The sequence below is a fragment of the Cyprinodon tularosa genome, unplaced genomic scaffold (genome assembly GCF_016077235.1).
Source record: "Cyprinodon tularosa strain WSP-4 unplaced genomic scaffold, ASM1607723v1 ctg586, whole genome shotgun sequence".
Taxonomy (NCBI): domain Eukaryota; kingdom Metazoa; phylum Chordata; class Actinopteri; order Cyprinodontiformes; family Cyprinodontidae; genus Cyprinodon; species Cyprinodon tularosa.
Genome location: NW_024039325.1, coordinates 124,732 through 237,773, shown reverse-complemented (window position 1 = coordinate 237,773; position 113,042 = coordinate 124,732). Strand labels below are relative to the sequence as shown.

At 45.2% G+C, this 113,042-nt stretch overlaps 2 protein-coding genes across 2 annotated transcripts; both read left to right on the top strand.

Moving 5' to 3' along the window:
* The first annotated feature begins 1,200 nt into the window (after window positions 1-1,200).
* On the top strand, window positions 1,201-85,974 carry vps13c (vacuolar protein sorting 13 homolog C). Its single transcript, XM_038306581.1, has 70 exons — window positions 1,201-1,417; window positions 4,008-4,051; window positions 4,734-4,776; window positions 8,780-8,875; window positions 9,216-9,248; window positions 11,457-11,558; window positions 16,568-16,630; window positions 17,035-17,109; window positions 17,232-17,341; window positions 17,435-17,494; window positions 17,572-17,631; window positions 18,382-18,462; window positions 18,556-18,613; window positions 22,389-22,516; window positions 22,581-22,687; window positions 22,801-22,975; window positions 25,875-25,937; window positions 26,015-26,141; window positions 26,211-26,311; window positions 26,971-27,113; window positions 27,186-27,378; window positions 32,991-33,105; window positions 33,225-33,361; window positions 35,280-35,400; window positions 35,473-35,590; window positions 35,662-35,794; window positions 37,798-37,870; window positions 37,970-38,070; window positions 38,144-38,297; window positions 39,815-39,891; window positions 39,977-40,036; window positions 40,117-40,267; window positions 40,451-40,567; window positions 40,644-40,747; window positions 40,822-40,989; window positions 44,900-45,204; window positions 47,122-47,269; window positions 47,349-47,457; window positions 56,710-56,843; window positions 56,947-57,103; window positions 57,205-57,284; window positions 57,356-57,415; window positions 58,945-59,098; window positions 59,178-59,297; window positions 59,378-59,481; window positions 60,353-60,520; window positions 60,607-60,911; window positions 60,987-61,134; window positions 62,873-63,011; window positions 63,095-63,219; window positions 63,302-63,471; window positions 63,616-63,866; window positions 64,526-64,752; window positions 64,835-64,927; window positions 68,101-68,334; window positions 68,424-68,555; window positions 70,334-70,423; window positions 70,674-70,829; window positions 72,228-72,492; window positions 72,566-72,726; window positions 72,806-72,927; window positions 73,010-73,307; window positions 74,955-75,344; window positions 78,359-78,463; window positions 78,539-78,694; window positions 78,840-78,965; window positions 79,036-79,169; window positions 82,818-82,944; window positions 85,258-85,493; window positions 85,795-85,974. The coding sequence occupies exons 1-70, from the start codon at window positions 1,318-1,320 to the stop codon at window positions 85,949-85,951; spliced, it is 9,477 nt and encodes a 3,158-aa protein (XP_038162509.1). The 5' UTR covers window positions 1,201-1,317; the 3' UTR covers window positions 85,952-85,974.
* Window positions 85,975-85,995: 21 nt separating this feature from the next.
* Window positions 85,996-104,904, top strand: LOC119797496 (vacuolar protein sorting-associated protein 13C-like). The gene is made up of 17 exons (XM_038306582.1): window positions 85,996-86,152; window positions 89,035-89,116; window positions 89,706-89,775; window positions 89,848-89,959; window positions 90,034-90,147; window positions 90,223-90,353; window positions 90,431-90,512; window positions 90,583-90,696; window positions 90,778-90,853; window positions 90,933-91,096; window positions 91,165-91,210; window positions 92,009-92,132; window positions 93,203-93,317; window positions 101,486-101,577; window positions 101,651-101,774; window positions 102,234-102,311; window positions 104,385-104,904. The coding sequence occupies exons 1-17, from the start codon at window positions 86,033-86,035 to the stop codon at window positions 104,484-104,486; spliced, it is 1,746 nt and encodes a 581-aa protein (XP_038162510.1). The 5' UTR covers window positions 85,996-86,032; the 3' UTR covers window positions 104,487-104,904.
* The last annotated feature ends 8,138 nt before the right edge of the window (window positions 104,905-113,042 follow it).

Here is a 113,042-nt window from a genome sequence, read left to right as displayed (position 1 = left end):
CTTTCTTTATTCAGACCCGCTGGTTTTTAATTGGTGACTCCTGGTCTAAGGAATTGGTCCCTCATAGTTAACTTTTAGAAAAACATCACAAATCACTAATTCTCTATATTAAGACAAATGCTGATTTGTGAAACTCAATAGATTTTTGACAACCTGCCTGGTTTAAAGTCGGTCGCAACGTTTGATATTTTTTTAATGACGATTCTTAAAAAGAAATCTATCCTATATAATCATATTCAGATTTTACATGCAATAAGCAGATAGGTTTATATATCTGTAACAAACTGTTAGTTTAGGCTTAATTATCTCCAAGTATGGAGAACCAGCTCTACCATATAAAAAAAAAAATTACATAAATAAATAAATGCTCAATAAATAAACAAGCATACAATTGTCTCTCTAAGACCCCCCCCCCTCATTTGCATAAAAAGGCAGAAATGCAGAAGGAAGTGTAAAAACATCAGGCAGAAATAAATAGGGTAAAAATACAAAGAAAAATTAAAACAGATAAAAATATTATAACATGCACATAAAAAAAATAAGTAATTAATAAAGCTGAAGATTATAACTAACGATAAATAAATACAGTAATTATTAGAAAGGTGAATAAATAAAAAAAGCAAATTAAAGGAGATATATACATTAATGTCTCACTGTATAATTTAATTTCTACCTACATTCATTAATTTATTATATATTTAGGGGCAATTAATGGTATTCTTATTTATGTATTGAGCATTTATTTATTTCTGTATTTATTTTTAAACATGGTAGAGCTGGTCCTCCATATTACAGCAGAGTATTAGGGCCGGGCTAGAGATATTTTCTTCTTTTTCAAGAATAATTCTGGAAATAGACGAAAATAAAATCTCTAATCTGGCCCTAAAACTCTTTCTACCAATTTCCATTTAGTTTAACAAAAACAACAAAAAAAAGGTGTTGCCATGGCCACCAGTCTCTCCTGCTTTATAATCTCTGGTTTTAAAATCAGAGATGGAGCCAGTTTCATGTTGCCAAGCTTTATATATTAGATAATTAAATCTAAAGTTGATCTAGATTTGGCTGCTGATGGTGAACGTCTCCATCCATTGATCCATTGTCTGGATCCAACATGGCGGCCGCACAGCCTGAGGAGTCAGGTGACAGAGGAGCTCCCTCTGCTCCTCCCTCTGTCACCTGACCGCCATCTTCCTCTGTGCCGCAAACAGACACCTGCAGACAGCGCCAGTAGATCCCAGATCGAGTCGATCCGCGCAGCCGGAACTCAGGTGCAGACAGTCCGCGTCCCTCAGCGGGTCCCCCCCGGAGCTTCCAGCCATGGTGTTCGAGTCCATGGTCAGCGACCTTCTGAACAGGTTCATCGGGGACTACGTGGAGAACTTGGACAAGTCTCAGCTGAAGATCGGGATCTGGGGAGGTGAGCCGCTGTGCTAGCTGGCAGCTACCGCTGCCAAACAGGGACGTCAACCAGACTCAGTTCAGAAAATCCCGCATTTCCCCCTTTGCTGGTGGCATGCCTTCTTTATATCATATTCATAATCCATGATGGGCCTGATTGGAGGATTACAGTTTGCTCTTTAATTCGGCTCCTATTGAAACCACAAACATCCAATTAATTCAGCCTAAATTAAAACTTTTTTGCTGGTGACACTAAAGGCGGAAACGATCAGAGCAGCGCGGCTATAATTTCACTGCTTCATGGTAGATCATAGATCAGCTGACAGCTGCTGAGATGTTGGCCGAATGAAAGTGTGTTACAGGCGGAGCCCAGTGAGCCACAGAGCTGCCTGTGTTCAGCTGCAGATCCAGGCAGAGCAGAGTTCATTCGCCCCCCCTGTCATCAGAGGGAGGGCTGGCCTGGAGGATGGAGCTTCATGGGGTAAACAAGTGATCGATCACTGCCCTCACCTGCCCCCCGCTGGGATACACGGGGCTCATACACCTGCGCAGGTGGGTCTGTGGATCAGACTGATCCCAGAACAGAGAATATTCCACCGTTCAGTGCGCCAAGATAAGCAGCAGCTCTATCAGCCCAGCCATACCCCCCCCCCCCCCCCCCCCCCCCCCCCCACACACACACTCACTGTGGTTCCATCAGTTATAGACCTTATTATGGACATATTTCGTGGCAAACATTAATGTCATTGTAAAAACCAGAAAGGCCAAGTTGCCAAAATATATTAATAAAAATAACAAAGGTGCTTCTAGAAGAAATTCAGGAAAAACTCTGAGAGAAAGAAACACATCTTGTTTGGTCCAACCTTGAATTGGAGGTCCTAGGGGGGGCCACAGAGGTACTGCATGGGGGGGGGGGGTGTCACCAAAGTTTTGGTTGATTAGACTTTTTTTTATTCCCTCCTGCAATTTTTCCACTAATTGAAATGTCTTTAAATCCACATGAACATGAATCCAACAGACTGTAGTAAACAGATAAATGGAGGCAGAAGATGTCTTTCAGTCATCAATGCTCACATTCAGAGACACACATCAACCTGGGCACCGTTTCATTCACAACACCTGTCCCATCAACCAGGAATCAGGAATACTTTAATAATCCCAGGAAGGGATTACTTTAGTTACATTACTCCATCTGTAATAGAGCGACTATAGGACCAGTTAGATAGAACACTATTTCATACTATATCTATAATCAGGGGGCCCCGCTCCATCTCGCCATCAGTTCGGGGTCCTTGGCCTGGAAAACGTTGGCGACTCCTGATTTAAAGGCATTAATGCTGATTCTGGAACTCACATGTTTTAGTTTATAAACCTAAATCTAATTGTTAACTAGGCTTATTAACTTTTTACCTTTTTTTTTCTTGACTTTTTAATTTTTTTCCAACTTAATTTCCAGTAGTTAATCTATCAATCAAGGGTTCATCTAATTGGTCAAATGTCAAAATCAGATGTGCAGCCATGTAGCAGCATCTATGCTAAATGTCTAGATATAGATCTTATGCTTCTAGACCTCACTGAGGGAGGGGGGTTTCATTTGTAAGGCAAGTGATGAAAAACGGTAACTCAGCCTATAAAGAGGTAAAGACATTCACATGATAAGTGTGTAAATGAGGCGTTTGAGGTTCAACAGAAAATCCAGAATCTGATGATTTTTTTTTCTTTATTAAAATCCCCCAAAACCAAAAGCTGAGAAAAAGAGGAACTGAGTCCAGCTTCTGGTTTTGGGGTTCATCCTCCACCTCCATGACTCTCTGCTGTGTGGAGGTGTTTGTGGTTTATTGATCCCGCCTGACCTTTGACCTGCTGGTTGGGGCCTGAGGACCCTCTTTCTCTGAGCTTGGCACGAATCGGCTGGACTTCCTGCTGGGAGGATCAGCAGCTTCCTGGATGCTTCAGAGGAGCAGAGCAGGTCGCCTCTGATGGTCACTGTTTACTTCTGGACTTTAGTTTGGTCTTTGTAAAAAAATAAAACAAAGTAAAAAAAAATGGCAGCAAAAGATTCAGATCAACCGTTGAAACATTTAATGAGAATCTATCTGAATTCTGGGAGAAAGTCTCCAGGCGAACGTTTAAATGTCAGCCACATGTGGACACGTGTTGACAGAGACACGTATGATTCCCCGTCCTGGTCCTGCCGGTCCTGCAGCATTCCTCCCCCGCCTCATCACCTCTCCACCAATCAGCTCCCAGTAATGCTGTAAAGTCCCGTGGCGGCCTCCGGCAGGCGGGCAGGGCTCCTCTAATGACGCTGATAAACACTGCTCTGTTATTTGGAGGTTTCTTCCTGTTCAAAGGGAGATTTTCCTCTCCACTGTCGCTACAAGCATGCTTAGTGTGAGGGATTGCTGAAGAGTCAATGAGTCGATGCAATCAGCTGGTTTTCCTTAGATAGAAACCTTTGAATCAATCTGACTGGATGATCTGGTGAACTGGAAAGTGACCTGAGATGACATGATGTGAATTGGAGCTATAGAAATAAACTGAATAGAATAGAATTATTTGGACCGGGACCAGCTTCTGATTGCTCTCTTTATTCTGTGTTTCTGTAGGAAATGTCGTTCTGGAGAACCTGAAGGTGAAGGAAAACGCTCTGGTGAGTCCCAGACCTCCAACTGGACCCCGACCTGCTCCTGGTTCCTGCTGCTGGTTTTTAAAGCAGCTGCCTGTCCTGATGAAGACGATGATTGTTGTTCAATCAGGTCACATGACCCTCTGCTGGCTCTGAAACACTTCCTGTTTGCTGTCAGCTGTAGTTTAAAGAATCCCAGCAGAGTGGGACCTGCTGCTGCCTGCAGCTCTTAGAGCACAGCTCTGCAACCTGGAGCCATTTTGCTCCCAGTCCATCGTAATAAAATGTTGTTTAAGAGCCGCAATTAATAAAAGACCTTTGAATAAAATGAAGGTGATTAATAATCTGAAATATCTGCTGAAGGAAGTCCGTCACCTTTTTATTTTTGGAGGGGTTTTTTTACGGCACTAGTGGCTCATTTTTTGACGGGAAAGGGGAACGAGAGACACGCGTTGAAGGAGACCAGGTTGGATTGGAACCTGGGTCGGCCATACATACAAAACATGAAATATTTCATAAATAGGAAGCATTAAATAAACATATTTTCCAAAATAACATAAAAAAAATGGAGCAACAAAATTTCTGGTGATTTTAGTGACATTATATTGTGAAAATTCATAAAAACTATATTTTTTAAAGCTAAAGCGTCTAATATTTGTCATTATATTTTATATATTTGCTCTGAGCCAATTTGTTTATGTTTCAGGGAGAGTTCGATGTTCCCTTCAAAGTAAAAGCGGGACAGATCGGTAAGTCCTTCTTTTGTTTCTTTAACCCTTTAAAGCCTTAATTTATACCCAGCTATATATTTATATAATTTTTTCTGTCAGTCAGGTATAAGATTTAATAAAGTTTATTAATTTCAACATTGCAGCTATAATTGTATATTTAAGGTATGAAGCCAATTAGCGACACGACGTATCTAAGCAGCAACATTTTCAGTCTCAGTATGTTGACTGTTAAAAAAAAATAAATTACAATTTTAACAAACATGAATTTTTAACCTCTTTTCATTTTAAATTGACCAAATTTGAGGACAGTCAACTTGCTAAGAATTCCCATGAAGTTCTAGTATTTCTTTGCAAAAACAAAACAGTGTTTAAAACTGATCTACATCTTTTTTTGTTTTTTTTTTTACCAATCATTGTTTTTATTGAAAGTACTGTAAACGTCAAAGTTTCCCATGAGCCCCTCTATTGCAATAATAAATCAATGTTAGAAATGTAATCATCCCAGCCTTTAAATAAGCCACGCCCATCAGCTACCAGAACAAGCAGTACTGCAGTTCTATGTTTTGGCCACAGGTGGCAGTATCATCAGAAAACTTAAGTTATCGTTAGATTCAGTTTTAGATAACGGTAACAAACTGACGCGGATGGTGGCGCCCCGCCACAGCACGATGATAGGAGCCACACCCTCAGAATGATTTAGGGGAGGAGTTTATGTAGATTTAGAATAATGTAGCAAAATGTGTATTTATGCAATATTTCTAATCATAATCAGAGTTATAAAGGAGTTAAAGCTGTTCTGAGTGTTTATCTGGTTAATGAAAAATTAACGTCCTTAATGAACTGAAGTGGTTTTGCTCCAAAGTTCGGGTGATAGAAAATTCTTTCTGCAGCAGTGGGGGGGTGATGCTATATTGCAAGAACTGCCTGAAGCCTCAGTTTCTCCACACCTTCACACTAGGTTTCCAGACAGTTTGTGACGGCTCACCATCCAACATGCATACAGCTGAAGACGCACCTGTTTGCTCTGTGTCATTTCTTTTTTTGTTTAACTCCCATTAGACAGGCTTGGACCTGACTTTTTATTCCATATCTTAGTAGATTTTTCCATTCGGGCCGCGCAGCCGGGGCTCCGGTCTGAACCCATGAAACCTCTCTGCTCTCAGTTTTTCAGGTTCAGTGTTCCATATGATTCTCATTTTGGATAAATCAATATAATTCTCTACATCCTCGTATGTGCATTACTCTAGGTCAGAGGTCACGGATTGGCGGACCGCAGTCCGGCTCCAGATCCACCTGCTGGCTAATCCCGACCCAACCTCATTTAAAACATTTATAAATTATCCCATGTTGTCTAACTTCTCTTGCTCCTCTTCTCCTGTTAATACGGTAAAGCCCTGGGGAGCGTCCGGCTCCAGGCTGCACGTGATCCAAATGAGCCAATGAGCTGCTGTCAGTCTGGGTTGCTGCTGCTGCTACTTTTAGACACAGCAGGCAAACCTGTGGCAAGCCGGGCGATGGGAAAGAAGGAGAAGACCATGAGAAAAAGAGAGCAGAGAAAGTGTGGACTGCTGGAAGAACTGCGGTGAACTGGTGAAAGAAAAGTGAAATGGCGTGCTCAAAGATGACCCTGCACATTTAGAGGATGTTTGGCTCAACCTGCTGCTGTGAAGCAGGATTCTCCACCATGAACAGAATCAACAATAAATCTGGATCCAGGCTCAGAATGAGCTCCTTGATATGTGCTTGAGAATGGCTTAGTCTCTGGTTAAACCCAGGTTTAAAGCCTTGCAGGGCAGCCTAAAGCCCACTGCCAACATTAAGACAGAAAAAAGACAGAAAATAACAAACCATCAGTTCAAATTTAAAAATTTTCCACTCTAGATTTTAAGATTTTTTAGATTTTAAAATGGAAAAAAATCAATTTTTTTTTTTTTTATTCAATGTGATTCATGGATGCATAAAAAACTCATTTTATTTCAGTGTTAAATTCTGTTTAAAGCAACAAATTATAATTAAAATGTCTTCAGACCTTTACTGGTTGATGATTTTTTTTATTCGGACCCAAATTATTTTTAATTCTTGGCCTAAATAATTCTCACAATACTTCATCTTTATAAACAGGTGAAAACAGCCAGAGTGAAACCATTAAATTTATTAGGTTGATTATTTATTAGCTGCCAATAAATGGTTCCTTCTTTTTATTTCTACTGCTGTGATTCCTGATAGCTGAAGTACGTATGGAAACCTGAGAAGCTGCTGTTAAATGATTCTCCTGCCTTCCTGCTGCTTTTCTCATCAAACTATTGTTACTTTAGAGCGAAGTTAGAGAATAAATTCATTATCTCTTTATCTGTTTTCTTCACATTTAAAGTAGTCGGGAAATAAAAGGTTGAAATATAGGTTGAGTTAAAAAAAAAAGTAATTATTCTCTGTTTTTAATAATTTACGTTTAAAAAAGAGGATTTTTTTCTTATATTTTCTAGTTGGTTTAAACTGAAAAGAGGAATGAAAGAATGTTACAGTAAGAGATGATAGTTTGCTTTTTTATTCCTTTTTATTATTTTTTTTAGGAGTCGTTTCCCAATCTCTCTTTCTGTATAAATGACATTTCGTTTATACATCTTTCAGACTGTACTTTGATTGAGGAGCGGCTTAGCAGTGGAAAAGAACGATACAGTTCAGATAATCAAATGTAAACGGTGTGGGAGAGACATGGTGCAATAAAGCGTTGATGATGAAGCTCTGCATATGTGCAAAATGAATAAATAATTAGATATGGTGCAAAATGCTGTAAAAAAACATTAAGTTTAGTTCTATATTGAAGATTTACCATGTAGTGCAAATATGACGTCATCAGTGTGACATGATTTAGAGCGGAGGTCTTCAACAGGGGGTGTGTGACCCCTAGGGGTCCACAGAGGTACTGCATGGGGGGCAAGAAAGTTTTGGTTGATTAAACTTTTTTATATCCCCTCCTGCAGTTTTTTCCACTAATTGAAATGTCTTTAAATCCACGTTAACATGAATCCAACAGACTGCAGTAAACAGATAAATGGAGGCAGAAGATGTCTTTCAGTCATCAATGCTCACATTCAGAGACACACATCAAGCTGGGCACCGTTTCATTCACAACACCTGTCCCATCAACCAGGAAGCAGAAATACTTTAATAATCCCAGGGAGGAATTACTTTAGTTACATTACTCCATCTGTAATAGAGTGACTATAGAACCAGTTTGATAGAACACTATTTCAGTGTGATGGCGGTGGGGAAGAAGCTGCTGCAGAACCTGCTGGTCCTGCATTGAATGCTGGGAAGCCTCTTCCCAGAGGGCAGCAGGGAGAACAGTCCATGGTGGGGGGGTGAGGGGTCATTGATGATGTCACGGGTTCGGGACACGCAGCGCTGGGATGAAATGTCTTTAATGGAGGGAAGAGGAGCCCCCATGATCCTCTCTGCTGTTATTGGGAAGCAGATTTTTCCTGTTTTTATTTCTGTATCATAAGTAAAATGGTGGTCTCTGATTTACGCAGACGGCTCGTACAGCTGATGAGTCTCCCTGACTCCCTGAGTACTGACTTAAAGGCAGCTGCATCGTCCTGAAAGCCCCGCGTTCAGCAGAGAGCAGTTTTTTCATCTCTGATGCATAAACCATGCAAAGCCTCCCATGATTCTGCTCTGGATCACAAAGCAGGATAGAAATATGATTTCAATCGCGTCTCTGTGACGCTGCTACCCTGAAATAATGACCTGATTATCGTACAGTTTCAATCACTTATCCAGCGTATAAAACCTGCACCTCTGCTTAGATGTTTGCTGTCTGGATTCAAAAGTTCATACGTTATTTCATAAAGTAATGATACTAAAAAAGTTACTTTTCACATTTGAATGCAGATTTACATGACTGTTAGGCCACTGCCATTGGTCAGCATTAACAATTATTATTAAATAATTAAGTTCCATTAGAAAAATGAATGTAATGTAATTACTTTAATCAGTATAAATGTTGTTTGTGTTACAGGGAAGCTGACGCTGAAGATTCCATGGAAGAACCTCTACAACGAGGCGGTGGTGGCCACGCTGGAGGGGCTCTACCTGCTGGTGGTTCCTGGAGCCAGTAAGTCTGAGCGGTCCGGTCCGGTCCGGTCCCAGCGGTTCTGACAAACAAATATCAGCCAGAAGCGTCTGTTCAGACGGACACTGCAGCTGCAGGAAGCCTGCGTGTTCTTGTTTCCCCTGCAGCGTGGGGGCAGTGTTTTAGAAAAGGTTCTACACTGTAGGGACGTACAGGTACATACGGGGACGTTCACCTGCTCCCACGTGGTTAACTTCTCTTCTTTGGGTTGAGCTCAGGTTTAGGACTAGGGTGTGAATCCAGTTTAGGCCAGGCTTAGGTACATGATGCTAATGGTAAGGGTTAAGGTCGCCATATTTCATGGTGTGTGTGTTTGTTCCAGCTCAGGCTCAGCTGAAGTCGCCTCCGTTTAACGGTAAGCTGCATCGTTTGGAGGTGGAAGTTGATCTGTTCTGTATGCTTCAAAATAAAAGTGCGGCAGCTTTTATTTTGAAGGCTGCCATCCTGTTACTGAGGTCGGTGTTCCTGATTCCTGGTCTGTCGGTGGGTGTTTGAGGTCCGCTCCGTTTCTACAGTTTTCTGTCTAGTTTTTCTCCAGAGCCTGAAACCGTTTGGAGAGAATTTGGTTCCATTATCGCTGAAAAGGAAAATGTTTTGGAAATGGAAATTTTGGGGGGAAAAAAAGTTTTAAAGGTAACTTTATCGTATTTAAAAGTATATTATCATGTTTATTTTTATTGTATTTCATTTTTTGTCTTTTAAAGGTTTTGTGGAGGATTTTTGAGATTTTTGAAAATACTCGCCCTCTCCACAAAAAAATACACATCCATAACAGTTTACCTGACGGTCCGCCCTGACCTCTGACCCCTCCATCACTATATAGAGCGGGGACTCTATAGTGAGCTCAGTGAACTGACCGTTCAGACAGATGATCACTGCTTTTCACTCCTCTTTGGTCTCATAACTCCGCCTCCAACACGCCATGCCTTCGCCATCCATGTTATTCGTCACTGCTGTCGGGTAGGAACAGCGGGCCGCTGTGACGGCAAATCCCATAATGCTTTGCAAGGAGAGCTCCCTTCTCAGGACCGCGGTGAGAAAGGTGAGCTTCAATGACCGTCTGAAACCGTAGCTCACCACAGATATACGCCTGAAAGTTCGCAGAAAATGACAGGTAACGGGACGGCATTACGTAAACATATCACCAGAATGATTGACAGGTAGGAGGTCCAAGTAATTAGATGATCCACCCAGAAATAAAAGATCCTCCTCTATACCTTTAAGATTGCTGAAGAGTCAATGAGTCGATGCAATCAGCTGGTTTTCCTTAGATAGAAAACTTTGAATCAATCTGACTGGATGATCTGGTTGATTTGTTTCTATGAAGTGACCTGAGATGACATGATGTGAATTGGAGCTATAGAAATAAACTGAATAGAATTAATATGCGTTGCATAGATTACATTCTCTTTATTTCTGGGGGCAGGCTTTTTGTTCTGCTTTAAGGATTAAAGATTGGTAGACTTTGAACGGGTCCATATGAACGTTGGAAACAATATTTTTATTGGTCTAGATGGTGTGTTTGAGTGGAGCTCAAGAGGATGGGATTTGTTAAACACAAGTTCTAAAAGAGAAATTAGAATAACAAAAATAAAAGTATAAAATTGATGAAAAACTGTTTTTAGGTGAAAAAATTAAAATGAAGAAAGAAATAAACTGCAAAGTTAGTCTCAAAACCTTTTTTTGATTTAGAAGTTTTTTTTTCTTATATTTTCATTTACATAATCTTGTCTTTTTTTCAACAATAATGGAACAAACTTCACTCCATAAAGGTGGAAGTAGGAAGCAGACTGGGTGCCAGATGAAGACGGACCAACCTTTCTAACAGGAAGTCCCGTGTCAGAGCGGCGTTAGAATGTTGGACCCAGTTCTGCTCTCATTTCTACTGCTGGGAAGTTTAAGCTGGAAGCCTGATCTGGACTTTCTCTGCCTTGTATCTCGGTTTCCGGGTCGGTTCCGGGTTCTTTCCTAGACTTTGTTTCAGTGCTGAATTCGTCTGGATCAGAACTGCGGCTGAGAGGACGGGGAGGGGTTCGTTCCTGCTGCTTTTAGGGGAACCTGTTGAGATGAATCGGGAAGGAGCGACCTGGTCTGGAACGACCAAGCTGGCTGGTCTTCCCTCCTGAACGTCTGGTTTGCTGCAGCGTTGTGCTCAGAGCCAACGATCAGACAGAAGCTGCATTTCCATCACAAATATTAACAAAAACTTTATCGATATTTTGCTAAAAACACAATTTCATGACAATGATTCTGTTGGATTGGAACAGAATCTTTGCCCCTCTGCTAAGGTCTGGCTGTTGATCATGTGACCCATGTGATGAGAGAAGTGACCTCCCTGTTGCCCGTTTGCATTTTATCTTTCTCCTCCTGTTGGATGGAAATGCAGCGGCTGATGCTTTTATTTAGTCTCTAACTTTAAACCTGGACGCCTGTCGGTGCTGGATCTTCTTCTGGTCTTTACTAGTCGGGTTCCTTCAGATACTGCTGCAGCTGCTTCCTTACAAAAAGTGTGGACAAACGAGTTTTTAATCATGCTGTTTGTTCCCCCCCCCCCCCCCCGCAGCAATAAAGTACGATGCAACGAAAGAGGAGCGTTACCAGCAGGAGGCCAAGCAGAGGGAGCTGCAGCGCATCGAGGAGGCGCTGCAGGCCGCTGCACGCAGAGGTGAGGTCCAGCCCCAGAGCTGCTGTCTGCTCTCCTCATGTTTCCTGTTTACTTCCTTTCATTTCTACCTTTGCTGTTGCTCAATATGAAGGCTTTCTGAGATTTTCCTCTTCAGCAGTTCAGCAGTTTAAAGCTGACTGCAGTTTAAACCTCAATTTTTCTACAAACTATGAAAAGTGAGAATGAATCTCTACTTTCCTCTTTATTAGATGTTTGAAACAGCAGCAGCACTTCCTGCATCAGAGAATCTTTTCAGAGTTAGATAATCAGCTTCTAATCTCAGCTTGTTAAAGACCATTTAGCACAGAAAGAAGATTAGAGACATTAAGCTGGATCAAAAGAAAGATTCACAATTGAGTTCACAAACAGTTTAATGGTACACCTGTGGATGCGTGAGTCTGCAGGTGGATGCGTGAGTCTGCAGGTGGATGCGTGAGTCTGCAGGTGGATGCGTGAGTCTGCAGGTGGATGCGTGAGTCTGCAGGTGGATGGGTGAGTCTGCAGGTGGATGCGTGAGTCTGCAGGTGGATGCGTGAGTCTGCAGGTGGATGCGTGAGTCTGCAGGTGGATGCGTGAGTCTGCAGGTGGATGCGTGAGTCTGCAGGTGGATGCGTGATTCTGCAGGTGGATGCATGTGTCTGCAGGTGGATGCGTGAGTCTGCAGGTGGACGTTTGTGTCTGCAGGTGGATGCGTGAGTCTGCAGGTGGATGTGTGAGTCTGCAGGTGGATGCGTGAGTCCGCAGGTGGATGCGTGAGTCTGCAGGTGGACGTTTGTGTCTGCAGGTGGATGAGATTAGAGACATTAAGCTGGATCACGCAGGTGGATGCGTGTGTCTGCAGGTGGATGCGTGAGTCTGCAGGTGGATGCGTGAGTCTGCAGGTGGATGCGTGAGTCTGCAGGTGGATGCGTGAGTCTGCAGGTGGATGCGTGTGTCTGCAGGTGGATGCGTGAGTCTGCAGGTGGACGCGTGAGTCTGCAGGTGGACGCGTGAGTCTGCAGGTGGATGCGTGAGTCTGCAGGTGGATGCGTGAGTCTGCAGGTGGATGCGTGAGTCTGCAGGTGGATGCGTGATTCTGCAGGTGGATGCGTGATTCTGCAGGTGGATGCGTGTCTGCAGGTGGACGTTTGTGTCTGCAGGTGGACGTTTGTGTCTGCAGGTGGATGCGTGAGTCTGCAGGTGGATGTGTGAGTCTGCAGGTGGATGCGTGAGTCTGCAGGTGGATGCGTGTGTCTGCAGGTGGATGCGTGAGTCTGCAGGTGGACGTTTGTGTCTGCAGGTGGATGCGTGAGTCTGCAGGTGGATGCGTGAGTCTGCAGGTGGATGCGTGTGTCTGCAGGTGGACGCGTGAGTCTGCAGGTGGACGCGTGAGTCTGCAGGTGGACGCGTGAGTCTGCAGGTGGACGCGTGAGTCTGCAGGTGGACGCGTGAGTCTGCAGGTGGATGCGTGAGTCTGCAGGTGGACGCGTGAGTCTGCAGGTGGACGCGTGAGTCTGCAGGTGGATGCGTGAGTCTGCAGGTGGATGCGTGAGTCTGCAGGTGGATGCGTGAGTCTGCAGGTGGATGCGTGAGTCTGCAGGTGGATGCGTGTGTCTGCAGGTGGATGCGTGAGTCCACAGGTGGATGCGTGAGTCCGCAGGTGGATGCGTGAGTCCGCAGGTGGATGCGTGAGTCTGCAGGTGGACGCGTGAGTCTGCAGGTGGACGCGTGAGTCTGCAGGTGGACGCGTGAGTCTGCAGGTGGACGCGTGAGTCTGCAGGTGGACGCGTGAGTCTGCAGGTGGACGCGTGAGTCTGCAGGTGGACGCGTGAGTCTGCAGGTGGACGCGTGAGTCTGCAGGTGGACGCGTGAGTCTGCAGGTGGACGCGTGTGTCTGCAGGTGGACGCGTGAGTCTGCAGGTGGATGCATGTGTCTGCAGGTGGATGCGTGAGTCTGCAGGTGGATGCGTGAGTCTGCAGGTGGACGTTTGTGTCTGCAGGTGGATGCGTGAGTCTGCAGGTGGATGCATGTGTCTGCAGGTGGATGCGTGAGTCTGCAGGTGGATGCGTGAGTCTGCAGGTGGACGTTTGTGTCTGCAGGTGGATGCGTGAGTCTGCAGGTGGATGCGTGAGTCTGCAGGTGGACGTTTGTGTCTGCAGGTGGATGCGTGAGTCTGCAGGTGGATGCGTGAGTCTGCAGGTGGACGTTTGTGTCTGCAGGTGGATGCGTGAGTCTGCAGGTGGATGCGTGAGTCTGCAGGTGGATGCGTGAGTCTGCAGGTGGATGCGTGAGTCTGCAGGTGGATGCGTGAGTCTGCAGGTGGATGCGTGAGTCTGCAGGTGGATGCGTGATTCTGCAGGTGGATGCATGTGTCTGCAGGTGGATGCGTGAGTCTGCAGGTGGACGTTTGTGTCTGCAGGTGGATGCGTGAGTCTGCAGGTGGATGCGTGAGTCTGCAGGTGGATGCGTGAGTCCGCAGGTGGATGCGTGAGTCTGCAGGTGGACGTTTGTGTCTGCAGGTGGATGCGTGAGTCTGCAGGTGGATGCGTGATTCTGCAGGTGGATGCATGTGTCTGCAGGTGGATGCGTGAGTCTGCAGGTGGACGTTTGTGTCTGCAGGTGGATGCGTGAGTCTGCAGGTGGATGCGTGAGTCTGCAGGTGGATGCGTGAGTCTGCAGGTGGATGCGTGAGTCTGCAGGTGGATGCGTGAGTCTGCAGGTGGATGCATGTGTCTGCAGGTGGATGCGTGAGTCTGCAGGTGGATGCGTGAGTCTGCAGGTGGACGCATGAGTCTGCAGGTGGACGCGTGAGTCTGCAGGTGGATGCGTGAGTCTGCAGGTGGACGCATGAGTCTGCAGGTGGACGCGTGAGTCTGCAGGTGGACGCGTGAGTCTGCAGGTGGACGCATGAGTCTGCAGGTGGACGCGTGAGTCTGCAGGTGGACGCGTGAGTCTGCAGGTGGACGCGTGAGTCTGCAGGTGGATGCGTGAGTCTGCAGGTGGATGCGTGTGTCTGCAGGTGGATGCGTGAGTCTGCAGGTGGATGCGTGAGTCTGCAGGTGGATGCGTGAGTCTGCAGGTGGATGCGTGTGTCTGCAGGTGGACGCGTGAGTCTGCAGGTGGACGCGTGAGTCTGCAGGTGGATGCGTGAGTCTGCAGGTGGATGCGTGAGTCTGCAGGTGGATGCGTGAGTCTGCAGGTGGATGCGTGATTCTGCAGGTGGATGCGTGATTCTGCAGGTGGATGCGTGTCTGCAGGTGGACGTTTGTGTCTGCAGGTGGACGTTTGTGTCTGCAGGTGGATGCGTGAGTCTGCAGGTGGATGCGTGAGTCTGCAGGTGGATGCGTGAGTCTGCAGGTGGATGCGTGAGTCTGCAGGTGGATGCGTGAGTCTGCAGGTGGATGCGTGAGTCTGCAGGTGGATGCATGTGTCTGCAGGTGGATGCGTGAGTCTGCAGGTGGATGCGTGAGTCTGCAGGTGGACGTTTGTGTCTGCAGGTGGATGCGTGAGTCTGCAGGTGGATGCGTGAGTCTGCAGGTGGACGTTTGTGTCTGCAGGTGGATGCGTGAGTCTGCAGGTGGATGCGTGAGTCTGCAGGTGGACGTTTGTGTCTGCAGGTGGATGCGTGAGTCTGCAGGTGGATGCGTGAGTCTGCAGGTGGATGCGTGAGTCTGCAGGTGGATGCGTGAGTCTGCAGGTGGATGCGTGAGTCTGCAGGTGGATGCGTGAGTCTGCAGGTGGATGCGTGATTCTGCAGGTGGATGCATGTGTCTGCAGGTGGATGCGTGAGTCTGCAGGTGGACGTTTGTGTCTGCAGGTGGATGCGTGAGTCTGCAGGTGGATGCGTGAGTCCGCAGGTGGATGCGTGAGTCTGCAGGTGGACGTTTGTGTCTGCAGGTGGATGCGTGAGTCTGCAGGTGGATGCGTGATTCTGCAGGTGGATGCATGTGTCTGCAGGTGGATGCGTGAGTCTGCAGGTGGACGTTTGTGTCTGCAGGTGGATGCGTGAGTCTGCAGGTGGATGCGTGAGTCTGCAGGTGGATGCGTGAGTCTGCAGGTGGATGCGTGAGTCTGCAGGTGGATGCGTGAGTCTGCAGGTGGATGCATGTGTCTGCAGGTGGATGCGTGAGTCTGCAGGTGGATGCGTGAGTCTGCAGGTGGATGCGTGAGTCTGCAGGTGGATGCGTGAGTCTGCAGGTGGATGCGTGAGTCTGCAGGTGGATGCATGTGTCTGCAGGTGGATGCGTGAGTCTGCAGGTGGATGCGTGAGTCTGCAGGTGGACGTTTGTGTCTGCAGGTGGATGCGTGAGTCTGCAGGTGGATGCGTGAGTCTGCAGGTGGATGCGTGAGTCTGCAGGTGGATGCGTGAGTCTGCAGGTGGATGCGTGAGTCTGCAGGTGGATGCGTGAGTCTGCAGGTGGATGCATGTGTCTGCAGGTGGATGCGTGAGTCTGCAGGTGGACGTTTGTGTCTGCAGGTGGATGCGTGAGTCTGCAGGTGGATGCGTGAGTCTGCAGGTGGATGCGTGAGTCCGCAGGTGGATGCGTGAGTCTGCAGGTGGACGTTTGTGTCTGCAGGTGGATGCGTGAGTCTGCAGGTGGATGCGTGATTCTGCAGGTGGATGCATGTGTCTGCAGGTGGATGCGTGAGTCTGCAGGTGGACGTTTGTGTCTGCAGGTGGATGCGTGAGTCTGCAGGTGGATGCGTGAGTCTGCAGGTGGATGCGTGAGTCTGCAGGTGGATGCGTGAGTCTGCAGGTGGATGCATGTGTCTGCAGGTGGATGCGTGAGTCTGCAGGTGGACGTTTGTGTCTGCAGGTGGATGCGTGAGTCTGCAGGTGGATGCGTGAGTCTGCAGGTGGATGCGTGAGTCTGCAGGTGGACGTTTGTGTCTGCAGGTGGATGCGTGAGTCTGCAGGTGGATGCGTGAGTCTGCAGGTGGATGCGTGATTCTGCAGGTGGATGCGTGAGTCTGCAGCTGAGCTGACTAACCATCTTGTCTATCCTGTTCATGCTGCGTTTGATGTCAGCATCTCATGCTGGAGATCTGCTGTTTGGTCTGGAGAGCGTTGTTTACAAGGAACAGCTCAATGGTAACGCACACAGACACCCCCCAAACACACCTGGAAACACACAGGTCTAAGAAACTGTAAAGGAAAAGATTTAGTGACTAAATGAGTCCAAAAAAATAAATGAAGACCTCTCTAAGGACATTGATAGGTTCTGCAGGACTAGGAGAGGTTTGAACAGGAGCATTCTGCACAGCCTGGCGGTGTTTCTACCAACTGGAGCTGCTCATCAGAAAATCAGAGGGAGGGGGGAGGGGGGAGCATAAGCAGGTGGAAATGCAACGGTTAGTTCCTGAATCCCTGGGAGAGATCAGGGCCTCCCTTAGGCTCTATGTTCATGCAGACCCTGAACTTTAGGCGGTTCTGCTGCTTCCTGCTGTTCGGGCTTTTCTCTCTAACTGCTGTTTCTTTCTTTAACGCTGCCAAAGTCTCAAAAGGACATAAAAAAAACAAAAAGCACAAAAAGGCTTTCAGGAAACTGAAGCGACACGAAAAGAAAGCAGGTGAGTCTCATCTTTCGACTGAAGAGACGTCTTTCCTTGGTCGGCCCGATCCTCCTCGGTCCCGGTCGAAGCTCCGGTCCACGTGGCATCGACCCGTTTTCTAAAGGTTCTGCTTGTTTCAGATAAACCTCCAGAGGAGAAGAAGGACACGTTCATGGAGAAACTCGCCACCCAGGTGATCAAAAACCTGCAGGTGAAGATCAGCAGCATCCATCTGCGTTACGAGGATGATGTGAGTTCTGGTCCAGATCCGGGTTCTGGTTCAGGTTCTGGTTCTGTGTTCTGGGGATGTCTTTGATCCTCAGCTTTATGGCGTCTGTTTCAGCTGTCAGACCCACAGCGCCCCCTATCGATGGGAGTGACGCTGTCAGAGCTCAGCCTGCAGGTAAACACCGCCTCCTCAGACAGGCTGATGATGATGATGATGATGATGATGAAGGTTTGTGTTTGTTTGACCTTTAGACCACAGACGAGAACTGGAAGCTCTGCATTCTGAACGAGGCCGCAAAGATCATCTATAAGGTGAGAAAAATACAATATGGCTTCATTATTGTTCCAGAAAATAATGTTTTTGTAAATTGAAATAAAACAAAAAGTATAAATAAAATTTTGGAATTAATCAAAATATCAGAAAAGATTTTCTCGGATTGTTACTTTTTTGTTTTATTTTTTTTATCATTTAAAAATAATTTTACTTTTAAATATTTTTTTTTTTACAATTTTCGGTTTTATAGATTATATTTTATTTTTGTTAAATTAAAATTTTGTATTTTCAGTTTTTTTAATCTAATTTCAAATTTTTAGATAAATTTGTACGATTTGCAAAACATCCGATTCTCTAGAATTTTGGGGGTTTGGTTAACTCTGTGGTATGGAGAGAAAACGCATTTTAATTGGTCGTGTGAGTATGGGGCTTAAATATAAACTGTCTTTATAAATGATCCCATTCATATATATATATATATATATATATATATTTATATATCAAATAATAATAAAAAAGCAATTTAATACAAATTAGTGAAAACCCTCATTTAATAAAACTTAATTGAAAGTTTGTTCTGGATTTCTAAATTGCTTTTTTTTTACTTTTATCAAAATACGTGTTGGTTGCAACAATATTGGAACAAATTTCCCCCCATAGCTCAGAAGCTCTGCTCACCTTCAGCTGCTTCATAGAATAAACTTTTATGGGCTCTGGACGCTGAAGCAGAAGTTTATGTTCAGCTCTATTAAACATAGCCCCCCCATGTCTGTGTGTTTGTCCCTCAGCTCGGCCGTCTGGAGAGTCTCTGTGCCTACTGGAACGTGGACAGCCCCATGTACTACAGGAGCTCATGGCAGGACATCGTAGTAAGTGGATTTCCGTTCTTTGTCTCTAATGAAGCCGATTTTTCTGGATGAAATGATAAATGTGTTGAAGCCCCGCCTCCTCTCCGCCTGCAGGACCAATTGAAGTCAGAGATCAGCAGCAAAGAGCAGCAGATGCCTCATTATCAGTACAGTGAGTTCATCAAACTATGACTCAGAATCATGCTTCTTTCATCTTTGATGTCCGCCGATGACCTCTGACAGATGGAGCCATCACTAAATGACATCATTGATGATGTCATGACAAGATGACAGGATGACATTATTAAAGGATGACCTCATGTAATTAAGTCAGAGGCTACGTTCACACGGCAGCCTGAAGTGACCTAAGCGACCTGGATCGGATCTTTTCACGACATTCTTAACAACAAAGATCCGATTTCTTCCAAGGCGATCCAGGCCGCTTGGCTGTGTGGTCCTGAATCCGATACGAATCTGATCTTTTCAAATGTGACCTGCGTCTGAACGGCCAGGTCGGATTAATCCAACCCGAAGGTCATTAATACCCGACAAAGGTCACTATTCTGCATCCTGCTACGTAGAAGCATGAAGAAAAACAGCAACCATGGCGGATGATGATGCAGAGAGCAGTTGTTGTTTTTAACCATCTTTAAAGGATTGAGTTTTTGAGGTTGCTGAACGAGCTATTATCAATGTTTACTTCCGTAAACGCAGAGCACGCTGGCCTGTGATGTCACTGCGTCCTCTACTGCGCATGCGGGACACTTCAGCTGTTAGGGGTGTAAATCACATCCATCATGGCGATTCGATTCAGTATCGATTTCCTGACCCAACGATTCGATTATTTTTCGATATTCAAGAATACACCACGATACGATTTGATTCAATTAATCGATTTATTTTATTTATTTATTTATTTATTTATTTTTTTACACCTTACAGGCTAAACAAAGTTTCAAGTTTGAAATAAATCAATGAAAGCTGTAATATCTTTAAGCATTTTTTTTAGAAACAACAGCAAATAGCAGAAGTAAAGTTACAAAAGTTACATCAAAAAATACTGCAGAAATTCTGCAGAAATCAGTGCAATGAGTTCAATGCAATACCTCGGCTCCAGACGTCCCGCCCCCTCCACAGATGCTCCGCTGCTCCGCAGACAGCGCCGCAGACAGGAGGCCGGCTTGTTTTGTTTTTATGACCGAAATTGCAGAAAACAACTTGTGAAGTTTGACCCGCTAGAAGAGCGAGGTGTGCGAGAACGCTGGGACCCTTTTTCCACCTGGATCTCCACTCTTTTTGGCCCTCATGTCCCTCCGTCGTCGGACTAAACTCGCCCCCACTTCCTCGCCGCCTCGGCCGTATCTAGACCCACAGCGTGTAGCACAGACCACGCTTCAATATTGAGCATAAATCAAAAATGTCTGCATCAAGCTCACTGCAACACACTGCTGTAAGAGGATAACCAGGAAGCGAGGTAGGAGGGTGAAATAGGTGTAGCGCCACCGCAGCACGGGAGGAGAATTACGCCCAGGAGCAAATGGATAAGAATAGACCGGAGGAAAAAAAAAACATGAATCGATTCTCTTGCGGACGAATCGATGCATCGGATCATCGGCTGTTGGATCGATGCATCGATACAAAACAATGATTATTTGCTGTATGAATGCAGTTCACACAGGAGATCACATACATTTGGAAATGTGAAAGGCAACGCAAAAAAGAAAATCAGATTTTACAAAAGAATTGGGAATTAAGCCTTAAGGCCATTAATGCAGTGTGATGGTAGAAATAATGTCACTTTCTCATCGTTTCATCATTTCCGCTCAGTTGATATGGCTCCTTTTCACTAAACATCATATAAAGTCACTCTACAATAAACTGAATGGAATTGAATGACATCATGAGAAAGTGACATCACAAGATGACATCATGAAAGGCTGACATCATAAAACCGTGTGATCATCACCACATTAACTAAGCCTGTTTTCTCTAGAGCGCCAGTCGGGTCTGCTGTTCTAGTCCAACACGTTCTTTATCAGAACACAGGAAGTATGGAGAACGGGAGCCCGCAGAACCAATCGGTGTCGATTGGATCATATTCGTGACATCACAGGGCTCGCCTGGCCCTGAGTTTCATCTCCTGTTAGTAATAGTCTCTAGATAATAATAAATTATAACTGTGTCTGACTCCCTGCCAGCTCCCAGATCAGCTTCTCTGATTGGTTGATGCGGCGCGTCCAGCAGCTAAAGTAAAATGTTTACAACTGCAGCAGCTGCTGCTTCTGAAGCGCCTCAGATGCTCAGAAGCTCATGATGCGCCACTTCTGCTGCATAAAGAGCCTTGATGTGCGTCAACCTTTAACTTTGCATGGGAACCAGCTGCTTCTGCAGGTTCTGCAGCTTCTGAAGCTTCTGCAGCTTCTGAAGCTTCTGCAGCTTCTGAAGCTTCTGCAGCTTCTGAAGCTTCTGCAGCTTCTGCAGCTTCTGAAGCTTCTGCAGCTTCTGAAGCTTCTGCAGCTTCTGAAGCTTCTGCAGCTTCTGAAGCTTCTGCAGCTTCTGCAGCTTCTGAAGCTTCTGCAGCTTCTGCAGCTTCTGAAGCTTCTGAAGCTTCTGCAGCTTCTGAAGCTTCTGCAGCTTCTGAAGCTTCTGCAGCTTCTGCAGCTTCTGCAGCTTCTGAAGCTTCTGCAGCTTCTGCAGCTTCTGCAGCTTCTGAAGCTTCTGCAGCTTCTGAAGCTTCTGCAGCTTCTGCAGCTTCTGAAGCTTCTGAAGCTTCTGCAGCTTCTGAAGCTTCTGCAGCTTCTGAAGCTTCTGCAGCTTCTGAAGCTTCTGCAGCTTCTGAAGCTTCTGCAGCTTCTGCAGCTTCTGAAGCTTCTGCAGCTTCTGCAGCTTCTGAAGCTTCTGCAGCTTCTGCAGCTTCTGCAGCTTCTGAAGCTTCTGCAGCTTCTGAAGCTTCTGCAGCTTCTGAAGCTTCTGCAGCTTCTGCAGCTTCTGCAGCTTCTGTAGCTTCTGCTGCTTGCGTTCTGAACGTAGCATAAAGCATTACCTCTTAAAGAAACTACAGACAGTTCTGAGTTGGAATCTAGGCTGAGGGGCGTTACGACCACCCAGGCCACAACACATTTGAGGATACGAGACAAACATGAGGTTCAAAAGAATTATTTTATTCTTAATCTCTGGAACTTCTTTTTAGATCAGGTGTTTTGTTTTTCTGTAAAGAGACAAAATATCAGAGTCAGATTTTTTCCCCAGTTCCCCGTCTCCAAAAAAAACAAAAGTATGAACAGAAAGTTGTACCTGATGAGCTGATCCAAAGAAACAAAATGTTACAGCAGAGGGCCAACCCTATATAGGGCCGTCGAAGCCTCCGCTAGCAACGAACTAACGGTTAACAACTGTAATAAAAATAAAAAAGAACGAAAACAGGACAACCCGTCCCGCAAGGTCAAAGTTACAAAAAATCTGCAAAAAACAAAAGCTAACGAACAAAAGTACCGCATGGCAGGCTGGAGAGGTCAGCGGCGGCCTGCAAAGACGGGAGACGTGCGCATGGCGTCAGGACGCGCTCTCTGTGGCGGTGGATCGCTCCGAAGGCTGGAAGGTGGAAACCCAGCCTACTTATAGGCGGACCAATATCCCACAAATTAACGTCATCGATATACAAAAGAAAAAAGAATAATCAAGATTCTGAAAAGTAAGTCGACTAAGGTCTATGCAACACTAGAAGGAAAAAGGATGTGATGATCTGTTAGGTTCAGGTTCCTCTGCTGCTCATCTTCTCTTTGAGGTCGATAGCGATGCTCCCAGTGAAAGGCAGAGGAGACATGGCTTCCTCCTCTGCTGGAGCAGGAGCGGCTCCTTTAGGCTCCGCCCCTCCATATTGATGAACGATCATAACATATTCAATAGTTTCTGCTTCCTGTCTGACCTTCCCTCCTCTCGCTCTGCAGTCTTCAAGCCGCTCTTTGCTTCGGCTAAAATGTGCATCAACCCGAATGCAGAGATGGAGCTGAAGTCTCCGAAGGCGAACCTTCAGCTGGAGGTGCAGAACATCGGCATCGAGCTGACCAAACCACAGGTAGGGCCGGACCTGGGGGGGCGGAGACGGATGGAGACGGACTCTGATTGTGTGTTCTCCACAGTACCTCAGCATGGTGGACGTCCTGGAGTCCATCGATCTGATGGCGAAGAACGCCCCCTACAGAAAGTTCAGGCCTGACGTTCCCGTCCATGACAGCAGCAATCTCTGGTCAGTTTCCTGCTCTCTGGTCACTCACTTCAATGTTTGATGAGAGGACGGTTCTGCTTAGATTGGAGAGAAAAACTGGCGGCTCAGAGATTCCCGTCTGCTGTTTCATTCAGGTGGAGGTACGCCTTCAACAGCATCATGGAAGTGCACATCAGGCGGGTCAGCCACATGTGGTCCTGGTCCAAAATCAAACGCCACAGGGGGAACCTGAGGGTCTACAAGGCCGCCTACAAGAGCAAGCTGCTGAGCCAGAACAAGCCGGGTCCAGAAACCGAGAGGCAGCTCCAGGTCAGGTTACATCATCATGTAACAAACATATTTTGATTTTCTGCCGACCTTCTGATTCCTGATGGGGGGGGGGTGGTCGTTAGAGGCTGATCGCTCCTCATTACCCCCTGTACAGCTACACCACGCACCATCAGGCTGACAGTCGACCCGAAAAAGGGCAAAAAATGGTAGAGTGTAGGTCTGGCTTTAACAAGTCTGTGCAGCATCTCAAACCAGATCAGATGTTAAAAACATAATGAGATCTACGTCTAAAGAACAGAAAAACAAGGAAAGAGACAGTTTAGATGCTGAGTGATTCTCAGAGAGAGATTTCTAAGTTTTTCTTTCTTTATTTCATAACGAGGCGAGAGAGATTCGCCACGCTCACCTGCTCTTTCTGCTCTTTCTGCTCCTCGTTATTTTGCTTTTTGAGAGGCTCAAAGAAGATCACTACTTTACTTTATCCACCTCTTTCTCCTCCTGAAGTTTTTTTCCTTCCTCTAGAGATTGATAAACTGAGCTTTCTATCCCTCGTTGTTTTTGCGAGGCTTGAAGAAGATCACTACTTTATCTGTTTCCTATCCTCCTGAATATGGAGGACCTGCTCGGCCATATTTAAAAAGTAAAATGCTTCCAATGGGCAGGAGGTGACCCTCTAAGACACCCCCCCCCTCATTTGCATGATGAGAGGGTAAAAATACAAAGAATAAAACACAAAAATATTACAACATGCACATAAATAGATACTTAAAAAAATATGTAATTCATAAATAAAGTTGAAGATTATAAAAGACAATAAATAAGGTAATTATCACCAAGGCAAAGGAATATAGAAGCTAATTAAAAGAGTTATATCCATTAATGTCTCACTGCATCATTTTATTTCTACCTACATTTTTTTTATTGTATTTTTAGGGGCAATTAGTTGTATGCTTTATTTATTGAGCATTTATTTATTTTTAAATATGGTAGAGCTGGTCTTCCATACCTGAACCTCCCATCATTATTTTTTTTATTATTTCCTTCATTGTCTCGCCTACTATAAACGTGATGCGGGAGTCCAAACCGACTCTTTCCCGTCAGATTAACAGATTCTAGTTTTTATTTTCCAAAAAGCGAATGTGTTTCACTCTGTAACCACGTCTCTCTTCCTGTCAGACCCATGAAATTACCGCTGAATTACTGCGCAGTCGGACGAAACACTGCCGTCCGTCTCAGTCCGACCTATTTATTTATTTTTTTTATTTATGTGTTTATTTGAACAGGGACTGTGCACATTAATAAACATTTCTGTAAATGAGCCAGTCTACTACGCTGAGCCAGACCTACGCTGCCCCCTCGGGTTTTATCATCAGCGCTAAACGCTACGACCTCGTCCGTCACCATTTTCTGTCAGAAGCAAACTGGGATTGGGTGTATGATTAGATTAGATTAGATTAGATTAGATGAGCTTTATTGATCTCAAAGCGGAGAAATGTACTTGTCACATATCGGCATAGTAATTAAAGAAGGTGCATTAAGAAGAATAAACTATATATATGCAGTATATCAATATAAATAAGGATTAAGGTGCAAGTGTACATGTATCGAACACAATAAAAAAATAAAAAATAAAATACAAGGTAGTAGCACAGAGGTTTGAGGTGACATATGTACAATCAGGATGGCTTATAAACAGGTGGGTTTACTTTAACGTTAAAGTGTAGCAGGTGAGGAGTAACGGTGAGGTAGCGGTATGACTGTTCTATTCACATCTATTGCACAGTCAGCATGCTTGCCTTTAATGCTGTTACAGTACATCCTGTAAGGCTGATATGATCTAATGCCGTATGATTTAAAGGTATAATGTAACACTGTTATGATTCATGCGTCATAAAAACCTTGCATCATATTAGGCTGTGATGACATCATGCTGGGTCACATTATATGAGGCGCTTAGGCTGTAATGACGTCATTAATCAGTAAATGTTTGCGCCGTAGCATCGTAACGGTGTAACGTCATATATTATGCTGTAGCTTCCAGTGTGAATCATGTTGGCGGTTTTTTATCAAATGAATTAAAGGAGGCTGAGAGCTTAAACTGGTTTAAACGCTGCAGCTCGTAAACATCTGCTCATTACCCTGATTTAAGCCTCATTACACTGAATCCCTGAATATTTTAGGATTCATTTGAAAGTTCTTTCATTTGTCTCTCTATGGTCTTTCTCCACCTTATCTTTCTGAGTTGCTGCACCTTCATGCACCCCCCCCCCCCCCCCCCCTTCTTCTCACTGGAAAAAATCTAAATCTGTATCAGTCATTTCTTCTTAAAATCAGTGCATTTGTTCTTGGATACAATTTACACTTAAAATAAGAAAAACACAATTGCATTGTCTTATTTCAAGTGCATTTTATCTAAATATATTATTTTAAGAGTAAAAATACTCATTCAGATGGCAAGTCATCTCATTTACCTACTCAAATTAAGGTTAATACACTTAATTTAAGATTTTTTTTTACTTATTTCTAGATTGTTTTTCCAGTATGGGGTTTTTAGTCTCTAATATACGGAAGAGGATTAGGGCCACTGAAAAAAAAAAAAAAAAGTAAACAGAATTCTGACTTTTTTCTCAGAATTCTGACTTTTTTCCCATGTTAAACTGAAATAAAATTTAAAAATCTGTTTAGTTTTTTTATTGTCAGAATTCTGACTGAATTCTGACAATAAAAAAAGTCAGAATTCTGACTTTTTTCCCATACTATACTGAAATAAAAGAAAAAAAATCAGTTAACTTTTTTTTTTTTCCAGTGGCCCTAATCCTCTTCCGTACTAATACATTATTTTAAATTACTTTTATTCTATTATAGATATCATAGTCTCTTGAGTGGTGTTTCATTTTACGGCACTTGATTGAATTGTTGTGTCTGCTGTTTCCTTCAGGATCTGGAGAAAACCCTGGATGTGTTCAACATCACTCTGGCTCGCCAACAAGCCCAGATGGAGGTGATCTTCTGCACATGAAGCTGGCGGTGATATTTTCCCAAAGCTACAGGATGATTCAAGCCTTTCTGTTCCAGCAGGCGATCCGGTCCGGGCAGAAGCTGTCCGGGAAGAAGGCTGCTGGCCAAAAGCAGGGCTGGTTCAGCGGCTGGTTTGGGAAGAAGGGAAAGAAGGAGGAGCAGGAGCAGGAAGAGAAGGAGCCTGAGAGTAAGACCTGCTCCCAACCCTCTGAACCGGCCCCATGGTTGGATTCTAACCGAGCATCCTTTGGTTCAGGTTCAGGTCTGGAGCAGCTGATGACGGCTGAGGAGAAAGAAAAACTCTACACAGCCATTGGCTACAGCGGCAGCTCCCACAACCTGGCTTTACCCAAAGAGGTAGACGCATCCCAACCTTTAAACCTTCATCTGAGGGATGGTGGCAAAGCCTGAACCCCTCGGGCTGACCTCAGCTAGCAGGCTAAAGGTTAAAGGTCACAACTCGTTTTAGGACCAGATTTCCTGTCCTCTGGTCAGACCAGATCTAGCCGGTCAGAACAGACTTCCAGTCCAGGCAGATGTCAGCCTGATGGCTTCAATGCACCGTATGCCAACCTTAAAGTGCGACTCACCCCAAGGTAAAATCAGCCCTGTCTCCAGACAAGGAAAGTAGAAACAAAGACTTGGAGCCTCTTAGGGGTGGGGCTTAGTGTTGGTTTAGCAGGAAGTGGTCAGTATAAGAGAAAGCCTCAGCTAGCTTAGCTTAGCCAAGATTAGCCTTAATCGAGTCAAATAATCTTTATTTATCATCCAGCCTGGAGCAGCATTCCAGTTTGGGGACATTTCATTTTCCCTACAGCCCTTCCAAGAAAAGAAAAAAAATTATAGGAGGGAGGACACAGTGTCTTATAGGTAGAGAAAAGAAACACAAAGAGCTTCAGAACTAGAAGCAACACAGATATGAAACACCTTCCAGGGGGGGGGCGTTTATTCATATCTCTGTGTTTGCTGGGATTTATTGTAAAGATGCTAAAGTAACCTAAGCTCCTGTGTTTCAGTACGTTGGTGTGATCATCACCTTCCAGCTGCTGAGGACGTCGGTAACCTTCAGAGAGCAGCATCACGTTCCAGAGATCCTCAACATCCAGATGGTTAACCTCAGCACCAAAATCTCTCAGAGACCTGGAGCTCAGGCTGTCAGGTGAGAGCAGCTGTCCTCTGCAGACCGGCGCCCGCAGTCAGACCGCTAAGATCCTCTTCTCTCCCTCTGCAGGTTGGAAGCAGACTTGGAGCACTGGTACGTAACCGGCCTGAAGCAGCGGGACACGGTCCCCTCGCTCATCGCCTCGGTGGGCGATTCCTCCTCATCGCTGCTCAGCGTGGCGTTCGAGCTGAACCCTGAGAAGGTCGGCATTGACCAGCTGCTGGAGATCCACTCCCAGCCTGTGGAGATCATCTACGATGCGGTAAGCAGACCTCAGACTGTCCTCTGACTGTCCTCTGACTGTCCTCTGACTGTCCTGAGACTGTCCTCTGACTGCCCTCAGACTGCCCTCAGACTGCCCTCAGACTGTCCTCAGACTGTCCTCAGACTGACCCCAGACTGTCCTCAGACTGTCCTCAGACTGCCCTCTGACTGTCCTCTGACTGCCCTCAGACTGTCCTCTGACTGTCCTCAGACTGTCCTCAGACTGTCCTCAGACTGTCCTCTGACTGCCCTCAGACTGCCCTCAGACTGTCCTCTGACTGCCCTCAGACTGCCCTCAGACTGTCCTCTGACTGTCCTCAGACTGCCCTGAGACTGTCCTCAGACTGTCCTCAGACTGTCCTCTGACTGCCCTCTGACTGTCCTCAGACTGCCCTCAGACTGTCCTCTGACTGCCCTCAGACTGTCCTCAGACTGTCCTCAGACTGCCCTCAGACTGTCCTCTGACTGCCCTCAGACTGTCCTCAGACTGTCCTCAGACTGTCCTCAGACTGTCCTCAGACTGTCCTCTGACTGCCCTCAGACTGTCCTCTGACTGTCCTCAGACTGTCCTCAGACTGTCCTCAGACTGTCCTCAGACTGTCCTCTGACTGCCCTCAGACTGCCCTCAGACTGCCCTCAGACTGCCCTCAGACTGCCCTCTGACTGTCCTCAGACTGTCCTCAGACTGCCCTGAGACTGTCCTCAGACTGTCCTCAGACTGTCCTCTGACTGCCCTCTGACTGTCCTCAGACTGCCCTCAGACTGTCCTCTGACTGCCCTCAGACTGTCCTCAGACTGTCCTCAGACTGTCCTCAGACTGTCCTCAGACTGTCCTCAGACTGTCCTCAGACTGTCCTCTGACTGTCCTCTGACTGCCCTCTGACTGTCCTCAGACTGTCCTCAGACTGTCCTCAGACTGTCCTCAGACTGCCCTCTGACTGCCCTCTGACTGCCCTCACACTGTCCTCAGACTGTCCTCAGAATGTCCTCTGACTGTCCTCAGACTGCCCTCAGACTGCCCTCAGACTGCCCTCAGACTGCCCTCAGACTCTCCTCAGACTGTCCTCAGACTGTCCTCAGACTGTCCTCAGACTGCCCTCTGACTGCCCTCAGACTGTCCTCAGACTGTCCTCAGACTGTCCTCTGACTGTCCTCTGACTGCCCTCTGACTGCCCTCTGACTGCCCTCAGACTGTCCTCAGACTGCCCTCAGACTGTCCTCAGACTGTCCTCAGACTGTCCTCAGACTGTCCTCAGACTGCCCTCTGACTGCCCTCTGACTGCCCTCAGACTGTCCTCAGACTGTCCTCAGACTGCCCTCAGACTGCCCTCAGACTGTCCTCAGACTGTCCTCAGACTGTCCTCAGACTGCCCTCAGACTGTCCTCAGACTGTCCTCAGACTGACCCCAGACTGTCCTCAGACTGTCCTCAGACTGCCCTCTGACTGCCCTCTGTCCTGACTGTCCCTCAGACTGTCCGATGACCAGACTGTCCTCAGACTGCCCTCTGACTGCCCTCTGACTGTCCTCTGACTGCCCTCAGACTGTCCTCAGACTGTCCTCAGACCGCCCTCTGACTGCCCTCTGACTGCCCTCAGACTGTCCTCAGACTGCCCTCTGACTGTCCTCAGACTGTCCTCTGACTGTCCTCTGACTGCCCTCAGACTGTCCTCTGACTGTCCTCTGACTGTCCTCTGACTGTCCTCAGACTGTCCTCAGACTGTCCTCTGACTGCCCTCAGACTGCCCTCAGACTGTCCTCTGACTGTCCTCAGACTGTCCTCAGACTGTCCTCTGACTGCCCTCTGACTGTCCTCAGACTGCCCTCAGACTGTCCTCTGACTGCCCTCAGACTGTCCTCAGACTGTCCTCAGACTGTCCTCTGACTGTCCTCAGACTGTCCTCAGACTGTCCTCTGACTGTCCTCAGACTGTCCTCAGACTGTCCTCTGACTGCCCTCAGACTGTCCTCAGACTGTCCTCAGACCGCCCTCTGACTGCCCTCTGACTGCCCTCAGACTGTCCTCAGACTGTCCTCTGACTGTCCTCTGACTGTCCTCTGACTGTCCTCTGACTGTCCTCAGACTGCCCTCTGACTGTCCTCAGACTGTCCTCTGACTGTCCTCTGACTGCCCTCAGACTGTCCTCTGACTGTCCTCTGACTGTCCTCTGACTGTCCTCTGACTGTCCTCAGACTGTCCTCTGACTGCCCTCAGACTGCCCTCAGACTGTCCTCTGACTGTCCTCAGACTGTCCTCAGACTGTCCTCTGACTGCCCTCTGACTGTCCTCAGACTGCCCTCAGACTGTCCTCTGACTGCCCTCAGACTGTCCTCAGACTGTCCTCAGACTGTCCTCTGACTGTCCTCAGACTGTCCTCAGACTGTCCTCAGACTGTCCTCTGACTGTCCTCAGACTGTCCTCTGACTGTCCTCTGACTGTCCTCAGACTGTCCTCAGACTGCCCTCTGACTGCCCTCAGACTGTCCTCAGACTGTCCTCAGACTGTCCTCAGACTGTCCTCAGACTGCCCTCTGACTGCCCTCTGACTGCCCTCAGACTGTCCTCAGACTGTCCTCAGAATGTCCTCTGACTGTCCTCTGACTGTCCTCTGACTGTCCTCAGACTGCCCTCAGACTGCCCTCAGACTGCCCTCAGACTCTCCTCAGACTGTCCTCAGACTGACCCCAGACTGTCCTCAGACTGTCCTCAGACTGCCCTCAGACTGTCCTCAGACTGCCCTCAGACTGTCCTCAGACTGTCCTCAGACTGACCCCAGACTGTCCTCAGACTGTCCTCAGACTGCCCTCTGACTGCCCTCTGACTGTCCTCAGACTGTCCTCAGACTGTCCTCAGACTGTCCTCTGACTGCCCTCAGACTGTCCTCAGACTGTCCTCAGACCGCCCTCTGACTGCCCTCTGACTGCCCTCAGACTGTCCTCAGACTGTCCTCTGACTGTCCTCTGACTGTCCTCTGACTGTCCTAAGACTGTCCTCAGACTGCCCTCTGACTGCCCTCAGACTGTCCTCAGACTGTCCTCAGACTGCCCTCAGACTGCCCTCAGACTGTCCTCAGACTGTCCTCAGACTGCCCTCTGACTGCCCTCAGACTGTCCTCTGACTGTCCTCAGACTGCCCTCAGACTATCCTCAGACTGTCCTCAGACTGCCCTCTGACTGCCCTCTGACTGCCCTCTGACTGCCCTCTGACTGCCCTCAGACTGTCCTCAGACTGCCCTCAGACTGTCCTCAGACTGTCCTCAGACTGTCCTCAGACTGCCCTCTGACTGCCCTCTGACTGCCCTCAGACTGTCCTCAGACTGTCCTCAGACTGTCCTCAGACTGTCCTCAGACTGTCCTCAGACTGCCCTCTGACTGCCCTCTGACTGTCCTCAGACTGTCCTCAGACTGTCCTCAGACTGTCCTCTGACTGCCCTCAGACTGTCCTCAGACTGTCCTCTGACTGCCCTCTGACTGCCCTCTGACTGCCCTCAGACTGTCCTCAGACTGTCCTCTGACTGTCCTCTGACTGTCCTCTGACTGTCCTCAGACTGCCCTCAGACTGTCCTCTGACTGTCCTCTGACTGTCCTCTGACTGCCCTCAGACTGTCCTCAGACTGTCCTCAGACTGCCCTCAGACTGGTCCTCAGGCTGTCCTCAGATTGTCCTCAGACTGTCCTCAGACTGCCCTCTGACTGTCCTCAGACTGTCCTCAGACTGTCCTCAGACTGTCCTCTGACTGACCTCAGACTGACCTCAGACTGTCCTCTGACTGTCCTCAGACTGTCCTCAGACTGTCCTCAGACTGTCCTCTGACTGTCCTCAGACTGCCCTCTGACTGCCCTCAGACTGTCCTCAGACTGTCCTCTGACTGTCCTCTGACTGTCCTCAGACTGTCCTCTGACTGACCTCAGACTGCCCTCAGACTGCCCTCAGACTGTCCTCAGACTGCCCTCAGTCTGCCCTCAGACTGTCCTCAGACTGTCCTCTGACTGACCTCAGACTGCCCTCAGACTGCCCTCAGACTGTCCTCTGACTGACCTCAGACTGACCTCTGACTGTCCTCAGACTGTCCTCAGACTGTCCTCTGACTGTCCTCTGACTGTCCTCTGACTGCCCTCAGACTGCCCTCAGACTGTCCTCAGACTGTCCTCTGACTGTCCTCAGACTGTCCTCTGACTGCCCTCAGACTGTCCTCTGACTGCCCTCAGACTGCCCTCAGACTGTCCTCAGACTGTCCTCAGACTGACCCCAGAATGTCCTCAGACTGTCCTCAGACTGTCCTCTGACTGTCCTCTGACTGACCTCAGACTGTCCTCAGACTGTCCTCAGACTGCCCTCTGACTGTCCTCAGACTGTCCTCAGACTGTCCCCAGACTGTCCTCAGACTGACCCCAGACTGTCCTCAGACTGTCCTCAGACTGTCCTCTGACTGTCCTCTGACTGACCTCAGACTGTCCTCAGACTGTCCTCTGACTGTCCTCAGACTGTCCTCTGACTGTCCTCAGACTGCCCTCTGACTGTCCTCAGACTGCCCTCTGACTGTCCTCAGACTGTCCTCTGACTGTCCTCTGACTGACCTCAGACTGTCCTCAGACTGTCCTCTGACTGTCCTCAGACTGTCCTCAGACTGGTCCTCAGGCTGTCCTCAGACTGTCCTCAGACTGTCCTCAGACTGCCCTCTGACTGTCCTATGACTGTCCTCAGACTGTCCTCAGACTGTCCTCTGACTGTCCTCAGACTGCCCTCTGACTGTCCTCAGACTGCCCTCTGACTGTCCTCAGACTGTCCTCTGACTGTCCTCAGACTGCCCTCTGACTGTCCTCAGACTGACCCCAGACTGTCCTCAGACTGTCCTCAGACTGTCCTCTGACTGTCCTCTGACTGACCTCAGACTGTCCTCAGACTGTCCTCTGACTGTCCTCTGACTGTCCTCAGACTGTCCTCAGACTGGTCCTCAGGCTGTCCTCAGACTGACCTCAGACTGTCCTCAGACTGCCCTCTGACTGTCCTATGACTGTCCTCAGACTGTCCTCAGGCTGTCCTCAGACTGTCCTCAGACTGTCCTCAGACTGCCCTCTGACTGTCCTCAGACTGTCCTCTGACTGTCCTCAGACTGCCCTCTGACTGTCCTCAGACTGCCCTCTGACTGCCCTCTGACTGTCCTCAGACTGTCCTCTGACTGTCCTCAGACTGTCCTCTGACTGTCCTCAGACTGTCCTCTGACTGTCCTCAGACTGTCCTCTGACTGTCCTCAGACTGCCCTCTGACTGTCCTCAGACTGTCCTCTGACTGTCCTCTGATGTCTTTGGTAGAGAGATAAACCGCAGACCTTCTGACCCTAGAGGGCTTAGAGAATGTGGTAAACATCTCTGGTAGATGAGAGTGATTCACATTCAGGGTTAAACACTTAATAAATGTGGATTATTTTAAGATTATTTTAAGATTGGAGGTCAACCCTTCAGGATGTTTGGAGCATCACTGCTCTGAGAGGAGCTGCTGAAAGGATCTGTGTTGGATTCCCTTGTTTCTGCTGGTATCTGCTCTGCTGCTGCTGAGGATCCTTTATCGGCTCCTTCTGGGGGTCCGATCCACATTTTTCTTTTTTTCCTGCAGGTGACCATTAACAGCATGGTGGATTTCTTTAAGACGGGGAAAGGAGTGGATCTGGAGGTCCTTACTTCTGCCACTCTGTCCAAACTTGAGGAGATCAAAGAGAAAACGGCTGCAGGTGAGGCCATCCTCAGGTGAGGCGATGGAACCGCCCCCTTTGACCTCAGGATGGAGTTCAGTTTCTGACCAGTTTAACTGGGTCTGGGTCTGGTCTCTGACTGGTTCTGATCTCTGCAGGTTTGTCTCACATCATTGAAACCAGGAAGGTTCTGGACCTAAAGATCGACCTGAAGCCGTCTTACCTGCTGATACCGAAGTCAGGTTTTTACAGCAGCACGTCGGAGCTGATGATTGTGGACTTTGGTAGCTTCCAGGTCAGCCAGCAAATCATTTTCCTTCCTTAAACTACCTTTCATGTTTGTTTCTCTTTGTTAAAGTTGCAGAGAAAACATATTTAAATGTCAAATCATTCTGGTTTAAACATGTATAGAAATGTTCTCTTTATCAGACGATATTCTCTCAAAATTTAGAAAATTTCTACTTTAAAAACAAATCCTGTCTTAAATTCTGTGTTTTTTCAGTTATCTTCTGCAGGCCAGTTAGTTCTACGTCAGCCTGAACACCTAAATTCAGCCAATCATACATCAACGGTCATCTGTCAATCAAATGTTTTCGGTCATAGCATCTTGATTCATATGTCGCAGCTAATATACGCAACGGTTGAAACCAGAATCCTTTCCTTTCCCATTGAGTTGCGTCCCAGTGTTCACGGGGATGGACGTCTGTGTCTTCAGCAGGCGTAGAGCTAACAGAACTGGCAGCGTTGCGAGGCAAGGGCTCAAACATGTACGGCTGGAAGCCTTCTACACCAAACCAAGCTTCTGCCGCCCTGGCGTCCTCTTCCACAACATCTTCGTCCCCGCTTTCCTCCTCTAAATAAAAAATGGATGACGGAGGAGACTCATCCACGACCTCCGACACTAAACTCTCCTCCTCTTGCATGTTTCCGCTGTCCATAGCGTTCCTTGACAGCGTCGTTTCTAAGTCACCAATTTAGTGCTACTTGGTCCCAATGGAATTTCCCATTGGGAACCTGCTAGCACTAAGATGCTAACTGGTTAGCAAGATTCTTCCCACAAACCGGCCACAACCAAACTTGCTTGCGAACCTTCTGCCACAACAATCCCGCCCCCTTGATAATCGACCAATCACATTCACTTTATTCAGTCGTGTAAAGTTGGGCACCACTGGGAAAATTACGAACTGCAACGGTTGGAACAGTCGCTTCCCTACGACTTTAAATATCATTGGATCAGTAGCTTAAGATGGGATTTTAGAGAATTAGGGTCAGAAAATACCGAATCCGATTTTGTGTCCGACAAGAAATTGTGTCAGACGAGGTTGTTGCGTTTAGTGCTCATTGAAAGTCAATGATGATGATCAAACCGACACGATTTTACGCAAGAGGGCTGCGTCGGTCCACTGAGATAGACGCCAGGTGTGTTTTATTGGGACTGCGATTCAGCTACAGCTTCATGGCGCTAACAGGAAGAGGGAGGTTACAAAGTAAAACACATTCGGTTTAGAGGGAAAATACAAAATAAAATGTGTTAATGGAAAGAGTCTGTTTTAGAGACGCAAGGAGCAGGAAAGACGTGAAACATAAGAAATATAAGACTTTACAGACGGTGGGAGTTCAGGAGGATAGAAAACGGATAAAGTATTGATCCTCTTTGGGTCTAACAGAAACGAGGGACAGAAAGCGCAGTTTTTCAATCTCCTCGAAAAAAAAAAAAAACTTTAGGAGAAAAATCTGATCCTCTTTGGGCCTAAAAAAATCTAAAATAAGGAGGAGCAGACAGAGCAGGTCAGCACACCGTATTCCTCTGACCGCTTTATGGAAAAAAAGAAAGAAAAACTGATAAACTTCCCACATCTCTGAGAATCGCCTCTCTGCCTCAGTCGCCATAGAAACCGTCCCGCAGGGCTTATTGCTGTTTTTCTGTTCTTTAGACGTAGATCTGATGATGGTTTTAATAGATGAACATCCTCCATCTGATCTGGTTTGAGTTGCTGCACAGACTCTCTAAGTGAGGCTTTGCTTTATGGAATTTATACCACAGACAGAAGCTAAAACTATCTGTGCGTATCTGCTCACCCTGCCTAGCCGGAGCTTCGCTACACGCAGTCAGTGTGACGGAAATGGAACCAGAGATTAACTATCCGTGCGCCTCCGGTGTGTTCTGGCCTTTAGGACCAGGGCAGTGACTATAACAGGGTCTGTGTTTGCAGCTGCACAGCGTGGATCAGAACAGCGTCACCTCATCCTCATCGCTGGAGGCCATCATGGATCGAGCCTACGAGAGATACGATGTGGGACTGAGGAGAGTCCAGCTGCTCTACAGCAAGTCAGGTGAGACGCTACGACATGTCAGCTTTAAAGGGGCGGATGTTTCCAGATGTTCAGGGAATAAATCCATTTCAGGAGATGCCTGGAAGTCGGCCCGCCTGCAGAGTTCCTCCGTCCAACACATCCTCCAGCCCATGGACCTCACTCTGCACCTGGCCAAGTGTATGGTGGAGAAGGACGCTCGGATGCCCAGGTATGCCCCCCCCCCACACCTCCACCCACCCGCTGCTTGATGCTGAAAGCATTTCTTCCATTTGGCTGCAGGTTCAAGGTGTCCGGTGAGCTGCCTCTAATGCACGTCAGGATCTCTGACCAGAAGATCCAGAAGGTGCTGGAACTGGTGGAAAGCGTCCCAGTGCCAAAGAAGGACTCTGCTCCCTGCAGCCCCACGGAGAAGGTCTGCATCTTAAGGACAGTTGGTGCTCACAGGATTTATTTAACAGTTTATCAGGTAGAATGATAAGAGAGGATTTAACTTTATATTAAACGTTTATCTGAACGAGGATCGTCTCTGAAGCTTTTAGTTAGTTTAAAATCCACCGATAAACACAGATTCCCATCGATCTGGATAATTATATGATGAAGTTTTTTTCATTTTAAAATTAAATGAAAAAAACACAAAAATTCCTAAAACAAACATTTTTTATTCTAATTAAAAAGGTTAAAATAAAGATATGCTGAGTTTATTAATGTGCTGCTGGAAATGATGCTCTAAACGTTTCCTTCCATGTTCAGTCAGTTCTAACCCACCAAACATCTTATTTAGACTGAAATAAATTAATGTGTTTGAAATAAAACGAAAGTTACGTATGTAACTACGGTTCTATGAATCCCGGATGACCGCCAGAGCTTCTCTGTCACTCAGGATCCTTGCTTTTGCGAGAAGATTCTGTAGGAGCAGAGCAAAGGATGACACCAGGCTATATAGCTTCTGAGTGGTCATCCGGTGTCACAGGTGTGACTCTGTTGGTATAATTACTCGAACTGCGCATGCCCGAAGGGAACATTCAGTGCTTTCAGCACCGCCCTCTGGCGGTCAGTAGGGATGAAATAGAACTGCCTGCATGAGAATTCTGACTCCATATAAACCCAAAGGGTTCATGGTTTTTATTCAGTGGATCATTAAAAATCATTTAAAGTCATTCAATTATTATCTTTTAAATTAAGGCTTTAATTGGCATTAAAATTCATTCAATTTGATTATTGTTGCATTTAAAATCTTTATTTTTAAAAAAGAAAAAAAATTATAAAAAACTATTTCGTCAGGTATATTATATAGGGATATATTTGTGTGGAACTGCTTCCGGTTGATGGTAAAGTCGTATGTTCGGAGAGCGGGAAAATGCTAATTTCAACAAAAGTTGCTGGAAAAAATTTGAGAGAACCTGGCTGCAACCTGTCAACGGTAAAGATGACCAAGGATTTTCACACGTTATATACTGTCTACACATATATATATATATATATATATACTTAAATATCACTCCTACAAAATTGGTTTTTTTTTTTGTTTTGTTTTTTCAAAACGTCATTAATCCCACCTGGTCGCCACCATTTTTATATATTTATATCAAACACAGCAGTACACTGCAAAAACGAGCCAGAAATAAGTACAAATTTCTTAAATTTAGTGTATTTACCCTTAATTTGAGCAGGTAAATTAGATAATTTGCTAATGGAATGAGTATTTTTACTCTTAAAATAAGATAATTAAATAATATGCATTTGAAATAAGAGAATTCAACTGTGTTTTCTTATTTTAAGTGTAAATTGTCTTGTTCCATTGGCAAAATGTATCTTTTACCTCCTCAATTCAAGAACAAATGCACTTATTTTAAGAAAAAATGACTTATATAGATTTAGATTTTGTGCAGTGTATGCTTGAAATTAATACCAGTTAAAGTTTTACCAATATAGACCAAATGTTATACATCTTTAGAAAGCTTGAGCACTAAAGCACAATTAATAAAGATAGAGCAGGATTTCTAAAGGACTTCCTACCTTTGAAGCGTTCCTGAGGCCGTATTATAAATCCAATCTTAAATTGTTTATATACCATTTATCTGTAATGGTCCACAGATTAAAACGTATCCAGCAAACTCATCATAAATAAAAATTCTATGATGAGTAAATCGGGACATAAAGTCAGTTTTTTTAACCATCAGAGTAGTTCTCTCCTTACAGCTAATGCTGAGCGGTACAGGGTTATGCAAGTGCATTTCTTTTTAAATTCTGCTGACAGCTCTGCAGAAACGGTTCTGCAGCAGATGAAGCCTGATCTTTCTCCCCACAGTCGCCTCATTCTCACATAGGAGGATTTAATAAGCGCCGAATGGGCGTAATGGAGAATGTTCAGGCCCGTTAGGCTGTACTTCTGTTCTGAAGCGTCTCTTTCTGTAGGTGTTGCCGCTGTCCAGGGTTCTACCTCCAGCTCAGACGCTCGACCCCACCCTCCTCGACACATTTGAAACAGGTGAGCCGTTCATCCCCGTTCAGCTGGAGAAGAAGCCTCCAAACGTTGCTCATATGGATGGACATGCTGGATGAGAAGCTGCTTCTGTTTTACATCCAGACTCTGAAGAGGAGGCTGGCGACAGGCTGACCAATGAGGAGCAGCAGCGACTGACTCAGGAGGAGCTCATCAACGTTCACTTCAAGTTTGAGCTCAAAGAGGTCTGCTGGTGCCCCTAGTGGACGCTTGGTGTTAGATAACCAACCTCTGACTCTGCAATATGTGGCTTCCCAGGTGCTGTTGGAACTGACGCAGCAGGCCGACCAGGAGAAGGCCGTTCTGTCCTTCAACATCTCGCAGCTAGGAGCCGAAGGCAGGATGCGCAGCTTCGACCTGAGCGTCACCTCCTACCTGCGGCGGCTCGCAGTCGACTACTGTGACGTACCAGGTGATGGCCGTACCTGCTCCGGGCCTCGGGTTCAGAAATGTTCTCTGTGGCTCCAGAAGCTTCATGTTTCACAGACCAACGGGGGGGGGTAACGGGAGATAAACATGAACTCATTTCTGAGTTAATTTCCCTCTGAAGATGAATTTTTGCTGATATCAAAACTTTACCGTCAGATTCTGACGGTAAAGTTTTGGTTCCAACCTAAATGAGATGATGGGTCAATTTCTGCTGCTTGGTTCTTAAAGGTTCTGATCTGAGGATGAAGGTCCTGATTAAAGCGTTTTGGTTCCTGATAGGGTCGGGAATTGAAAAGATTTTCACGATTCCGATTCCCTTTTCGATTCTATGAAACGATTTGATTCTTTATCGATTCTTTTTTCGATTCCAATTTGGGGGGAAAAGGAGAACAAACAGTTTGATTATCAGCATCAACTTTGTTTACTTAACTATTGCACAATCTTACAAACTCAACAAGATCAAGATGTCCACAGGAAATGTGAAACTGGAGTAACATCTGTGTTTAAATGAAAAATGAATACCAGAACAAACTTACTCCTCACAGTTATCTAAATCTAATGGAGAAGACATCAATTTAATAATAAAGCATTACTGAACAATTTTGGGAAATAAACTCATCTCCCCCTGATTTAAAAAAACAAGCATCACCTTTCTCTCCCTCCCTGAACTGCGGAGCAACTTTGTAGCGTGTTACGTTACATCCACTGCAACAGCTAGAATCATGTAAGGACTCCAGCTACCAGTAGTTCTAATTAAAAAACATGCTAGCAATGAAGCGCTGGAATAACGACAAAGGCACACTCCCTTATTTACACCAAAGAGAGGAAGGAAATGAGTTTATTTCTAGAAATGGGATATGATATACCAGGAACAACATTAAGCATATCCAGTGATGTAGAACTTGCTACTTAGCAGACTTGCCTTCCATCCTTGTAGAAATTTTAGCCTCTTTCCGGAAGGCATCAAAAACACGGCACTCAATAAAATGTATCCCATGTTGTGCGCGGAGGTGTTTCAGCATGTTCAAAGTATTTCCTCCCGCGATTGAAGTTGTAGCTTTGCAATGATTGCAAAGAGCCTTCTTGCCATCTTTTTTAAAATGAAGCCAAACTTTTGATCTCTTTACTTGGTGTGGCGCCATTTTTTTGCTTTCCTTTTTTGCCTAGTCACGTCGTACTTGCTTACTGAACGCCGTGTGCGTAACTTGCGTAAAAAACGTGACGTAAGTCGTGCTCCCCAGAGCCGGCGCTTTAGACTCTGGTGCTGCGGGAATCGAAAAAAGAATCGTTCAGCGAGCTGCCAAACGATGCCATGGAATCGGAAAATACGGAACCGGTTTTCGATTCCCATCCCTAGTTCCTGATCTCCTCATAGCCTCTTTAGGTCCCGCTGTTTCTATAGCTTCTCTTAACACCTTCGGTCATTTCTGGGTCTCGTTTTGTTTTGGCGCTTTGAAAAGTGGATGACTGTAGCAGGATGTTGTTGTTTGACCGTTTCAGTGGGCAGAGAGCCGCTCCACCTGATCAGCTCCCTGCAGCAGCAGGACTCCAACCTGCTGAAGGTGGAGTTCATCAAGGTACGTCTGATTTACCGTGAGACTCTCTGTTAGTTTGGTTCATTAACGGAGGAGTTAACAGTCGTTTGTCGCTGTGGCGCCGCAGGCTGACCCGAACGGTCCCAGCTTCCAGACTCAGTTCAGCAACACGGAGCAGACGCTGAAGGTGGGTCCGATGTGCCTCCTGGGGCTTGTTGTGCTCTCCGACGTCCTGGCTCGTCGTGACGTCTGTCTCTGCCGTTCTAGGTGGAGCTTTCGTCTCTGGACTTCCTTCTTCATACCAAAGCTCTGCTGGCGACCATCAGCTACCTGAACAGCGCCGTGCCGCAGCAGTTCAGCGCCACACGGGATCCCGATACCAAGAAGCTGGTGCAGAAAACAGAGCAGAGTCAGACGGGTAGGTCGCCTCTGTTTACCTGTTAGGACTCATCACACAAACGGTTCAGACCCAAATTCTTCCTTTAAGGTTGTCTTTTAAAGAGTGGCGTACCGGAACATCAGAGCATTTAAAGATGGTAAAATATTTATTTATTAAATCTGCATCTGACAGGATGTCTGTGTGGATGTGTTTGTCTTTTAGTGTCTAAAAGCAAAAAAGATGGCGGCGTCTTCAGCTTCAAGCTCTTCGCCACATTGGGCTGCTTCCATGTGGAGGTTTGCGACGATCGCTGCAGCATCGCTGACATCCGGGTTCAGGGTACGAACGCTCCTCTGTCAGCTGCAGTCCTGCAGATGGTCGGAGTATAAACGTAGTCCGTGTTTCCTCCACATAGAAATCAAGGCCTCGGTGTTCATGCAGGCGAAGGAGACGGAGGTGTTTGCGCGCCTCGGAGACATCGTGGTCACAGACGCCAACCCAAAGACCGTCCACAGGAAGGTCAGAGAGACACACGGCTCTGCAGTCAGACTCTCTTAGTAACAGAAGTAACTTCCTCCTCCTCCTCCCCGCAGGCCGTGTCCATCGTAGGCAACGAGGTGTTCAGCTTTAAGCTGTCCTTGTTTCCGGGGGCAACACAGGGCGAAGGATACGGCGACATGTCCAAGGTGGACGGGAAGGTCACCATGAGTCTAGGGTGCATCCAGATTGTCTACCTGCACAAGTTCTTCATGTCTCTGCTGGTCAGAAGCTGCAAAAACACACAGAAACACAAACTTAGAGCAGAACATGTTGATTTCAGGCATTCATGAACATGAAGGACAGGATTTATCCTTTTTTTTCTTTTTGTTCTGTTAAATGTGTTGATTTGTTTCCACAAACTCATCCTATATCACAACCATTGGTCTGTTTCCACGGTGGAATCACTGCAGCTTTTCTCTTGGTTTCCTCTGGACTTAATGAGCTCAAAGGTAATTAAGCTTCCAGATAAAATAAAAGGAGCTGGAAATCATTTGAACTGGAACTCCAGCTTTTAGTCCTAAACCATAAATATCTAATTAACGAGGCGTGAAGGGATTTTCTGATGATGCTGCCACCTGTGGCCAAAACACAGAACTGCAGGTATCTTCTGCTCATTCTCGCAGCCCGCTCTTTTCCTTTTTTCACCTCACCTGGAGGCGCTATCGTTAAGCCGGATGACGGTCGCTTCAGAGTGTCCACCAAATCCATGTTGAATAAAACACCTCAATAGTTTGCTAACATGGACGCCCTCTCCTCCGTCCTAAAGTAAATTCAGGAAAATAATCTACAGGCTTATAGATGCATCGATGCTGAACTATTAAGGCGTCGGTCTGATCATCAAAGGATGTTTTAGTCATAAAGGGTGAAATTAATTATAAAGATAGTCATGGAAAAAACGAACAAAAAACTCTTTAAGTCAGAGATTTGGAAAAAAAAACAATTCCCAGCTCATAGTTAGCCTGCTTTAGCCTACATATGAAAATGTTTAATATCATTTTTAATCATTATTAACATAAAAATCAATCTAAACCTGGAACTTGTTTTATCAACAGTGTCACAGATTCTAAATAAATGCACAATAAGCTATTAAATATAACAGCTGATAATATCTGAAGGTTGCCTGAGCTTTTCTTCTTTTGAGCTTCATAGAACTCAGGAATCTAAAATGATCACTGGCAAAAATATGCAAACTACACTCATCTTTAGTATGGATACCTTATTGAATTGGTATTTTACTCCGATACTCTGAGTATCAAGACTATCGGAGTATCAAGAGAGAAGATTTCTGGCAACCCTTAGTCCTGGTTGACGGCCGTAGATTTCAGTCCAGCTGGAAGGTTTCTGTTTCTCCTGATCTGCATCAGTTCAGGGAAACGCAATACTGGTTTCCCATCAGTTAAACTGGTTCATGACCCCCCCCCCCCCCCCGATCAGTTATCTATGCGACATCAGCTGAAGGACTCAATGGCAGTCCTATAAATATAATCTAACCAACTTTAAAAAAGAGCAGATGTTATATTGACGTCCATCTTAAAGTTTAAAGTTACCCTTAAATCTGAAAAGCATTGCAGCTGCAGGAAGCGGCTCTGGGTGAAGAAGTACTCATGATCTCACTTCCTACAGTCAGCCCCACAGCCAATGAAGCGGCTGCAGGTTAAAACTTCTCTGTTTCCCGTTTTTTACCTGTTGCATGTAATTTCCACCTGTTGGTTGTCTCTAATGTCTCCTGTGTTGTTGGTGTGTTTTGTCCTTACAGGCTTCTTTTAGCTTTCAGTACCCCTCAGCCGATGAGGTACAGCATCCAGCATGCAGCTCCCAACTGCATCAAACCTTCTGCTTCACTCAGAAACACCCCTGCACCATCTACCCTCCTCCAATGTCATCTGATTTAAGCTCCCTATGACCTTTAAACCTGGTCCTAAGCTCAGCTTAACCTCAGCTCATTAAGATTTACATGGAGGGGTGAAAATCAAGTAACTTAACGGTTTTCTGCAGCAACAGAAAAATGAAAAGCAGTTCAATTCCACCGCAGAATGCCCCCCCATCACCTCTAATATGATGAACTCCCTGAATCTCCCTACTGGAAAAGAAATGCTTATTTCTCTGTAGTTCCTAGTTCCTTAATAATATAACCCAATCCATGGCATCATGGTCTCTATGGAGCTCTCAGGTTCTACAGACAATTCTGACTCCTAACTGCAGATCCTCTGTTGTTGAAGTAGGGGTTTAAATTCCCATTAATAGGGTCAAATTTTTCATAAAATAGCAGAATGCCATCGTGATTAGGACTACCAGAACTTTAAATTCTGTTTAACGCAGTAGATTAAAGTCATCCTGGGCCTCGCAGAGGAAAACCAGGACTAATAATCTACTTGAAGAGGTCACAGCCATCAAGGAAAATAGTTTTTTAAAAAGAGCTGGATTTGGTTGGAATATTAAGTTAATATAGGGAATAAATGTGGAAAAAGTTCTGTTTTACAGTAGTAGAATATAGCATAGTGAAGAAAAGGGGTCCCTATGTCCTCCAGCAGTCTAAGCCTATAGCAGCAGAACTATAGAGATAGATCAGGATAACCTGAGCCACTCTAACTAGAAGCTTTATCAAAAAGGAAAGTTTTAAGCCTAGCCTTAAAAGTAGACAGGGTGTCTGCCTCACGGACTAAAACTGGTAGTTGGTTCCACAGGAGAGGAGCCTGAGAACTAAAAGATCTGCCTCCCATTCTACTTTTAGAAATTCTAGGAACCACTAGTAAACCTGCAGATTGAGAGCGAAGTGCTCTGTTAGGAACATCAGGAACAATCAGATCTCTGATATCAGATGGAGCTTGGCCATTTAAGGCTTTATATGTGAGAAGGAGGATTTTAAATTCTATTCTGGATTTAACAGGAAGCCAATGAAGAGAAGCCAGGATAGGAGAGATATGATCTCTCTTTTTCATTTCCATCAGAACTCTGGCTGCAGCATTTTGGATCAGCTGAAGGCTTTTAACTACAGTTTGTGGACTTCCTGATAGTAAAGAATTACAATAGTCCAGCCTTGAAGTAACAAATGCATGGACTAGTTTCTCAGCATCACCCCTGGACAGGAGATTGCTCATTTTTGCAATATTCCTCAGATGAAAGAAGGAAATTCTAGAAACCTCTTTGATCTGGGATTTAAATGACAGGTCATGATCAAAAATAACACCAAGATTTTTTACTTTATTATCTGAAATCAGTTTAATCCCATCCAAATGAAGTGACTGACTAATCAGCTTCTTTTTCAGAGACTCTGGTCCAAAGACTATAACTTCTGTTTTATCTGCATTCAGAAGCAGAAAGTTCAGAGTCATCCAGGTTTTTATGTCTTCAGACATGCCTGTAATCTATGTAATGGGTTAGCTTCATCTGGATTATAGACAGATATAGCTGGGTATCATCAGCATAACAGTGGAAATTAATCCCATGCTGTCTAATAATTCTACCGATTGGGAGCATGTATAAAGTAAAGAGAATTGGTCCTAGCACTGATCCCTGTGGTACTCCACAGGTAACCTTTGAGCGTGTTGAAGATCTATCATTAACATGAACAAACTGAATTCGATCAGATAGATCAGATTTAAACCAGCCCAGATTTGGACCCTTTGGATCTGGTGCCTCCAAACCTCCTGAGGTGTCCAACCTGAAGGCTCTGATGACTGGAGCAGAAGCAGGTGGAGCGATAAATGAAGGCCTGATGCTGAGAGCGTCATGGTCTAGTTTTTCTCAACATATCTGCTATGCAACTCACTGACCTGTCATCATTAACCTCACTGCCATGCCACGTCAGTCACATGACCACTGCCTGAACGACCTCACTCCCTGACCCACAATGTTTCTGTCGTTTTTATCTGGTTTCCTAAATGTTAAACATTCGATATGAACCTTCAAACAGCTTTCTTTGGCAGCGACCTGGAAACATTCAGATGTTTGACCTTTAATCTCAATCATTCGTTTTTTTGTAGAGATTTAAGGCTCAGGTTTAAAGTCTGAGCTGTTTTGGAAAGGTTCATATCGCTGCGATCATATTTATGAAACAGATTCCCACCTGAATGCTCCATGAGCACCTGGTCGGCTTTCAGCCAATCACGATGTTGTCCATGTTTGTTCCAGATGTTCGTCGACAACTTTCAGACGGCTAAAGAAGCTCTGAGCGCCGCAACTTCTCAGGCTGCAGAGAGAGCAGCGTCCAGCGTCCGGGACTTTGCCCAGAAGAGCTTCCGTCTCTCCATGGACATCAAGCTGAAGGCGCCCATCATCATCATCCCTCAGTCCTCCACTTCCCAGAATGCCCTGGTGGTGGACTTGGGATTGATCACTGTGGGAAACAGCTTCGCTCTGCGACCGATAGAAACGCTCCCTTTGCCGGCTGTGGTGGAAAAGATGGAAGTGAAGCTGACACAGCTGAAACTCAGCAGGTACGGATCCCTGAACGTCTGTTTGGAGATTGTTTTTACCCGCTTCTTCGTTAGTGAGTGAAAGTTGGTGTCTTTAGGTATTAACAGATTTATTACAGTCAAGTATAAGAAAATCATTGATAATAAGCACATAGTAGGCCGTAGGCTAAGTTTCTAAAATAACAGGAACCTGCAAGGATCCCCTACTTCCAACTAAAACACAGATGATAAACCAACAGTTAAGGCGTTGCCATGTCAACACAGGATGTCCACAGAGATGAAACAGGCAGCCGTCCTAGCATGGAGCTGGATGCAGGATGTCCCAGATATACACACTAAGAACATAAACTAATCTTCTATAAGAAATAAATTCCCAATAAGATGTTGGGAGGAAGACCAGCAGCCCCTGTTAACGTTCTATGAGCAGAAAACCTGAACTCTTCAACATTCTCCTTCCAGTCAAACATTAACGGATTTTACTGATCGGAAACTGAAACTAAATCTAAGGAAACCAGAAGAAGAAGATCTTTCTGTTAGACGCCTAAAGTATAGCAGACTCTGAGTCTTTAGGAGGAAAGACGGTCAGGAAGTTCTCTGCATGATGATGATCAGCGAGGATCTCCTGAATCCTCTCATGTCCATTGGTTGCTCCCAGGTGGACGTCCTCCAGGTTCTGGAGGCTGTCAGGAGGACTGGATGGTGGTCCCAGTTTTAAGAAAAGGGAAACCTTTAGACTGGTCCAGCTGGTGTGGACCAGACCTCATCAGACTGCGATGGACGGACAGGAACAATGTTAAAACAAAACAGAAATCTCTCGAGAGCTGTACTGAACGAATTTCTTTTTGTATGCACTCTGTTTACAAAATGATAATAAAGTCTAAAAATATGGAGAAACAAAAGAATTTTGTGGGCTGTCCATTCTAGATAGCAAGCTGAACTGGTTCCCAGTTTGAACTGGACTGTTTGGGTGGTCATGGACAGGATCTCAACGAGTCATAGAGAGGAGGGAGTCCTTAAAGGAGAAGTCTGATCAGCAGGAATAATCAATGGATCCTTATTTATACCTAAAACTAATACGTTTGCAGTGATTTAATGAATTTATTGTTAATCACTAAAAAAAATAATAATATCCATTCCGATCACAGAGTCTGGGAGCGGCCATTTTCCCCCAAATATAGTAGCCCCTCCCTCCTGCCATCTTCCAGCAGTGACGTCACGGTGTGGTAAGCCTAGCGCCATTCTCCCCGCTTTACAAGCTAAATCAATGGGAGCTACTAGACACATCTGCAATCAACAACAATTATTGAAGATTTCCAGAGGACTTCACCATTGAAATTCACCAGAGCTATAGTGAAACTGACAATGCCCACGTGCATGGCAGCTGGATGCTGGAATACATCGGGTAAAAGTGAAAGAAAGAGTTATTCCACCTTTCTGATTCCTGATCCTCCACGGACGGGTTGGTCGTTGGATCGCCAACTTGAAGAGGGAGGATTTGCCATCGAACTTCTGGCCAGAGAAAAAACCCGTAATATGTAGCCAACATTTGGAAGAAGAATGTTTTCAAGATGACTTGGATAATAGCGCGTTGTGACAAACACCAGATACAGCACTGGGACTTGATCAACAGCCGATACCGCACCGTGACGTCACTAACCAGTAGGTGGCAGTAGTTTTCTTTGACAAACATGGATGCCTCCAGTAAAACTGACGAACTCTCAAAGAGAATCGTCAGTCTTTAAATGTCAGAAAATTGAACAAAACCAGACATGACTTTAAATCAGTTATCAGTTCAGTTTAGCTAGTTTGTGTTGAAGTAGGAATGTCTATGATTATGGATCTATGTCCTTTCAAAAATTGCAAAAAGGAAAAATGATATTCCTTAATCTGATCATGTTTAAAATAAAGCTGAATATTTTAATGTCCCTTTGGTTTCAGAAAAACCCCGAAGATAGACTTCCCTCCCAAAGACATTGAGATCCTTCAGCCCATTAACGTGGACCTGCTGGTCACCAGAAACTTGGCTGCTTCCCAGTTCTCAGACATCCCCGGGGTCCAGGTCCAGGGGGTCCTGCGGTCCCTCAATGTGAGTCTCTCTCTCCTCCATTCAGGCTTCTGAACAAACTCCTGCCCTGTGATGTTGATGCGTGACCCGTCGATTGCAGATGAGTCTGGGGGAAGAGGAGCTCGGCGTGCTGATGAAGATTCTGGTGGAAAACATTGGGGAGGGAAGTAAAGACCAGAACTTGGAGGTTAAGACACAGGCCCCCCCAGGTACGTTCACTAACAGCAATCTGTTGCTGACAGTTTAAACTCCAGCCTTAAAAAACAACCTTTTATATTAATAATGTTTTATTGCAGAAATGACTTCCTTCTCTGAAGGTCATTTTAAGGGGATAGCAGCGCGGGTCCGTACCGGCAGCGTGATCCGTACCGATCCGTACCGGCAAGCGTGATCCGTACCGGCAAGCGTGATCCGTACCGGCAGCGTGATCCGTACCGGCAAGCGTGATCCGTACCGGCAGCGTGATCCGTACCGGCAGCGTGATCCGTACCGGCAGCGTGATCCGTACCGGCAGCGTGATCCGTACCAGCAGCGTGGCGGGTCCGTACCGGCAGCGTGATCCGTACCAGCAGCGTGGCGGGTCCGTACCAGCAGCGTGATCCGTACCGGCAGCGTGATCCGTACCGGCAGCGTGATCCGTACCGGCAGCGTGATCCGTACCAGCAGCGTGGCGGGTCCGTACCAGCAGCGTGATCCGTACCGGCAGCGTGATCCGTACCGGCAGCGTGATCCGTACCGGCAGCGTGATCCGTACCGGCAGCGTGATCCGTACCGGCAGCGTGGCTTGTCCGTACCGGCAGCGTGATCCGTACCGGCAGCGTGATCCGTACCGGCAGGGCGATCCGTACCGGCAGCGTGATCCGTACCGGCAGGGCGATCCGTACCGGCAGCGTGGCGGGTCCGTACCAGCAGCGTGGCGGGTCCGTACCAGCAGCGTGGCGGGTCCGTACCAGCAGCGTGATCCGTACCAGCAGCGTGATCCGTACCAGCAGCGTGGCGGGTCCGTACCAGCAGCGTGGCGGGTCCGTACCAGCAGCGTGATCCGTACCGGCAGCGTGATCCGTACCGGCAGCGTGATCCGTACCGGCAGCGTGATCCGTACCGGCAGCGTGATCCGTACCGGCAGCGTGGCTTGTCCGTACCGGCAGCGTGATCCGTACCGGCAGCGTGATCCGTACCGGCAGGGCGATCCGTACCGGCAGCGTGATCCGTACCGGCAGGGCGATCCGTACCGGCAGCGTGGCGGGTCCGTACCGGCAGCGTGATCCGTACCGGCAGCGTGATCCGTACCGGCAGCGTGATCCGTACCGGCAGCGTGATCCGTACCGGCAGTGAGGATCCGTAGCGGCAGCATGATCTGTAGCGGCAGCCGATCCATACCGGCAGCGTGATCCGTACCGGCAGCGTGATCCGTACCGGCAGCGTGAGCCGTACCGGCAGCGTGAGCCGTACCGGCAGTGAGGATCCGTAGCGGCAGCATGGCGGATCCGTACCGGCAGCGTGATCCGTACCGGCAGCGTGATCCGTACCGGCAGTGTGATCCGTACCGGCAGCGTGAGCCGTACCGGCAGTGAGGATCCGTAGCGGCAGCGTGATCCGTACCGGCAGCGTGATCCGTACCGGCAGCGTGATCCGTACCGGCAGCGTGATCCGTACCGGCAGCATAATCCGTAGCCAGTGGTGGTTCTAGACCAAAATGTACCATGGGGCCAGGAGGGGGCCAGTGTGTTTTGGAACAGAAAAGCATGAAATAAAAAATAGGGCAAGGGATTCAAAAACATTAAGATCGCTGCATGAAGTGAAATTTCTATTCAATTAGGTTTAAATCAAATTCTATGTCTTTTTAGGTCAATATACAATCAGAAATTAGGAATGTTACATGGTATTGACTTAATTTAAGTTAAAATAACCTTTATCTATAAAATCAGAATTATAACTCAAAAAACTGATAAATTCAGCTGTAAAAATTATTTTTAAGTATTTTTCTTAATTTGTTTGGGGGGAAAAATAGCAGATGAAAACTGGGATCCTATCTCACTGAAGCTGAATCACCTTATTATTTTTAAATAATTAGTAAAACACAATTCGTAAAGAAAATAAAATAGATTCAAATGACCTACACAGTAAATGCTGCAATGTTAAAGTTACACTCATGAGTACATTTGATCCCACTCTGAATTAGCGTGGAACCAAATGTACTCTCAAAGTGTTACTTTAACACTGAAACTGTTACTGTGTTCCAGTAACCATATCTGTTCTGCGTTAGAACTTCTTTTTGTATTATGCCTTCGGTACAGGGGCCATAATAGGGGCCAGGGCATGATCTACAGGGGCACTGGCCCCCGTTGGCCCCCATCTAGAACCACCCATGTCCGTACCGGCAGCATAATCCATAGCGGCAGTGAGGATCCGTAGCGGCAGCGAGATCCGTACCGGCAGCAGCGTGATCTGTAGGGTGGATTTTTGCCACTAAATCCACCCTATCTAAAATGAAAAGTTTCTCACTACCCATTTACAACTCCTTAGTCTCCCCCTCCCCTCAGGTCAAGAGTCTGGGTGTCATCCTCGACTCCTCCCTCTCCTTTCAGTCTCACATAAATAGAATTACCAGGTCTGCATCCTTCCACCTTGGCAACATTAACCGTCTCCGTTCCTCCCTCACCACTCATACTGCCTCTGTCCTTATCCACAGCCTCATCACCTCCCGTATTGATTATTGCAATTCTCTTCTTTTTGGCCTCCCTCATAAATCTCTCCATAAACTTCAACTTCTTCAGAACTCAGCTGCTCGTGTCATCACCAGAACCCCCTCCTTCCATCATATGTCCCCTGTTCTTCACCAACTCCATTGGCTCCCAGTTCACTTCAGAATTCAATTTAAAATCCTTCTCTATACTTTCAAAGCCATCCATAACCTTGCTCCTCCATATCTGTCAGACCTCCTTCACATTGCCACCTCCTCCCGCTCCCTTAGATCCTCCTCCTCCATCCACCTCACTGTATCCCCAGCTCGACTTGTCACCATGGGGAGCAGAGCCTTCAGCCGCTCTGCTCCCCAGCTCTGGAACTCACTTCCTCCCGACCTCCGCAGTATTGACTCTCTCCCCTTATTCAAAGCCAGACTCCAAACCCATCTGTTCCAGCTCGCTTATTTGTGATATACTGCTCTTTTCCCTATCCATGATTGTTTTCATGTTCCTGTATCTGTATTTTGTATTTTCATCTCCTTTTATTTATTTTTTTTGTATTATTTGTAAAGTGACCTTGAGTGTCAAGAAAGGCGCTGTTAAATAAAATGTATTATTATTATTATTATTATTATTATTATTATTATTATTATTATTATTATTACCTGCAGCTCACACCATCCGGTGTTCTGTCAGACCAGCATACCTACAGTAGAGTCAATACCAAGAGCAAGATGTCAGATTTGTGTTTATTCCTTTAGTTTGTACGAAAAGACTTTAGACTTTAAACTGCCTCAACGGGCGTGTATCCATTTAGTCATTTACAAAAAAAATATTTAAGGTCAGATCGCCATACGCTTCAAAAAAACACTAAAAAGTAATTAATTAAAATTTATTCTTGTACACGACTAAATGGATACATGCCTGTTGTGGTAGATTAAAGTGAATTTTTCTTACTGAACTAAAGGGATAAACGTGCTAAACTGTGGGTATGCTGGTCTGATGGGGTATGCTGGTCTGACGGGGTATGCTGGTCTGACGGGGTATGCTGGTCTGATGGGGTATGCTGGTCTGATGGGGTATGCTGGTCTGACGGGGTATGCTGGTCTGACGGGGTATGCTGGTCTGATGGGGTATGCTGGTCTGACAGAACACCGGGTCGCCATCGATTTTACTGTGTAAAAACGACTAAAACTATTTTTTTTCTCCCCAAAAATTTGAAGCGTACCAAACTACACTGTATAAAAGGTTAATAAATAATTTTCTGAGAAAATAAACTATATTAATTCCTTGTTATTTCATCACTCCTCTATGACTGATCCATTTGGGATCCTCTGCTACATGGAGCAGCTAGTTTTCCAGCTTTCTATTTATACATCAATCTAAGCTATTTCTTAGCTCTATCATTGACCTATCAGGATCTGGAAACCCCTGAGCTCTAAGATCTATAGATCCATCTGGTCTAAGATCTATAGATCCATATGATCTAAGATCTATAGATCCATCTGGTCTAAGATCTATAGATCCATATGATCTAAGATCTATAGATCCATCTGGTCTAAGATCTATAGATCCATATGATCTAAGATCTATAGATCCATCTGATCTAAGATCTATAGATCCATATGATCTAAGATCTATAGATCCATCTGGTCTAAGATCTATAGATCCATATGATCTAAGATCTATAGATCCATCTGATCTAAGATCTATAGATCCATCTGATCTAAGATCTATAGATCCATATGATCTAAGATCTATAGATCCATCTGGTCTAAGATCTATAGATCCATATGATCTAAGATCTATAGATCCATCTGATCTAAGATCTATAGATCCATCTGATCTAAGATCTATAGATCCATCTGATCTGAGATCTATAGATCCATCTGATCTAGGATCTATAGATCCATATGATCTAAGATCTATAGATCCATATGATCTAAGATCTATAGATCCATATGATCTAAGATCTATAGATCCATGTGATCTAAGATCTATAGATCCATACGATCTAAGATCTATAGATCCATACGATCTAAGATCTATAGATCCATACGATCTAAGATCTATAGATCCATATGATCTAAGATCTATAGATCCATCTGATCTAAGATCTATAGATCCATCTGATCTAAGATCTATAGATCCATATGATCTAAGATCTATAGATCCATCTGATCTAGGATCTATAGATCCATATGATCTAAGATCTATAGATCCATCTGATCTAAGATCTAAAGATCCATCTGATCTATAGATCTATAGATCCATCTGATCTAAGATCTATAGATCCATATGATCTAAGATCTATAGATCCATCTGATCTAAGATCTATAGATCCATCTGATCTAAGATCTATAGATCCATATGATCTAAGATCTATAGATCCATCTGATCTAAGATCTATAGATCCATATGATCTAAGATCTATAGATCCATCTGGTCTAAGATCTATAGATCCATATGATCTAAGATCTATAGATCCATCTGATCTAAGATCTATAGATCCATATGATCTAAGATCTATAGATCCATCTGGTCTAAGATCTATAGATCCATATGATCTAAGATCTATAGATCCATATGATCTAAGATCTATAGATCCATCTGGTCTAAGATCTATAGATCCATATGATCTAAGATCTATAGATCCATCTGATCTAAGATCTATAGATCCATCTGATCTAAGATCTATAGATCCATCTGATCTGAGATCTATAGATCCATCTGATCTAGGATCTATAGATCCATCTGGTCTAAGATCTATAGATCCATATGATCTAAGATCTATAGATCCATCTGATCTAAGATCTATAGATCCATCTGATCTAAGATCTATAGATCCATCTGGTCTAAGATCTATAGATCCATCTGATCTAAGATCTATAGATCCATCTGGTCTAAGATCTATAGATCCATATGATCTAAGATCTATAGATCCATCTGTTCTAAGATCTATAGATCCATATGATCTAAGATCTATAGATCCATCTGATCTAAGATCTATAGATCCATCTGATCTAAGATCTATAGATCCATCTGATCTGAGATCTATAGATCCATCTGATCTGAGATCTATAGATCCATCTGATCTAGGATCTATAGATCCATATGATCTAAGATCTATAGATCCATATGATCTAAGATCTATAGATCCATCTGATCTAAGATCTATAGATCCATACGATCTAAGATCTATAGATCCATACGATCTAAGATCTATAGATCCATATGATCTAAGATCTATAGATCCATACGATCTAAGATCTATAGATCCATACGATCTAAGATCTATAGATCCATACGATCTAAGATCTATAGATCCATACGATCTAAGATCTATAGATCCATCTGGTCTAAGATCTATAGATCCATCTGATCTAAGATCTATAGATCCATATGATCTAAGATCTATAGATCCATCTGATCTAGGATCTATAGATCCATATGATCTAAGATCTATAGATCCATATGATCTAAGATCTATAGATCCATCTGATCTAAGATCTATAGATCCATCTGATCTATAGATCTATAGATCCATCTGATCTAAGATCTATAGATCCATATGATCTAAGATCTATAGATCCATCTGATCTAAGATCTATAGATCCATCTGATCTAAGATCTATAGATCCATATGATCTAAGATCTATAGATCCATCTGATCTAAGATCTATAGATCCATATGATCTAAGATCTATAGATCCATCTGGTCTAAGATCTATAGATCCATATGATCTAAGATCTATAGATCCATCTGATCTAAGATCTATAGATCCATATGATCTAAGATCTATAGATCCATCTGGTCTAAGATCTATAGATCCATATGATCTAAGATCTATAGATCCATCTGGTCTAAGATCTATAGATCCATATGATCTAAGATCTATAGATCCATATGATCTAAGATCTATAGATCCATCTGATCTAAGATCTATAGATCCATCTGATCTAAGATCTATAGATCCATCTGATCTAAGATCTATAGATCCATCTGATCTAAGATCTATAGATCCATCTGATCTAAGATCTATAGATCCATCTGATCTGAGATCTATAGATCCATCTGATCTAGGATCTATAGATCCATCTGGTCTAAGATCTATAGATCCATATGATCTAAGATCTATAGATCCATCTGATCTAAGATCTATAGATCCATCTGGTCTAAGATCTATAGATCCATCTGATCTAAGATCTATAGATCCATCTGGTCTAAGATCTATAGATCCATCTGGTCTAAGATCTATAGATCCATCTGGTCTAAGATCTATAGATCCATATGATCTAAGATCTATAGATCCATATGATCTAAGATCTATAGATCCATCTGATCTAAGATCTATAGATCCATCTGATCTAAGATCTATAGATCCATCTGATCTGAGATCTATAGATCCATCTGATCTAGGATCTATAGATCCATATGATCTAAGATCTATAGATCCATATGATCTAAGATCTATAGATCCATATGATCTAAGATCTATAGATCCATCTGATCTAAGATCTATAGATCCATCTGATCTAAGATCTATAGATCCATACGATCTAAGATCTATAGATCCATACGATCTAAGATCTATAGATCCATACGATCTAAGATCTATAGATCCATCTGATCTAAGATCTATAGATCCATATGATCTAAGATCTATAGATCCATCTGATCTAGGATCTATAGATCCATCTGATCTAGGATCTATAGATCCATATGATCTAAGATCTATAGATCCATCTGATCTAAGATCTATAGATCCATCTGATCTAAGATCTATAGATCCATCTGATCTATAGATCTATAGATCCATCTGATCTAAGATCTATAGATCCATCTGATCTAAGATCTATAGATCCATCTGATCTAAGATCTATAGATCCATCTGATCTAAGATCTATAGATCCATCTGATCTAAGATCTATAGATCCATACGATCTAAGATCTATAGATCCATACGATCTAAGATCTATAGATCCATACGATCTAAGATCTATAGATCCATCTGATCTAAGATCTATAGATCCATCTGATCTAAGATCTATAGATCCATACGATCTAAGATCTATAGATCCATCTGATCTAAGATCTATAGATCCATCTGATCTAGGATCTATAGATCCATCTGATCTAAGATCTATAGATCCATCTGATCTAAGATCTATAGATCCATATGATCTAAGATCTATAGATCCATCTGATCTATAGATCTATAGATCCATCTGATCTATAGATCTATAGATCCATCTGATCTAAGATCTATAGATCCATCTGATCTAAGATCTATAGATCCATATGATCTAAGATCTATAGATCCATATGATCTAAGAGCTATAGATCCATCTGATCTAAGATCTATAGATCCATCTGATCTAAGATCTATAGATCCATATGATCTAAGATCTATAGATCCATCTGATCTATAGATCTATAGATCCATCTGATCTAAGATCTATAGATCCATCTGATCTAAGATCTATAGATCCATCTGATCTAAGATCTATAGATCCATCTGATCTAGGATCTATAGATCCATCTGATCTAAGAGCTATAGATCCATCTGATCTAAGATCTATAGATCCATATGATCTAAGATCTATAGATCCATCTGATCTATAGATCTATAGATCCATCTGATCTATAGATCTATAGATCCATCTGATCTAAGATCTATAGATCCATCTGATCTAAGATCTATAGATCCATATGATCTAAGATCTATAGATCCATATGATCTAAGATCTATAGATCCATCTGATCTAAGATCTATAGATCCATCTGATCTAAGATCTATAGATCCATATGATCTAAGATCTATAGATCCATCTGATCTATAGATCTATAGATCCATCTGATCTAAGATCTATAGATCCATACGATCTAAGATCTATAGATCCATACGATCTAAGATCTATAGATCCATACGATCTAAGATCTATAGATCCATCTGATCTAAGATCTATAGATCCATCTGATCTAAGATCTATAGATCCATACGATCTAAGATCTATAGATCCATCTGATCTAAGATCTATAGATCCATCTGATCTAGGATCTATAGATCCATCTGATCTAAGATCTATAGATCCATCTGATCTAAGATCTATAGATCCATATGATCTAAGATCTATAGATCCATCTGATCTATAGATCTATAGATCCATCTGATCTATAGATCTATAGATCCATCTGATCTAAGATCTATAGATCCATCTGATCTAAGATCTATAGATCCATATGATCTAAGATCTATAGATCCATATGATCTAAGATCTATAGATCCATCTGATCTAAGATCTATAGATCCATATGATCTAAGATCTATAGATCCATATGATCTAAGAGCTATAGATCCATCTGATCTAAGATCTATAGATCCATCTGATCTAAGATCTATAGATCCATATGATCTAAGATCTATAGATCCATCTGATCTATAGATCTATAGATCCATCTGATCTATAGATCTATAGATCCATCTGATCTAAGATCTATAGATCCATCTGATCTAAGATCTATAGATCCATATGATCTAAGATCTATAGATCCATATGATCTAAGAGCTATAGATCCATCTGATCTAAGATCTATAGATCCATCTGATCTGAGCCGCTAAGGTTCTGTCCCCGTCCTTTATGTCTCAGCAAGCTGCGCCTCAGACCTAAAGTTCCTCCGTCTGAAGCAGTTTTTCTTCAATCAGAACCATCAGATTAGTTTAAAGGATAATGAGAACCAGCCTGAGGTAAAGCATGTGTTTACCTCCACAGAGAAGGCGGAGCTTAGCGAGCGACCAAAGGAGGCACTGGTCCATCCAGAATCTAATGGGATGATGGCCTCAACCCACCAAGAACTGTCTGAGAAGGATGTGGTTAAAGTTCTGCTTGGCTTTGAAGTCAAACAGGTGAAGGGATTTTATTTTGTCCTCTTTCTTTAGCGACCTTCGCTTCCGGCGGTCGTTTGCTTGCATCCAGATCTTTCCTCCAATGTTCTGGTTCCTGCTTCAGGTGCTGTTGTCCCTCAAGAAGCGCATCAAGCTGGAAGAAGCACCTTTCCTGGTCTTCCAGCTGGATCAGCTGGGAATCGACGCCAAAGTTCGGAAGTACGACTTGAGCGCCACCACCTACATCAGACAGGTCTCCATGAAGAGTCTGGAGTTTAAAGGTCAAGCCGCACACGGAGCTGGTTTCTGTGGTTTCACTGGTATTTATGCTGGTGCAGAGAAGCTTCAAAGGATTGTTGTTTTATTAATCTTTTGGTTTCAGACTCTGTTGGTGATCCGCTGTGTCTCATCAGCTCCTCGGCTGAGGCTGGAGCCGAGCTCCTCAAAGTGGAGTTCAGGAAGGTGAGGAGAATTTAGCGTATCGGGTGATTCCTGCTGAGGAGGACTTGATTAAACCGTCCATGTTTCTTTAGGCTGACCGCTGCGGACCCGAGTTCTGCTCCATCTACCAGAACACTGAGCAGATGATCCATGTGAGTCCATCAAACCTTCTCAGACCTTCAGCCATGTTTGTTCATCTGCAGAGGAAACCATCAGGGTTCCTGCAGAGATCATAGTGGAGGAAACGAGTGATTCAATTATCAATGAATAAATTAATCTAAACTTAATTGATCCAATCAATCGATTAAAATCTGTGAGTTTTCTCTCATATAAATAGGATCTTTCCATAACATAAAAGGCGAAATATTATTTAACAATATGCTGAATTAAAAAATATATAATTTCACTATATTTTACCTATTTTTGGTGTCATCTGTATTAAATACTGACTAAATAAACAAACACATGTTTTCTTACCCATTATAAAATGTATTTATTAGATATAAGTAAACAGGAAGCAAATGGGTTACTGAATTAATAAATAGAAGAATAAACACTTATCAATAGGCGGCTACGTTGCTCTGACATGCTGTCAGGATTATTTACCGCCGTGTTTTATTGAAGTAGACGCCAGCTGTGATTACCTCGCTTTAGTTTAATCCAGCGATCAGTGGATGGAGGCTTTCCACTGTTAGCAGAGCTTTTAAACTGGTGGTTCTGGTTCTGGTTGCCCTCAGGGAAAAGTTCCAATTCTTCCACATTTATCGCGCTAATTGCTAGCATGTAATTATTCATTATGATACAAACATTTTGCGTAAAGCCGTTGACTTTTCATTCATCACATCCTCTGAATAACTTCAGGATAGAAAATACTTCCTTTTTCTTACTTTTTTATTCTTTAGTATTTTTCCGACAGAGGGTTCCTTTTGTAAATTTTTATATTTGCGTAAATATTGCATATTCTAAAAAAAAAAAAAGGAAACACACAGCCAGGCAGACGAGCTCCGAGCCAGCTCCCATGTCAGAGGATGAAGAGAGCACATCCAGTTAGTCACAGTCAGAGAAACAGGACTACACTGGAAAACAGGCCAAGCTCCAACATCTATACTATGCTTATAGTAGTTTGAAGTCACAGACGGAGCTCAGGCGTTGCCAGATCCTAGTAGCTCTATGATAGATCTGGAGAATAGCTTCTTCTCTGCGTCACATTTCTCAGGTTCAGGTCAAAAAAAGTCTCAACAATTTAGAGCAAAAACTGGTCAAACGTCGCAGTGACGCTCCTAAAGTTCCTGTAGGACTTCAAAGCAAAGGTATCACCTGAAAGTTATGGTATCAGCAGGGCTAATGCTAGCTACTGCAGCTGTTAACCGACCAGAACATAAAGATCAGAGGCTGAATCAGTAGGTCTGTGTTTGACCGGACGGTTTAAGTTGATGAATGGCCATTCACTGATCGCCTCATTAAACTAAGTTTATGTGAATTAGATAACTTTGCTTACTGAGTTGAACATCCTTGGTTGCTACTATTCCACCACATATTAATCCATTGCTAAGATCTCAGTGCTTGGATACTGGATAAATATCTTGATGAGGATCTAAGGTTCTCCTGTCCAGCACTAGCTGCTGGTTCTCCTCTTTATGTCTTATGACGATCAGAGCTCAGTCAGAGTTTGTCTCTGCAGGTCACCTTCAGTTCCCTGGACGTCACGCTCCACACTCAGGCTCTTCTGTCTGCAGTTAACTTCCTGTCATCATCACTATCATCTGGCAGCGCGGCGCCTGCAGAGAAAGACATCCAGCTGAAGACGGAGGAGAAAACGCCGTCTGTGAAGCCCAGTCAGTATCTCTCCTGCAGACAGAATCAGCGCGACACGGTGATGTCAGAGCTAACCTCTGCCTGCCGTGTCTCTTTCAGGCGCTCTGGTCTCACCTGTAGACTCTGAGATCGTAGATTTGAAAGCGACGATGACTCTGGGAGCCTTCAACATCCTGGTGTGTGACCAGACCTGCAGCATGGCTGACATCAAAGTTAAAGGTGTGGAATCGGATCTCGGCTTCTGGTTGTGACTCGGCTTCATGTCAGGCAGGATCTCTGAGCTTTAATCTGCTCCTCAGGTTTGAACAGCTCCTTCCTGATGCAAGGAGCTCAGACTCACATCTCGGCCCGCCTGGAAGACGTCATCGTCCTGGACGTGGATCCCAAAGGCATCCATAAGGAGGCGAGTACATTTAGTACAGCGTGTCGTCACATGTATGAGAGTTCAGCTTTCAGTTAAAGGATGATGTTATTAATTTGGGTGCTTTTCAGAAATATTCCTGTAAGGGTTGTTGCTGTTGCTCTTGTTGCTGTTCGTTCTTTTGTTTTCCTTGTTCCCTTCTGCAGGAGCTCCTATAGGTTATCCATCTTTTTTTTTTTAGACATACTAGCTGGTTTTATGGTTTTGTTGCCTTTTTTCTCTGTTTCTTTCCTTTCCACTAATTTGCTTTTTTTGCCTCTCTGTCAGGTTCGGCATTATCGTTCAAAATGAATATAGTAGTTTTGGAAAATCAAGGGGGGGGGGGATTCTCACCAAAAAAAGCCACACTTGGCAAAGGATTTTTGTCTTCAGACCCCCTGAGTCAGAACCCTGTAGAATCGATTTTGTCAGGATTTGGTGTTGGATTGAGGACCCAAAAGCAGAGGCAAGTTGGCAGAGGTGAATTTAGGTGTGTTTAATGAAGTTTACAGGTACGGAGGCAGGAATCAAAGATCCAACAAAAATAACAACGAACCAGAACCAAGGAGACATCAGGGGGAAACCAAACTCTAGGAGCCAGGGAGAGACGAGGAAAGCAGACAGACGTTAGACGAGGATCCAGCAAACAGAAACTGAAGAGGGAGGGCTTTTAAAGGGGACAGAGACAAAGAGAGGGCTAACGAGGGGATTGGAAACAGGTGAGGGCAGAACAGAAAACAGAGCTAGGGAAAGAGGACACAAGAGGGCAGCAGAGGACAACAAATGGAAAACCAAGACTGTGACAGATTTTGGGCCTTCAGTTCTTCCCTGATCTCTGTTTTCACGTCTTTGTCGGCTCTGACCTGTTTTTCAGGCCATTTCTATAGTTGGAGACGAGGTGTTCAGCTTCAGCATGAGTCTGACCCCGAACGCCACAGAAGGACCTGGCTACACCGACACGTCTAGGACCGATGGCAGGGTGAAGCTGTCGGTGGGCTGTATCCAGGTGGTCTACCTGCACAAGTTCTTCATGTCTCTGCTGGTGAGTCCGACGCCGCCATGACGTTCTCCCGGTTTCCCTTTCACCCAGAAATATCAGTCTTAATTGTTCCTCTTTTGATTGATCAGAACTTCAGCAATAACTTCCAGACGGCTAAAGAAGCTCTGAGCTCCGCCACGGCTCAGGCTGCAGAGAAAGCAGCGTCCAGCGTCAGAGACCTTGCCCAGAAGAGCTTCCGTCTGTCCATGGCTGTCAGGGTCAAGGCCCCCCTCATCATCATCCCTCAGTCCTCCACTTCCAATAATGCCATTGTGGTGGATTTGGGTCTCATCACGGTGGAGAACAGCTTCTCTCTGGTGACGGTTGCAGGATGTTCGCTGCCGGCCGTGGTGGACAGCATGGATGTGCAGCTATCGGAGCTGAAGCTGTCCAGGTCAGCACAGATTTCCACATATTGCCCTAGAAAACGGTTGTAGCCCGACTGGCATCAATCTGTGATCTCCTTCAGGACCTGGTCCGACTCGGAATCGGAGAAACCCAACATTGAGCTGCTGAAGCCAGTGAACCTGCTGCTGAACATCCGGAGGAACCTCTCAGCTGGCTGGTACAGGAAGATGGCCGCCGTAGAGGTCAACGGAGACCTGAAGCCCATGAAGGTAAAAGCATCACAACGATGATGAAAACACGAAGGTGGTCTGTGATCGTCCTGATCAAGGTGGGGGGAAATGTTTCATAATTTTCTGGTTCTCCCCCATCATATCTCATCAACGGGCTGCCAGGTAAGCCCACATCATCACTCCCCCATCACTGTGTTTGACAGCTCTCTAGGATCTTCTCCTCTTAGGAAGAGGGATAGAGGTCTGGAGATGATCTTACGAAAGTTACATTTATTTATTTTTGCAGTTTTCTTATTAAAGCAGGCAGACCAGGGGTCATGTAACAGGACACGGGTTGAATGATCCACCAGCATAAAGGCTCAGTGATGCTTGACAGGTGCAAATGAGACGCACCGTCTGCAGCGTTTATACTCCGTATGGGGTCTCTACCTGTACCTGACATTCTGGCTGACTCCATGTGGCGCAGGCTTCAACGCCACACATGTAGAAAAAGGAATTTCCAACATGTTTTCAAGCTGTCTGCCTAGTTCAATCATGTCCAGGTTGTGCAGTATGTAAAAGTGGGTTCTAAATTATTTTACTTGGCTCTGTGAACTTGGTGGACGTGTTAAGTAAAAACCAGGCTTAACTGCACTTTCAAAATAGTACAATTTCCAGATGTTCAACATTTAATGGGAGAGAGACACCATCTTATGTAGGTGGAGTTGGCTGATGCTAGGATCAGCCATCTCCACCTACATAAGGTGATGGTTATTGCCACACAGACAGGAAGTGAGCAGAAAAGTGCTTTTAGACTGCTCCGCATGGGAAACAATCCACCGACAACTGACCCTGGAGCAGAACAATTCAATTAAACCACGGAGCCAAGACTCTACTATAGACTCTACTTTAGACTCTGCTATATACTCTACTATAGACTCTGCTATAGACTCTACTTTAGACTCTACTATAGATTCTACTATAGACTCTACTATAGACTCTACTTTAGACTCTACTATAGACTCTACTTTAGACTCTACTATAGATTCTACTATAGACCCTGCTATAGACTCTACTATAGATTCTACTATAGACTCTACTATAGACTCTATTATAGACTCTAAGCGGATTGGCAGAGAACCTACAGGCCCATAAAAATAAGCCATGGGCACAGAGATGAGGCCGACGTTCTGTCAGATTAGCATTCCTATAGTCAATATGCACGCGCAAGACGCCAGATTTGCCTTTATCCTTTTAGTTTTGTTTGAATGGCGTGACTACCTCAACGGGCGTGAATCCCTTTAATCATGTACAAAAAAACGATTTAAGGTCAGATTGATACGCTTCAAAAACACCAAAAACCAAGTCATTAAGTAGTTTTGTTTTGTAGATGACTAAAGGGAAACCAGCCCGTCAAGGTAGTTTAAAGTTTTTTTTCTACAACACCAAAAGGATAAACTAAAGGGATAAACGGGTATTGAGAACACCTGGACTGTGTGAAGCGCAGCTTTCTGTCTCTGTTTTTTTAAATAAAACTGCCTGTATGAGTATTAATGTTGTTGTTAAGCTGAGTCTAAAGTCCTCGGTCCGTCTGTTGATGTCTGTAACCTTTCTCTCCCTAAATCCAGTCCACTGGTGAAAATCTACAGGTACCGTTTCCTGCTCTGTAGAGTGAAACTGCTCCCAGTTGGCCTGTAGTTTCTAAACACCCCCTAGCTGTTCTGTTTTAGCTCTGTAGGTCAGAAGGCTGCTCAGATTCAGGTTCTGTACTCGGTTCTGACCCAGTCTCTGTGTTCAGCTGGAGCTCAGTCAGGACGACCTGCGAGTCATGCTGCGGATCGTGACAGAAAACCTGGGAGAAGCCAACACCCTGGATCCCTCCGCCCCCCAGCAGGAGGTCAGCCTGCGGGTTCAGGCCCCCAAAGGAGCCCCGACAGGTCCGACAGACTCAGAGGAACCCTGGAAACCGGCCCGGTTGGAGCGGCTCAGCTTATATCTGACGCTTCTGGTTCTGTTCCAGGTGAGGCTGAGAGGCCAGCTGGGCGCCTGGGTGAAGATGGGGATGATGAAGCTGTGGAGATGCTGAGATTTCACTTCAACATCGAGTCTCTGGAGCTGGTTCTGTTCCACAACAACCCAAAACAGGTCCGTCATCACCAGCCGGGACCAGAGGAGGAGCCTCTAACGGTTCCAGTCCAGCCAGACTCACTATGGTTCCTCCTTTCAGCAGCCAGCAGACCTTCAGCACCACCAGGACCTCAGACTGGGGGAGTTGGCTCTGCGTCTGATGAAGGCTTCAGGGAAGATCCTGAACAACGGCTCCATGGAGGTGAACACCGTCCTGACTGCCTGTACGCTGGACGACCTGAGGAGCGGAGTGGATCGGGTGACCTCACGGTAAGCAGCACAGAGAACGGACATGGCCGCCGGCCTTCGTCCAGTTGCTCCAACGCAGTCGCTACTTTTTCTGACCGTCAGCATGTGTTCCTGCACTAAACCATAAAGCATTCTCAGCGCTGCTCGTCTGTCCTCTACCTGCAGGATGGTTGGGCAGAAGGAGGACGGCCAGCAGGCCATGATCGACGTCACCTTCCGACAGGCTCCTGCAGAGAGAGACTTGGTGGCCATCCTGCAGAAGCTGTATCTGTGTGCCAGCACAGAGTTCCTGATGGCAGTAGCAGATTTCTTCATTCAAGCTGTGCCCCAGAGTCCAGCTTCAGCCCCACCTGCTGCAGCAAGCGACAAGCTGCCTCTGAAACAGACAGCGGAACCACGAGCTGAACGCAGGCCTGGTAAGACCAGGAGCGAAAAACACGGAATTAGCTTCACTTTGTCCAGTCATTCCCAGAGTCGGCCCTCTAGGGCCGCCATCTTGCAGGATTTAGATGTCTCCCTGCTTTAGCACAGCTGGTTAGGATGATTACAGTTCAGCAAAAGCCTGGTAATCGGCTATTAATTAAAATCAGCTGTGCTGAAGCAGCTGGGAACATCTATGCAACACATCTTTTTAGGGCGCCTCTGGGCGCATCGCTGCCCCCCTCAGGACACTGTGCATCATTTGCCGTGCATTATGCAGAAGTTAGGCTGTCATTGTACAGAAGTTCTGGACTTGTTATGAATACTGTATGTAGACGCTCAGAATAGAAAGACTCCATAGAAAGTTCAGCGTATGCCAGAGTTTAGGAGATTCTGGGACGTCAGGCAGACGCTGGATAAATCAGCCAAGATGTGAGAACAGCTTAACAGAACCTAATCTCACCATCACTACAGATCCATTCATGTATTGTAGATATAAATGGATTCATATCTCTGATTGAATGAATGATGGAACAGAGAAAAACTCAATTATTGATCTGATCTTAAACCAGTCCAACCACTAGCAGACCTTACTGGGCCTGTTGGCAGCAGCAGAGGCTCTGGGTTCATGTTCTGCGTGGTTCTATCTCTGCAGCGTCCGCTGTGAGGACCCGTCTGCGGGCGGTGATCGTGGACCCAGAGGTGGTGTTTGTGGCCAACCTGATGAAGGCCGACGCTCCGGCATTGGTGGCCTCATTTCAGGGCGACTTCAACCTGGTGGCCGAGGAGGACGGCACCCAGAACATGAGGGCCAACCTGCGGGACCTGAAGGTGCTGGCCTGCCCATTCATTCAGAACAAGGAGGACAAGTCTGTGACCACCGTAAGTTCTGATCCGGTGGAGCTGAACGAAGGCTGGTCGCATCGTTCCTGCCGACCCATTCTCTTCTGTCTCCTTATGATAGGTGCTGAAACCCTGCTCTGTCTCCATGGAAACCAAAACCAGTCCCAACCAACCACTGAGTGGCTCTGTGACAGTGGAGGAGGTCATCATCAAAGTATGTTGGTGGGGGTGGGGCAGTCACTTGTTGAGAACAGAAAATGTTGATCAGAACATCCTGATGTGCACAGAGCCTTTAGGTCCAGTTTCTACAGAACCCATTAAAACCAAATTCTCTGAGCTCCATGTGTCCCTGGTTCTAACACTGCGTCCTGTCTGGTTTGGTCTGGTTTGGTCTGCTTAGCGGGGAGCTTTGCAGCCAATAAGCAGCCATTAAAGTCGGAAGCGGCCGTTCCAACCGTCGCATTTCCAAATTCTCCCGAGTGGCGCCCGACTTTACACCAGTGAATAAAGTGAATGTGATTGGTCCATTATCAAGAGGGCGGGATTGTTGTGGCTGAAAGTTCGCAAGCAGGTTTGGTTGTGGCCGGTTTGTGGGAAGCATCTTGCTAACCAGTTAGCAACTTAGTGCTAGCAGGTTCCCAATGGGAAATTCCATTGGGACCAAGTAGCACTAAATTGGTGCCTTAGAAACGACGCTGTCAAGGAACGCTATGGACAGAGGAAACATGCAAGAGGAGGAGAGTTTAGTGTCGGAGGTCGTGGATGAGTCTCCTCCGTCATCCATTTTTTATTTAGAGGAGGAAAGCGGGGACGAAGATGTTGTGGAAGAGGACGCCAGGGCGGCAGAAGCTTGGTTTGGTGTAGAAGGCTTCCAGCCGTACATGTTTGAGCCCTTGCCTCGCAACGCTGCCAGTTCTGTTAGCTCTACGCCTGCCGAAGACACAGACGTCCATCCCCGTGAACACTGGGACGCAACTCAATGGGAAAGGAAAGGATTCTGGTTTCAACCGTTGCGTATATTAGCTGCGACATATGAATCAAGATGCTATGACCGAAAACATTTGATTGACAGATGACCGTTGATATATGATTGGCTGAATTTAGGTGTTCAGGCTGACGTAGAACTAACTGGCCTGCAGGAGATAACGGAAAAAAAAAACATTTTAAGACAGGATTCTTTTTTTAAATAGAAATTTTCTAACTTTTGGGACAATATTGTTTGATAAAGAGTACATTTATATACATGTTTAAGAATGATTTGACATTTAAATATGACTTCGCTACAATTTTAAGAGAATTCATACAGGATCCAAACGGCTGTGGCAAAGGGTGAAAGCACCTGGTGCAGCGTTGGGCAGAGCAGAGAACACAGTGTCATTTAGATTAATTCCATGTTTTCATTCTAATTAGCAGATCACAGCTCTGAAAAAACAAATCTAAGAAAAGTTTAAACTTTTTAAAATCTGTGTGTTTGCTCTTCATTTGGGGAAGTGTCGGCCTACTGGTTAGAGCATTGCACTTGTGCTCTGAGAAGGCTGCAAGTACCCAGTGTGATCCCCACAGCCTGCAATCTGGGTCCCTGAGCAAGACCCTTAAGACCATCCTTCTCCCCGGGCGTTGCACAATTGCCGCCCACTTCTCCCCAAGGGGAGGGGTTAAATGAAGAGGTAAATTTCTTCAGTGGGAAATCATTAAAGTTCATCATCCACTTAGAATTATATAATGGATCTGGGTTTTTTCGGATTTTAAATGGAAATCTTGTTCCATTGACAAGCTGTCTGACTTACCTCCTTAAATCAAGGTCAAATCCACTTATTTAATGAAAAAATTGAGGTAAATAAATTAACAGCAGTCACTTCAAACCAATGAGAAAAGAGATGCCCTGGAGACCCATGACTTATGAAGAAACCTGACAGTGAGCTGGACTCATAGGTTTACCAGAATACTTCTATATCTGTCTGTACGTTAGCAGTTTAAAACATCGTTTGCTGCATTCATTAATGTAGAAAGAAACCAAAATAAGCAACAAGTCAAGCTTCTCTGTACAAAGGGAAGAAGATTAATAAATAAGCGTTTTGTCGTGTTTTCTTGTGCGATCCGGCATGTTCCTCTGGGCTTCACAGCAGATTCTAGACCTGGTGTAAATTGGTTGGATGTTTTGGTACCTTTACACAGCCGGCCTAAATAACGGGGTTCCTTCTCTCGTTGATGGCTGCGGAGGAAGGCCTGCATCATTAGTTCCTGAGAAGATGATCAGAGAACATGTGGGGCATCTGGGGACCAGGGCTGCTCTAAGATCCACAGACTTGGGGAAAATGTCCTAGTAGTTTAACTGAATAATAAATGAACCTATGCTTGGGTCACCATGTCCTGGATGACCAAAAATACTCACCAGCAGGTTGTAGAAAAGCTAAACAAAGATTTAATTTGGTGGGAAGTGTGGAAGCATGTTTTTCCTTTGCCTATTTGTGAGATTAAATATTTTGAGTTTGCCTTTCCTCTGCATAAATAGGGGGGATTGTTTAGAAGTCTAGTACCAGTCTGTATGCAGGAGTATGTTCTGTATGTTTGTGTGAGAGAAAGTTCTTTATGTAGGGATGGGATAGTTCCAAGGGAGAGTGTGTGTTGGGAGTTGCTGTATAAATATATGTAGTGAGCGTTGCCCAGTCAGAGCTCTATCTCTCCATCTGAGGACATTAAATATATTTGAACCTCCTCTTGCAAGAGCATCTGCTTCCTCCTGGGGAGTAAAAATGAGCACTGAGAGTTGATATTCAAGGAAGAAAAGGTTTTATTTTACTCTGCAGAGGAGAATGACACAAGACAGCTGAATACAGCTCTGAGTGTAATTCTGAGGCGTTCAGTTACCCACATATAAAGACTCCACACCTCACACAAACGAACATTGAATCTTCCCAACAGAAACACTTTAGTTCATCAAAGGACATAAATTTGCTCAGATAAACATTTCAGACATCTGTTTTCCGTTCACACCAAAAACAGGACGTGAATCTTGAACACAATAAGGACATGTTTTATCCATTTTCCCTTTATCTAACCTAGGGGGGAAACTTCCTTTCAAACCTCCTTCCTTTCCCTACATCAAGTAATCAAGTAATCACTCCTATTCAGGAAGCGAGAAAAGGCAGACTTTAAAATTTAATCTAACAAACAGGCCAAGGAAAAATATCATTCCACACTCCTCAACTCCACAGAAGCAATAAAGTTGCTGAGAATTGAAACAAGTGGACATGATCAATGTGTCCAAACACAGCTGCTGGTCTGCCCTCAAGAATGGAGAGGTGGCAGTGGTCTAGTCAAAGTTCAGATTCTCATTGAAACAGGGAGTTTAGTTTAAACCCTGGTGGTTTTGTGTTGTACCCGCAGATCTCTCCTGTCATCCTGAACACGGTGATGACCATAACGGCCGGGATTGCTGCGAAGACGCAGGCCGAGCAGAGTCAGGAGCAAAAGGCTGATGTCAGCAACCTGTGGTCCATCATGGATATCTACAACTGTAACTTCTGGTTCCTGGGTGTGGACCAGGCCACTGAGATCACAGAGAACTACGCAGAGTCTGATGGCAGTAAGGATGGAGAAACCTTCAAAGCTCAGGTCAAGGTAGAGAACCCCGCCAAGCTGAAGGATGTTCCTTAAGCTTCCCTCAGGTGGAGATCCGCTCTTCTTCATGATCTATTTTGGTCCCCCAGTCGGTCCAGATGACGCTGGAGTCTGGTCTGGGTCATCGGACGGTCCCTCTGCTGCTGGCGGAGTCTTCCCTTAACGGAGTAGCCAAGAACTGGTCGTCTCTGCTGCATCTGACGGCAGACATGACGCTGGAGGTGAGGCTGAGCTTCAGACGTGCAGGACATCTAAGGCTGAGCTTCTATTTTTTAATCAAAATCTGAGTCCTTCAAATTTGTCCTATTAACTCAAAGGGAAACCTGAGTTACCATGGTGATAAAATATGCCTAAAACACATCAAAAACAGAGCCATGGAGTTCTGACAACCCCTTTGGCAAGAATGGGAAGCATTTCAAAGAGCAATGGCGACGCATATTAGCTTCAATAGTTGGAGGGCAGTTAGCCGCTCACCTTAGCATTACTCAAAGTCTTAAGAAGATCCCTGAAGGTGTGAAAGTTTACATTGAAATTATAATTAAACTTATTATTTTACAAAGAAAGTAAATAATAGTTTAGTAATGCTGTGGGAAATATTGGTGATTCCTGAACCAGAGGATTTGGTTAGGTTAGCTAATGTGGCTGCAGTGTTGCTATGTTTGGCTACAGTAGCTAACCTGAGCCAGTGGGATTTGTTATCGTAGCTATAGGGATGCTAACTGTTGCTACACAAGCTAATCTGAAAAAGTGTGTTTTGTTAGCATAGCTAATGTAGCTACAGTGATATAAGTGATGCTATCTTTGGCTACCTTAGCTAACCGAAGCCATTGGGATTTGATATCGTAGCTATAGGGATGCTAACTTATGCTACACCAGCTAATCTGAACCAGTGTGTTTTGTTAGCATAGCTATTGTCGCTACAGTGTTAGAAGTGATGCTATCTTTGGCTACCTTAGCTAACCAAAGCCAGTGGGATTTGTTATCATAGCTATAGGGATGCTAACTGTTGCTACACCAGCTAATCCGAACCAGTGTGTTTTGTTAGCATAGCTAATGTAGCTACAGTGATATAAGTGATGCTATCTTTGCCTACAATAGCTAAACTGAGCCAGTGGGATTTGTTATCGTAGCTATAGGGATGCTAATTGTTGCTACACAAGCTAATCTGAAAAAGTGTGTTTTGTTAGCATAGCTAATGTAGCTACAGTGATATAAGTGATGCTATCTTTGGCTACCTTAGCTAACCGAAGCCATTGGGATTTGTTATCGTAGCTATAGGGATGCTAACTTATGCTACACCAGCTAATCTGAACCAGTGTGTTTTGTTAGCATAGCTCATGTAGCCACAGTAATACTTGTCACTGTCACTACCTGATCCGTACCATTGGTTCATTTGCTCATGTGCAACCAGAAATGCATCCTGAAAAAGGATCTAAATTAATTACTTATGTCGCCAATTATAAAAAACGTACTTGGCTACATTAATTAAATAATAATTAGCTACTTTGCTAAGAGAACAAATGTGTTTAGATCATTTTTGTTGTATACCTAATTCAGGCAACTCACTTTTCAGTTTCTATTTGTAATTTATTGTCATTTTTTTGTTTTATCTTTGCTTTTAATTTGTTTATTGCAAAATTATAAGAAAAAAATATAAATACAGGAGAAACTGTCCATGAATCTCAAACCAAGTGAACATCTGCTCAGATTCTGACAGGTAATGACTTTATCTCAAAAAAAGGAGCAAATAAAATAAAACAGAAATCCACAAGCATAAAATAAGTGAATAACCAAACACAAATCAGTAGAATAAGAGACTAATGTACTATTGACGTAGCTCACTCTAGCTAACTTGATTCACCTGGTTTCGTTAGCTTATGAGGGACACGCAATCGCCAGAACTCTGGTTTCTACAAGAAGACTTCAGTCATTCTTTAAAACAATAACTTTATTAATTAGGTTGTGTTCTTGCATGATGACGGTGTGTTTGTGTTTCCAGGTTAACTATTTCAATGAGGTCCATGCAGTTTGGGAACCTCTAATAGAACGAGTAGACAGCGGCCGGCGCCGGTGGAACCTGGAGCTGGAGGTAAAGCTGTTTCTGCCAGGTTATCTACTGCCTTCACTGTCCTGTAACAAAAATAACCGTTTATATCAAAGTCAGCATTATGCCTCCTGGCAGAGCATCTAATTGTTGTTATGAGGAGAAGGTTTACAGAACACTGATTTATCCATGATCATCGGTCAGTCTGGCTGACGCAGAACATCATCTCTGTACAGCTCATACCTCTGACTCAAGAATGCGACTGGATCAAGTGAGTTTTGCTTTTTTCATGCAGATTAAAAATAATCCAGTTATGGATCGGAGTCCTGTGCATGGAGACGACTTCATGTTTATTCCTGAACCTCGCACTGCCATCAACATCTGCTCCAAAGACACCCTGAATGTCACGGTCTCCAAGTGCAGCCTGAATGTCTTCCAGAAGCTGGCAGAGGTACGAGACTTGGTCCCTTTCAGAACGGCGGTTTCATGCAGCAGAGTTTTCAATTCATTCAGTTTATTTCTATAGCTCCAATTCACATCATGTCATCTCAGGTCACTTTCCAGTTCACCAGATCATCCAATTAGTTTGATTCAAAGTTTTCTATCTAAGGAAAACCAGCTGATTGCATCGACTCATTGACTCTTCAGCAATCCCTCACACTAAGCATGCTTGTAGCGACAGTGGAGAGGAAAAACTCCCTTTGAACAGGAAGAAACCTCCAGCAGAACAAGGCTCAGTGTGAGCGGCCATCTGCTGAGGCCCACTGGGGTTCAAGGAGACAGAAGCAGACATAAAAAAAAAAGCATAGATACAAAAGGCAACTGTCAACCAGCTCCACAGGCGGCCCCGTCCAGGAAACACACAGCCAGGCAGACGAGCTCCGAGCCAGCTCCCATGTCAGAGGATGAAGAGAGCACATGCAGTTAGTCACAGTCAGAGAAACAGGACTACACTGGAAAACAGGCCAAGCTCCAACATCTAGAAACAAAGGTGTTGATGGCAGCAGCACAGCTGATATTTCTCTCCAGGATGGAGTCACAGCCAAACAGGAACAGACCAGATGAAGCTACTATGAGAAAAAGCAGAGAGAGCAGAACGTTAGAGATTGAACTAACAGATTCTGCAGAGTGGGAGAATAGAGATAGAATGAAGCAGAATGATGAAAAAGGGGTCCCTATGTCCTCCAGCAGTCTAAGCCTATAGCAGCAGAACTATAGAGATAGCTCAGGATAACCTGAGCCACTCTAACTCTTAAATGACTTTGTTGGAACTGGATCTAAGTTGAAGGCTTAGATGAAGATGATAGTTTTGCTAACTCTGAAAGTCCAACTGGATGAAAATAGTCTTAACCTGGTTCAGATTCTATAGTTACCTCAGATGCTGCTTCACCTTCCAGGAAAAAAACAATTATCGTCAGAGGAGTGCTAATGACCTTATTTTTATCAGACTCAATTTTATGAATAAAGAATCCCATAAAATCATTACTGCTAAGAGTGAATGGATGGTTCAACAGAGCTATGGCTCTGGGTGGGTTTGGCAACTGGATTAAAGAGAAATCTAGGATTATTCTTATTCTCCTCTATTAATGAGGAGAAGTATGCTGCTCTTGCTTTACAAAGGGTCCTCTTATACAGCAGTAAACTATTTTTCCAGACTAGGAAGGATTCCCGTAGGCCTGTGGGGAGCGCCATTTTCTCTCCAGTTTCCTAGCATTTTGTTTCAAAGTACGCAGCTCTGTCATCGTTGGTCAGATCTTGCTTTATGAAGGGTCATTTCATACAGAAGTAAACAGTTTTTGGTTCATTTAGATGATGGAAACGCCTCCTAAAATGATTTGTTTCCCTTTAGGCTTTCGCTGAGGGAACGGCTTTGACCTTTGACCACACCCTGAAAGAGAAACCTCCCTTTACCATTAAAAATGCTCTGGGGATTCCAGTTATTGTGCAGCACAGCGCCTCCTTGAGGCCTCTTGGATCTGTGGCGCAAGGAAAATTACACGAGCTCTCGGTGGATCAGAGCATGGACCTGGTGCACTCCGGATTTGAGTCCACCATGGGGGGGAAGCTGTCAGCCCTGGAGAGGCAGGAGAGCTGCCTGTTTAACCTCACCGTCGGTACGAAGCCTTGTTGTCATCCACGGTTTCCACAGAAGTCAGTTTTACTGACGCCGTCTCTCTGAACCTGCAGTACCGTCCGGATACAGCGAGATCTGCAGCATCCCTGTGGACAAACCCGGCCGTCGGCTCTACAACGTTCGAGGTCCGATGCTGCAGGAGGCCGTGTCGGTGCTGCTGCAGATCGACGCCGCCGAAGGCAACAAGATCATCACCGTCCGTTCGCCCCTGCAGGTCAGAAGCACTAACACACCCCGTCAGGACCGAGACTCACCGTCTGAACGATGCTCACCATCACTGTCTGTGTCTGCAGATCATGAACCACTTTTCAGAACCCTTCTCTATCCTGAAGTACTGCGCAGCATCCAGAGACCTGCAGAGCATCGGCACAGCGGAGCCAGAGAAAGAGTTCCATATGGATCTGGATGCATACAGGTATGATTACCCCACACGGTGCCAGGTTGATGGGGTTGTTATTCTGGTCAGCTGACGGTGCCAGGCTGCTCTCTGCTTGCAGGTGTCAGCTGTTTGTGCGTCCAGCGGGCCGCCTGGACGGGCTGTACGCCGCGTCCTCCAGCTGCATGGCCTGGAAGGAGCAGGTCCACTGCAGCGCCGAGGTCCAGTCCGTCCTGCAGTGTCCTGCGTCCGACAGCAACCTGCTGCCGCTCATGGTCAGCACGCTGGCCGTCCCCGACGACCTGCGGCACATCTCCAGTCATGGCGAGGAGGACTGGGACCCCGCCTACATCATTCACCTGCATCCTGTGGCTGCACTGTGCAACCTGCTGCCGTACACAGTCAGCTACATCATGGAGGTACGGGAACACCTGGGAGGGTGGAGATTAGAGACTGACACGGGAGTGGATTTTCACTCCTGTCCCGTCCCACTCCCACAGAAAAAAATGGTGTCCCGTCCCGATCCCGGGCCAGAGTAGAAATCTAAATCCTGTCCCGTCCCACTCCTGGTGAAATTACTCCCACTCCCATCCCGCTCCCATTCAGAATGACTCCCGCTCCTGCGCCACTCCCATTCTTGTTGTTTTTGAGCGCGGGTGGAAAACTCAGAGCGGAAGTTACTATTGGTGTGCTCCCGCTCCCGTCTGCTCCCGTTAATGTTTAATCCTGTACCGTCCCAATCCCGTGATCGTTACTAATACTGACTCCCATCCCACGGGAATCCCGTGACCCATGGGATTCCCGAAAAAATGTCAGTCTCTAGTGGAGATACATCATCCATCCATCCATCCATCCATCCATCCCTCTGAGTGTTATTTTACTCTGAAGTCAGAGTTCTACTCTCTATCCTTAGAGCTATACTATAATACCTAGAGGCCGTCCAATGGGCCACCAGGCTGACTGCATCCTTCTTCTCTGCACTCGTAGCTCACGCTTTATGGGCCTGTAGATTTTCTCCTGTTTCTGTTTCTGCTCATTTTTCTCTTTGAATGTGAAACCAGCCTGTTAACACCATTCTGGTGTTTTAAATACTTTAAAAGTAGCTGCAGCTGATGGTAAATATAAATTACGGTGACCAGACGTCTCTGGTTTCCCATTTTGGACCGCCTATCCCCAGCTAAAGCTGTCCTGGCAAATGTCCCAGATTTTACCGTTTTATCCATGAGGGAGGAGCTAGAAGCAGACACACCAAAGATACATCTTTTGTCATTACATGTTTAGATGAATGAAAGATAATCTCTCAGGGCAGAAGAATAATCTGGCCTTTAATAAAGTTATAGTGAAAGCTAACAGGAATATATTTTCTATTCATAGATGCAGCTGTGCTTTTTGTTTTAACTAAGCTGTTATTATGTTGATAGGATGTTAATGTAAAGATTATATGATCCTAGTTATTCCTGTTACAAAAATCCACAGCAAAAAGACAGAAACTGAACATCTGCTGGATCCTGATGGGGATTTTTTTTAATGGTTCATATTAAATGAAGCTTTTATTTCCGCATGTTTTGATCCCATGAATTTAATGATAATATAGAGCATGTTCTCCTCCAGCTCCAAGGAAGTCGGAGCGCAGCAAGACGGGAGGAACAGCGCCGGCTGTAGGCTTTGCTTTGCGCAGGCGGTCTGCAGCAGAGCGGGGCGGGGCGGGGACAGAGGAGGGGGGATTTCAGGTTAACAGGGTAGCGGCGTCCAGCCGGCTGTGATAATAAATGTCCTTGTCTGTTTTAAAACTGCTGCCTCCTCATCTATGCGTACGTTAGCGGCTGTTTCTGTGCATAACCGTCCACATGATCCAGCAGAGGTCCAACTTCATCCTTTGCCTTTGGAAACGTTATAAGAGCTTTGGTTCAAGAAGTGTTTCCAGAAGCAGGAGACGTTTTTAACAAGACGACCGTCCATCTGTTGTCTTGTCTGACCTTTTTCCTCGGGTTGAAATGAGTTTAAAGACATTTATAAATAAAATAACGATGAGAACCTGACCAGCGTTGTGTTTGGTCTCCCTCTAGAACTCTGCTAACGTCTACGAGCTTCAGGAAGGAACCACATCGGACCTGCTGAACGCTCGCTTATCAGGGGAGATCATGTCTTTGGCGCTGATCCAGTACCAGGGCCGTGGCTGGCACGGACACATTCAGATCACCCGGGAACTGCCCGAGTTCTTCGCCGTGTCCCTGACCTGCGACACTGACGCCAGCCTGAGCGTGGACGTGAGCATCCACGTGACCAAAACCAAGAGCCGCCTTCTGCTGTCGCTCTTCAGCCCCTACTGGATCATCAACAAGACGTCCAGAGTGCTGCAGTACCGGTCCGAGGACGTCATGTACAAGCATCCGGCCGAGTACCGAGACGTCGTCCTCTTCTCCTTCAAGAAGTCCAACCTGTTCACCAAAAGCAAGGTGAGCGTCAGTCAGAGGGGCGGAGTTTAATCAGGAAGAGGTGTTTTTATCTTAGATGGTGGCTCTGTTCGAATTCATGCTGCGTCCTCCAAGGACGCGGCCTACCTGGACTGGATCCTTCCAGGTTCATGAAAATAAGGAGAGAGAAGAGTTTTTGCTGTGAATTCAAACAGATCCAGCCTTCGTACGCTCTGTCGCCTAGCAACCAGGACAGGTGACACACAAAGCAGGAAGAGAATGAATACTGAACTTTTCAAAACTGTTTCTTTTTTATTTTTATTTCTTTTTTATTATAAAGTGAACAAAGACTGACTTAATCCAGAGTGGAATAAATGTTCCAACCAGCAGGAACAGATAAAATCAAATGTAATGATTTCTACCTTAGTCAGTTAAATAACCTGCTGCTGTCATTCTGCACATCTCTGATGTTGCTGCTATTTTCAAATTACTGTAAAAATGTCCATAGCTGCATATTGGTTATTTATTCCCCAGTTTTATATTGTTAAAACACTTTACAGGATTTTATTGTTTTATCTTTTAACTCTTCCCTATTATGTTATTCTTAGACATTTTTCTAAGGTCCACATTCGTGTGACCATTTTCTTCTAAATTCTTTCTTTTTTTTAATTTATGCTGAGATTTTCTATTCTATTCTATAAAAGGGGTAGAAAGATAAAAGTAAACCTAAACAATATATGTATAAAAAATATATCTCTTTAAGTATCTATTATTTCTCTTATGTTATAAAAATATATCTATTATATTCAACAACTAAAAGTTGTTTTTTTGTTGTTGATTACAAATTGCGCAAAACAGCAATTAAAAATTAAACTCCTATCAGATTTATAGCCAACCCCCCCCCCTGCAGATCTATTAGAATCTGTCCTTAAATTAAAGCCAAACACATTTATACAGCAACAGATAAAAACCTTTAGATAAATCAAACTTTATGCAAACTTCTATTAAACTGAACTTCCAATTTTCACCACTGTTCGGCGCCAGGTACCTTTCCTCTGATCACAGCTTGCTTGGTCTCGCAATGAATCCTGGGATATCCAAGGATAGTGAGGATACATCGGACCCGTCCTTCAAATTGGGCAAAAAGAAGGACGCATTTTAAGGTCGCATAACGAGGACTCTTGGAATCCGACCAGACCTCGGCGCCGCGCTATGACGTAATCGACCTTTAAATCTGGCCTTCTGAGGACGCAGCCCATGAATTCAAACAGAGCATTTCTCTCACACTGATAGTTAAAGGTTGGGATGTTTCTAACTCAGATCCCACAGAGCTCAGTGGTGCAGAATGAAGGTATTACATTTACAGAAAGAAAATTTGTGTTGTGATTTTATGTTCAGCTCAATTCCCAGCTGGGAATTTATATTTCTGATATTCCGTAAAAGTTCAAAAAAAATCCCCTGGACTTGGTTTCCAAACTTTGAAGACGTTTCTCCACCTCTCCAGGAAGCTTTCTCAATTCAAATGTCTGGATCCGCAGTGAGTTGAGTGATTGGACCCCTTAAGGGCTTTAACCTTTAATATTGGCCTGGTTTCCCTGATATGTTAAAGGAGCATTCAATGGTAAAGACATCTAACATATCAAAATGAAAACAACATTAAATGCCAAATGCTGCCCTTTGTTTGGGTAACCCTGGAAGCTCTCATATGATTGGCTCAGGAACCAGGAAGTAAACATGGGCTACTGCAACATGGGGGGGGTATTGGTGTTACGATGTGATACGTGTCACAATACTGGGGTCACAAAAAGATATCAAGATATTCTAATGCCGCTATATATTGCTATATTTTTCCCACCGATCAAAATGAAATATATAAATAAGAAAGCAAGTGCTGTGAATGTTAATCAGGAGATGTTGATCATTTAGTTATTTTGGTATCCATGGTGACTTGGTCAGTCCACGTCTTCCACTCTGAGAGATTTGCTGCTGCGCCTCAAAGCTCCACGTCTCTACCTGCAGAGGAGCCATTTTTTCATCACTGTTTTAGGTAAAAATGTTTCGGTTCTTTTTATTAGATCAATATTATATTGGGCAGCCAAAAATCATGATATATCGCTAAATCGATCCCTCCCCCGCACCAAAATGCTTCCAAACCTACACATACAAACATATTAAGCTGCGTCATTATTAACGCTGTGTTTACATTTACACTTCACACATATACCTGCATTTAGTTAGTTCACCTCACATATTATTTATAACGCTCTTTAATGTCACATTAGTGTTTCATTTGCAATGAACCAGATGGGGAAGCTGCTGTGGTATAGCAGTAGCTTTATTCATGGCTCAGTAAACGGCCTTATACTTAGAAACACGTATGAATCTTACCAAAAACTAGATTCCTAGTTGCTGATTTGCATTTTATCAGGTTATACGCCAAGAGATTATGGAAAAAACAGAAAACATCTTTTTGCTGTTTATCAGACTTTGGCCTTGGCCAGCACACATCATTTCAGCAGGATTTCCAAAGAACATCGGTCGTCCACCATCGTCTACATAGTGCAATAAAGAGAGAATAAAAGCAGCGTACAATGAGGAGAAGGTTTGAGGAAAACACTAAGATATCTTTGAGATGTAGCGCTGAACTTATGAAGTGTTTTAGAAAGCTGTTTGGAATCATTTATCCATAAATGTTTCCCCCTCCAGAGGATAAAGTTGAGTAAATCGTTTTCAACTGTTGAGCTACACAAGGACGGTGTTTGTTCATTTTCCAGTAAATTTCCAATTTATAGTTAATTTGAAACATGATTAACACCAGAATCCATGTTTGGAACAAACATCATCCAAGAACTCCAGATTCTTTAGTTTTTACTCAAACCTTTAAGGGAAATTCATCCAGGAGGTTCTTTCCAGATTCATGGAATAACTGGTCCTCATCAGCTGCAGCTCCTCTGTAGCAGGAGGAGTTTTTGCAGTAGAAGCTTGAATAGCCGAGCTGCTCTATCTGAGACGATAACCTGAGCTGCAGCTTGAATCTGCCTGTTGTTGCTTTGCAGCTGCAGCTGTGCATCTCCACCAGTTCCTGGTCGGACGGTTTCTCCCTGGACACAGTGGGAAGTTACGGCTGCGTCCGCTGTCCTGCCACCAACATGGACTTCCTGGTAAGTTCCTCAATCCTCCGCTGTCTTTTACGTCAGCGGGTTCCTTTGTTCAACCTTCTCCTGTTCTCTCTGCAGGTAGGCGTTAGCATCCAGATGAGTAGCTTCAACCTGACCAGGATCGTCACTTTAAGTCCTTTCTACACCCTGGTGAACAAGTCCTCGTATGAACTGGAGGTTGGGGAGTTGATCAGCCAGACGTCCATCAGGTGGCACTACATCCCTTCCTCTGAAGTAAGTTAACCTTTCTATTGAAGTTTTACCAGCAGATCAGATCTGGTCTGATTATATCTGATCAGGACCCAAAGAAAAACCTTCAGGTTTCTCTGATCTCTGGAGGGTTGAGACTTTCTTGTGAAGGCGTTCTGTTGTGTTCCAGTACATCCCTCTGTGGCCGGAGAACTCCTCCAAGAAGCTGTGCGTCCGTGTGGTCGGATCGTCATCCAATTCCAAGTTCTTCTTCTTCAGTCAGCAGGACAACGGCACCCTGCTGAGCATGGACATGGTCTGTGTCCCATCTCTTCATCCCTGCCTTTAACATAGTTTGGTTCTCTTACCTCAGGCTGTCATTGCAGTGTGGAGGGATCATCGTGGACATCAACGTCTCCAACCACTCCACCATCATCAGCTTTAGTGACTATTATGACGGAGCAGCCCCCGCACTGTTGATTAACCACACACCCTGGGCCACCATCAGCTACAGACAGAGGTCAGACAACAGAGTCTGCACAAACACTGAAGAGATCAGATGCTAGAGCTCCTACAGTAGATGACGATGATGGGTAGCCTCGTGAGACCATCCTGATCTCGCGAGCTTTCAAGGTTTCACTCGCAGATCAGTCTGGAGACTCTCCGTTAAAGAAAATTTGGAGCCGTTCACCAAACGAACGTCCAATCAGCGTTGGCTTTGAGGCGGGTTGAGGTGTGACGCAACGAGAAGCGCGACAGTTCAGTCTAAAGAACATGGCGGCTTCAGCCGATGAAACTAGCGTTAGCGTGGCTATCGAGCAAGTTTTATGGGAATTACAGAGTATTTCTTCACTGAAAGAAGAGCAAAACACTGCTCTGGAGGCTTTTCTCAGAGGAAAAGATGTTTTTGCTCTTCTCCCGACTGGTTTCGGCAAGAGTTTGATCTATCAATTGGCTCCTCTTCGTCGTCGCTCTGTTAGTACGTCATATGCTTCGTTGATCTGATTGGTTTATTACTGCAACGGAAGGTTAGATGATGGATGCTCATTTACCCCATTTCCACTACCCTTTAAACCGTGCCAAGAACAGAGATAACTGTTGAGTGTAAATCTCACACAGAACTGAACTGTACCGTGCCAGACCCAACGGTACCGTGCTAACATGGTACTAGTTCATCAGTAGGGCTCGGCGCGGTTCAGTTCTTGCATGAGCAGACCGCCTCATCTCCTGACAGTCAGCCTCCGTAATCAGGAAGTTAATAAAATCCTAGCTCCCCTACCGTGCCGCACGATTTCCAGTGATTATTCTGTTTAGCAGTGCGATGAACCTCAACGTTTGTCGTTGTTTCCTGCATCTGGAAGCCCTGATTAGACGATTGTTTGTCGTATCCACTTCCCAAAAGCCGACTCTGTCAATAGATTGACCAAAGGCTGCCTTCTTCTCCTGACTCTCCGCAAACAACGAAATACCACAAATATAACCAAGTTCTGTAATGTAAGTTGTGTTCATATACGCTGATGCCCAAAGCTAGAAGGATCTTCTGCTGTTTTGCACTTGATCTTGAGAAGCCTTTGGCTGAAGGCTCTTGGTTGTTGTTTTATAGTCTTTTGAGGAGGATTCTCATGGTTTTCCATCATTTTCTTCACTTTATAAAGAATTCCTCTTTGTGAAATCAAGTGTAGAAGTTCTAGAGGAGTTCCAGCCGTGAGTTTTCCAGCCTTCTTTAAATCTCTGCTCTTATCGTCAGAAAGCAGGGAGATGATGGTGTTGGGGATATATTTCTGCCAACGTTTAGCAAAACTAAAAATACTGTATTCCTAATATTCCTGCTCTGCATTCTCTCTACCTCCCTTCAGCTCAAACACATTTTCATGTCTGTAAAAGTCAGAGATTAAATATAACTTTAGCAGAAAGTAACACGCAGCTATAAACCGCCATTAAAGGAAAATTCCGGTTTTTAACACTTTTAGCCCATTTTCTGTAGTGTCCAGGATGAAATCGAATGATCGACACCAAAAGTTTGACAATTGGTCCTGTCTCTGCTATTTGGCTCATGCAGAATCCCCCCCTGGCTGCTTCAGAATGGCTTGCATAGTGCATGTCCGATAATGTCCTTAAAACAACCTTAAACATTCTTTTTTTAAAATATGCTACTCATCGGGTCGTCAGCGCTGTTCAATGACGTTCAAAAACAAGTTTCGTAAAGAAAAAACGTTCCTGTAGTGTTTTATTTAGCATTTTGTAAATCCCATTGAGTTCTGTTGGAATAGTCAATATTCCCCTGCCACCGGAAACGGAAATGGGGCCTGTTTACACAGTTGTAGTTTTTTCGCAAGGCCCAAGTGTTTCTGCTTCACTCTGTGTACTCCGACGTCGAGGTGCTAACGTCTCTGTTAAACACTTTAAAAAACTCTGAAAATGGAATACGAAAGGTGGATTCTTCTCCTACACAGTGGTCCTACATTCCCAAAGTATAGAGACATTGTCACCAACTAGTGGTCTGGAGTGTGCAACGCTTCAGATTCGAACGGGAAGCGGAAGTTTATAAGCGGTTGTGATGTATCGGAAAAAATAGTTCTGGGATTTACAAAATGCTAAATAAAACAAGACAGGAACGGTTTTTCTTCACGAAACTTTTTTTGGAACGTCATTGAACAGCGCTGACGACCCGGTGAGTAGCATATTTAAAAAAAAAGAACGTTTAAGGTTGTTTTAAGGACATTATCGGACATGCTCTATGGAAGCCATTCTGAAGCAGCCAGGGGGGGATTCTGCATGAGCCAAATAGCAGAGACAGGACCAATTGTCAAAATTTTGGTGTCGATCATTCGATTTCATCCTGGACACTACAGAAAATGGGCTAAAAGTGTTAAAAACCGGAATTTTCCTTTAAACCGTGAGCACTGACAGGCGGCCTTCACAGCTGTTTACTACAAATGTTAGGAGGAACTTATTACATCATCTTTTATCTGACATTGGTTGATGGGACCCTATTGCAGTTAAATCTTTGGTTCTGTTATCATGGCTCCAGATCTTAGAAGCTCCAACATCCATCAGAAACACTTCTCCCTGACCCTGCGATCATTTAACAGGTTCTGTAGGAAGGCTGTATTTATGACTAGATGATGGGTCGATGAGAGCATGTCTCTGGATGTTGGTGTCGCTGCTATGAGCAGCCTGTAGGAGGCTCCATTCAGACCCCTGGGTCTGTTCAGAACGACCGGTGGACCGGGAGTTTGAATTTACAGAGATGATAGAAATTCTATTCATTACGTTTCTTTCCTCTCTTCTCATGGCAGCAAACTGACAGGATAGTGATGTAAAAAAACCTTTATGTAACTAGAAGATTGGAAACAGTCTGTGGACAATGTTGGCTCAGTCTAACTACACTCAAGTAGATATAGATATATATATATATATATATATATATATATAGAGAGAGAGAGAGATAAATATATATGTGTGTGTGTTTTCCAGCCACTTTTGTTAAAATGATCATTTTCTCATTCTCTAGCTTCTTTTCCGAACAACTTTATGATTAACCAGAAGCAGTTCTGCACAAATATATTGCTATTTAATATGTCTGATGAAATTGTTTTTATAAACGTATTTTGTTTTATTAAATAAAGCATTTTAAACATCAAGATCATTTCATTTGATGAATTTTAGCGCCAATTAAGGCCTTAATTTAAAAAATAACAATTTAATGACTTTTATTGATGTTTAATGACCAGTGTTAACCCTGGTTTAAACCAGTGACCTAGCAGCTGGTCATGTGACTGGGATTTAAATCCCCGCTAGGCGGACGCTTTCAGCCGCTCATCTCGTGTAACTTTGACCTTCTACGGACCTCAGACTGTTACATCCGGGCCGCCAAACTGCAGACATGCCCCAGTCACTGGGCTGTGCTCTAAAATCAGCATTTTAATGGAGGCCTGGCATTCTGTGGCAGACAGATGACTCCACACCTGTAGGGGGCGCTAGCGTGCACGGCTATGTCAGATCCTCCCTGAGGTTGCCGCACTGAGGCATCCATTTTGCATTTCTAAGGTGTTTCTCAGGTTTATGGAACATAAGATTGTAGTTGTAGACCCACCCAAAGAATGTATTTACTAAACTGGTCAATAAAGAAGTAATTTCTTCATTTTAATTCTTTTTTAATCTCCAGCGGATCAGATGAAGTCCATGAGCTGAAACCCTGCGAGGCTCGGCGGTTCGTGTGGGACGACCCAGCGGGAACCCGTAAGCTCTGCTGGAGCTGCAAAGGCCGTTCAGAAGAACTGGATCTGCTGAAGGTGTGACTCACGCCAACGTACCCTGACCAACCCTAACCAACCCCAACCAACCCCAACCAACCCTAACCAACCCTGACCAACCCTAACCAACCCCGACCAACCCTAACCAACCCTAAACAACCCTAACCAACCCTGACCAACCCCAACCAACCCTAACCAACCCTAACCAACCCTAAACAACCCTAAACAACCCTGACCAACCCTGACCAACCCTAACCAACCCTGACCAACCCTAACCAACCCTAAACAACCCTGACCAACCCTGACCAACCCTAACCAACCCTAAACAACCCTGACCAACCCTGACCAACCCTGACCAAACCTAACCAACCCTAACCCTCCATGTTTAGCTTGTATGTGGTTTCCTGAGCGTCTCTGCCTATCGTTAGACAGTGAGCTCAGTTTATTGGGTAAATAGATGAAGTTACCTTAGAAACAGAAGGTCCTGATCTACTGAAGGAGCTTCAGTGTCCACAGAATGTGAGCAACTATTCCTCAGTAAGTCCTGATGTGATAAAGGACGTTTAATGACTAGATGTTTGCTACATTAGAGGAATATTTTCACAAAACCAACATTGTTTTTCATGCAGTTAGAATAGAATATTTTCTCCGGTGGACGAAGACGCCGCTGTAGGGACCAGATCTGCTCTGGGCCCCACCCCTTCTATGACATCATCATATGGCAACTACACAGGGACAAACTGAATCGCACCCGTTTCTTAAGGATCAAATCTCAACATATAATTCCCAATATTTGCTATTATTTTAACTTTTCATCGGCGATCTAAAGTAGTTAAAGTAGAAAACAATCATTATCAGTATGAAGGAAACTTTGGCCTTCTAAGACAGACTGAGTTCTGCCGCTTAACAAGAAGACTCTAAAAGTCTAGCTTATTTTTGTTCTTTTTATTAAGATCCGAGGACAGAGGAGGACAAATGGAACATCTTAAAAAATGACTTTCTCAGAGATTTTAGACAAATAAAACAGTTATTCTGCTTTTAGAAAACAAACGGTTGTTGTTGACACAAAGATAAAGTAGCGTAGCTAAATATGGCTAACTGAGCGAGCTAACCTGTTAGCTAGTGAGCACAGCTAGCCACAGCGCTACCCAGCTCTCCCCCTATAAACCATAGCCTCACAGTAAATTTGTTCACCAGAAACAGATTTTTATTCAGTTTTGTTATCAATCAGGAAAAACTTCATCGTTCGTTAAACACGCTAACGCTACAGATGCTCCCGACTCGGTACCCTGACGATGTGTGATGTTATTATCATTGTCTGGGCAACCACAATGTTTTACATTGTGTGGCAACGTTCATCCAATCATGTAGTGCAGAGGTGAAGGATTAGCGGACCGGGGATCAGGACCCACCTGCTGCCAGATCCAGACTCACCTGATTTAAAACATTTATATGTTGTCTAATTTGACTTGCGCCTCTTCTCCAGTTAATACGGTAAAGCCCTGGGGAGCGTCCGGCTCCAGGCTGCACGTGATCCAAATGAGCCAATGAGCTGTCAGTCTGGGTTGCTGCTGCTGCTACTTTTAGACACAGCAGGCAAACCTGTGGCAAGCCGGGCGATGGGAAAGAAGGAGAAGACCATGAGAAAAAGAGAGCAGAGAAAGTGTGGACTGCTGGAAGAACTGCGGTGAACTGGTGAAAGAAAAGTGAAATGGCGTGCTCAAAGATGACCCTGCACATTTAGAGGATGTTTGGCTCAACCTGCTGCTGTGAAGCAGGATTCTCCACCATGAACAGAATCAACAATAAATCTGGATCCAGGCTCAAAATGAGCTCCTTGATATGTGCTTGAGAATGGCTTAGTCTCCGGTTAAACCCAGGTTTAAAGCCTTGCAGGGCAGCCTAAAGCCCACTGCCAACATTAAGACAGAAAAAAGAAAGAAAATAACAAACCATCAGTTCAAATTTAAAATTTTTCCATTTTAGATTTTAAGATTTGCATAAAAACCTCTTTTTATTTCAGAGTTAAATTCTGTTTAAAGTAACAGATTATAATTAAAAATGTCTCTGGACCTTTACTGGTTGATGATATTTTTTTTGGACCGTGCTAATTTTTAATCGGTTAATCCTGGTGTAGCGTAGCGTCACGGGCACGCTCAGGGATCTGACCACCTTAGCAGATCTGGGACCCACACCGGGCCTCCTGCTCCTCCGCCTCTCTTTCTAAATGAGTCCAGGTGTGTCTAAGGGACGGGTCCATCTTGTCTTTGGGTTTTCCTCCACAGATGTTAAATCCTCACACACAGCAGAGAGTCTGATGTGTTTAACTGAGCGTGTCTCTGTTTCCTCCAGGATGATGTGGGTCAGTTTCTTTTTGACGGCCAGTCTCATGTCCACTGGGTTTCCTTCCTGGACGGCCGGCAGCGGGTGTTGCTGTTCACCGAGGACACCGCCGTGGTGACCAAGGCTCGGCAGTCGGAGGAGCTGGAACAGTTTCAACAGGAGCTGAAGGTGTCTCTACAGAACCTCGGCCTTTCTCTGGTGGACAACAGCAGCCGGCAGGAGATTTCCTACATCGGCATCACCAGGTGAACATCAACAGGCCCTCGATGATAAGCTGAGATGGAAATAACGCTGCTAATGTTTACATGACTTCCTCCGACTGCAGCAACCCAGCTGGACTCTGCAGCTGGCATGAAGCTGTCTATTGGTCAGGACGCTCAGGGTTCATATTTAAAATAGCACAGAAACCATTTCTACTCCGCAGGCTGCTGATAACTGCGTTATCTGAGACGATTCTGAGCATAAACCAGCCTGAACACGACTGACATGAACTAGACAAGCAGTCAGGCTGCAGTGGACTGACCGCGCTCTAACTGTCGTTCACAGCTCAGGCGTAGTGTGGGAGTATAAGCCAAAGAACCGCTGGAAGTCCTTCAATCAGAAGAACATCAATCTGCTGGAGAAGACCTACCAGAGTCAGCTGAGTGAGAAGAAGGAGCTTGGCTGGGTCACACTGGAGAACAACCTGGAGGTCAGAGGTTAACCAAAAGGACCAAACGTTCTGACCGTCTGCGTAAAGCTTACTGATGTCATCGCTTCCTAGGTAAACCTGAACCAAGCTGTCATGAAAATGCGCCAACCTCAGTCTTGCCCGGTGAGGAGGAACTTCCTGTCGGGGATCCAGGTGGAGTTCAAGCAGTCGCTCCACCAGCGCAGCCTGAGAGCCCAGCTGCACTGGTTGCAGGTAAACATGCAAACACCTGAGCCTGAATGAAGTGACCCCCCCACCCCATAGCACGATTGTGCAGCAAAACCTTTTAGTTTGTGCCGCCGTCATTTTGAAGATCCGCTCCTCCTGGTTTCAATCAGACATGATTGATCCGGCAGTTTGGACTCTGGAAGCTTTTCATTTCGCCAACGTAGAAAAACGTTTCACACAATTTCTGTTCGATTTGGATAATGCGTGGGGTGGGGGGTGGAGCTGACCATTCGACCTTTGAACTTTTACCAATTTAAAACAAAAGAAAGAGGAAAATTGATGCTGCACAAATGGTGCTGGATTAAGTGACAGTAGAGAGGCGAGTTATCAATTAATCAATTAATTTCAAGTTTTTTTTTTAAATAGTGCATCTTTATATTCTGACTTTTTATTGTGTCAGCTGTAGTTGATCATAAGTTTAGCAGTAATATTGACCGAATATGAACAACACATTTTCTGAGACATTATGAAAAATAATTACAAAAAGGAAACTATGAGGTCACAGAAAGAAAAACTTAAATTCGTAGGGAAATATTGTTTAAATGTCGATCCTTTTGGCTTAAAGGAGAAGTTCGGTTTTTTACACTTTAAGCCCATTTTCTGTAGTGTCCAGGATGAAATCGAATGATCGACACCAAAATTTTGACAATTGGTCCTGTCTCTGCTTTTTGGCTCATTTAGAATCCCCCCCTGGCTGCTTCAGAATGGCTAGCATAGAGCATGTCCGATAATGTCCTTAAAACAACCTTAAACGTTCTTTTTTTAAAATATGCTACTCACCGGGTCGTCAGCGCTGTTCAATGACGTTCCAAAAAAAGTTTCGTAAAGAAAAAACGTTCCTGTAGTGTTTTATTTAGCATTTTGTAAATCCCATTGAGTTCTGTAGGAATAGTCAATATTCCGCTGCCACCGGAAACGGAAATGGGGCCTGTTTACACAGTTGTAGTCTTTTCGCAAGGCCCAAGTGTTTCTGCTTCACTCTGTGTACTCCGACGTCGAGAATCAAGAATCCACCTTTCGTATTCCATTTTCAGAGTTTTTTAAAGTGTTTAACAGAGACGTTAGCACCTCGACGTCGGAGTACACAGAGTGAAGCGAAAAGACTACAACTGTGTAAACAGGCCCCATTTCCGTTTCCGGTGGCAGCGGAATATTGACTATTCCTACAGAACTCAATGGGATTTACAAAATGCTAAATAAAACACTACAGGAACGTTTTTTCTTCACGAAACTTTTTTTGGAACGTCATTGAACAGCGCTGACGACCCGGTGAGTAGCATATTTTAAAAAAAGAACGTTTAAGGTTGTTTTAAGGACATTATCGGACATGCTCTATGCTAGCCATTCTAAAGCAGCCAGGGGGGGATTCTAAATGAGCCAAAAAGCAGAGACAGGAGCAATTGTCAAACTTTTGGTGTCGATCATTCGATTTCATCCTGGACACTACAGAAAATGGGCTTAAAGTGTAAAAAACCGAACTTCTCCTTTAAATGTGTATTTAAATGTACCTTTATCAGACCACACTTTAGGACATTTCTGTAAAAAAAAAAAAAAATCCTGTCTTAATATCTGTCGCTGTTCCAATCATTGCATTTCCAAATTCTCCCAGTGGTGCCCGATTTTACACCAGTGAAAAAAGTGAATGTGATTGGTCGATTATCAAGGGGGCGGGATTGTTGTGGCTGAAGGTTCGCGAGCAAGTTTGGTTGTGGCCGGTTTGTAGGAAGCATCTTGCTAACCAGTTAGCATCTTAGTGCTAGCAGGTTCCCAATGGGAAATTCCATTGGGACCAAGTAGCACTAAATTGGTGACTTAGAAACGACGCTGTCAAGGAACGCTATGGACAGCGGAAACATGCAAGAGGAGGAGAGTTTAGTGTCGGAGGTCGTGGATGAGTCTCCTCCGTCATCCATTTTTTATTTAGAGGAGGAAAGCGGGGACGAAGATGTTGTGGAAGAGGACGCCAGGGCGGCAGAAGCTTGGTTTGGTGTAGAAGGCTTCCAGCCGTACATGTTTGAGCCCTTGCCTCGCAACGCTGCCAGTTCTGTTAGCTCTACGCCTGCCGAAGACACAGACGTCCATCCCCGTGAACACTGGGACGCAACTCAATGGGAAAGGAAAGGATTCTGGTTTCAACCGTTGCGTATATTAGCTGCGAAACATAAATCAAGATGCTATGACTGAAAACATTTGATTGACAGATGACCGTTGATATATGATTGGCCGAATTTAGGTGTTCAGGCTGACGTAGAACTAACTGGCCTGCAGAAGATTATGGAGAAAAACACAGATTTTAAGACAGGATCTTTTGAAAAATAGAAATTTTCTCAATTTTGGGACAATATTGTCTGATAAAGAGAACATTTCTATACACGTTTAAGCCAGAATGATTTGACTTAAATATTATTTCCCTACAACTTTAACAACTATTTCTGGAGTAAATCAGGACTATGACGTACCGACCAGATTTAGCCTAAAAACCAATGTCTGAATGACGTCTGGTGTTTGGGGGTGAACTTATCAATTAATTAAAGTTTCAATAAATCCAGTTTATTTCTATAGCGCCGATTCACAGCAGGTCGTCTCACACATTACAGAGTCAATGCTGTCCGACTGGTTAAAGGTTTCTGTCCAGTAAACCATGTTATCCTCCAGGCATTGATTTACCAAACCTTCTCCTCCTGATTAGCCCACAGCGACGATTTTCATTTGGATTCTGTTTTCTATTAAGTTTCAATTAATGGGATGAAACTCGTTTTAATCCAATAACCATTAATGGAGAAACATTTGAAGACGGTGTTGATGAGCTTCTCTCAGGTCCTGCACCTCATTCACCTGCGTGACCAAAGATTTTCCATTGCTTGCAGGTGGACAACCAGCTGCCAGGTGCCGTCTTCCCCATCGTCTTCCATCCAGTTCCTCCACCAAAGTCTATCGCTCTGGACTCAGGTAAGCCTCTAATACCATCTGAAGGCCTGGTTATCCCCCCCCCCCAGCAGTGTGTCGCAGTGAACTTATCTCAGATATTTCTGATGCCCAATATTGAGGCGTGGTCTACGCTACGTTATTCCACGCCACAACGCCAGAGGGTCAATCAGGAACTAGCTGTGGGTCTAGATACGGCCGAGGCGGTGAGGAAGTGGGGGCAAGTTTGTGCGACAACGGAGGGACATGAGGGCCAAAAAGAGCGGGGATCCAGGTGGGAAAAGGGTCCCAGCGTTCTCGCGCACCTCGCTCTGCTAGCTGCTCCATCTTCACCAGTCGTTTTCCACAATGGCGGCCAGACAAACAGAACAAGACGGTAAGGAACCAAACAGGAAATACGCATAGAGTAGAGCGAATGGAGATTTGACCAATCAGAGGCCTCCTGTCTGAGGTCATCTACAATTTGGGAGAGGAGCAGCAGAGTGTCTGTAGAAGGGGGCGGGGCTTATCTGCGTTCACTGCGACACACGCAGACGACCTGGTTTCTGAGCATAAACCAGCCTTAACCTTGAAAAGTGTTCAGAAAGTGTAACGCTGAGTTGTGCCTCCGTAGAGCCAAAGCCCTTCATGGACATGTCGGTCATCATGAGGTTCAACCAGCACAGCAGCGTCATGCAGTTCAAGTAAGGAGGTCTGGATGTTTGGCTGCTGACGGCGTCCAGAGCGGCCCTCTGAAGGTTCCGTCTGTTTTTCAGGTACTTCATGGCCTTAGTTCAAGAGATGGCCGTGAAGATCGACCAGGGTTTCCTGGACGCTGTGGCGGCTTTGTTTGCTCCGGCTGCAAACCTGCAGAATGACGGACAGAAGGTGAAGAGGAGCAGAGACGGTATTTCCTCTAAAGGTCGTGGATGAGACGTTGGTCTGAGATGTTTTTGTTTCAGTCGGGGCTGATCGAAGGAGACCTGAAGCGTCTGCAGGCAGAGCCGACGGACGCCTCCCTGGCAGATGGCTCAGGAATCAGCTTCTTTGAATTTTTTCACATCTCACCCATCAAGGTAACGCCAGACGTCCCGTCCGCTCTGGGTTTGTTCAGTTTGTTCCGGTTTCACTGCTCCGGCTTTTCTTTCCAGCTCCACCTCAGTCTGTCTCTGGGCTCCAGCGATGGCGACTCTGCCCAGCAGAACCCCATCACCCAGTCCCTGAACCTGGTCCTGAAAAGCATCGGGGCTACGCTGACCAACGTTGATGACATCATCTTCAAGTAAGCCTGTGCCGCTGGCCCGGTCGGATCTGCTGAGGTTGGTGGTTCCTCTGACGTTTCTCCTCTGTTTGTGTCAGACTGGCCTTCTTCGAGGTGAAGTACCAGTTCTACAGCAAAGAGAAGCTGATGTGGGCCGTGGGCCGACATTACACCGAGGAGGTAATGGCTCCCGCCGCTCTGCCTGAGCCTCCAGAGTTCTGGCTTCTAAAGGTTCTGGTTCTCCTTGCAGTTCCTGAAGCAGATGTATGTTCTGGTTCTGGGCCTGGATGTCCTGGGGAATCCTTTCGGACTGATCCGAGGCCTGTCTGAAGGGGTGGAGGCCTTCTTCTACGAGCCGTTTCAGGTAGACCAAAGCCGGTAGCTCAAAGCCGGCAGCACTGGAGGATCCGATCCACTGAAGGTTCTGGTTCTGCTGGTTTTTCAGGGAGCTGTTCAAGGCCCGGAAGAGTTTGCAGAAGGTTTTGCCATCGGCGTCCGCAGCCTGCTTGGTTCAACTGTCGGTGAGGGAACTCGGTGAACGATGACGGGGGGAACCAGAACTCCGCAGTCTGTCTCCAACATGTTTGGTTCTTCCTGCAGGTGGCGCCGCCGGAATGTTCTCCAAGATCACCGGATCCATGGGCAAAGGCCTGGCAGTAATCACCATGGATAAGGAGTTCCAGCAGGAGCGTCGGGAGGAAATGAACCGACCCACCAGGGACTTCAAAGGCAGTCTGGCCAAAGGGGGGAAGGGTCTGCTGAAGGTATGGAGAAGAACCTCTGGGCGCCGGCACCCGCCTCAGGCCTCTCAGTAATCATTGTCTCTCTGCAGGGCGTCGTGGGCGGAGTTACAGGCATCGTGACTAAACCTGTGGAAGGTACGCTCCTTGGTGCAAAGGTCACGTCTTTTTGCAGAACAGGAATTCCAAAAAAATTTTGATTTAGAAACGAATTACAGTCCTGAGTATTTATGCAGAATTCCCAGAGACTCGGATTATTCCCAGACTGACTTTCTGGAATCAGATCATCCAGATCCTTCGGATTTTTCTGGACCTGATGGAACATTTCAGTGCTCTGGAACAGGTTCCTCAGAAGAGCTTCTAGCTGATCCAAACATTCCATCAGATCTTCTAAATCAGACTTAAATGTTGTCCAGAAGCAGCAGATTCCCCAAATAAATCATCATCTGTCCTGAAATGATCCAGAACCGGATCTTCTGGGATTAACGTCTGCTATTAGTGTTGCAAAGAAGACAGAAATTTAAAATCTAGAAATGGACCTTAATCAAAGAAACATTTTGAGATGAACTTTTTACACAGATTTTATTTCTTCAAAAGTTTTTTTTTTCCTTTGCTTTTATTTTAAAATGTTCATTTTTTATGAATTGCATTAATTTTACAACAAACAGAGACGCGTTTCTATTGGTCCACTGGATGTTAGCAAAAACATATTTATTGATCAGGAGCGTTTTGAAGTGAAGGGAATGTCATCGGAAAAATTCAACGTGAAAAAAGGAAATTTAGAAAATTTTATTTGAAAGAGAAAATTTGAGATTTAGAATTTGAAGATAAATAAGTTTGATTTTTGGAATCCTTTTTTTTTTTTTCTTTGCCTTTAACAATAATGGAAGCAGATTCCCTCCATATTGACTGACCCTGAACTAATGTGGTCTGCAGGAGCCAAGAAGGAGGGGGCGGCCGGATTCTTTAAGGGGATCGGGAAAGGTTTGGTGGGCGTGGTGGCCCGGCCCACCGGCGGCATCGTGGACATGGCCAGCAGCACCTTCCAGGGAATCCAGAGGTAGCGTCCGGACCCTCGCGTGTTTCCTTGTTGACGTGGTTTCTCTGACGGTCTGTAGACTTTCTGTGGTGTCGGTGGGCCTCGCTACGTGGCGCCGTCTCTGTTTTTCTTGTCTAATTTTCACGTTTTCTGTTCTTTCTGTTCCTCGCTGTTTGGTGTGTGAGTATTTCCCATGAACTGAGCTCCTCCATCAGCCTCTGGTTTCATGTTGAATGTTCCCTGCAGCTTTTCTGACTTGTGCTGCTGATTCACCCAGATGTTTGCAGATGTTTGCATGTTGAATGCTGCTGCAGCGGCGGTAAGTCAACGCATGGCATTGATGTCAGGTTTCATCCACGGCATCCAAGTCGTGCTGTTCTCCGAGTCTAACCTGCTTGTGGCGTCTCCCATCGTTCTGCTGGCCCCGCCCCCGAGGAGGACCAGCAACCGCTGCCGATGGAGCTCCTATAGAAGGAGTTAACCAGCAGGTCAACTGGAAACATCGTCTGGTTGGATCTGAGATGCTTTAGACGTTAGAAGCCGTTCCAGCGGAGGGAAACTCCTCGGGGACTCGGCTGGATGTCCTCATGGTTCTGACTAACTCTCACCATGTCCCTGCTGGGCTACAAGCGCTAAAACTTCTTGATTTTTTCATTTGCCGATTTATTTCCAAATTTCCAAATTAAACCTTCAGAGTTTAAATATTGCTCCTCAGATACTATTTAAGGTCGTGAATGAAGTTTGAAATATATTTACCTTCAATAAAAAACTGGAAAAACTCCAATTAGCTGGAGTCTTTAGATAAAATTCATCCTCCTCTGATTCCTTCCTGCTCCCAAACATTTCCTCCTCCTGATTGGAGGATCCATCTGTCAGGTGACCCCATAAATCCCTGATAACCTGTTGAAGTCGCTGTTTCATGCTGTCACTCTAGAGGCCCCCACAGGTGAGAACTGTTGCCTGGGTGACGCTGCCTGCAGCATGGCGTGCACCAGAAGCGAATGTGCTTTGGGTCAGAGTCCAGTCAGAATCAGAACAGCCTGGTTCAAAGCAGCTTTCATCACCTCCATCTTCTCTGTGTGTGATGTCAGAGCGGCCGAGGCGACGGAGGAGGTGACCAAACTCCGGCCGGTCCGTCTCATCAAGGAGGACGGCGTCATCCGACCCTACGACGCCACTGAGTCGCAAGGATTCGACCTCTACCAGGTTAGACTCTTCTCTGTTTCCGTGGCAACGGTCCTTCTGCTCATGAATGAGATCAGAGGAGACCTGGAAGAGCGGATGTGGGGAGGCTACTCAGGACTTTAATACAGAAAAGGTTTTCACATCTTTAGCTTTAAACATTCCTCCGCTCTGACACGGAGACTCGCATCTTTCTTCTCAAACATTCGATCCATTTATCTTCTAAATCTGGAAAACAAACCAGAACAGCTGAAGGAGATTCCAGAACATTCCAGGTCAGTTCTGACTGGGGAAAAAAATGATTTATACTTTCAGTAATCAACTTGTTTTAAATCTGGTTGCATCCAGTCATTGACTTGGAGCAGATTGCTTCCAGTGGTTGACTTGGAGCACAATGCATCCAGTCATTGACTTTGAGCAGATTGCATCCAGTCACTGACTTGGAGTGGAATGCATCCAGTCATTGACCTGGAGCAGATTGCATCCAGTCATTGACCTGGAGCAGATTGCATCCAGTCATTGACTTGGAGCAGAATGCATCCAGTCACTGACTTGGAGCAGATTGCATCCAGTCATTGACCTGGAGCAGATTGCATCCAGTCACTGACTTGGAGCAGATTGCATCCAGTCATTGACCTGGAGCAGATTGCATCCAGTCATTGACCTGGAGCAGATTGCATCCAGTCATTGACTTGGAGCAGATTGCATCCAGTCATTGACTTGGAGCAGAATGCATCCAGTCACTGACTTGGAGCAGATTGCATCCAGTCATTGACTTGGAGCAGAATGCATCCAGTCACTGACTTTGAGCAGATTGCATCCAGTCACTGACTTGGAGCAGAATGCATCCAGTCATTGACCTGGAGCAGATTGCATCCAGTCATTGACTTGGAGCAGATTGCATCCAGTCATTGACTTGGAGCAGAATGCATCCAGTCACTGACTTGGAGCAGAATGCATCCAGTCACTGACTTGGAGCAGAATGCATCCAGTCACTGACTTGGAGCAGATTGCATCCAGTCATTGACTTGGAGCAGAATGCATCCAGTCACTGACTTGGAGCAGAATGCATCCAGTCACTGACTTGGAGCAGATTGCTTCCAGTGTCTGACTTGGAGCAGATTGCTTCCAGTGTCTGACTTGGAGCAGAATGCTTCCAGTGTCTGACTTGGAGCAGATTGCATCCAGTTACTGACTTGGAGCAGATTGCATCCAGTCATTGACTTGGAGCAGAATGCATCCAGTCACTGACTTGGAGCAGATTGCATCCAGTCGTTGACTTGGAGCAAAATGCATCCAGGCACTGACTTGGAGCAGATTGCATCCAGTCACTGACTTGGAGCAGAATGCATCCAGTCACTGACTTGGAGCAGAATGCATCCAGTCACTGACTTGGAGCAAAATGCATCCAGTCACTGACTTGGAGCAGAATGCATCCAGTCACTGACTTGGAGCAAAATGAATCCAGTCACAGACTTGGAGCAAAATGCATCCAGTCATTGACTTGGAGCAGAATGCTTCCAGTGTCTGACTTGGAGCAGAATGCTTCCAGTGTCTGACTTGGAGCAGATTGCATCCAGTTACTGACTTGGAGCAGATTGTATCCGCCCACTGACTTGGAGCAGAATGCATCCAGGCACTGACTTGGAGCAGAATGCATCCAGTCACTGACTTGGAGCAAAATGCATCCAGGCACTGACTTGGGGCAGATTGCATCCAGTGGTTGACTTGGGGCAGGTTGCATCCAGTGGTTGACTTGGGGCAGGTTACATCCAGTCATTGACTTGGAGCAGAATGCATCCAGGCACTGACTTGGAGCAGAATGCATCCAGTCACTGACTTGGAGCAAAATGCATCCATTCATTGACTTGGAGCGGAATGCTTCCAGTGTCTGACTTGGAGCAGAATGCATCCAGTGTCTGACTTGGAGCAGATTGCATCCAGTCACTGACTTGGAGCAGATTGCATCCAGTCACTGACTTGGAGCAGATTGCATCCAGCCATTGATTTGGAGCAGAACGCATCTTATCACTGACTTGGAGCAGAATGCATCCAGGCACTGACTTGGAGCAGAATGCATCCAGTCATTGACTTGGAGCAGAATGCATCCAGTCACTGACTTGGAGCAAAATGCATCCAGGCACTGACTTGGAGCAGATTGCATCCAGTGGTTGACTTGGGGCAGGTTGCATCCAGTGGTTGACTTGGGGCAGGTTGCATCCAGTCATTGACTTGGAGCAGAATGCATCCAGTCACTGACTTGGAGCAGACTGCATCCAGTCGTTTACTTGGAGCAGATTGCATCCAGTCATTGACTTGGAGCAGATTGCATCCAGTTACTGACTTGGAGCAGATTGCATCCAGTCATTGACTTGGAGCAGATTGCATCCAGTCATTGACTTGGAGCAGATTGCATCCAGTCAACGACTTGGAGCAGAACGCATCCAGTCATTGACTTGGAGCAGAATGCATCCAGTCACTGACTTGGAGCAGAACGCATCTTATCAATGACTTGGAGCAGAATGCATCCAGTCACTGACTTGGAGCAGATTGCATCCAGTCACTGACTTGGAGCAGAATGCATCCAGTCACTGACTTGGAGCAGATTGCTTCCAGTGTCTGATTTGGAGCAGATTGCTTCCAGTGTCTGACTTGGAGCAGAATGCTTCCAGTGTCTGACTTGGAGCAGATTGCATCCAGTTACTGACTTGGAGCAGATTGTATCCGCCCACTGACTTGGAGCAGAATGCATCCAGGCACTGACTTGGAGCAGAATGCATCCAGTCACTGACTTGGAGCAAAATGCATCCAGGCACTGACTTGGAGCAAAATGCATCCAGGCACTGACTTGGAGCAGATTGCATCCAGTGGTTGACTTGGGGCAGGTTGCATCCAGTGGTTGACTTGGGGCAGGTTGCATCCAGTCATTGACTTGGAGCAGAATGCATCCAGGCACTGACTTGGAGCAGAATGCATCCAGTCACTGACTTGGAGCAAAATGCATCCAGTCATTGACTTGGAGCAGAATGCTTCCAGTGTCTGACTTGGAGCAGAATGCATCCAGTGTCTGACTTGGAGCAGATTGCATCCAGTCACTGACTTGGAGCAGATTGCATCCAGTCACTGACTTGGAGCAGAATGCATCCAGTCATTGACCTGGAGCAGATTGCATCCAGTCACTGACTTGGAGCAGATTGCATCCAGTCATTGACCTGGAGCAGATTGCATCCAGTCATTGACCTGGAGCAGATTGCATCCAGTCATTGACTTGGAGCAGATTGCATCCAGTCATTGACTTGGAGCAGAATGCATCCAGTCACTGACTTGGAGCAGATTGCATCCAGTCATTGACTTGGAGCAGATTGCATCCAGTCATTGACTTGGAGCACAATGCATCCAGTCATTGACTTTGAGCAGATTGCATCCAGTCACTGACTTGGAGCAGAATGCATCCAGTCATTGACCTGGAGCAGATTGCATCCAGTCATTGACTTGGAGCAGATTGCATCCAGTCATTGACTTGGAGCAGAATGCATCCAGTCACTGACTTGGAGCAGAATGCATCCAGTCACTGACTTGGAGCAGAATGCATCCAGTCACTGACTTGGAGCAGATTGCTTCCAGTGTCTGACTTGGAGCAGATTGCTTCCAGTGTCTGACTTGGAGCAGAATGCTTCCAGTGTCTGACTTGGAGCAGATTGCATCCAGTTACTGACTTGAAGCAGATTGCATCCAGTCATTGACTTGGAGCAGAATGCATCCAGTCACTGACTTGGAGCAGATTGCATCCAGTCGTTGACTTGGAGCAAAATGCATCCAGGCACTGACTTGGAGCAGATTGCATCCAGTCACTGACTTGGAGCAGAATGCATCCAGTCACTGACTTGGAGCAGAATGCATCCAGTCACTGACTTGGAGCAAAATGCATCCAGTCACTGACTTGGAGCAGAATGCTTCCAGTGTCTGACTTGGAGCAGAATGCTTCCAGTGTCTGACTTGGAGCAGATTGCATCCAGTTACTGACTTGGAGCAGATTGTATCCGCCCACTGACTTGGAGCAGAATGCATCCAGGCACTGACTTGGAGCAGAATGCATCCAGTCACTGACTTGGAGCAAAATGCATCCAGGCACTGACTTGGGGCAGATTGCATCCAGTGGTTGACTTGGGGCAGGTTGCATCCAGTGGTTGACTTGGGGCAGGTTGCATCCAGTCATTGACTTGGAGCAGAATGCATCCAGGCACTGACTTGGAGCAGAATGCATCCAGTCACTGACTTGGAGCAAAATGCATCCAGTTATTGACTTGGAGCGGAATGCTTCCAGTGTCTGACTTGGAGCAGAATGCATCCAGTGTCTGACTTGGAGCAGATTGCATCCAGTCACTGACTTGGAGCAGATTGCATCCAGTCACTGACTTGGAGCAGATTGCATCCAGCCATTGATTTGGAGCAGATTGTATCCGCCCACTGACTTGGAGCAGAATGCATCCAGGCACTGACTTGGAGCAGAATGCATCCAGTCATTGACTTGGAGCAGAATGCATCCAGTCACTGACTTGGAGCAAAATGCATCCAGGCACTGACTTGGAGCAGATTGCATCCAGTGGTTGACTTGGGGCAGGTTGCATCCAGTCATTGACTTGGAGCAGAATGCATCCAGTCACTGACTTGGAGCAGATTGCATCCAGTCGTTGACTTGGAGCAGATTGCATCCAGTCATTGACTTGGAGCAGATTGCATCCAGTTACTGACTTGGAGCAGATTGCATCCAGTCATTGACTTGGAGCAGATTGCATCCAGTCAACGACTTGGAGCAGAACGCATCCAGTCATTGACTTGGAGCAGAATGCATCCAGTCACTGACTTGGAGCAGAACGCATCTTATCAATGACTTGGAGCAGAACGCATCCAGTCATTGACTTGGAGCAGAATGCATCCAGTCACTGACTTGGAGCAGAACGCATCTTATCATTGACTTGGAGCAGAATGCATCCAGTCACTGACTTGGAGCAGAACGCATCTTATCAATGACTTGGAGCAGAACGCATCCAGTCATTGACTTGGAGCAGAACGCATCTTATCATTGACTTGGAGCAGAATGCATCCAGTCACTGACTTGGAGCAGAACGCATCTTATCACTGACTTGGAGCAGATTGCATCCAGTCATTGACTTGGAGCAGATTGCATCCAGTCAGTGACTTGGAGCAGAACGCATCTTATCATTGACTTGGAGCAGATATCATCCAGTCATTGACTTGGAGCAGATTGCATCCAGTCAGTGACTTGGAGCAGAACGCATCTTATCATTGACTTGGAGCAGAATGCATCCAGTCATTGACTTGGATCCGAATGCAACGATTCCCTCCTGGTTGAAAATGCGTTGGTTCTGCTGACAGAGACTAGTAAACTCAGAAGTTCTGATCTAGTTATTTTCCTCTGAGAGTAAATTTCTGACAGGATGAATCTGACTAGGAGATGACAGCCGAGGTCGATGGGACTCGGTCTGATTCGTACAATCTGAAAGTCATTATCAGCTCTGGACTCTTCTCATTCTGTTCAGTTTTTCTCTAATATTTTCCTTCGTCTGATAGATCTCCTGCTTTTTTTTTTAGTCTGAATAGAACTCGAGTCTTTTTTCGGGTCCGGGGATGAAGCTGGTAGATTTAAATGTTCCACAGCAGCAGAACATAAGAGATTTATTCCTACAACCGAGTCAACTTCTTCTCTTTACCCGTTAAAGAACGTTTAGCTGCTGAGAAGTTCAGAGTGATATTGCCCATGGCCCCGCCCCCTGAGGACCGGAGCTGGAGACTCGGTGCTCTGTTTAGAGTAGATGGGACTTGGAGGAATTCCTCTCTCCTGATTCCTGTTAAACTTATCCTGTTTTTCTTCTTCCCTCTCTTGTCTTTCTTCTTGTTTTTCGCTCCATGCAGCCGGACGAGGACTCGGACCGGTCTGGTGATGAACATTAGCTCCAGTTGTCTGACTGGGATCCGTTGCTGTTGTGTTTGTGATCAAAACTTTGCTGATACTCGTTAATCTGCAGATATTTGTCTCCGTGTCCAAGTCTGAATATTTAATCTCAGATCAGTTTTCTGCATGCTGAATGTTTCTGCTCATACCTCAGAACATTTCTACCGCCTCAGCTTCTTCTTCTCCTGCTTTGCATTTATTTAGAGTTTATTTATTTAATTTGACAGAAAAAAAAAAGCAGTTCCGTGAAAATTATTTTTCTAAAAAATAAATCTGTGGTTTTTGCTTTAAAACTTCTGGTGTTAAAGTTGTTGTCTTTGATGGAACATATGGAGTAAAACATGAAGTCTTTATCTCAGAGCTAATGAATAATCAGACCGTGATGCTTTTAGAGGTAGAACCTCCCTCAGCAGCAGCTTCTCCAGCTTCAGAACTTGAGGTTTTACTCGTCCCTCCACAGGCTCGAAGAGCTGGACTTTGACTAGATTGTTAGCGTTAGTTCTTATTCGGCTGGTTCATTGTAGATCTGCTGCCGTTTAGGATGATGGTTCTGTTGATGACCCTGTTGATGAACTCGCTGCTTCAGCACAGAAAGTTCTGGTCCTTTTAGAAACAGCAAGGTGCCCGGGTCCTATGGTTACAGAGCCCAGACCATCACTCCTCTACCGCTGTGTTTGACAGCTGCTGTCAGCACCAAACTGGTTCTAAGTCATGACCTGTGACCTTTAACCTGTAGACTCATATGAAGCTCTTAGTTATTGAGGATTTTTCTGAGCTTCCAGCTTTAGCTGAGTCTCTGGGTCTCAGTGTTCTGAGACGTTCTCCTCTTATGCTACATTCAGAACCCCCGGCGCTAGATGCTGAGCATGTGAGGCGCTTCAGAAGCAGCAGCTGCTGGAGCTGGAAACATTGACCTTTAGCTGCTGGACGCATCAACCAATCAGAGCAGCTGATCTTGGAGCTGGCAGGGAGTCAGATGCAGCCCTGCTGATGCAGAGCGCTATGATCACTCCTCTGAAACAGTTTATTAACGCCTAAATTAACTTCGAATGTAGAAACCTGCCGGCAGAATATGTTGGCTTTTATTATCCTGCTGCCTGCAGTTTGTAGCACAGACCTGAAAAACGCTAACATCTACTTCCAGCCGCCTCCAACAGGAGGGGAAAACCCTGGAGAGGCGAGCGGGCCTGAGGCAGCTGCTGCTGGGGATTCCCAGTGACAGCGCAGCGCCGGTATGTGGGGGTCTGAGCGGCTCAGACGGAAAATAATATTTAAGCTGGATGAACTGACTGCTCAGGTTAAGTTTTCAGGCAGACTTTGTCACTTAAAAACATATTAAACTACTTTCTACCCGCTGATCACAGCTAATATAGCAAAGCTGCTCTCTGGCATCGAACACAGGAGCAGCAGAAGCATCTGGACTCACTTTACTGGACGCGCCTCAGGAGCGTCAGAGCTGCTCCTGAGGCGCGTCTGACTTTAAGGCTGGTTTATACTCAGAAACCAGGTCGTCTGCGTGTGTCGCAGTGAACGCAGATATGCCCCGCCCCCTTCCACAGACACTCTGCTGCTCCTCTCCCAAATTGTAGATGATCGCAGACAGGAGGCCTCTGATTGGTCAGATCTACATCCGCTCTACTCTATGTGTATTTCCTGGTTGGTTCCTTACCAGCTGGTTTTGTTTGTCTGACCGCCATTGTGGAAAATATGGAAAATTTTCCACCTGGATCCCCGCTCTTTTTGGCCCTCATGTCCCTCCGTTGCCCCCCCTTCCTCAGCGCCTCGGCCGTATCTAGACCCACAGCTGGTTCCTGATTGTCCTTCACTGCGACACTCTGCTGGGGGAGGATAACCAGACCTTTAATGTGGACAAGCATAAAAAATGAAGCAGAAGAATCTTTTTCGCAGCTTCCAGCGGTTGCGATCTGAACGTAGCTTCAGTAACAATCGTCCTCTGTAGGAAGCGGGACTGTGGATGGTCAAAATGACCTCATGACCCTTTAAGGACGGCGGTTTGCCTGAACATACGGCTGTAGACGCTCCGTATAAACGGCTGACTTTAAGACTTAGTTAGTGTTTCTATGGGGGGTGGGGGGGGGCTGTCAGGGCCACCATTCAGCAGGCGTTACCCCGGTAAGTTCAGCCTGACCATCTCCCATCCAGTTTGAGCTGAGCGGCTGCAGTGACGTACAGCAGGAGTGTTTGTGTCTGCTTGCAGCGCACCGGGATCAAACCTCTGGAGGGGGAGGCGTTCCGGACGCACTGCCCCAATCCTGCCCACAGGAAGTCCAACATCATCGTCACCAACAGGTGGGTTCAGCTGAAAGCCGCAGAGCTCCCCCCGGGTGGCCGTCTGTGACCGGTTCTGCTCCTGGTTCTGCAGGCGGGTGTTCTGTGTGAAGGAGATGGACCTGTTGGGTCACCTGATCACCGACTGGGAGTGTCTGTTTGAGAACTTCCACCGTCCTCCAGCTGTGAGCGGATCAGAGCTGAAGATCTACTGCAAGGTAACAAACACCCACTGCTTCCAAAATGTCAGCCATCTTTATCTCTGAATCCCTGGAGGAAGATGATGGCTGCCTGACAGTCGCTCTAATGTGCTTCCTGTTGCTTCTTTAAGTTAAAGCTTCATCACCGCATTCGCTTCGCTTGCTTTTAGTTTCCCTTCTGTGACAATCCTGGGAGAACTTTGATGCCTCAACAAATAAAAACCTTTTTAATCCTTAAACTGCTTTGAAGATCTGGATTTCATCCACTTCTCTTAATTTCTTTCTTATTGATGTAGAGATTAAAAGCAAATTAGGAAATAAATTCAGATTACTAATAAACTTTCTGTCTCCACTAAAGACATCAGAACTATTAGGCATCAATTTACTTTCTCAGTACGTGGGAATATACTTTGCTCCATGAGATTCATGGTTTCCTGTGATGTCACTTCCTGTCTGGTTTCTCTGCTTGTTTTTCAGGAGATTCATAAACTGAAGCTTCCGAAAAACCAGGAACCAGTGAGAACGCTTCAGTTAAAAGACCCTCAAATCGCCCAGGTAAGGATGGTGGAGGGACGGCGTCCCCGCGGGACGGTTTGATCTCTAACAGAACGTTAAAGATTACAGGACAAGGACAACAAAACCCTTCAGTTTAACACGCTTGGTGCCATCACCAGCTGTCTATAAGCAAGAGGCAGAGGACAGAGGGGGGGGGCCACCCTGGACAGAGAGGAGGGGTCCACCCTGGACAGAGAGGAGGGGTCCATCATGGACAGAGAGGGGGGGGTCCACCCTGGACAGAGAGGGGGGGGTCCACCCTGGACAGTGAGAGGGGGTTCACTCAGGACAGTGAGAGGGGGTCCACCCTGGACAGAGAGGGGGGGTCCACCCTGGACAGTGAGAGGGGGGGTCCACCCTGGACAGAGAGGGGGGGGTCCATCATGGACAGAGAGGGGGGGGTCCACCCTGGACAGTGAGAGGGGGGGTCCACCCTGGACAGAGAGGGGGGGTCCATCATGGACAGAGAGAGGGGGGTCCACCCTGGACAGTGAGAGGGGTCCATCATGGACAGAGAGAGGGGGTCCATTGCAGGGAAACACAGAAACAAACAACCATTCACACCTAAGGAGGATTTAGAGAAGCCAATTAGCCTAACAGTCATTTTTTTGGACTGTGGGAGGAAGCTGGAGTACCCAGAGAGAACCCACCATGCTCAGGGAGAACATGCAGACTCCATGCAGAAAGACCCTGGGCTGGGAAATTGAACCAGAAACCTTCTTGCTGCTCAGTGGCGCAGTGCTTCCCACTGCGCCACTGAGCAGCCCATTTTGAAATAAAGGCAAATCAAGACAAATTCCAAAAAATCAAATGTTAATAAATAAAAAATGTAATTATTTTAATCTATAAACAATGTTTTAAATTGGAAATGAAACCATCAACCAGACTAACCTCGTTCAGGAGATGGTGATGGTGAGCAGCAGCTTGGTTGCACGCTGGTGCCTTGGTTAGCGTTTGCTTGTAGCCTGCTGGCTTCTCAGCGCGTATTTTGCTTCTACTGAGCATCAGAAATAACAAAGATGTTTGACTGTTTACTAACAGCAAACTGTTAACTCAGCAGCCTAATGATGAAGAATCGGTTTTACATCCGGCTTCTTCTTTCAGCTTTTATTCTAATTCCACTGTGAGAAGAACAGAGCAACGTAATTCACTTGAACCCAAACCCTTGGGGAGCCGTGGGCTGCCATGGTGCGGCGCCCAGGGAGCAGTGGGGGGTTAAGGGTCTTTGCTCAGGGACCCAGAGTGGCAGTGGGAGTGGAGCTTGAACCACAGGATTCATACTCTATGCCCTAACCACTGGGCCGCCACTTCCTGCGGGTGGGGGTGTCGGTCAGGTGGGGAGAGCAGAGCCATTCGCTCTGAGAAGGTTGCTAGTACACTGCTCCCCGGGCGCCACACAATGGCAGCCCACTGCTCCCCAAGGGGAGGGGTTAAATGCAGAGGGTGACTCTTATTTTCCAGCTTGGAGGATTCCTTTCATGTTTCCTCTTTTATTCTCATCAGAAGGTCTAAGTAGTCGAACATTAACAGGCTGTATTTCAGGAGGGGGGGGGGGGGGCTCGCTGGTAGCATTGATAGTCAAACTCTGAATATTGGCCTGAGGAATCATTAAATAACTCAGATGCATGAAGTCTTTAGGTCAGAAAGTCTGCGGTGTGTTTTTATCTCTGCTTTCTATGAACGTTAGTCTTTAATCAACTAAAATACCTCTTAGCAACAAGTTTGTTCCATATGGCCTTAGAACACTGCCTGGTCGTGTGTTGGAACGGCCTAGTCAAAGTCCTGACTTCTCACATCTGAGTGAACAGCTTTCAGTCTGCAGATGTTGAAAGCAGGTAGAATCAAACCCTGAAGCAGTGGAGGCGCATCTATAGCGCAGCTTCTATGCTTTTATTCCAGAGAAACGCTTTAGAAATCGTTTAGACTTCTCCTTCCGTTTCAGTTTAGCTCTGCTCTGTTTTGGTTGGAGGGTTTAGGTTTGTGTTAAAGGTTAAAATGTGGACGAGCTCACAGGAGCCACCAGCGCAGAGCAGGGATCCCTTCCTAACGCCGCCTCTCTCTGATCCTCCGCAGAAGCTGCACGAGGCCATATGGGACGCTCAGGACGCCCAGAAGCAGCACCACATGGTCAGGCAGAAGTCCCAGCGCTTCCTGAGGCTCAGCAAGAAGCAGTGATGTCACATCCTGTCTGGGGCTCCGCTGGGTGCTGGTCTAAGTTGGTCTGTCGGCGACTCAGCTGTCTGGTTTTGGTTTTCTACGTCTTCCTGTTCCTGGAGAAATGTTATTGTTTGCCTAAAGCTGTTGATGGATCATGTCTCAGTGCGAGGCGATCATGATGCCAAACGCTCAGTGGTTTGCTGGAACTACGTTCTTCTGAATATCTGGGTTATTTTGTCCCTGCTTTCTGTCTGCAGGTTTAACGAAGCCATTTAAACTTTTTGCACTAGATTTGCATCGACCACTGTCCCAATAATGGATGTTTACATCACTGTTGGATTTAAGCACAAACCTTTGGATAAATTATATTCCTAGAAAGTTTGTATCTTCAACAAAAAAAAATCAATAAACCTAAAAATGATTAATCAATCTCAAAGTCTGTATTTTTTAAACACATTCCTTTCCTTTAATGAACAGCTTTAAAGAAACAGACCAAAGAGGACCAACACTAGGGCTGCCAACCGTCCCTGAAAGACGGAATCATTCAGTATTTAGAAACAGAAGCACCTGTAACGTATTTGGTGGAAAAGGAACACACTTTGTCCCGTATTACTGTGAGAGTACAGAAATCAGTAAAAAGCTGATGGAAAATGAAGAACCAGGGCTCGTTAGATACAAAACTTACGGTAAACTTGTTCCCTGGCTCTGTCCTGCGTGCAATGAGCTGACAGCACATCCAATTCAATTCAATTTATCTTTATTGTCATTATCACAAGAACAACGAAATAAATAAAAAAAATTGATCGATCAGTGCATATGCTTAAAAACAAAAATCACTGTCACCACCATTTACACATAATATAAGAAATAAATAACAATAACTACGGTGGCTGAGAAGTGCAAAACACATTTACAATTCAAAAACACATTAACAAATAAAAAACAAAATAACATTTGAAGAAACAAAATTATATTTTATGAAACAAATGTATTTTTGAAAAAAAAAAGTTTAAATTTTTAAAAACAAATTTACATTTTAGGAAACAAATTTACATTTTAAATAAGTTAGATTTTAGGTGAGAGAAAGTTTCATTTTAGAGAAAAAAAAATACATTATAGGGAAACAAATTTACATCTAAAAAAAATTGACCGTTCAGAAACACTTGTACAAGTGGAAAGACAAAACTGCAAGCGGCAAAACACATTTACACAGCCAAAAACAAATGAACAAAAGACGGCTACACGGAAAGGGAATGTCCCAGTGACCGGATGTGACGTCCCCATTACCCTGACTTGTAGTACAAACAGCTCAATCTGTAGTCCTCCTGCTTCACGTGAAAAGTCAGTGGCGATTTTAGATGGAAAGAATTGCACTGAAGCTGTTTTTCTTAAGTTTACGCTAACCGAACAATGGTTTGCCCTTATTGTGGTCTCTGGAAGTTTTACGGGACACGGACCAGATGGCAGGACCAAGCAGCAGGGCCGAGCTCAAGTCAGGGTAATGGTGACGTCACATCCGGCCACTGGGACATTCCCTTTCCGTGTAGCCGTCTTTGGTTCATTTGTTTTCAGCTATGTAACTGTGTTTTGCCGCTTGCAGTTTTGTCTTTGCACTTCTACAAGTGTTTCCGAACGGTCCATTTTTTTTTTTTAGAAGTAAATTTGTTTCCCTATAATGTTTTTTTTTTTTCTCTAAAATTAAACTTTCTCTCACCTAAAATCTAACTTATTTAAAATGTAAATTTGTTTTTAAAAATTTTTACTTTTTTTTCCAAAAATACATTTGTTTCATAAAATATAATTTTGTTTCTTCAAATGTTATTTTGTTTTTTATTTGTTAATGTGTTTTGCACATCTCAGCCACCGTAAATAACTGATAAAAACAACTAATAAGAATCGTACATTCTCCATGATTAATGCTTATTTATGGTCATATCAACTCTGAGTTGATTAAAGTCAAGGGCTTATAGGAAACCCTCAACAAGGTCACCATGGCAACAGCAGGATAGAAGCTCAGTCTGTGGCTACACCCACAGGACTTAGAGAAGGAGCAGTGGGTGGAGCCTTTAAAGGCCACATCTCCCATTGGTCATCTCCCTGGGGGCGTGGCCTCAAACTGAACCATTGAAGGGGAGCAGACCACTGATTGAAAGTTACTACCGTAACTACGGTTCTATGAATCCCAGGTGACCGCCAGAAACGGCGCTTTAAGCACAGAATGATCATTGTTGCTCATTTGCAGGATACTGTGGACAGTTCTGTTCTGTCGTCTTACAGCCGCGATCCAAGCTAGCCGACGACTCTTTGTTATCTGTGAAACTTGGTCTCCGTGTTTGCGCCTCCAGGCAGGAAAGCGTGGAAAGTTATCCCATTTTGTAGGTTTTTCCCTCGGCGATCATGTGATGCGCTGTTACAGCCCACAATACTGCAACGGTTTACCATGGTTGAAATCAAGTTACGGTGAAATTAAACGAAATAAAACACGGCTGAGAGGGAGAACAGTACGCGTTAGTCACAGGCAATAGTCTAAGGAAACCGTAAAGTGCGCCGTCAACATGGCGACCACGCAAAGTGGTGACGTCACGACAACCAAGCCCTATGACAATAATGTCACCTGTGAGCTGCAGGGGACCAACTGGACTATATCTAGTCACATGGCTCCCGGCGTTCAATCCCTCAATCTTCTCACAAGAAGCAGAGATTACGAGGGACCAAGTACCTCACCAGCACATGCTTCCCCTGCAAGTCTGGAAGAAAGCTCCGAAGAGCCAGGAGTACAGCCTGGAATTCCAGGACATAAATGTCCTGGAATTCCAGGGGGGTTGTCCCTTATGTTTGTATTAGGCAAAATGAAGAAACCGCCAGGGGGCGGAGCAATTGGAGCATGAAAATGTTCCCTTAGCCTCCCTTAGATCTATGGAAGGGAACCAATCGCCTGGGGAAATTGCCTGCAACACTTCCTTGGTGGTCAGCATATGAAAAGGCATGGCGTTCAGGTAGATGATCAGGCCTCTCAGGTCCAAGACTGGACGCAGGTCCCCGGTCTTTTCTCCCCTTGGATCCCACAGGGGGTCCACAGGCACCATAGCGTCCTTTGCCAGCAAGGTGCGGATCTCTTGGTCCAGTTCCTGTTTCTTCATCGGGTCGTGGCTCACAGTCATCCTCACCCGGCCAGGGACGGGTGGCCTGCGGCGGCTTTGAAGGCGGTACCCCCGGGACAGGATGGACAACACCCACAAATCTGGGGTGTGGGCAGAGGCTGAGCTGTTCCGGGGTAAAATAACCGACCGCAGCCCCCGAGCGATCACCTGCGGCCCCCCCAACCCCATTGAAGGCTGGGGAAGACGCCGACCAGACTGTGCAGCTCAAAAGGGATGAGATGACCTTGGCCCAGCTTGGTATCGAACCTGGTTTCCCTGCTCTGGAGCAGGTCTTTGGACCGTTCTGTGACCTGGCACTGGACCCTGGGGTTCAATCAAAGGAGGAGATGGGTGCAAGGGCCTCCTTAAAGGGGCCGCAGCCGCCCAAGTGCGGGCTGGTTGGTGATCATTTATATATATATATATATATCTCTATCTCTCTATCTATATATATATATATATATATATATATATATATATATATATATATTTCTCAAATGAGAAATACAACAAACGCTATAAAAACTACAGCATCATCCACTGAATAAAGAATTCCTACATTAACATTTCACAGTGAATGACTTTCTATTTCCTCTACTTTCTATTTTCTAACGTTAGACCCAATGTCTGCGTCTAACTCAGTCAATGTCTTCCAGTCAGTCTGAGATAGCCAGACTAACAATAGTCTGCAGACTAATGTTAGTCTGCAGACTAAACTATAGGATCCATCGGCTATAGATGGAACCTGTGGAACGTCTTCCTAAATGCTGCACAGGGAGGCGTCTCTCCAATGGAGTGGGGAGTACCAAGATGGTGGACAGTGGCTTCACTCATTTTTAGGCAATCAGTAATCCAGTGAATAAATCAGTGGAGCAGATATTGGGATTATCTTCCAAAGATTTCAATCTGAAGTTAAAGTTTTACACTTATAAATATGAGATTTGAACATTTATTTTATCTACTAAATGTAAGATTTATATATAAATTTAAGGTCTAAAAATAAATATTACATTAAGATATAGAGCATAGAAAGAAACAATTGTTTGTGACTCTAGAATATTTTTTGTCTGCTTAGAAGATGTCTGGTTGCAGCATAACAGACAGCAATTAATGATGTGTGACGAGTAGTGTAGTGTTAATTTCGTTAACGAAAACTAAACGAAAATATTTTCGTCAACGCACATTTTTCACCCAACGAAAACTAGACGAGACGAGACGAAAATCCCCACTAATAAACAATAACTGGGAGTAAATCAGAAATATTTTTCGTTGACTAATAAAGACGAGACGAAAATGCAGTTCGGTAAATAAAGACTGGACTAAAATCTATGGACATTTTAGTTCACGAACAAAGACGAGACGAAAATTATATATTATTATTTTATGTTTTTTTCAAATCCTGTCTCGTCTCCTCCTCCGCCTCCTCCTCGTCAGCTCCCACACACCCACTTTCAAACCTGGAGCGGGCACAGAGTAGCCTACTCTGGGGCTCGGGAGAAAGAGGAGACGTGATCTATGGACACATTTTCGCTTCATTGAAGTGGAGAACAAAACCAAATGCTTGATTTTAGTGGAAGGGAAGGAATATGGCCACATGATAGCTGGAAAAAACACAACAAACCTGAAGAGACGCGTTGCAGTTCACCACAAAGACATTACGGTAAGTTAACAGAAAGATTGGTTGTTTATAATGTAACATTAAATCAACAGCTATAATGTCCTAATGATAAACTAACTAATGTTGGCTAACTTTCATAGCATTTAGTATCCAGGCTGGCTACGTTACGTTAGCTTGTTAGCACGTAGCGACCGTAGCCACTTGTTGATAGAACTTAGATATGTTATACTGGCCGGGCAACTATAGTTTCAGTTACATTGCAAGTTTGATTAAAGCAGACAGACGCTTTAGGTAAACTAGGAGCAGCAAGTGAACTATAGTTGACACAAAACACCTCAGCAGCTACACATGTATGCTAAATGCTAAAACCAACTGAAACTATCGGTCTTTGACAGTGTGTATCAGGATAAGAAAATTAAAATAATATGCCACACATAATTCAGAACAACTTTAACCTAGATTTTCATACACAAAATAGCCATTGCTAGGGGAACCACTGCGGGGATTTGGATGCAAACATCAATATTAATCAATATTAATAAAACCAAAATGCATGCACACATAAAAATGTCTGCAATTTATTCCTGCATAAAATGATAGTTACGGTAGGTTGTTTGTATGAGTTTGAAATGGATGGTCAAATGTAGTTTTTACAGAGATTTAGTTTTTGTTAAGGAAAAAAAGAGACCTATATGCTACTTATACACTTGGAATTCCTGTTATGCTGTTTATCTATCCTGATATTGTATTAATTTCTGTTCCAGATTGAAGATCCACCACCACCAACAACCACCCAGAAACAATGACAGGCCAGCTATACAAGCTTCCTTAATTGCCCACACCAAATACAAAGCTGACTCTCAGGACCAGCAAGCTATGCCTTGTTTCACATAAATACTGTACCTTTATAAACCATGTGAACTAGCTGGCAGGAACGCACTTTTGTTGTATCTGTTGGAGTTATTTTTTTCACATCATTGATCTCAAATCTATTTATTTCTATCTATTTATTTTATTATTCTATGTGAACTAGCTTTAAACAGCCAGCACTTGTGTTAAGTTCATAAGACACTTTATTTTATTTATTTGTTTCCTTTGTCAGGTGTATTTTATTTGTTTTATTGCAAGCATTTGTGTTTGTGTCTTTAAACCTTAACAATGTTCAAAATAAATATGCAAATATTGTCAGAACATCTTCCATGTCTGCATTTGTTCCTTAAAATAGTGGGGGGGTTTTTTATCAAAAAGATGAGAGAAAATGTTGAAATGTGAAATCATTTTAGGAAATGTTAAATATTATCTGCTGACAAAAAAGTAAAAGGTTAAAATTATGTCCTGACTAAAACTAGACTAAAATGTTGACGGTTTTTGTTGACTAAAACTAAACTAATAAAATTATGTTTTCTTGGACTAAAATAAAGACTAAAATGCTCGACTTATAGTCGACTAAAACTAGACTAAATAAAAATGGGATGATGTCGACTAAATGTGATAAAAACTAACAGGCGATGCTGAAACTTAAAAATGGCTGCTAAAATTAACACTAGAGTAGTGAGCCTTGTTTCTTCCACACATATAATAATAAGATCAAAATGCTCCGCGTCAATCTTTGTTGGTTGTTGCTGAAGTTATAAAACTCTTTGTTAAAGCTGAGTTTAAAAATAGAACTTATTTTGATCAAATATAAAACCTCTAATCCCTCTCTAGGGAGCTGAAACTTCTTTAGGCCAAACTTCCTGCTGCTGATCAGGGACGTTTCACGCACTAATTTGTTTTCATTATTCACTCAGAGTAAAGGTGTGTCCTGGAAAAAAGTATCAACTATTCATCGTAGTTAAATAAACAGAGATCGGTGGATTTCACTCAGTCGGCACATTTATTCATATCTTTGCAGAGAGATTACAGTTCATCATACAGTCCTAATGGCAGCAATCTCCCCTGTTCTGATCTGAGCAGCAATCGTTCCTCCTTACTGACAATAATGGAAAGCAGTCAGAGTCTAAACTAATTACAGAAACTTTGGTTAAAAAATGTTATGAATAAACCTGAGAAAGAATCTGGTTTGTTATGGAAGAAGCTGCGTCTGCTCTACAAACAGCATCCTGCAGAGACTGAGTGAAAACTTTTATAGTGACTAAATAGCATAGATTAATATATAATAGAAGAGAAATCTAAATGTTCCAACAAGGTGTTAAATAATAAAACACAATAATAAAACCAACAACAGAATTACTTTTCTGCAGAAGAGGAGAGAAGACGGAGAATTTCCCTCCCTGAAATGTTTGCTGACCCTGGGAGAACCGTTGCTCTCCCAGTTTGAACTTTCACCGCAGGCTAAATGAGCGTAACTTCGCTCAATAAAATGACTTTTTACTAAAAATAATAAAATGGCTTCCAGCTCCTGTTGAGGCTTTCTCACAGGTTGTCATGGATACCAGTTATGAAATGATGACCAAATTCTTTGTTGTTTTACTGCAAACATGACGAGTCGCAGGGATTGCTGTGGCATTGCAGGGGATTGCTGTAGGGTTGCAGGGATTCCTGTGGGGTTGCAGGGATTGCTGTGAGATTGCAGGGATTGCTCTGGGGTTGCAGGGATTGCTCTGGGGTTGCAGGGATTGCTCTGGGGTTGCAGGGATTGCTGTGGGGTTGCAGGGATTGCTGTGAGATTGCAGGGATTGCTCTGGGGTTGCAGGGATTGCTCTGGGGTTGCAGGGATTGCTCTGGGGTTGCAGGGATTGCTGTGGCGTTGCAGAGATTGCTGTGGCGTTGCAGGGATTGCTGTGGGGTTGCAGGGATTGCTGTGATGTTGCAGGGATTGCTGTGGGATTGCTGTGGGGTTGCAGGGATTGCTGTGGGGTTGCAGGGATTGCTGTGGGGTTGCAGGGATTACTGTGGGGTTGCAGGGATTGCTCTGGGGTTGCAGGGATTGCTCTGGGGTTGCAGGGATTGCTCTGGGGTTGCAGGGATTGCTGTGGCGTTGCAGAGATTGCTGTGGCGTTGCAGGGATTGCTGTGGCGTTGCAGGGATTGCTGTGGGGTTGCAGGGATTGCTGTGGCGTTGCAGAGATTGCTGTGGCGTTGCAGGGATTGCTGTGGGGTTGCAGGGATTGCTGTGGGGTTGCAGGGATTGCTGTGGGGTTGCAGAGATTGCTGTGACGTTGCAGGGATTGCTGTGGGGTTGCAGAGATTGCTGTGGGGTTGCAGAGATTGCTGTGGCGTTGCAGGGATTGCTGTGATGTTGCAGAGATTGCTGTGACGTTGCAGGGATTGCTGTGGGATTGCTGTGGGGTTGCAGGGATTACTGTGGGGTTGCAGGGATTGCTGTGAGATTGCAGGGATTGCTCTGGGGTTGCAGGGATTGCTCTGGGGTTGCAGGGATTGCTCTGGGGTTGCAGGGATTGCTGTGGCGTTGCAGAGATTGCTGTGGCGTTGCAGAGATTGCTGTGGCGTTGCAGGGATTGCTGTGGGGTTGCAGGGATTGCTCTGGGGTTGCAGGGATTGCTGTGGGGTTGCAGGGATTGCTGTGGGGTTGCAGGGATTGCTGTGAGATTGCAGGGATTGCTGTGGCATTGCAGGGATTGCTGTGGGATTGCAGGGATTGCTGTGGGGTTGCAGGGATTGCTGTGAGATTGCAGGGATTGCTGTGGCATTGCAGGGATTGCTGTGGGATTGCAGGGATTGCTGTGGGGTTGCAGGGATTGCTCTGGGGTTGCAGGGATTGCTGTGGGGTTGCAGGGATTGCTGTGGCGTTGCAGAGATTGCTGTGGCGTTGCAGAGATTGCTGTGGCGTTGCAGAGATTGCTGTGGGGTTGCA

Bases quoted from the DNA above. Each gene is read 5' to 3' on its own strand.
- LOC119797496 (XM_038306582.1), top strand. From the start codon at position 86,033: ATGAAAATGCGCCAACCTCAGTCTTGCCCGGTGAGGAGGAACTTCCTG. The intron at 93,318-101,485 runs GTTAGACTCTTC...GTCTGCTTGCAG, and splicing joins AAGGATTCGACCTCTACCAG to CGCACCGGGATCAAACCTCT. The intron at 101,578-101,650 runs GTGGGTTCAGCT...CTGGTTCTGCAG, and splicing joins AACATCATCGTCACCAACAG to GCGGGTGTTCTGTGTGAAGG.
- vps13c (XM_038306581.1), top strand. From the start codon at position 1,318: ATGGTGTTCGAGTCCATGGTCAGCGACCTTCTGAACAGGTTCATCGGG. The intron at 35,591-35,661 runs GTATGCCCCCCC...ATTTGGCTGCAG, and splicing joins AAGGACGCTCGGATGCCCAG to GTTCAAGGTGTCCGGTGAGC. The intron at 70,830-72,227 runs GTACGAGACTTG...GTTTCCCTTTAG, and splicing joins TCTTCCAGAAGCTGGCAGAG to GCTTTCGCTGAGGGAACGGC.